Raw genomic sequence first — 144,179 nt, forward strand, 5'->3', positions numbered from 1 at the left:
TTAAATACGAGACTCCTCAAGAGCAGGTTCTATCACTCATTTTTCGGTAAAGACAAGTCTTAATGGGCTGATCTTGCAAATCCTTGCTCAGATGAGCAGCCCATAGCTTGCACAAGTAGCCCCGCTAAAATAAGCGGGATGAGTCACCTGAGAAAGGACTACTTGCTTAAATAACCACCTGACTTACCAAAGGCCTGGCTTGTCAAACATTTCAAGCTTAGAACTGCAAGGCAACAAGCTGTTAAAGCATCTTCTTTTAGTATTTTCCTTTTACTTTAGTGGAGACAAAAACGCTGCGTTTGTTTACAGAAATCCAAACTATAAACAAACTCAACTGCTTTAAGAGCCCAAGCCAAATAAAACTGAATATTAAAAGTAGCAAGCAAGATGGGTCTTTTTGTTGTTGCACAATTAAGGCTATTACAATACAGGGAAAGTAGCCAGGTTTCCCTCCTCGCATCAGCTTCTTTTAAATAAACAATATGATCCTTCGTCATATTTCACTGATGTTTATTTCAAGACATGCCACGTCAAAAAAACCGCCTTTAATATTGCATTATAAAAGCACTTTACAACTCATTTCTGCCTTTAACGTTAAGTTATCGGTATGCAGAGTTATTATAAACCCAGGGTAGGTCATGATTGGACATTCAACTTCAGAATGCAGAATTCCAAACCTTCGCTGCATATTACCAGGTGACAGCAGGGGGGAAGGGGATGATTGTCCCCAGGATGGCTATTTTCAGTGGGGGGAAGAGCAGAAGGGAAGGAGGGAGGAATCTGAGTGTTATCAATTCCATCTTTAGACTCTGTCGATTAAGTAACGCTCACAAGGTAGACAGAAATTTTTTTCCTGCACTGTAGCTCAGTAATACTCTTCCTGCAAACAATGTATTTACAATTGTGTTTATTAACTGACACAGCAATTTCACAATGACTAGTAAAGATTAAGAGGGTGCGCGTTTAGTGTATTGGTTTCTCTGTGTTTCTTGGGTAGCTACATCTTGCAACACTGGAAAAGCTCTACATGGATTCCTCAGCAAAACAAAAAATACTGAAAATAGTAAAAAAAAATTAAGCCGAGAAATAAATACATCAAAGAAAAATGGTTAATTGTAGCTTAGTTAAATATAAAACTAAATTACTGGCTATTTAACCAAACTATACAGATCTAATTAAAAAAAACTAAACCAACTTGGAAGACTCAAAGTAAAAAATGCTAAAAATTAAAGGCATACGACTGCATAATCATAAAAGTTTCTTTCCATCCTATTAAAATTCCCTTCTTTTTCGCCTAGGGTCTTTCAAATCTACTTCTGTAGGCTCACAAGTAAACATCTCCCGCCCTTCAATTTACTTAGGACCATGATAAGGAAAATATGTGCTGTTCCTCAATCAATCCACCCCATAGTAACCGTAAACGATGGTAACATTTCTACTTGTTCCATCAAATGCCGTTCTCTTTCTGCTAAATTTGGACATGCCAATCAACTTACACAAATTGCTTTTCGTGCCGATCCTGCACTTTGTTTAAAAATTCCCTCCTTTTTTAAAAATTGCTTTGCTCCCAACACAATAGCCAAAATGTCATGTTCCAATCTCTCAAATAATAATTTACTTCATTGGAGTTCTACATAAAAGAAAGAAGTTTTTAATACTAATGGTGCATTCAAGATATCTGTTTACTTGTCTCCTGCAAAAGGGTTTCATTAACACACCTGTCCCTCCCCAAAAGAACCATTTATCAATATCAGAAAGTATTTCTGGGCATGCTTTTTGGAAATTTGTTCATATTGACTCTGCAAAGACTAAAAGACTCAGCAGCCTTTTTCAGCATCAAAACCCTTCTAAAGTTTCAGGTTTCCAAAACATTTGGGGCTTGAAAAAGATTCAGAACCTCTCTGCCTAGAGGATGATCATAGCTTTTTTGTTTGTGTGTTTTGTTTTATATTGAAAGGGTAGCATCTAACCCTTCAGGATATGCCAACTCTGCCTTTCTTTTGACTGCTGTCTAGCCATTTCCAGTTTGTTAGAGAAATCAAGTGGGTAAGGTATAAGTGTTATTCTGCACATACTTCTTGACCAAGTACAATTTAAAACTTACTCGATTTCCATCATTTCAAAGTGCAATATTATAACGTATTAAAAAGGAACAAATATTAAGAAATTGTACCTATCTTTTTAAAGTTATAACTGGAATATGCTGGAATATTTTGGCTTTATTTTTTTTTTATTTTTTTATAAATAATGAAGACACTGACATTTTTTGTATGTGTGCTTGTGAAACTAATAGATCATCTCCACGAGACAGCCAGCAACGATGAATTGCAATACGTTATTACCGAGAGGGGACGGTTCAAGCCAATATTCACACCGCAGTCAATGAAGAGTAAAGGGAGGGGAAGCAGTGATGTTCTGGAGAAAGGTAAGAGAAGCAGCATGGTATTAGCAGGAACAACCTCCTTCACTGACGGGCTGCTCTTGAGGCTTTTCCAGTTTTATGTCAATCACTGAAATCAACGAGTTAAGACAAACAAAGAGAGATACAGGTTGGAGCATTATCCCCTCAGCTCTGTTGGGTCCAAAGCCAGCCTCTCTCTCTGTACTGGACCTAGCAATCTTGGTGGGCCTGGCCATCCTCTCCCTGGCATTATTTCCCCGCACTGCATCTAGGTGGGGCTTTAGATCGACATTTCCAGAAGAAAACAACTTAAGTGCCAACTCCCACTGTTACTCAATGGGACACCTCCTCTGAAAATCCCAGCCTCCGACACAAGTCAAAGCACATTTCCTAGCCACTCTCACTGTCCCAGCTTTACTGATTTGAGATTTATGCTTATGAGCTAAGGGCCCATCCATGCCAGGGTTTGGGTGCCACTGCCAAGCCTGAGACCTACAAGGTCTTCCCCTCCCTCCATCTCCTGCTCATTCTTTCCTGTTTAAGATATTTGTACAGCAGGAAATCAAAGCTACACAGGTTAAAGATCTAGGATAGTCTCAAAAGCACTGCTAGATGACAACAGCTTGTAACTCCTGTGTCTCAAACCAGTAGGGCTAGAAACAAATGCTATATTCAGTCTTTGCTCTCTGGTGGTTGTGAACAGCAGCTCCTCTTGGTGGGGAGACACCCAAAAGAGGGTTACGCCCCACTGGTTCAGGAAGCAGCAACGCCCCATGGTCAGAAGGGCCCAGAAAGATCAGAGAGAGGCTTGTGCTCTTCTCCCTCCCTCAACCCTACCTTCACCAATGCCCAGAGAGCCTCTCCTCTACCAGTGCGCTGCCCTGGGCAGGAAGGAAGGCTCACTTCACCTCAGCAGCAGCAGGCTCCCCCTCGCCGCTCAGCCACGGCCCTAGTCCCACAACCTTTCCCATCCGCAGAGGGCAGTGGAATGTGGTGGGCCAGGGACCAAGGAAGACAGAGGCCCATTGGTCCAGAGTATGTGTCTCTCAGGCCTGGCAAGTCACGAGAGACAGGACTCTAGATATAGAGTTGTCCTGATTCTCTTGCCCCACTTCAGTTCTGTGTTCAGTTTTAGTAGCTGCCATTTTGAAGCTGTTTCTCCTCTGAAAGCAGGGAACCCAGATTTCTCACGGCAGGAAGGCGGGGTGTCCAACACATGGCTCGTAGGGCGGATCCCACTCTCAGGACCCTTTCCTTCCAGCCTGCAGCTCCGGCACTTCAATTTCAACAAGGCTGGAGGCCTGAAGTGGGAGGAGCTGAAGAGACCTCGTCCGATTGGTCACAAGCAGCTGAGCTCTTCCTTACTCCCTCCCTTCTTCCTGAGCACCCACCAGGGCCGCAGCGTCCCACCTTAAAGAGACTTTCTTCTTCTCAGCCTCCCCCTGGCACGGCAGAGCCCCAGAGCAGTGGGGTGAGGAGAACAGATGCTTCTCTGCCTCTGTCACTGCTTCCTGCTGCTCCAAGCAGCCCCAGCTTCACAGAAAAAAAGGGCTTCCTTTCCTCCCCTCTCCCCCCAACTGGCCCCGCACCCCACATCACCAGTACCTGGGGCTGTGTGTGATCGAGGGATGGGGCAGGAGAGAAGAGTGAAAGTGAGGAGTCTTACATGCCCAAAGGGCTGGTGAACTTTTTACTCCAGGTTCACAGTGTGAGAGTCGGTAATTTGGCTTTTGTCACAGAATGCGTCTGAAATTGGCTATTTTGTGTCCCAACAGCAGTGGGGAAAAGAGGGTAATGAGATGAGATTTTAAGGTTCAGCACCTCAATATACCAGGTGATCTTTTAGCATTGGTCCTGGATTTGATCAGAAAAAGACAGTCCCCAAGTACACAGACACGTACGTTCAGTTGATTATACTCATAGCCTCCACTCCATCGACAAACACTAAATGCACTACACTCAATGGTGAGTCTTCAGTCATCCTGTGATTCCCTCGAGGAGCCAGTTCTAATCCCCCATCTTTTCACACTATCCAAAATCCTATGATGGGTAGCGCTTGCCCTCCCACACTATTTCTAAACTGCATTCCCAGGTGTTCAGAATGCCTTCGTTGGAAATAACCATTGATCTCTCCCCCCAGCTCGCTCACTGGTATCGCTGAGCAACTCATGCTGCTTTCTCGAGATGTTCCCCTTGCAATGACAGCCTATAACTAACAATGACACAAGGTCACTCAATGCTCCCCTTTGAAGCAGCCTCTAATAAGCTACTCCCTCTGTGGTACTCAGATCCCAAACCTGACGCTCCATCCGTATAGTGCACCCACAGATCACACCCACAGCCTCTCACAGGCAGAGCTTTGACCACTTACTAATCCCCAAACATGCTGATTCATGTCAGCTCAGCACAAGTCTCAAATAGGTCTCCGATCAGTTAGCTCGGAGTGACACACAGTTCATCCAGCTGGTAACACCAATTATATATTCTTGGAGAGGGAGATAAATGGGGAAAGGAGGAGGTCAGCAAGAAACAAAGAACTGAGGAGTCCTTTGTTACAGTTCCATCTTGTAGTTTTGATTCTCTAAATCCTCTCTCTCATAGGGAAGAGGAAGCGGTTTGATGAAGCTGCTTAAATCTACAGCTCTGCCAATTCTGCCACGTTCATTATGGAACATGAAAGCATGATGATTAGCCCAAGTTTCTTGAACCCACAAGGTTCTGTAAACAAGAGGCAGTGGAAAAAACCTCATCACTGGTCTTGACCCACTTCTACAGCAGAGGACGCACACAGTGTCAAGTTGCTTTGCTATCTACACTCCGCAGAAAGCCCTACTGGAAGTGGCTTTATTGAGCTCACATTTGGAGAGTGGATATAACTCCCTAATGGAGGCAGCGAGAGTCAAGAGGACCCACCACATGCAGGGACTGACCTTCTCATAATAAAATAGGCAGATTAGCCTGTCAGCTATGTACTGCTGAGAAAAGGTCCTTGATTAACCAAATACGTCACACACAGAAAGCCTAGGATTTAGCAGCTGCAACCCACAGTTGCTAAAATCATGGCTTTTCCTCTGCAACCAATTTGATGCTTTAAAGGATCTTTAGTTTACATCTAATACACTTCCTTCCTCCACTGCATTCCCTCGCAGCTCCTGCCTCATTCCTTGCCCAGCAGTATTACAGAGCACCACTCGCACCAACTTAGGCTCACAATGCCAGCTGCTTATTTGAAACAGTTCAAATAAGATCATCAAGATCTGCTGTGATCTCCTTCCCCACTCCTGCTTCTTTGTCATCCATGCTGATTCTCACCTCCTCTCATGCTCCAGGACCACCCCTAAAAATGCATCCACTCCCACTCCAATGCCCTCTCTTTCAATTTCATCCCCTGGAGATAAGAATTCTCACGTCCCCCGTACTAAAAAGACCTCCCACAGCCCTACCTGTCTCTAATTACTGTGCCATTTCCCTTCTTCCTTGCAGTGTCAAGAGAATCAGAGATAATGGAGGAGCAAGAGGAAGTAGAGGTCCCAAGATGTGGCCAGAAAGAGGTCAGAGACCTTTGTGATGGCAACTAAGGAGTTGTAGGTGGTGTGGACTTTGTTGATTGCACCCAACTTCTCAAAATCTTGCCCTGCCTTAGCTTTTGTGACTGTCTCCTGGATCGCCTACCTCTGAGCAAAGCATCTCTTGGGGAAATTCCCTTATGCCCATTCCAAAGGACCACCCTCAGGATACCCCCAGCCTTTTCTCTCTCGTGATCTTTATTACAGGCTACTCGAAAACCTACCTTTACACTCCTGACCTACGTTCATTCAACCAATCCCATCCCAAATGAAGCAATCTGACTTTGGCCATGCTCTGTAGGTTTTTCCTCCTAAACTCTCCCCATTCTTTTTCCACTGACAATGCTGTTGTCCACTGTTACTCCAGCCTTCAGTCAGTTTGGCACCCAAGTTTTGCAGCTTCATCCTCGATAAAACATCTCGTATCCAGCCTTCTCTGTCCAGACCACAAACTTCAGGACCCTTATCTCAACTTCTGCAAACTCCTCCTCTCTAGCCTCCTTGATGGCCAACCTGTTCAAAATGCTGGGCTAAGGATTCCCCTGGCCTGTTGATCTGACCAGGTCACCCTACTTTTAATTCCCTTTTCCACCACATTAAATTCAGGCCCCTTGTCCTCACTTCCAAGGTACTTTTCAGCTGACCATTCCTACTTATTCACTCATTTCAATGCAGAACTTTCACCCCTCTACTCCACCAGCGATCCCAAGCTCAATACCTCAGCCCTCGATTTCTTTAAAGCTTATTCTACAAGTGTCTTGTGCACTTTCTTCCATGCTGCTCCTAACACCCTCACTGAACTAGTCTGTAAGGATCATCCTCAACACACACTTCTGTGATACCTATAAGCAATTAGCCAATCACAGCTAGGCAGACTGGCAGCAGAGGCAGATTTTGTGTTTATCTCTCCCCCCCACTTCATCCTGTGTCTGTTACTCAGGGATTAAACGTCCTCAAAATTATGGCTCGATCATGGAAAGGATACTGTCTTCTCTGCTTTTGTCCTGTGTGCTCTCCATTCCAGGCAAGGCAGCTGCCACGCGTCGGAAAAGCTGCAAAACAGAAAGAGAAAGGAAAACTGATTAAAAGTGAAGTAACATTTCTGCCAATGTGTTCCAATTCTGCAGGACAAAACAGAATGACTTCACGCATGCTTGTCTACTATTTCAAGATTGGCACTGGCTGCCCTAAGAGACCACCACCACCCAGTGTAACCTTTGAATCTGGGACAGCAGGAAGTGCACATCCTCATTACCATTGGAGGTTAAATTAGTTGGACACATTAGCTGCGTAGTAACAGTTACACAGCCCATTAACATCTTTAGAAACAAGGAACTCCGTGTGTGAGCCAGGAACCCCCGAGTTCTAATCTTGGTTCTGGCACCGATTTGCAGAATGACCTTAAGCAAATCACTTCATCTCAGACAGTCTCCCCATATGTAACATGAGGATTCAGATCCTCCCAACTCCCTGGAAACTGAAGTATTAATTAACAGTTACACATTCAGAGCAACATACAACGCATTAGACAATTGCCAAGTTCTAGTACGAAAATGTACGACTCAGATGCAGGGTGAACCTGGCTCCGCCCATGTTTCCTTAGTGAGAGACTTGTTAGCCCTTTCCAGTTATGCATACTTTTGCCTCTAATTCACATCTGCCCTACCATGTTTTCACTGGTATGTTCAGGTATGTGGTGGATGTGTTAAAGCGAGGGACTCGTTGAAACCAACCTTTTCTGTGCCTTCTACAGTTAGACAGCATCTGTCCTGTAATGTGGAGCTCAGATGGTCCTCCACATGGTGTTTGCCCAGCTCTCTGGACAGACAAGAGCCTGCAACCACTTGCCACCATGGGCCTATACCACCAACCCCATTTGCTATTTCACTGTCAATAATGGATTGCCTAGTCTAACACATCAGAGTTCATGTGTGACACGGGAAATGTTTTCCCTCACACTGGGGAATTCGGATATTTTCTTGCGGGACATTTCACGTACTGAAGAACTGTGCCTTTGCTGAAATGTTCTCCCAGAGCCACTGTGACAGCCAATCACATCAAACATGTGAGAATTGCATGGCCCTCCACAGTGCCATTCTGTGTTTGCCAATGCCTCTGTGAATTACATACAAACTCACTCAAGTATGATCTTCTGGGGTGTGAGAAGAGGAAATGCAAGAGGTTACCTGTTTTTCCTCTTCCTGTAGCCCTTGCAGAACAACCCTGGCAACAGCAGAGGACTAGACCTAAGCTACAGTATACAGGCACAAGAGTGAAAATGACACATACCAAGTCAGTTCAACTTTCACAAGATTAACACTGAGCTTACCACGTACTACATGCCTGTGTGTTGAGAGGCACCATGGACACTGGGCTGGAAGATTCCAGGTGCTTGGGAGTTGTTTTGCTGTCAGTCAGCGGAGCACATGCATGCAACTGCTGCTGCTGAGCCGCCAGAGGCTATGAACTGCAGACGCAATGCTTGCTACAGAAATGGACAGCAAGTGTCTGAACCCCACGGTCATTGTGTCAGCCTTACAGTAGTGTCCCTTTGAAAGCAGCCTGTTATTCTTTCACCGATCTCCTTGGATAACACCAAGCTTTCTTTCATGTACTCCAATAACCCAGCTTCCACAAGAAACTGAAGAACTTCAAGAGCTATTTTCAGACCTCTGGGGTGAACCTGTTTGTACGATGAATTTACGGCCCATCAACATTGCTGAAGTGAAACTCAATAAGACCTTGTTGGCATAACCAGCTACGCAAGTGTTGCCAGAATAAAAAAGACCAATCCCCCCACTCTGTCACGTGTAGGTAGGATCTTCCCAGGGCAGGGCTGCAGAGTGTGTTTGGAGTCCGGCTTATGTCATTACTCTTCATTACTGATTCGGTGGCGGGCAGCTACAAGGCGTGATGCCAAAACTAACAAGAGGTATAACAGAGGCAACAGCAAAGCAAGTTTCCCCCATTGCACCTAACATCTTATCCCTGTTCTTGAGAGACCATCTCAAAAATCCCCATTCATGCCATTCTTTATGTCCATTCTCTACATCTGTTCAGCCCTTAGCCAGCAAAACCTGCACATGTGCAGTGTTCACTAGGACACGAATTGAGAACAGAACAAACTTATTTCAGGCAGGCCCAGTCAGACTGATGGCTGAAGTACCAATCTGGGCTGAATTTGAACCAATGACCTAGAAATAAAAAACTTTGTATCCTGGTGTTGGTCTCCATGCCCTCTTGCAACTCCCCTGAAACATGCAGGCAGTCAGACCTCTTTGAAAGATTTAACTGAATTCTTGTACACCGTTTACAATAAAAAGCAGCCACTGACAAGAAATACCGACAAAGCATGTCAGCTTTTCAGATGCTTAATAATACTGTCCATCAGCGTCAGATGGGAGATAGGCAAGGACATCTATAGGACAAATGCATGTTTTTCATATTTGTGAATGGGTGGAAAGATTTGCTGCTCGGGATAATTAAATCAATTTGGCATGTTAATATACAGAGAGGAACTAGACTTAAGTATCCGGCCAGCTTGAGTCCTTGTCTCAAGACATCCTATCAGATGGTCAATTTCTCATTCCTGTCTCACATCCATTCCCACACCTTTGCTTCCCAAAACAGGGGAGTCTTGCCAGCATACTTTAAGCAGAACTGCTAGGAAAAGCAGCACTGCCTCTATCGCATTTTTCAAGACAGCATATTTTAAATGAGAAAGACGTTGGCACTTTGCCTGGATCAGAGGAGGAAGTCAGTGAGAGAGAAAGTCTCCCTCTTTCCCATATGGTCGGTAGGATTTTCATAGCCCTTATGATCAAATCATTTGCAGACAGCCCTGCCAACTTCATTACTTTTATTCATATTTAAAGAGGGATTTGGTCGGCTCTGTCTTGACGGAAAATTGATCATCCTTCTTAAGAGGCAAAATCTTTACAGCTAGTGATCCAAGAAACTACTTAAGATCCCATCTCTTCTTCCTCTGGCAGGCTGAAGAGTCTAAAATTATATTAGTTTCCATTGTTCTTCCAGAACTGAAAAGCCTTATTCTCTTTCAGTAGTGACTTTGGGATAAACCAACCATGTGGTCACACATTACTGGCAGTGTCTGAATTCCCTCTTTACCAACTCATCCCTTCCTGCCTAGCATTTCATCTGTCCTCCAAGCATTCACGACCCAAGCCGGTCAAATTTTACACTTGGACACCAATGCACTTTTTCAGTTGAGTCCTATTAGTGAATGCCTGCTTGCAGCAAGGAATGCAAGTTTCATTTCAAGGCTGCCGCCTTCATGACTGACCTCTGGACGCAGACCAGCCCTATAAAATAATCTAGATTTGCCCAAGGCAGGATTGTTTTATCACCACATTGCAATACAGACTGACATCAAACTCAGATCTGGCAACTCCCTCAAAAGGCCAACAAGTCTCTTGTCAGAATCGTCCCATTGTCCGGAGAGGTAGCAGCCTTCCCATTTCGTTAAAGAATCCTTAGAAAAATTGGATCTCTCAGGTATGGGGGCCTCTGCAGGGCCAGATCTCTGCTGAAAGAAGTCCTGCAGGGATGTCTCAGACATAGTGAATGCGTTTTTTTAGGAGCTAGAAGCATAGTCACCTCTAAAAATTTCACACAAGAAAAACTGAACCCAGGTGGTAAGATTTTCAGGGCAGGGTAATTTACTTTAAAGCACCATGAACATTTATGATGGCTGGATAAATAATAATTTCTGTTCCGCTCATCATTCTCAGCCCTGGAAAGACACAGAGAAGGTGAGAGAGACAGATGGAGGTGTCAAAAGAGAAGATGCTAGCAGAAAATAATTAAAAAGCAGAAAGTCACCAGCAACAACAGTATAGAGTCAAGAGTGCAGAAGGAATTTAAGAACAAAGGGCTTGAGCGGTCATTAAACTTTCCTACCTTACTGGAGGGTGGCAAACTGATGTGAAGGTTAAGTTGGGGCTGTCGCCCATCCCATGCAGAAGCATTTAATTGGTGAAAGACAAAAACAGAACTATTCCTTTAGCACTTCAATGATGATTTACTTCACCCTTCACTTCAGCACATTTAATCCAGATTCTCAGACAAAACAGCCAGCTCCCCTGGGTTCTCTCACCTGGCCTAGTTCCATTCTCACATCTTCTTGTCAGTCCCCCAAAAAAGCTGCCTCTGGCTTCAGCCTCTGAGACAGGACCTATATTGGGGAGAAGCCTCCACCCACCCCTGAGCTCCCAAGATGAGGCTTCTATAATTGTAGGCAGAGTCCAAGTAACCCACAAGTGAACTAAGCCCTATTACTCCACACCAAATATGCTCAACCAGATCTCATGTACAGACAGACCTAGCTACTCTCTGTTCCTCTGGGTCATGAGTGGCTACTCTGCCACACAACATTGTCCTTATCTTTAGGAAAGTCAGTAGGGGTGGACTCTGGGATTTAGACCAATGAACTTTAAAAACAGAATCCCAAATCTCTAAGATAAGCACGGGCATAGGGGCAGCCCAGCATGGCTTGTGGGGCAGAAAATCTATTAACATTATTTGAGGATGTCAACAACAGCAGAGCAAGAACTGGTAAATATAATTCAGACGTTCAAAAACGCCTTAGAAAAAATCTCCTGCAAGAGATTATTAAAGAAACTTAAGTGGCCAAGAGGGATAAAGTTCTGCCAAGCATTAGAAACTGGCTGAGAGAGAAAATAAGGACTAAAAGGTTTATTTTCAACAAGGCAAAAAGCTGGATGCCTCAAGAATCCATAGTGGGGTTTAGTGCATTATTGAATGATCTGGAGAAAAGGGGTGGGGTGGGGGAACCTACCAAGCTGGTAAGATTTGTGGACATAAGTGATTTGTGATTTAGGATGGTCTAACCTGAGGATCTCCTGAGGCACTTCAAGCAAGCCAAATGGTTTGTACAGATGAAATTCACTGCGGAGGAATGTATGTTAATGCACACTAGAAAAATAATTTGAACTACTCCATCAGATTTGCTGGTTACGGACAGCTCATTATAACACCTGCTCGATGCACAGCAGACAAAAAATGTTAGGATGCAGAGAGAATGTGATAGAAGATACTGAAAACTTGCCATTCCATAAATGAACCGAATAAACCTCACTTGGTCACTACAGTCTCAGAAAAAGGGATAGCAGAAATAGAAGGGACTTCAGAAGCAAGTGACAAAAGATGACTAAAGGCATGGAAAGGCACAAGAAGATTGGGACTGTTACCTTTAGAGAAGATGACAAAGTGTAAAATGAGTAGTTTGGAGCAGGTTAGCCAGATGCTCCTATTTACCCTTGTTCTTATCGTATGAAGGGACACTCGAAGTGAAACAAACTCTCACGTAACCTCCCATGGCTATACCACCACCCAGGCCAAAGTACGTATTACTATAAAGGGAAATTCAAAGTCATCATCAATCCTGTCTCTCAGCTATCTTCTTCAGGTACTTGTATTATAGACCATGTTATTGTGATACTAACACTTTGCTATCTTTAATTATCTTCCCAACATCCCTGGGAGGTAGGGTAGTGCTATTTTCCCTATCTGCACAATGGGCATCTGAAGCACAAGATTCAAGTGACTTCCCCAGGCACAGGGGAAATCTGGCAGAACTGGGAATTGAACCTGGTTTCCCCAAGTCCCAGGCTAGTGCCCTAACGACTGGATGACAATCCTTTCGCTCTCCCTCTCTTGAGCCTCTAAATATCAACGTGCTGGGAAAGAGTCACAAAGGAGACAAAACAAGCCACTGGAAGCGCCCCACATGCCAACTAGGGGTAAAGAAAGGGAGGAGGTGCAGCAGCTTTGCACTTCAGTAGGCTGCAGTGATTTTAAGATGAAATTGTAAAAGCAAGTACAGTGAAACTCAGCGTTACGAAGACCAGAGTTATGAACTGACCGGTCAATCACACACCTCGTTTGGAACTGGAGCATGCAATCAGGCAGCAGCAAAGGACAAAAAAAGCAAATACAGTACAGTACTGTGTTATATGTAAGCTACGAAAAAAATAAAGGGAAAGCAGCATTTTTTCCTTCCTCACAGTCAAATTTCAAAGCTGTGTTAAGTTAACATTTAGTTGCAAGACTTTTGAAAAGAACTTCCAACGTTTAGTTTCAACGTTTAGTTGTAAGACTTTTGAAAGAACAACCCTCCACTCCTGAGGTGTTTGTAAGTCTGAGATTCTACTGTAATGAGAAAGATGAAGGAAGGAAGGTGGTATGCACATTCCTGGTAAACCCGGATCTGGAAGGACATGCAAATATTTATAAATGAAGATATCCTAAACCAAATTTTGTTCTTGCTATGCACAGAGATACAGAACCAGGTACAAGTTTACCTGCTATTTTCATGAGAATTAAACAGACCTGAGACGAAAAGGATGTGTGGATGAAGGATATTTGTAGTTAGATCACAGGGCAAGGAGCTGAGGGTCACAGGCTAGACACTACAGGCCTGGTTTTCAAGAGCTCAGCACCCAATGTGCTGTACTCTTGAAAATCTAGTCACTTATTCCAGTTCCTAAATAGGAGCTGAGTCTATCTGAAAGTCTGACTCCAACTGTGGGTGTGGAGCAGTTTTGAAAATTTAGCCCTACCACAATAGGCTCTATAGAAAACACCAAAACAGCTGCTGTTCTCAGCTCTGCCTGACTTCCTGTATGATACTGGGCCAATCATGTAACCTCTCTGTGTCTCAGTTTTTATGAGAAACCCTATTTCACAGCTTGCTTTGTTGATTTGTTTAAAGTGCTTTGAGATCCCTAGAAGGAAGGTGTTACTGAAGTGTGGAATATGAAACTTCCGCCTTCCTTCGTCTCCTTGCCCACCTCCCATACTCAGTCAAGTCACAAAGTCAGGCAAAAATTAACATTTTTTTAAAAATGAAACTTGTTGGGAACTGATTAGATTATGGCATTTAAAACCAGCAGTTGACAGCCAGGACAAATGTATAACAGCAATCCCCTCTTTCCATTCTGGCAAGGCACAAAAATTATGCCTTTTGCTACATTTTTCACAAAAAGTATTGGACTAAAGAAAGGAATTGGGCAGCTAAGAAAATCTACTTTCCCATTTATGAACCATGTGCTTATCAGCCAGAGCATGTGTGAATAAATCCAATTAGGGAAAGTAAGATGGCTAGAAAGCAGCCTTGTACACGGAGACCATATTCTTTCACAGCAGCTTCGCTACCCACATCAGCAGAGTCAGTGTATTTTCTCTCACTGACTGAGGAAGTTCACAGGCAGCTGCAGACACTTGGCACCTTTCAAAGGCAGGGGGTGAAACACAGGAGCACGAAAGAGCAACAGGCACAAGGAGACTCTCTTACCAAGCAGTTTTCACATCTCATTCCAGCACAGCAGACTGATGGATCACTCCTTCTCCAGATACATCAGGCAGGAGAACAGCCAGTTCAGGAGAGTCAAGATGCCCCACCCCTTTGGCATGACAGTTTCAACTCACTTGCTGTGTCAGCTGATAGAACCCAAGCTCAGTTGGATCAAACAGCTTAGAATATTGTAATGAAATACAGGACTGGAACATTAAATGGGCCTCTCTCTAAACCAGGGACTCTCAGCCCTTTCCATAGTTAACTCTCCTCTCCCTCACTGTCCACTCAGCAATATGGGAAGGGCAGGGTGGTCTCTGTCCCACATGAGAACCCATGCACTAGACCTGAGAGACAGGGGTCTGCCCAAGGGGAAGTGACTAGGAATTGGTCTCATTAAAGGGACAGCGATGAGCACCAGATAGCAATTCTTCCCCATTAGATACGGACAAAAATCAAAGGGATGGGAGAAAGTGCTGAACTTTTAGACTCGGCCCGCTCTGCAGAACAGGGTTACCTCATGGAGGGGTGGTTCTTGAACTACGGCTGTGAGAAACCCATCCTGCTAAATGCAACTTCACCTGATGCCAATTCAGCCTGTTGTTCTTTGAGAACACACGTAAAAACGTGCCAGGGCGCTGCCATAAGAGTTCTTCAAAGACGACTGCTGAAGAGACTTCAACAGACCAGTGAACGGAACCCTAATGTACTCTGGGCCCCGTTGGCTTGTTGATGAGTAAGATTCTGTGACACACACCCTGGACAGCATGAATCTCGAGGTCTTTTAGAGCCTTGATTGGGCCAGCAAACGAATAAAAACAATTTTGCAGAGGGACAGCATTTTTCTGAAATAAATCTAAGCAAGCTATCCAGCCTCCTCTTCATCCTGAAGCAGCCCCTTGAATCTATAGGAAATTTGGAGGCCTTTGCTGAAACTCACTTAGAGGAATTCTAGAAAAGCAGAAGGGACCATTTTGCTCTGATATAACTACTTTAACTGCAGGAAGCATCCTTACCAACATTCTAACATGCTGTTAGAACAGACCATCCCTCAAGCCAGAAGGGGGTCTGAAATGGTGCTCACCATCCCGAGTTTTCCTTCAAGTATCCTCCTTTCCCAAGACAGGAGGAGTGTCATATGCCTAGGGACTGGAACTCAGATTTTTAAAGTTCCAGAGGGGTAGCCGTGTTAGTCTGTACACAGCAAAAACAACGAGAGTTCTGTAGCACTTTAAAGACTAACAAATTTAATTTCAGCAGGCATAATCTTACGAAATCTTATGCCTGCTGAAATTAAATTTGTTAGTCTTTAAAGTGCTACAAAACTCTCGTTGTTTTTGCACATTTTTAAAGGTATTTAGGAGCCGAGCTCCCATTGATTTTAACAGGTGCCTAAATACTTTTAGAAATCTGCGCCTGCACATCTGGAGAGGGTGCTCCACTAACAGATCCGGGGGAGCAGAATAGAAGCCTGAGAGAAACAGTTGTGTATCATAAAATCATAGAATATTAGGGATGGAAGGGACCCCAGGAAGTCATCTAGTCCAACCCCTGCTCAAAGCAGGACCAAGCCCAACTACATCATCCTAGCCAGGGCTTTGCCAAGCCAGGCCTTAAAAACCACTAAGGATGGAGATTCCATCACCTCCCTAGGTAATCCATTCCAGTGCTTCACAATCCTCCTAGGGAAAAAGGTTTTCCTAATATCAAACCCAGACCTCCCCCACTGCAATTTGAGACCATTGCTCCTTGCTCTGTCATTTCCCACCAATGAGAACAGCCTAGCTCCTTCCTCCCTGATACTCCCTTTCAGGTAGTTAAAGGCTGCTATCAAATCCCCACTCATTCTTCTCTTCTGCAGATTAAACAAGCCTAGTTCCCTCAGCCTCTCCTCATGAAGCCATGTGCTCCAGCCTCCTAATGAGTCAGCTGGACTCGCTCCAATTTGTCCACATCCTTTCTGTAATGGGGGGCTCAAAACTGGATACAGCACTCCAAATGCGGCCCCACCAGTGCCAAATAGAGGGGAATAATCACTTCCCTCTATCTGCTGGCAATGCACCTACTAATGCAGCCCAATATGCCATTAGCCTTCTTGGCAAAAGGGCACACTGACTCATAACCAGCTTCTTGTCCACTGTAACCCCCAGGTCCTTTTCTGCAGAACTGCTGCCTAGCCAGTCGGTCCCCAGTCTGTAGCAGTTCATGGGATTCTTCCATCCTAAGTGCAGGACTCTGCACTTGTTGAACCGCATCAGATCTCTTTTGGCGCAATCCTCTAATTTTTCTAAATCACTCTGTATCATATCTCTACCCTCCAGCGTATCTAACACTCCCCCCAGTTTAGTGTCATCTGCAAATTTGCTGAGGATGGAATCCACTCCATCCTCCAGATTATTAATGAAGATGTTGAACAAAACTGGCCCCAGGACCAACCCTCGGGGCATTCCACTTGTTATCGGCTGCCAATTAGACACTGAGCTGTTGATCACTACCTGTTGAGCCCAATAACCTAACCAGTTTTCTATCTGCTGTACAGTCCATTCATCCAACCCATACTTCTTTAACTTGCTAGTAAGAACACTGTGGGAGACTGTATCAAAAGTTTTGCTACAGTCAAGATATATCATGTGCACTGCTTTCCCCACATCCACAGAGCCAGTCATCTCATCATAGAAGGCAATCAGATTGGTCAGGTATGACTTGCCCTTGGTCAATCCATGGTGTACTCCAGTCTTGGTGGAATCTGCAGCTAGGAGAATGGATGAGACTTGTCCCATCAGCTTCTTTATTAGAGCTGTTCTTAGGGAGAGGATGGAGATATGCAAACTCCAGGTGGAACCACCAAAGCAACTGAAAATGCCTCATGTGCCCAGGCTTCCAAGCTAATTTATCTGCTGGTGCAAACCTTTCCCACCTGTTTGAGTTGACTGCAAATGGTTGGTTGGTCCTCCAGCTGCCCCAGAAGCCTCTAAATCAAGTCAAATACCTCATGAAACAGTGGAGAACAGATCTTTCTGCTTAACCAACACACTTTCCATTCCTTTCCTCAGGACAGGAACAGCTCTGTTAAATGGACTATTTTCCTGTGGGCTTGTGTTTCCTTTCTTTTTCTGGAGACCAAATGGGGTTTTAGGGCCTGAAGGTGGAGAGCCACTACTTTGGGAGGGGAACTCCGGAGGTCAGTCCTGTCCTTGTTTTGAATGTTACGTAAGTGCAGCTGTGCCAGATGCTATGCTCACGTCCAGAGAACCCACTCTCTCCATCTTCTTTGAGAAGCAGGGATCTCACTGCCCGAGAACAGCTATGAGATGTGGCAGCCCCACGGCATTCTAACGGCTCAGTCTAGAGCAAGGGACCTCTGGAGCTGCACGACGGGTGGAACGAGCCCATGCTATGCACCCTTTCCATCTCTTCACTGCTTTCCAGCGACACACCATGAACAAGAGGTCAAAGCACAAAAGTAGATACACTAGGGCAAGGGCTAGCACAGGAGTGACTGAAGCTACGAGCAAAGACAGGGCTGCTGTCTCCTGCCTGATGTGAGTGGAATGAGAAATTAAGCTTTTCACATTCTATGTTCCAAGAATTGTTTCAAATACCACTTACAAAACCACTGTAGAGGTTTCTAAGGCATCTATCACAGTACCCAAGCCCTGAGAACAAACAATTTAGACAGCATTAAAATTCAGCATGACCAATGTGACACCTCTACTCTTGACAACCAGAGGATGATGCTCTTGAGTTTATTGTATTGGAGAGCTTCCAAAATATTTCCTTCTGACCCTCACTTTTTCTAAGAGTGGTTAAGTTTGGATCAACTGTTTCTTCCAGCCACTTGATCAACGATTAAGATCAAGGAGGCTGAAGACAGGATGCTTTGAGAGGGACTCATATTAATGACACGGGAACTTATGGTGTCTTAGTGTGGGACTAGATGCTAGAGAGGATGGATGAAAGTATTCAATCTGTGCACTGCTACATGTGAGGCCTTAAGGAATAGAAGCAGGTGTCCACCAGGAATTTCAAAGATCTGAAAAGAACAAGATGATCCAACTAACCACTGTTCCATTCACTCCTACTATATATCTGTGAGCCAACACCTTATAGCCAAATGTATGGAAAACCATTGAAGGATCTGCTAGTACAAGAATGGAAGTTTGTGTCTGTCCAAATAACCTTGTTTGCAAATTTGTGTTTCCAGGTCAGCAACTGTGTGACCATTAAACTAAGCATTAAGCCTGAAACCAGACTGAAGGGTTTAGATATTGGAAAGGACTTTGCCCTGAAAAGACAGGCTGGAAGCATGGTTGTAACTTGCCTGGCCTTCAGGAATGATTATGGTGGCTGACACATGGGCTTCTGAATGAAGTATTGACAATTTACACTCAAAACTGTAACACGGAGCTAAAACCTTTGTCTTACATTACAACAGTTTGAGTAGACAAAGATTAGTTCACATTCCCTAATCAATGCATTCGACCACCGTATTTTGCACCGAACCTGCATTCTAAACATACTGCTAAAATCTTCTGTGAATTTCCATCTTAAAATGGGCAAATTAGCAATTTGCCATTATTCTAGGCTTCATTTTTACTTCAACGCTTGGTATTCAGTACTGATTGACTTAGAATTCTACATAAATGCAATTCATTATACATATCCAGAATATGCATACCAGGTCTAAAGTAATTTACACTTGAATCGACTTCCTGTTTGAAGATTAAGTTAGACAGTAATTATTCTGCAGAGCTAGCTTGTATAACGTTATTATGAACAGAAGTTATCAGCCATGGGAAAGTCAATGTTGATATTGCCTCTATTCATACTGTCTTAGTAAAAATGGTGACTTATGACCAAGGTCAGAGGGGTTGCACCGATTCTGTGGTGCTATTCATAACCTTCCCCACTTTGTCTGGGGAAGAATTTCTTTGACACCTCAGTGAGATAAATCTGAGCTCGCTCAATGAAATCAGCAACAAAGAAAATGGAAAACTGAATGACTAATGGTATTTCTTGTCTCTTCCCTTTTGGGACTTGCTTAAGCAACAGCTATTTATTGGACTTTTGAGACAGTTTTTCTGGGCTTGTTTTGACAACAAACCCCAGCAACTTCGATTGTCTTGAAGATTCTAAAAAACTAAATCCTATCTGCTTTACAAAGATCAATACCCACAGAAAGAACAATTCCCCTTAGTTCTTGTCAAGTGTCCATCTGAGTGTATTTGCTTACACAGACTTTACTTGTAAGCTAGAGCTCACTTAAGCTTTCCTCTGTCCATTTCCACCTGAAGATTTGACATGTTGATGAATTTATACTATGATGGCACCCATTTAGCAGACCTTGTGTCTTACTCATGAGAGAGCTATGCCCAGACATATACTGTAAAAGACTTGCTCATCCAATGGCTTTTCTAAGTTATCATAACTGCACTGAGAACCCATATGTCCCTGTAAAACAGTGTTCCAGCCAATATTAAAATCAACATTAGCTAGCTCTTGGAGACACATGCAATCTTCCTAGTCTAGACAGGCAGTCACAGTGACCTTAAGGAGAGTATGAATTGGGTAAGTACAGAGGACTTTCTCCTCCTCTTCAAAAAAGTGTACACAAATATGCAGTCACTACCATCCTCATTAGTAGCGAAACCTGCATCCTCCAATAGGCAGCTGCTTCCTAAATAACCACTTCAGAATATTCCAGGCTTCCTGCACAATTTTCTTCAAGCCTTTGGATGGAAGTCAAACTGTTTGCAAAAGGGTGTTTGCCGGCCCCTTGGATGGTCACTTAAATAACATGGAATGTAAGTACTTTGTGCTTGGTAAGACCATGTACATTCATGTAGCAACACGTTTAGTTTGATTTCTTCATACGTTTTCAACACTGAAATCCTGTAGCAAGCTAACTAACTGTGTAAGATTATGTAAAGGTTCTGTTTGGTATACAGGGGGCATTTAGTATCTGACATGTTAATCTGGATACACAGTATATACAAGACCAGGGTATATAATTGTGCAATAAGTTGATATAATAGGGTTATACAGTTAATGTACATGGATTATTCTATGCTACGTATATTAATGGCTTTGCAGTTTCATTCCTAGATGTCTCAACAGGAGATTTCTACCTCTTTGAACACCTCACTGTCCTTCACCAAAGGGCTGCTTGTCAATATCTTAGAAGCAAGAGGCAATATATGAGAAATGCCAAGTCAATAAAGCAATTGTGTCACCATATCCCATCTCAGCACTTGCCTCTGAGTGAACACAAGAGGTTTTAGCCCTCTGTTCACATTCTACAGTTATGGATATTTGCCTACATGGGCAAGAAAAAAACCCAAATAATTTTATCGTATGTTAACACACAAGGTTAGTGCTATAGCTTTTAATGCTTGGAATGATTAGCCATTTGCCAAATGGAAAATTTATCTTCAATAAAACAGGCAGAAACAACTTATTCGGCAGTTCAGTGTTTAAAAGGCTGCAGATCATCTTCCAACATAAAACTGAATACTGCTGCAGCAATTCAGAAAGCCATTAGATTATCTTTTCCAAATTGAAAGTCTATCACTCCATAGCTAGAAGGGATGGGTTAGAGGTCAGATAATGATCATTCACACTTCTAGTGCCTTCCGAGTAACTCTATCATCCTAGTGAAGCTTAATTATTCTCCCCATTTTACCCAGGGTGAAATGTAGTCAGATTGACTTGGCCATGGTCCAACAGCAAATCAGCGTCAGATGGTCAGAGACCCCAGACTTCCCACACTTTAGGCCATGTGTCAACCATGTTAACTCGTCCAATCAGCTTTTGAATGTCCACAGTCCTATGGACCCAACTCCAGAAAGATCAATTCTATCATCCATCCTTTCAAAGCACATAATTGGGTTCCAAGCAATTTACTGCATGAGTGTCTTTCAAATGACAGCTAAAAAACCACAGAGGTCCTGTCAGCGGACTGAAGAGTAGATGTTCCTCTTGGGTCCTTAGCCAGTTTCCTTATGTCCACTGCAATGGAGCATTCTGTGTACCGGTTCATCATAGGATGTAAGAATATTACAGCAAACTGAGTGCACAGTATACACTGCCCATGTCACTTACCTGTTTTACATTGTATCCTGCTTTTGCACTAGTTTCAATGAACATTACATTCAGCTCTTTGGCTTTCCTCTCTCCTTCCTCAATGGACACTTGCCTGGGGGAAGAGAAGAATATTAGAGAAAAATAAATGAACATCCTGACAATTAAGTTTTTGCCTCCAGCCAAAGAGATGTCTTCCAGGTCCCAACCCACACCCACTAAAGGTACCGACTGTAGATATAACTACCAGATCAAGGTGGCTGGAGACAGCCACTACCATAGGAAAGTCACAACATTTCATAAAAACAGCCATACTGGGTCAGACCAATGGTCCATCTAGCCCAGTACCGTGTCTTCTGACAGTGGCCAATGCCAGGTGCTTCAGAGAGAATGAACAGAACAGAGAATTATCAAGTGATCCATCCCGTTACCCATTCCCAGCTTCTGACAAATAGGGGCTAGGGACATTTCACTGATACTATTAACTTTTTAACATTTCATTCAGTTTGGGTATCGAAGCTAGACTGGTCTATTTCACTTCCGAGTTCTCACAGGCAATGCTGGTTCTGGTTCTCACACACAATGCTGTCCTGTGGGCTCACAGTCAAGCCAGAAAATGTTTAAATAAAGTTTCAACTGATTTGTTTTTTTAAAAGCAAGAAATTTCTATTCACGTCAGGCTTCAGCATAATTTAAACTAGGATTTGGGCCAAAAATAAAAGTAGTTTTCTCAGAGAGATCAACAGCAGACTGACCATATGATTAAGAAAAGTGTACAAAGAAGAAGGATTTTTCCATACCTCTTATCTGCTAGATCTGTTTTATTTCCCACTAGCATAATGATGACATCGCTGCCCCTTTCCGTTCTGACATCATCAATCCATTTTGTGGTTTGCTGGAATGAGTTTACATCTAGTAAGGAAGAGTGGACAAAGATAAGTGTCACTGTAAAATGTTCTTTCCAGATCCCTGCCAATACAGCTATAAGTCTTGAATAAAAGCCTCACATTCCCTGGTAATTGGTATATTAGGGTTATGTAGAATCAATGGATGTTGACCCTATTGAAGTCAATGGGAGATTTATCATTTATTTCAGTGGGTCCTGGATTTTACCCTTTGGCTTTAAATGCACCTGCAACAGAACATAATCTAGCCAATTATAAATGGACTTTAATACCAGAGCACAAATTATGAAGAGTTTTTTACCACTACTTTTAAAGAACTGTTATTTCACTTTACTGAATGTAGCTGAACATATTTTATGTACAGAATGGGGGCCCAATAACTTTGCTATTTACACTATTCAGGACTTGGAAAATATGCATCAGTTTCAGGGTTTTAAAAAATATTTAACAGCAATTATATACTTTGCATTGATTAATCATTTTGTGATCACTAGTTTTAGGTTTGTTCTCCTAGGAATATTTGGCTTATGTAATTAAAAGCAACTCCAATTGGGTTGTTCACTGATCTCAAAAGAATTTCAGAATTGCTTACATAAAAAGAAACGTAAAAGGATCGATCCTTTGGCACCTTTCTAACTAACAATGCCTTCCAGATTCCAGCAGCTTTAGTAGAATGGGCAATGAACACCTAAGCTGCAAAACAAGATTCTAGGAAGTAGGCATTAATGAGTATACAATAACCTTGAAGCTGTGTTCCAAACCAAAACTGAATGGTCCAGCAGTTAATATTAAACAGTTAACATAAGTTTGCTACCATCACACAGGTGTAATCCAAGTTGCCAAAGTATTTGGCTACACTTAAATAGGGTGATCGCTGTGGTAACTGTTGGCAAAGTGTTGACTTTGTAATGGTTTCTACTGTATAATGAAATATTGTGTGTCTCAGACAGTTAAGACTTGATCATTTGCCAACAGCCTAATGGTACTTTAGTACTTAGCAATATTGTAATCATTAGGTCAGCAGAGAAGTCCAAAATTCACAGCTAACCTGTAAATTTTAGCTCAGTTTAAAGTTTTTATTTATAACACTTAAAATAAATTGACAAGAGAAGCCATTATTCCTGCTATAATCTTCTAGAGTATTTATGAATAAAAGGATAAGCCCTTTTTGGATTTGGATAGAATCAGACTATTTCATCCAATCACTACTGATTTAAAATGGAAAACCTCTGAAGGTTTAATTCTCCTTTAACAAAATTATTGTTTGTCACAAATTAAAAGCAAATAAATGAGGGATTGTCTGGCGTTTTAAACCAGGCTTCGGGGTGGGGAGGTGAGAAAACACTAACATTTTAGTCCTCAAAAGCATACAGATCTTATTAAGAAATGAAACAGTAAATTATTAAAAGGCTAAAATTTTAGTCATGGAGCTTTAAATACCAGAAAGTGAAAGTGACTGATCAAAATGAAAACGTGGTATGTCCTTTCCCCAGCCCACACCCGATCTGGGGCACAATGGAGTGAAGCAAGCTGCAGTTCTCAAATGGCCTCAATGGGAAAGCTCTAATTTGGAAATTCAAAGATATACAAGCAAGTGATTCAGGTGTTTGAGACCAAAGTCAAAGATGGAAATGGTACCCAAAAGAAGAGCAGATGAGAGGAAGCCAGCCAATGCTCAGGACTTTGGGACAAACCATGTGGTAGGAAAGGCTTACACATGTTTTATTTCAGCCAGGGAGATTCATAAGTCCATTCATACATTAAAACAAATAGTTGTGATCAGAAGTGCCTGATTTAAACACTTGACTACAATAAAGGAAACATTCTTCATGCCAGTATGAAGAACAAGCACATGACCATGATCCGACATGCACAGCTAGGCTAAAGAATGACAGAGCAGAGTATTAGAAATGCAGAATTCCCCCCACTCACTTGTGATATCATAAACAACAACTGCAACAGTGGAGTCACGAATGTAGCTAGGAATCAAGCTCCTGAACCGCTCTTGACCTGCTGTGTCCCATAATTGCAACCGTACCTAACAAAATCAGTCAAACAAGCAAGAAAAATAAGAAAGAGTCAAACCCAGTGCAATATACCTACTTGTGATATCGTAAACTACTACAGCAGCAGCAGAGTCACGGATGTAACTGGGAATGAGGCTACGGAAACGTTCCTGACCCGCAGTATCCCAGAGCTGCAACCTGATCTGTGGGATGGGAGAAAAATAAAAAAAAAAAAAAAAAAAAAAAAAGCCAAACTGCCACTAAAAATAAAGACTCAATTTTATTTTATTGCTTTTTTTAAAAAAAAAAAAAAAAAAAGCTAAATAAAAATGTAACTCGCGCAGAGATTGTTTGGGACTGGGAGCAGTAGCAAAGTGCCTCTTCTTGTGGCAACCTCTGATCCCCAATGGTATCTAAAATTGTGTATTCTCTTGCCTAAACTGGTCTAGAAAGGAGTCCAGAGAAATCTATTTCACACTCACTTCCCAGCTCTTTGTATTTCAAAGAAAACCCTCCCAATTCCAGAGGGCAGGCAATAGGGTGACTCAGTTTTCCAGCTGGAAGGGATGGGCAGGAAACCTGAGGCAAGTGCCAATCTGCAGATCCACTCACAGAAGGCATTCATGCTCTGCTGCCATTCTTCCTGGGGCCCAAGTGTGTAACCATCACAGAAGCCCATATGACAAAGGTTGGAAGAATTACATTTAAGACCACTTCTAAACAGGAGTTTTCAGCTGCTGCCAACCCACTGGAGCGGTTACTAAACATACTTTTTCAAAGAGGATAAATGCTAGTCAGTTAGCTACATGTAAGGTATAGCCATAATGCAAAGTAACAGAGAAACACTGATCACAAGGATGAAATTCTCCTACCACTTAGATTCTGAAAGAAAATACAAGATGCTCTATAAACCAACACACATTATTTTTATATATTATATAAACAAACACATAAGGGCTTGAATTGCTTTAGAAAGAGCATGCTAATTGTCAATTTACTTAAAATGCAATCACATTTATTTTGAGTTTATCCAATACCCATCAGCTTGTGCAAAGCCGTACAATTTGTGTTCTGCTAATATATACCCCCTTGCTGTATTTCTTAATTAAGGATGTGAGCTAATTTGGGACTATGACATTAATTTCTGTGGAACACTGGCTTAATTTCAGAGACGGTGCTGCACTAAACAGTAAACAAGCATAAACTGACGAGTAATACATATCCTGTTTAAAATGACTTGTTTAAACACCTACTGAGTTGGGGTACAGATTAGCAGCTCTTGTCATGATTTATATTCAGCCCTCAGCCAGACATTAGGAACTTTTGGGGGTGCCCCTTTTTTAAACCCCTGTCTGATAACAGCAGACTCTAAAACTTTCCCCCAGCCATACACATTTCCTCCTTTACTCCCCAAATTCTGCATCACACTGACCCTTCAAATCAAAAACAAGTGAATATGGCCTCTTCCAAAACTTGTGGAAAACCTCGAGAGGCACTACTCATTTCCCTACATCCCCAGCTTGCCTCCACAACACACTCAGCTTCTGATAGGCTAGAAGCAAGGGACCAAACAATGATCTTCTGCGTGGTAGCAGGACGGGTTACTTCTAGTCCTCCAGGCCAATTCAGAACTCTGAAGCATGCTCACATTATGACAGATTACAAAACATACCAAAAATAGCAGATTCTTTCAGAGTGATTACAGAAAATCATGCAAAATCTTACTCACTGTTCGATCCTCCAGGTACATGGTTTTCGATAAAAAGTCAATGCCAATTGTTGCCTGTAAAAAATTACATCAGATTTCAATTAAAAAAGCCTCACAACAGGTGTAATCTATTTCTCTCAAGGGTATTCAATAACCATCATGCCAGACTAGACTCAGGCAGAAGCTGAAGTAAGGGCCATACTTATGATATGGGGTCTTTCCTTCAGTGGGATTGTAAGCAAGATAAGAGTCTTGAGGCTTAAAGTGGAAAAAGCCTCAATTTGTAAGTATGTATCTAAATAAGAGGAAAGATATTGGCAAAATAAGTGCCTATTAACATAAGATGTCAACATAAAAAGGTCACATTTTTAACTAAGTTAACCACAATTTGTGCATGCTTTGGTCATTTATTCCACAGACACGTGTATGGCAGCAAGGTTTTCTTTGTGTCTTTAGACATTCCTGGAACTTAGAGACAGAACTCCTGACATCAGCTTAACCAAACTGGGGGGAAAGGAGGAACAGAGATAACAAGAGTTTGCAAATAGCCCTTGTAACACCGATCCCAAGTCTTCATTCTCTTGGTGATGCTGTGTTGAATATTTTGTGCAGGTGGAGGAAACTCAGTGTTGCAACTTTATGAACTGCAGGTATGTGACTGACCTGGAACTGAGGCTACTGACACTGCCATGGCTTTAACTGAATGATCCCTGATGTGGCAGTGCCACTAAACAGCATCAATGAAGCCCAGAAGATGAGCTGAGTCTGAGCAAACTGCTATCAACTCAAAACCATAAAGGGTCTAAGTCTTCCCAAGTTAGGGTGAAAAGGCTGGACCCTAAAAATCAAGGGAACGGGTATCCTGAAAATGCTTCCCTTTTTATTGCAGGCATTCTACCATCTGCTTGCCACACTTCCCAATAGGTTGGGAGATAATCTAGTGGGTGGGATTCATGCAACCAACCAGCCAGCACCCACTACAAGAAGCCAGATGCAAAAGAAAACTGACTAGCACTGCATGATCCAACTCAGTTTCCCTCTGCTGCAAGTTGCACAGCGTTTGATGCATAAGACTTTTCCTCACGAGAGAAAATCAGTATCTTGGGAGGAAGCCAGAGGGACGGATATGAAAGAAACAAAGTTGATTCCCAAAGCTGATGGCCCACAAGCTTTTCCATCAAGAACTGTGAAGGATGCCAAAGTTTAGAGGTGAGCAGATGAAATGTACATATTGGGGGGCCAGTAGACTGGTACACTGAAACATTTCCCTTCCACCTTTGCTTGCTAAGCAATCTAAAACATTTTGATAAACGGAGACAACTACATTAAAGTTTGCCTCAAGGATGTTCTCCCTGATATCTTATGGATTTCCATGTGCCAAAGGCAATTAAACAGTATTTAAAAGAGAAAAGCCGCACAAAACCCAGCATCACACCACCAAAAATATATATATAAACTTAAGTCTCTTTGATGGTTCTTGCAGCAGATATTCTATTACACTGCCATTTAAAACTGAAGTATCCTAAGGCCTTTTCAATGCTGTGAAGTTTCCCAAAAATTTAAATCAATCCGGTTGGAGCCACAGCAAAGACAATGTCCTGGTGACCAGCACAGTTTTTACAATTGGTTTAATAAGAAGGAGGTTGAACTCAAACAGAAGACTGTACCAGCTGCCAGAGTTTTATGTACACAACAGCTTGAGCAAGTCTCATTTGCAATTTTCAGGAAATTTCCCCAGTCCAAACTAGTCAATGTAACAATGTCTGAGGCTGTGAAGGCTTTAAGATAGTTTAAATTTGGAAAGATCCCTCAATACCTGGACCCAGCTGCCATATACCATCAAGATTCATATGCTACTAGTCCACCCCAAAAGGTATCTTAATAAAGGAGATTCCTTGGACCAGCCCAAATAGGTGGTGGGAAGAAACCATCATTTGGTGCACTTCACACTGAACAAAGACAGAGGATCAGCAGTCCTGGCTAGGGGATGGACCTGAGGACCCAAAGGGTTCTCTGCTAATTTCTCCACTTTGATTCTTCTAGGGAAGAAGCTGGAACAATGGTTGTGTGGTATGAAGCCTTCACTACCCTTCCAATCCAAGAAGCAGGTAAGCAGAAGACCTCTAGTTGTAACCTTGGCAGGAATGCCACTTGTGCCTAAATGAAACATATCTGCCCACAAGGTATTAAGTATGGAAACTAATTCATGCCCTAATGCCTCCTCAATAAAGGTAGGTAATGCCAGGTTCAAGGCAGGGTATACAGCTTGTGGGATTTTTAAGTGAAATGTCCTTTATGCATGAAGGTTTTCATCTTCATTAAATCGGCCAGAAGTAATACAAATATTTGTGCATCTCAGATTGAATGATGTCCCATTACTTTGGCCCTGTATTCACAGTATTTCCTACTCAAAGTATAGGAAATAACATGAAGATCTACCTCAGTATAATAGCATGAAAATCTGACATTGACACATTTGAGTCAGATGAGCCAAATTTGGCCAGCTGCAGAGTTCTGGCTATATTATAATAAAATGTGAAGTGACAGTAGAGGGCAACTGCAAGGATACAGGCTGTCTAGGGATAGGTCTATACTTGTGGTGGCGTGTAGAGTACAGACTCTCAGTTAGCATGAGTATAAATAGCAGGGTAGATGGTGAGGCACTGTTCAGATGAGTAAAGACATGTCTGAGCCCTGTGGGTACTGTATATGCCCAAGCAATGCCTCCAATGCCTACACTGTCCCCACTACCTGCCCTCTGCCAGAGCCTTTCCCCGCCTCGGTGAAAGATTTTAGCAGCAGGGGGAGCTGCTGGAGCCTTTCCTAGCTGCCTCCCCCCTTGACAAAGCCTTTCACTGCCAGGTGTAGCTATACCCCGCAGTGAGTCTGGACACAGTCTGCCTTTCCCTGTGGCATGTAGCTATGCATACCCTATACTCTGTCACAAGTGCAGACAAAGCCTGGGAGTCTAAACTTTTAGATACAGTAAAACTTAAATCATAGAAAGGAGACAGAAGCTGGGCATCCACTGAAGCTCCTGACAGAAGGAAGACAAACACTGCAAGCCAGCTCTCATTCTGTCCCCAGCTGCACAGAAATGGGGAAATGTGTAGTGTGTGGATTAGCAGACTTGAAGTAAGGAAGATGCTATAAGCCTATTAGCATTTGCTGACAGATACAAGAATACACGAGCATGAAATTAAAACGTCGGGCAAGAATTAGGGAAGTCTGGGCAACATTTCTTCACCCAGAGGAGTTCCACTGTAAGTATCTGTCTAGAAATGTATATGGCCCCCCTCACCATAACATCAAAGTATTTATCCTCAACACCCGTATGAGGTAGGGCAATGCTATTATCCCCATTTTATAAATGGGGAATGGACAGAACCTAAAGCGGACTTGCCCAAGGCAACAGAGAGAGTCTGTGGCAGAGCCGGAATTGAACCTGGGTCTCCTGAGACCCAGGCCAGTACCACAAGACCATCCTCCCTCCATTCCTACATGGGTACAGATTCATAGATTTTAAAGCCAGAAGGGGCCATTACAATCATCTAGTCTGTCCTCATGCACAAGACAAGAGGGGTGAATTAATGTCGAATTGGACCAACTTCTGTTGGTGAGAGAGACAAACTTTCAAGCTACACAGAGCTCTTCTTCATGTCTGGGAAATGTATTCTGAGTGTCACAGCTAAATACAAGATGGAACAGATTATTTAGCAAAAGTAGTTCACATATTCTAAGAGACCATTCAAGGTGTACGGCCCATTAACACCTCTGCAGACATAAGGCAAAAAAGGGGGGGTTAGTGGGTTACAGATTGTTGTAATCAGCCATAAATCCAAAGTCTTTATTAAGGCGATGATTTTTAGTGTCTAGCAAAGTTATGAATTTAAGATCCCAGCTCCTCTTTTGGAGGTGCTGTGTAGGTTTCCTTCAAGATGAGGGGTGAAAGGTCAGATACGGAGCGATCATTCTATGACAAGTGTTTGCCTTTCATCATTTTTCTGCATGAGCTCCTGCATAATAGTCATAGAACTTTCACTCAGTAATTGTCGCATCAAGCCCAGATCTTGTGGTTGAGCCAAAGCATGCTTTTTAGAAAGACCATGTACAGAGAGTGCATAAAACAGAAGAGCAATGGTCAGTAAGTTGCTACTTGGCTGTTTAAAAATCCTGCAGGGAATTTGAGGCCTCTGAATTGCTGGCTTTTCCTTGTTCTCTAGCACAGCATGTTGTTATAATCTATAATGCAGCTTCTCCCAACCCCACCCTCAGGCAAAAGTTTCCATTCTTGTTGTGAACATACTTTGTCCAATGTGCCTTATTATTTCTCTCTCCCCCCACCCTCTATGCACAGCAGGGAACCTCTGCTGATCTGCAGTGCACAACTGCAGCTTTCCTGAAACTGACTTATTAATAACTGATGGGCAACAGCAGCATGCTTCTTACGCTGCAACTCGGGAATAAATAACCCACACAAAGCAAGGCGGGTTTCATAAAACACAAGCTTCCTATTTATAACTGAACTTGACAAGCATGGTTCTAGTGATTGGTTTTGGCAGCTTTCAGAAATAAATTGTGTGCCCAAAATTTGACAGAAGGGTCCAGAGAGATAAGAGCATCTGTCAACCCACCTACAGCTAGAATTAACCAAACACACAGTTTAAGATCCAGTACTGGACTTGTGACAGTGCTCCACCAATCAGAAGATGGTACTGGGCTTCAGAGAATCTGGCTCTGCCACTGACTTGATGTGTGACCGGGGACAAGTCACTTAACCCCTTTGAACGTTATTCCCCTGTCCTGTTACATAAAATATGTAATATTTCCCTACCTCGGAGTCACAATCATATTTGTAAAACTACAGATCCTCAGATGAACAGTGCCATACAAATACAAAATATATTAAGACTTAAGCTAGGCACACATTAATGACAGCTAAATTGAAGCCGATTATTTGATAAGCCCCTAAGATTTCTCTTACTTTAAATCCCACTCATTCATTTTGCAATCTTGTAGTTTATTATATCAAACCATCTTCCCATGGAGACGGCTCCATCATCATAAAGCACTGAGGGTCAAAGCCCCAAGTAAAACTAGGGCACAAGCTCCACAGAGAAAAGAACAGAACTGAAAGAGAAAAGTACTGTGGGAAAGAGCTGATTAAATAAAAGAATTGCTCTAACACGTGCATGTAATTACAGTGGGTGGAATCTGTAAGGATGTTTGCTCCCCGGAAAGGCTAATGTGTACTCTAGTCGTCCTAGACCATAGAAGCTTTGCTAATACTGCTGATTTAATGGGACCTTGCATTTAGTTTTGTCCCACTTGCCCAGCAGCGGTGATGGGGAGCTGTGGAGAGACAGGAAAGAAACTGAAAAAGGATACTGATAGACAGTATCTCCCAAAAATGCTTTTACAAGTTTAAATGGGGAACAAACCACAGCAGTAGTTTTTAAGAAAGAATATATAAAGATGACATGGTCTTCAGGACAAGGACCGTTTGTTTGGAAATTGTTTAGCTTGTGATGGGTGAGATAGGACTGTAAATAAGTAATGTAGTGTGGATTTGTTTTGAGAAAGGGCTCTGTAAAAGTGGTATTTGGTTTCATGGTCGATGGCTGCCAGAGCAAATGTGCTCTGCTTGCAAATAAAAACAATGAATGGTTTTTGTAGCTACCATCCTTGCAACATCAACCTGGAATCTGAGAGCTGGGTTCTTTCTGGCTCATGAGTCAACCAGAACACAGTTTGCTGAGGTAGTCAGAACAGAATCCAGCTAACACGCAGCCATGTTGGCCCTACAGAGCTAAACAGAGTAAGTAGCAGCAACCACTACTTCAGCTTCCTGTTTCCAGCAGTCAGAAGTCATGCTGCCAGTTCAAAGCCAAAGCGGGATATGAGAACACTCTGCCTGGAACTGTCCTTAATAGTTTTATGCAGTGTTGTTGTAGTTGTGTTGGTCCCAGAACATTAACTCACCAACCTTCTCTCTCTAATCTCTTTTATTGGATCAACTTCTGCTGAGGAGAAAAAGAAGCTTTCGAGCTACACAGAGGTCTGCCTAGATGGCAGGAGCTAGATAGACTTTTTTTAAACAAGCTGCTAATTTCTCCCCTCTATGCTCCAGAGAGCCTCATTCAGTCCCATGGTGTGCCCAAGCAAGGAGTCCCCTGTGGAATCACTTTCTTGCCAGTCTTGTGCCTACAAACACTAGTTTCTGCTGGTAACACCACTAACATTGGAGCTCCAGAGTCATTCCTGCTCTAACTCCATCACCATCACTAGAGTTAGTTAGGGATGAATAAGGTCCATGAAGTTTTGGCAGCAAGCAAGGAAGGAAACAGGCGAGTTATCTCAATAGTTGAGAACAGCCACTTCTCAAGACTGCCTTTCCGCTCAGATCAGAGGAACCACCTAGTCACTGGCAGAGGGTTATGCAAATTTTGATGTTATATGAGGAGGTCAATGGGGGTATTTTTAGACGTTTAAAGCTTTAAAGCTTTATATTTAGCGTGCTGGTTGATTGGCAAACCCTCACTCACGGGAGTTAGGTAGACTCCTCACGTAAATACTGGTTTGGCAATACTGGGCCCCATAAAATGCGGAGATTGATTGTATTACCTGGTAGGTGTTGTCAAAGCTGTCATACATGAATCTGGTGATCAAGGAGGTCTTCCCCACTAGAAAAGAGAAAAACAGGTTCAAGGAACAGTTTTTAGTATGAGATTAGAACAAGTGACCACAAACTGTGTTCCAGTTTTAACTGGTGTTCCATCAATCAACACCGTGCAATTAAACTGGCCATGAGGAAAGAGAAGTCAGTTGATGTAACTATGGCAACAGTAACTTCCATTTTTCTGAAAGCCATTCAGATATTTGAGAAATAAAGTTAAATGCACAAAAAAAGCAAGCAAACAATAGGTCCAACTACAACATTAACTTCAAAATATGGTGTTTGATTTCAACATTTAGCCAGTTGTGCCCATTCTCAAAAGTGACTTAGGTCCAGATCCACAAAGGTATTTAGGTTCCTAACTTCCACAGACTTCAGTGGGAGTTTGGAGCCTAAACATCTTTGACCTTTGATCTCCATTAGGCCACACTACAGATGCACAGGGCATAATTAGCAGTCACAGTGTAGAAGAAAGACAAGTATAGTTGGTATTGCAAGACAGGATTAAAGGGCTCTGGTGAAGTTAGCCCTCTGCCCACAAAACACCTGGATAGGATCTAGTGTATGCTCCTTACCACCACTCAGCTTCAATCCACCCTTGCAGACAACAGATGAATTACCCCTTGCAGCATATATAGGTGTATGCAGTGGTAAACAGCTGCCACATTCCACCTGGTACAGGCTGCATTTCAGGATCGGTAGGGGAGGCAGATCACATAATACCTTAGATCCTGTATCATGCCATTGTTAATGGCTCTCCACCACTACATTTACTAGTATTGGGTTCCTCAATGGCGTTTACCAGAGATTTCAAAGCACTCTGTAAACGTCTCATGTCTCCCTGAAAGATGGGTAAGTAGTAACACACGCATTGTAAATCAAGAACACTAAGGCAGCTAGCCTCTGTGTAACACAGTCAGCGGCTGAGTTGGGATGAAAACAATTTCCCTGACTCTCAAACTCCTTTTCTACCTAGTACGCCACTTCCTCTTATTCCTGGACCAGTTTAGGCTAGAAGGCACAAGCAGGAAGATACAGGAGCTGGAGCGTGATGCTGGTGAAACCAAACCCTTTCTAATGCCTCATCACAGCCTGGCATTTTAAAATCCTTGCACGGTACTTCTAGCACTAAGTAGCTGTCATGCACAACATCTTACTGTTGTACTCTGCACCACCATATCACCTTCCACGAGCACCAAGGCAACGATTTCCGTATAGGCAAGTTCAGGGAGTGCAGAAGAGAAGAGAAGGGAGAACTGCATTGCCTCCATGCTACTCACCCACACAACGCAGCTGCAGATGTGGCAGACATTTACATAGGGCTATAGACTTCGGCAATAGCCAGAGCTTCTCTGCTTCTGTGCCACTCAGAATCATAGAACCTTAGAAGATTAGAGCTGGAAGGGACCTCAGGAGCTATCTAGTCAAACCCCTTCCTCAAAGCAGGACTAACCTCAGCTAAATCATCCCAGCCAGGGCTTTGTCAAGTCGCACCTTAAAAACCCCCTAAGAATGGAGATTTCACCACCTCCCTAGGTAACCCATTCCAGTGCTTCACCACCCTCCTAGGGAAAAAGATTTTCCTAATATCCAACCTACACCTCCCGCACTGCAACTTGAGACCATTGCTGCTTGTTCCATTATCTGCCACCACTGAGAACAACCTAGCTCCATCCTCCCTGGAACCCACCTTCAGGTAGTTAAAGGCTGCTATCAAATCCCCCCTCACTCTTCTCTTCTACAGACTAAACAAGCCTAGTTCCCTCAGCCTCTCCTCATAAGCCATGTGCTCCAGCCCCCTAATCATTTTTGTTGCCTTCTGCTGGACTCTCTCCAACTTGTCCACATCCTTCATGTAGTGAGGGCCCAAAACTGGACACACTACTCCAAATTTGGCCTCACCAGTGCCGAATAGAGGGGAATAATCACTTCCCTTGATCTACTGGCAATGCTCCTACTAGTGCAGCCCAATATGCCGTTAGCCTTCCTGGCAACAAGAGTACACTGTTGACTCAGATCCAGCTTCTTGTCCACTGTAACCCCCAGGTCCTTTTCTGCAGAACTGTTGCCTAGCCTGTCAGTCCCCAGTCTGTAGCAGGGCATGGGATTCTTCCATCCTAAGTACAGGTCTCTGCACTTGTCCTTGTTGAACCTCATCAGATTTCTTTTGGCCGAATCCTCCAGTCTAGGTCACTCTGTATTCTATCCCTACCCTCCAGCGTATCTACCCTCCCCGCAGCTTAGTGTCATCTGCAAACTTGCTGAGGGTGCAACCCACCCCATCCTCCAGATCATTAATGAAGATGTTAAACAAAACTGACCCCAGGACCAACCCTTGGGGCACTCTGCTTGTTATCGGCTGCCAAATAGACATCGAGCCATTGATCACTACTCCTTGAGCCCGATGATCTAGCTAGCTTTCTATCCACCTTATAGTCCATTTATCCAACTCATAGTACTTTAACTTGCTGGCGAGAATGCTGTGGGAGACCATATAAAAAGTTTTGCTAAAAAGTCAAGATATACCATGTCCACGGCTTTTTCCTCCACCATCCACAGAGCCAGTCATCTCATCATAGAAGGCAATCAGGTTGCTCAAGCATGATTTGCCCTTGGTGAATCCAGGCTGACTATTCCTGATCACCTTCCTCTCTTCCAAGTGCCTCAAAATGGATTCCTTGAGGACCTGCTCCATGATTTTTCTGAGGACTGAGATGAGGCTGACTCATCTGTAATTCCCCAGTTCCTCCTCTTTCCCTTTTTTGAAGATGGGCACTATATTTGCCTTTTTTCCAGTCATCCAGGACCACCTCCAATTGCTACGAATTTTCAAAGATAATGGCCAATGGCTCTGCAATCACATCAGCCAACTTCCTCAGCACCCTCGGATGCACTGCATCCAGCCCCATGGACTTGTGCGTGTCCAGCCTTTCTAAATAGTCCTGAACCTGTTCTTGCACCACTGAGGGCTGCTCGCCTCCTCCCCATTCTATGCTGCCCAGTGCAGCAGTCTGGGAGCTGACCTTGTCTGTGAAGATGGGGGCAAAAAAAAGCATGGAGTACTTCAGCTTTTTCCACATCATCGGTCACTAGGTTGCCTCCCCCATTCAGTAAGGGGTCCGCACTTTCCCTGACCTTATTCTTGTTACTAATATACCGTATTTCCCCATGTATAAGATGCTCCCATGTATAAGACGCACCTTAATTTTGGGGCCCGAAATTTGAAAAAAAATGTACTACGGTAAAAAAATCTAAAACCACTGTATAAGACGCATCCAGTTTTTAGACCCCAAATTTTTCGAAAAAAGGTGCGTCTTATACATGGGGAAATACGGTACCTGTAGAAACCCTTCTTGTTACCCTCTCCTGTATTTCTGGATCTCTTGGAAGTAATCTCTGCAGAAATGCAATCCACCCGATCTCTTTCCTATCATTTGCCACACACCCCTACACCCTCCTTTCAATTACCTTTCCAGCACCAAATGGGGAGTGGAAGGGAAAGAAAAGGTGATTTGCGTTCGTTTCAATTCAAATTAAGCCCATTTCAACCTACATATTGGTAATTTGTGTACACTTCACTTTGGAGACTCTCCTTTTCCTTTAAGAGACAAAGATTCTTTACACAATGGATCAATAGTCATGTAATCATGTTAAGCTTGATACCGACTGTTTACCGTTTTAATTCCACGATGACTATTAAAATGTCACATTTCTAAGTGCAAACTTGCTTGAAGTGTCTAGGTAGAAGAGAGAGCTAAGTGATTAGAACCAACAGTATCTACTTTCCACTGGGTCTATAATTAAGGGGAATCAGTAAGTCTCCGATTCTGCAATTCATGGATTTAGATTTATATAAACAGACACCCACCCTTAACTTAATACTGATTTTAAAGTTCCTACAATATTTGAGATAGACCCTGCATAAGACAATATTCCCACACCCTCTGTAACAAAACCAAAAGGCAAAGAAATGGCTCTATACATATATTCCCCACCTCTTAAAGGCCCCAAATGCCCCATGCTCCTTAGCTCTCCCCATGCACACAAAAGATTATAGGTGAGCCTTGAAGAATGCCCTGGAAGTCATCCTGGCTATTCCACACCAAGAAGAGTAAGCACAAGAGTCAGGCCACTCATGGAAGCTGTTTTGCCATCAGTTTCTTGCTATCAAAGGCTCTGGGTATGTCTACACTACAACAGCTAAGCTACAGCACTGCAGCGGCAGCGTAGACACGTCCCACATCAATGAAAGGGGTTTTTCCTTTGATGTAGTTTAATCCACCTCTCTGAGAAGCAGTAACTAAGTCAACAGTATAGTTCTTCCGTCAACCTAGTTGTGAGTACAGTGGGCATTAGATCAACCTACGTCACACAGGGTGTGAAATTTTTCACAGCCCTGAGTGATGTAGCTAAGTCAATCTAATTTTTAGGTGTAGACCAGGCTTCAGCCTACACAAGGAGAAGGAGATGGGTTCTAGTCAATGTTAGACACCATTTAGATCTCCTCATATGCTTTTACACATGACTGTCCACACCAGTGCTACGGAGTGATTAACAATGGTACATGTTGGTTAACTGATTTCCCCAGAATGCTATGACAGAAGAAATGAGTTAACCAACAAAACCTAAAAACTCATCCTGATCACAGCTGTAGTGCTGTCACACAGAGAGAAATGTGGTCTCAGGCAAGTCCAAATATCACTAGCCCCAGCTCTATACGGACATTCGACTAGGTATGAGACCGGGGGTTTGGTTGCACTTAAACATAGTTGCTTTAGAAGGATGTGAACATGGACCACATCCCACAGCTAATGCTCTGGTCTGGCCTATACTTAACACTTTGGGTGACATAACTACTGTGTTCAAGGGTGGGGGAAAATCCACTCCTGAGCACCATAGCTGTGCCAGTTTATCCACCCGTGCAGACACAGCAGGAGTAAGAGAAGAATGCTTCCATTGATTTTGCACCTGGCGTCCAGGAAGGTGGAGTTCCTACAGCATGGGAAAACCTCTTCCGTTGCTGTGGTCTGCATCCACACTATGGAGGTACAGTGGCATAGCAATGGCACTATAGCCATGCTGCTGCAGCACCCATAGCGCAGCCATGGCCTTTTCAAACAAGTTACTTATTGTTCATTCACCTTACACAGAGGAAGGGCCATGGAGCCAGAGTTCAGTTTGCTTTTCCCCTTATGTCACACCAGTTCAAGTTCCATTTTCACAATCTCAGTTTACAGTTCCACACCGAACACACACATCACTTACAGCACCCAAAACAAAGGGCTGATTTTACATAACGTTCTGTTTCGTGACAATATGTTTTGTGGAGAGGAGAATTAAAGCTGAACTCAGACAGCAAAGCCATCAAACATGGGTTAAGGCTGCTTAAACGATCATCTCTGTTAAAATATGGGGGGAAGAGGGGAAGGAAGAAACAAACCCAGGCTTGCGGGGCTTGTGCTGACACTTGAAAAATAGCTGCATAGACGGCGCTTTGAAGTTGTGTGTCAAGCTCTAAAGCCTCTAGTCTTCAGAACCTGAGCTCCAGCCCAACCCACAACTTCAAAGCGCTGTCTATACAGCTCGCTTTACAGCGCTAGCACGAACCGGAGTCTGTTGATCCGGGCTGGGAGGCTTGCTGCTGCAGGCTGTGTAGACATACCGCTAAAGACAAACACACAAGGGCAAAATCCAGAAACTTGGTTGGCGCTATGAAGGAAACCAGAGGAAAGCAGAGAAGGAGACCAGTGTGAGCCTTCGGCCATGTCTGAATGAGTGAAAGGAGGGAAAATACCCTATCACGTTAGATCAATCTGATTGAAAAGCCTCATTCAGAAGCAAGTTCACACGTTTAAATCAGTGTTAGCTCTCTGTACTGTAGCCCATGTTCTCCTCTAAGCTACAACACAGCCAACCAGCAAGGTTTCACACACATCACCCTGCCTCTTAACATGAATGCAGTCAGTGCCTTGGTAAAAAAAGGATTTCAGGGTCATGGTGGACAAACACCTCAACACAGGCTTCCAGTGCAATGCTGTGGCAAAAAGGGCTAATGCTATTCTAGAAACAGAGGTGTAGCGAGTTAGAGAAGGGAAGTGATTGTACCTCTATATGGCATCAGTGAGACCAATGGTAGAATAACTGCAGGTTCTGGTGCTCACTTTTTAAAAGGGATATTGAAAAACTGGAGAGGATGCAGGAAAGAACCACAAAAGTGATTAAGGGCAGGGGGGAAAAGGCCTTATACTGAGAGACTTAAAGAGCTCAAATTGGTTAAGCTTGACAAAATGAGTGAACTTTATCTTGATTAGTCTGGAAGTACCTTCACAGGGAGAAAATACCCGGTACTGAAGGGCTCTTTAATCTAGCAGAGAAAGGCAGAACAAGAACCCATGGCTGGAAGTTGTAGCCAGACAAATTCCAATTAGAAACAAGAGACACACATTTTTAACAGTGCAGCTCACTAACCACTGGAACGAACTAGCAAGGGAAGTCATAGGTTCTCCATCTCTTGATGTTGTCGGCTCAAGACTGGATGCCTTTTTGGAAGATATGCTTCAGTCAAACAAATTATTGGGCTCAATACAGGGGTTAATGGATGATATTCTATGGCCTGTCAGACTATGATCTAATGGTTCCTTTGGCCTTAAATTCTATGAACTCGAGAGCTTACACCTTTTTTTTTTGGTTAGTCACACTATATCCAATTATACAGAAGGAGGGTCTCATCAGAAAAGTGACTACATAAAATGGCACCTTGTTAACATATTCACTGTGTGTAACTGGAGTCCAATCAGATGACTGTTTTGCTTTTTTCACTCCTGCCAGCACTGCAGTGCCTATGGTACAGTGAGCTGGCAGTTAGGGAAAAAAAATTTAGTTATCAACAGCATATTTGAAAGCCAAAATAGCTGCTTTTAGATTTACTTCCTAGTGACTCTGCAAAATAAGGAAAATCAAAGGTGAGATCCAGCAGTCACAGGCTGGATTGTATATAATGAGGTAAGATGTCACAGCAGGGAGTTTTTGGAAATGATGAAAGGCTGGCAAATAAAAACAGATAAAATGGAAAAGAAAATCAAATTTTGTTCTCGTACAATGCACCAGACCCAGATTCTGGGAACTTGTTTGACCTTGCACGAGACAGAAAAACATTAAGGAAGCTAAAAATCAGACTCGGGAGTTTTTTGCCTGTGCAGATTGGTTACAAGGTTAGCCCTGACCTGGAGTATACAACAAAAGGTAAATCCTTACCAGGTTCTATTCATATCGCTGTAGCTTAATCTCCTCTGTCCATTTCAGAGCTGAAAGGCCACCGTCTCCAACTCTGGGTCTCTCCCTTTTTAGACTTGCTCAGGTGACTTTCCCCAGCTGTGAGTAGCTCCATGTGAATTTGAACCCATAGCTCTCTGCAGTTCAGCATCCAGGGCTAACTTCACCTAAGGCTGTCACTGCAATCCACGCTCCTTTCTATTAAACTAGATCAATGTAGGGGTTCAACAGGTGCCCTGGTTTGGGAGGCGGAAGGAAAGCTACTCTAAAAAACTATCAAAATTCACAAGTGGAAGCAATCTGATTCACTTACCAAAGACTTGTCACCCTCTGCACCTGAACTGGGGGTAGGAGATATTGAATGGTTCTGGATGCTACACAAAATACAATTATTTTTCATTTGTAGTTAACTGGTTCAAAAGCAGCCCAGGTCACTAACGGCCAGTCAAGTCTGGTGGTATACAAGAAATGAGCTGATGACCTCAGTTCGGTTCCTAGTGAAGCTGTCCATGTCAGATACCACCACTTTGAACCCCCGCGGACGGTTTCTACAGAAGCCAAGGATCACATGCGCAGAGAGACTAGAGGCAGGTCAGAAGTGAAAGATGAAGGGCAGCTTTCAGAACCACTGGTCATGCTAGATCTGTCATGGGGCTAGAAGACATCAGATTCAGTCGGGTACCTAAATTTGCCTCTTTTAAAACAACAACAAAAAATTACCTAAGCCAAATGCATGAAAGGCAGCAACCAACAGTGGAAAGATTCAGACATTCCTTCTGCTTCCCCCAGCAGTTATTTAAAGGGGATAGGATGAAGTTTTCCCAGCTCCAAGAGCCAATTCCACTAACAACAACTCACGGGCTCCCCCCAAGGAAACCATATTGTTGGTGGGAAAGAAGAGCAAGATTATACAGCCTTTGCCAGTGAGAAGAATGCAGCTCCCAGAGGGCTTTTAAAAGCAGATGCTGATCAGCCTAAGGCAGATCTACTCTGCTCTGCCTGCAACAGTGCTGTCATATCTCCCCTCTCAAGCAGACAGGACTTGGATGATTCCTCCTCCTTGCTCATATATACTCAACTCTCCTCAGCACCCTAAATTAAGCTCCTTGCAGGGGGAACTATCTTAAAAGCACAGTGCGAGGATGTGACCATTCCGCACGTCGTAGCAGTCAAAGGGCAAGATCTCACATGAGCTGCTGGATGCCCTCAACGCCAATACAATGCGAGTGCAGGTTGCACAGTGCCCTGCAAGACTGGGGCACTGAAAAGAGCATGTTACGGTATATAAAGGTGGGAAACATGCTTGTCCAGGGAGACGTAGTCTGGGACCACCAATTCATTTCACACGGGCCAGAGGGCTAAGATGGCAGTAACTTGGAGCCAGGTTTACAAAGGTATTTAGGCATCTAAAGATGTAATCAGACAACCTGGAGCATTTTAGAGTGTGCCTAACTCTCAATGACTTCAACGGGGATTTGGTGCTTTTATAAGCCCCACTGGGTGCCAACCCGCACTTACCGACGCATAAATGACTTTGTAAATCAGGCCTTGGATCATTACTAACCTAGGCTAGATCTGAACCAGGCTCTAATTACTGCCATCCAATTTAAGCCATCCAGCCCCCATATGTTATATTGCTTTTTTAAATACTAAGTCTTTTTCTAAGTTAATAAAACAAAAACACAAACCATTTCTATACAGTACTTTGTGAACTGGCCCTTCTCTATGGATCACTTCCTTACAAAAAATCTGTATTCAGAAATCAAAGTACATAGAAACTGATCAAGCCAATTTGACGAGTGTCCTATGTTAGGAAGGCTAGAGCCAAATGAGATGCATTGGAGTATTCAGATACAATTGAAAGCATGGTGCTAAGCTTCTAGTTCTAATAGTTTCCATCGGACAGAAATTACCATGCAGATTTAAAGTTTATCTGCTTCCTGAAAGACGTTGTGTTACCCTGCTTCCGTTGCACTGCATACTAGAGATGTAGACACCCCATACAAGCCATCCACTAATGAAACTGATTAATAACAGTAGGTTTCTTCTATTCTTTTGTGCCAGCACTAACAGTACACGCTATTGGCCACTACTAGCAGTGCAACAAAGTGCTCTGTGTTTCATGCTATAATGAGCTGGGAGTCAGGGATGGAAAAGACCCATTAGATCATGCAAATCATCTTCCTGCCAAGGCAGGATTAGAAGGTCATTTGTTGCCGGGCAGAATTTGGTAAGGAGTTCAGGCAAAGTAATTAAAAGTGATTCACAAAGGAAAAAGACATTGGGATTGTGCTGCTTTTGCTTCTTTATGATGTAAAAAGATAGACAGCCCTTCCCATCTTTTTTTAGGGGACTGCTTGTTTTACATTAGAAATTCAGGCTTCCTACCTACATGAAGTCTTCCAGGAAAAATAGGGATGACAAATGTTAAGGTGCCACAGAGATAGAAAGCAGTGAAACCTGATAGAGTGGAAGGGATTTTTATTCAGCTCTCTTAAAATATTGATAACCCCCTATTGCACTCGCTCGCTCGCGCACACACACAGAGGAGAAAAACTGGGAGACAAAAAAAGCAAGCGTTAAAAAACTCAATATCCCCTGCCTTCTTCAGTAAAAAGCTGAGAAAACTTCCAATCCACTTCTCCAGGTCCTCCAAGAATTCCTCTAGTAAAACCAAGGCTCAACATATTCTTGTTATTTCTAAAGGTAAAAACTAAGCAGAGGAATATTTTAAAAGACTTTCAGACTGCTTTGTACATAAGGAAGCAAAAAAAAAAAAAAAAAAAGGCATAAACCTAAGTTCCTATCCCACACTTCACGTGTCTCTTTTAAGGGGAGATAGTTGAGGGTGTGGATACTGGGAAGCTACAAGTTATGCATCCTATCTAAGGGAGCTCAGTGTAGAATCTGCAGTGTAGGTTTCTAAAGCTATTCCTACTGGCTTTTGTTTATACTAGGACTAGTAATTCACCATGGTGCACTTCACCAGTGACAGCTGCAGTGCAAGGCATTTTTATTGTCATCTAATCCTGTTCTGTGTCTAACCCCACTCATGGCAGGGTCAGATGATCTGACGTTGCACTACAGCTACCACTGACAAAGCTGCACTATGGTAAATTACAGGTCCTAGAGGTTTTCTAATTGTTGATCTCAAACCAATCTTCAATATATCGGACATTCATGGGACCTCAAAGATCGGAGAGATGAGAACATGGAAACAAGAGGGATAGGGTATGGCAGAGCTAGAAATGAAAGCCACAGAAAGGGAAGAAGTGAAGCTGAGCAGAAGGACAGCATACTGGAGGATGATGCATGAAAGCCTTTTTTAGATTCTTATTTCAAAAGAAACCCCAAAGGTGGGCATATTCATACTTGACTTAAATGATCCATGTGAGCCAGTCATCAAGGAAATTTATTTTTAGAATGTCAGCCCACTCTCCCACTACAGATGGGGAGCATGAGAGAGATTAAAGCAGTTTATTTAAAAAATCCTCCTCTGTATTCTCCACTGTCATGCAATGGAAATTCTGCCCCATTCCCCAAAGCAGTAAGCAGAGCATGCTGATTCTCTTCTGAATGCAAGCAGAGACAGCAGCAACCAATATTCATTTATTTACTTAATTCCAGAAAGTGTATTATTGTTTCTAAGTTTACTTAAGATGAAAGTTGTCTTTTGGAATGTCAGGAATAAAGAGGATAGAGAAAGTCCTGTTTATCAGAAGGTAGCAGTGAAATGGACCTTTCAGCTCATGAAGTTCAGCCCTTTCCTTCATACTACAGGCTTTGCTTACAGAAGTTTTCATCCTTAAATATTGTTCATTGCTGAAACTCAATAGCTGTTCCATTATCAAATTGCTCCTGCTGTTCAGAAGATGCTCTTTTTGTGTAAATGAACTGCCATAACAGATCAAACCAATGGAACATCTAATCCAATATCTTGTCTCCAACAGTGGCCAGTACCAGAAGCTTCAGAGAAAAGAAAAGCCCTGGAGTGGAGAATTATGAAATAAACCTGCCCATAGAAGTTTATTCCTAACCCCTATCAATTTGTAGTTTTCACACCCTAAAGCATGAGTCGTGTGTCTCACCTAAACATGATCTTTAATTGTCAAATTTGTTACTTGTAACAAATCTTTAGTCAAACTCAAGCTAGTGTATATTTCCTTGGACAGGAAAGAGGACTACTGAATGTCTAAGTATCAGGGAATAACAGTATATTCTGGTCACCCATGGTGTTACCAACTATAGAAATGCTTTCCAGCCCAGTTTCTAGAATTGAACTGGGGCTCCTATTGATTCCGGAAGCTGGGAACATTATGTGCTGTTACCACTGGAGAGAACTGTATAAGTCAGGCTAGTATTTGCTGTTGCATTATACTGAACAAGCAGGAGGTTTCTTTGTATATGTACACAAAAGTAGTTTAAGGAGTTTCTTTTCCAGAGCATTCATCCCCAGCCAAGTTAAAAATCTGGGTTGTAAACTTATGTCCTGTTTCTGTAAAAGACAGATTTTCTTTGTTCAGAAATTATTTAAGATTCTTTTCAATAAGTCATTTACTAAGTGTCAAATACACAGGAAGTTAAAGGGATTTGGGGTTAGAATCCATATTTAAGAAAAATCAGATACTTGCATTTTCTTGTATTAGTCAACACACAATTATTAAAACAAAGTATTATTTTGCAGTTTGCAGATTTTATATTTCATTCATCCAAGACAATGAAAACAGATTAGTCAATTTCATCATTTAGTCAGTTTCACTTCCTGGCACCCACATGAAGCAGGATCAGCCCAGGCTGAAGAACAGTTTTATAGCCTGCATCAAATATGTGGAAAACGTCCCCACCAGCCTTTACAAGCATATTAAACTCAAGTTAATTGGAAATCAACTAACTCAAGGTAAAAAAAAGTTTAGTGAAGATAAGCCCTCGCGCTAGGCATACATCAATTTGATATTGTCCTTTTGTCAGAGTTGCCATTTTCTGGTACTGCTGATGCTGTACTCTCTGACAGGTGTAATTAACAGGTACATTCCTGTACTTGACAGGAACTGTGGACAAATGGGAATTTGCAGAGCTGAAACTTGTGCATGCAATACATTTTTCATCTTATCTGAGGTTTGGTGGCATTTCATTAACCAAACTACCAATACTACTACCAACACCATCACTGTCTAAGATAGCTACAAATCCTCCTGTTTAATAAGTGGTTCATAAGGGATATGAAGGACGGGGATAGTGGCTGTGTGAATCGATTTGGGGAGAGCATTTAATAGATAAGAGGCAGTGGGGAAGAAATCATGGAGATTTCATAGGAGTAAACTATCACTGTTAGCAGAGCAATGGGAAAGAGTCACAACCTGGTATAAGAGAATGGTAAGGAGAGGGGCGCTAAATTGGGAAAAGTCTTGACAAGTAAAGGCTAGAAGTTGGCCTGTGATGCAGTGGAAAAAGAGAAGCCTCAGAAGGGACTCAAAAGGGTGGGAGGGTAACACCAAAACAACTAGGAAGACAGGTGTTGACAGCAGTATTTTGAATAGACTTTGCTACTGGAATTTTATCTGCCTTCTGGCTGGAGAAAATGAGATTGGACTACAGCAAACATGAGATAATGGCCTAGATTTTGAAAGCTACAACCTGCCCAGCAATGGAGTTAGAACTTGTCTACACAGGGAAACTATTGCAAAATAAGTTAGGAAGTGAATTTGAAGTACAACAGCTATTTCACACTAGCTCCTGGGGCGGGCACTCATTCTGCACTAAGAGTGCCTTTGTGCATTTTAGCTTAAACTAATACAAAGTAGCTATTCCGGGCTACTTCCCTATGTAGACAAGCCCTTGGAATTAGACAAACCAGTGCTGAGGTATTTCTAGAGCACTTAATCACTGTAGTATCTAAGATGAATAAAGGATCAGAACAAAGAGCCAGAGGATAAATCTGAAGTTTATCTGCCTATCCTATAGTCTGAATTTTTCATCCTGTAAACACTGATGGCACAGTCATACCAATTCACTTACTGGTGCAATGCATGCACACAGTGAAATTTGTGTTGTATGGTGAGAGTATTTCAGGGAGCTTAAGTCCACTGTACTTCTCACCAGAATCAGCAGCTGCTATTTCAGACACATTAAGTCAGTGACAGGACAGCAGAAAGGCATAAAACTGCCACCATAAATTCTACAAATTAGCAAGGATATAGTGATGGGTCCACATGAATTCAAATTCAGGCGAGTGGGAGAGTGGAGTATAATTGTCCCTTTGGAGTGTCACTTCAAAGGAAGATACCTGCTCCAACTGAATCGCCTCTTGCAATTATGCATGCAGGAAGTAGGTTGGCTCAAGTCCTTAACAGCACCAGTCTGCTACACCACCGGCTTTCTCCCCCACCTTCTCATCCCCTGAAGTTAAAACAGAGCTGACAGAACTAGACAGTACAGTCTAGGGTAACAGATCTATTAAAATTCATCAGCCTAAATTCGTGTCATATTTTTCTCCTTTTACCATTTCTGCCTGTTTCCCTATACATTCTCTTCCCTTGCCTTTGTTTCTACCAAACACACTTTCTCCTTTCAGAGGCCAGAGCTGTGCCCTTCCTGTGTTCTCTTCCTTCCCACTCCATTCACACACACTCTGTTCCCTGTTCTTATCCTGTAGCTGTCCACAGCTCCAAGTGTCTGAAAAGTTCCCTTTAACTCTGGATGTCTGAAGTGCTTGTTATGCAGACCTTAGTCGTTTGTGTGTCTGCTGCCTTAAAGGCTGACTCCTGCAATGAACAACTAGAGTCAACCCACAAAATCTCCATGGAAATCCCAGGTAGCATAGGACGCAACATGAAGTGGGCCAGAATGAACTCAATAACTGGATGCAATTCAAAGTTATGGTAATTATCTTCAAAGCCATAAATGACCGCGGACCCAGCTCCGTGAGAGACCTTTTACCTAACACTTCATTGTGGCAGAGGAGATTGACTGGGTAGCACTTGCTTACAGATGCAAAATTTAACACTATCTGGTACCAAGATTCCATAGTTGAGAACTCCCATAACTGGAATTCAATCCCCCTTGGCAGCCCTCAAGCTAAAGTTATGATCTCCAGGGCAAGATACATTTAATGAAAATTCAAGCACAAAATACTTCCCAGTGGCCATGATGAGAAGCGCTATAGAAGCTAGTGACAACGAGATATTTGACTTAAGAGAAGCAGCTACAAAATATAACCTTGGAGAAACCCAAATATCTATGAATCCATCATTTGAAGCTGTACTGGCATCCAAGCCTCAAGCACATATCTACTGGAAGGTTAAGTATTGCTCACCTCAGACCCTTCCCGGCTCAAACTGGGTTACAATCCCTGCCATTATCTTTCAGTTCTCACAACTCATCACCTTTTGCACCCATTAAATTTTTTTATCTGGGGAAAGGATGTGATAAGAGGACTGCCTCTTCCAGCATCACCAGAACTGTGAACTCTACAAGATGACAGTGAATTCAGGCAAAGTGCACCACCTGACAGAAGAATGAATGAAAGAACCAGTGCTGTACTTCAGGAGTGTGCTCCTGCTCCCCCACCACTGGCAATCTCTATCCCACAGTTGCACAATTTATCATACAAGCTTGACTGATATAATAAGGTACCTAGAGCCATTTTCTTTCTAATCTTAAAGTTATTCTCTTGATACTGTAATTAACTGCATCTCAGCCCTTAAGAAGATTCAATCCAAAATGGACTTTGCCTCGCAAGTCAGAAGAGCTACATTAAGGCTGAGAAAAACGAACAGGCATCTGATCCAGAGTCAACTTGGGGGAGGGGAGAGAAGGGGAGGAAGGAGAGGAGAAGGCAACTAGACTTCCTCATTATTGCATCTGGACAAAAATAAATACTGTACAAAAAAAGCTAGAATATTTGAAATTCTCTGAATTAACTTGGATTTTAACAGGTAAAAATCAAGTGCCCTCAAATAGGGCAGAATTGTTAAGAAATTTTGAGAAGATCCTTCAACAAAAAGCAATATCTAGACCTCAGGAGACCTTCATGCTTCCCAGCAACTCCACAAAACCAGAGGTTTAAGCATTAACCTATTAGCTCACTAGCACTAGGCAGCCTTCAGCATGCATCTGCTAAGACAAAGCCTGAGGTTTCTGTTTGTTTTTTTAAAAAAGGGACAGACGATCAGCTAAGTATACAAGCCTAAATGGATGGTAGAAAGTCTGCATAAATATTTATGACTGTCTGGTGCAGAGCAAGCAGGAAGGGAAGCAACAGAGTGGAGTGAAATGGCATGAAATAATGAGGGATGACATCTACCTAGCAGCCGAAACACACACACACACACACACACACACACACACACACACACACACACACACACACACACACACACTTTATGTCAATGGTTGGCATGATCAACTGCAGCTTATCCAAAAGTATTATACTAACGGGAACAGTACAGAACAGAAGAGCAAGAATGTAGGTAATGGCTCCATTTTGAATGTGAAGATGTAAACTGCATAGAAATTAAAGTCCTGTGTTTAACGTTTACATTTCTGACAAGTTTAGTTTCTCTCTCTCCAGGAGATACACAGGCACATGAGAACTAAAATTCTCTGTAAAGGACCGTAATCAGTTACACAATTGGTCCCTTGGAAAAATGTCTGACATTCATTTGTATTGCTGCCCCCAGAAGTTAGTGAAACATATGACTACTCAAATACATTGCATGCAGGCAAACTGTTTTTTAAAAAAAGGAAGGTGGGCACCATTTCAAAGCCATCTGTTATTCCTCACACTGAGATTACCCAAATTTCCCCTCCTCAACTGAGAATTTAACTGCTCATAAAGGTTGATTTTTAATAACTTGTACTGTAAATGGTTACACATGCTCTGTTTATATCAACATATGCAAGAAATAACATGCATTTTAGAGCTAGCTACTGACCATGCTATAGGCCCTGATAGGAAAACAGTGTTTATTTCCTGCTGGCTTATCACAATCGGTTTGTCACCTGTGCAGACTGAAGGGTTCCGTTCCAGTCAGTCTGGCAATAACCAATGTAAACAAGCATTTTCATGCTTACTTGTTGGCTGACTGTTTTCTCCTGGTAAGCATTTCCATTATGTACAGAAAGGGACCAGTTACTCCCCTATAGCCATTAACCAGTAATCAAGTGATTAAGACTCCAGTAGTTCCTTTAGGAAACAGACAACTGGGACAAAGGGAAATGAGCTAATTTGAGGAGCCCGGTATATTAGGATGAGTTGGTGTCCAGGACTTGTTTCCAAATGGGTGCCTGCATTAGTGGAGCCAGATCACAGAAAATGAACATTTGCATTGCAGTTTTTTGGCTGGGAAGGAGCAGATCCTGATTGGGCTGAGAATCATCAGTCAAGACAAGGAAGAATGGAGGTTTAAGAAGATTTGCTGACTAATGAAGAAAAGTCTCCAAGATCTGGCTGAAGGCCACATCTGATATGTCTGAATGAAGTTTAATGGTGTCTTGTGAAAGTGTGAACATACAGTGAGCTCCGTTCTTCCACATATGCTTCTTGCATGTCAGTCTAAGAGACTGCCATTGCCCCAGCTTGGGGATGCAGTCTTGAATCTATGACTTGGTCTACACTAAGAATTTATGTCTGTATAACTGTCACTCAGGGTGTGGAAAACCCTAACCCCCAGTATAGACAACACTATGTCAACCGGAGGGCTTTTCCCAGGGAGGTGGAGAACCCATGCCGATGGAAGACGCTCTCCTATTGGTATAGGTAGTGTCTTCACTAAGCGCTACAGCGGCACCATTGCAGCACTGTCAGTGTAGACAAGCCCTATGTAATTTACTCTTTGAAGAGAAGGAAAAAGGGATTCCTATTTTCTGAGCATGGCTGCCAGGAAAAAGTCGATGTTAAGTGTTCTAACACGCAGGGTGTGTCAGGCTCTTTGACTTGAGGGAACTGGAGGGAAGCGTATGGGGCAGGGTAACAACCATCATGGAAAAGATGCCCTGGTTATTGAAGTATAAGTTTCATTCAGAAGATATTTGGGAGATTTTGGTAAAAGGGGTAATGAGGCAGGAGTCACCTATAGGAAGCTCCAGGGGATAATTTTGTTTCAAGTTCAGTCTGCTGTGAGGTGTCCAAAATTAGGGCAGGTTGTGTTCTGATAGCTTCTTCATCCACATTGATAGACTACTTCATTCCGAGATTAGCCTTTTGCTTCTTGCATCCTTTTATTTATAAGCTCCAATACTACTGTATTAGAAACATAGGAACTGTCAACTGATCAGACCCACATGGTTCAATTTCATCTAGCCCAACATCGCATCTCCAACAGTTGCCAGACAAGCTGATGCAAAAGAAGATGCAAGAAATCATGCAGAAAGCAGCAACAGAATAAGCTGCCCCCGACCCCCTCCCAGAGGAAAACATTTCATCTTAACACCCAATGTTCAAGGATGGCTTATGCCCTGGAACTCGAGGGTTTATATGCCTAGTCTATTCCAATAAATCAACATTCTGCGTGTGTATTTCAATGTTTAATCCAATCTGAATCCCATTAAGGTCTTGGCCTCAATGATATCTTGGGGAAATATGTTCCCCAGACTCATCATGCATTGTGTGAAACAAACCTCTATTCTGAATTTCCCACCTTCCAATTTTTGTTGCATATCCCCATGGTCTTGGATTGTGAAATAAGGTGAAGAGAAGTCTCCAATTTACCTTCTCTACTTATTTATCATGTCAATTTAAGGATCCACCTCTGTAGCTACAGATCTCTGAAACTGGTATTGACCATCCTGACGCTGTTCTCAATTCTAGAACGGTAATTTGAGCCCAGGTTTCCCAAAAAGAAGCAATTCTGCTCACAACCGGGACAGCAAGAAGGCTGGGCAGAGAATCTCAGTTATTTGTGTGGGTTTTTATTATGCCTTGGGAAGATCTAAGCTGATCTACCACAGAAACATGGGGAAAACTCCCAGCTAGTTTGGGCGAGTGTTTCAGTAAAAGGTTCCTTCAATAAAGAGTGTTTGCCCTAGTCTGTCTAATGAACTGCCTTTGGTAGCTGCTTATTTTGGTATGTGACAAGGAAAAGGAAGCCTCTCTACATACTTTAGAAGCAGCATATTTCCATACCATCCCTGAAGGAAGGAACAATGTATTTAGAGTTTTCACAGCCTGCTTAGTGACCTGAAACAGCTTCTGCTGATCTCCAAGATTTTCTGTTGAGGAAACCACATTAAATGACAACAAAAACCTTTTGGATGGGTGGCTGTCGGGGGAAGAGGAGAGGTCTGTCACATCCCCACCTAGGAGGGCCAGGGTAGCAGACACATCAGGCTTTTCACTAAACTCCATTTCTGAACAACACTACAGGAAAATCCAGTTATGGGTGTTAGAGGGCAAGACTGCATATTGTGCACCTACTGGAAGGAACAAAGGCAGAGGCCCATCTGTAAAAAGCCGCTCATAAACATGGCTGCTCCATCAGAGACAGAAAGCGCATTGAGACAGACATCCCAGAAGATGGCTATAGATGTGAAAATGCTGCGCTTTCATTGGCTGTCGGAAGAGGGATTCAGCCCACATTGGTGGCACCTGGATCCCAGAAATACTCTTTCACGGGAACACACCCCAGAAACTAACAGGAAGAGATGACAAAACAATCTCAAAGCCCAGGACAATGACAGAACAGCTCTGATGTCATAGAAAGTCCAGATCATTTTTTTTTTTTTTTTAAGAGCATGAAAGCTAAAAAACAACATTTTCCCTAGAGACTGAAGGAGAACCTGATCAGCTCTTCCAAAGAGCAAGCGCCAGACTTACTGGCACCACTGCACCTCTGCGCAACACCTGCTAGAGCATCCTCAACATGCACCTCACTAATCACTTAGAACAAGAGCACAATGAGGAGTTTCACACCGGCAAGCCTCTGCTTTCAAAACACTGGAGCTGCAGGACCACTTTATAGGCAACACTTTGTTACTCGCTCCCCTGGTGTTTAGGAAAGCTCAGTGACCCGAAGTGTTAAACTCCAAACACAATCTTTTAAAATGGCACCAAATGGACATGAAATTGCCTTACCAAGCACAGTAATTTAATTCCTCTCAAGGATCCCCCTTCATCTAATCAATTTCACTAAGATTCAAATGCCACAATAGAAAGAAAATTGATTTCTATAGCTGACAGCTACATATTGAAGGATAACTAGATAATGGTCTACTATGCCACAGATCTAAGAGCTGAACGCCATTTAAGTACATTTTTAATTCTGTTTCTAGGCATTTCAAGACCGGCAGGGAGAGGAAAAAATTGGCACTTGTACTTAAAAGTTTACCATTAGCCAAAAGGTGGGAAAAGGTATTTTCTATTAAGATCTCTTTCAGACACAAGATCGTTTACCACCTGAGCAGCTTTTAAGACCTTGGCTTTATTTTGCATTTGATTCAGTAAGCGGCACATTTTATACAGAGATAGCCAAAGCAAGTTTATTTTGCACAATGTATGATGCTGGAAGTCAGCAACAGTACTGATTAGCTCACTCATACTACATGTTTAATGCACAAGGCCACAGCTCTGATAACGCAAGCAGCCAAAAGTCCCAGCAGGGGCTGAGATTCACAATGAAACCACATCCTTTCTGAAATGCTATTCTACAGCACAGAAGTAGTTTCTTGATCACTAGGATGACAGCTTCCTTGGAGACAAGTCAATATTCTATGTCCACCCTGGGAATAGATCCAGGCTAGTGACTGTGGTTGTAATCGAGAGCCCTCCTTGACCAGCTCTGCAGGATTTCAAAGAGTTCCCCAGCAGCCTTTGAGACATTGAATTGGGAAGCAGAGGGGGAAGCTCAGTTTTGATTGATATCAAAGCTGAAGATTTTAAAAGAGCAAGAATCCATTCTGTTGTAATTAGCCAAGCTTTGAACAGCAGAAGTACTGGAGCTGTGAAGGAACACTATATTCTTCTTTGGAAGGCTAAATGATGCAATACTATCCCTAAGGGTGTGTCTGCACCGCAATCAAAGGGTTTGACTGCAGCTGAAATAGACATACCCCAGCTAGGCTTAAGTCTGGCGAGCTTGGGTACTGGAGCTGTGACGCTGCAGAAGTGCACACTTCAGCATGGGCTAGACCTGACTACATCAGGGGGTGAACAGCAGAAGCAGACAGGACGTCCACAAATAAGATTGACCAAGTAAGAGAAGGGACCAGAAATACTAATATAAAATCAGAATTTATTTCAGAAGACTTCTGTTTTACATCAGTTATCTAAGGTGGCTGAAATGCTAATTTCAAAGTTACAAGGAAAATAAATAGGAAGTTTAAATATTCACATTTCTCAGGGCTTTGTTCCACCTCATTTTATTGTAAATGATACTACTGAAAATGAGTAGCATGCTTGCACTCTAGGAACAAGCCTTGATAGCAATAGATTAATCAATCCATCCATCATAGGCAGACTAGATATTTTCCCCCCATGCCCCACTCAGTCTAGTAACATTTGGTCTTGTCTGAGGCCTCCCTAGGTACTGGTGCTGAATTCAAAACAAAGCTTCAAATATTCAAAAGAATGCAATGGGCATGCCAGAGAGAGCAGAACAACCAGTGGGTGGCGGAGCAGTTAAGTCAAGACACAAAAGGAAGAGCTACGAGAAGTGTATCCTTTTGGCTACTGGATTTTGCCCTGGGTTTCAGGGGCCTCAGAAGGAAATATCCCCAGATCCCAAAAGCTTTCACAACTGAAAATTCAGTTCGGTCCAACTCAGAGATTCACCCACTGACTGTTTAGTGACTGAAAACGTTGGGAAGCGTTATCACAACACGGATCACTAGTAAACCAAAAGGAAAAGGTAGATGTTTACAAGTTTTGTTACTATTACTCCTGGTTTCAGCCTTAGTCTTTGGACTTCAGCCACTGTATTCCATCCTTTAGGTATTAGCAAAGCAATCACCAGCACCAGATCTATTATCTCACAAACACACAAGACACTTTAAAAAACTTGCAACTCATGTATAACGGGTATTTAAAAAAAGTCTAAGTGAAAGCTACTGATATCCATGCTGAAAATTGATGTAGGCTATAAAATCAAATGCAACACACACTGAGGCTGGATGATATCAGTGGCTTAAACACAGACCAAGTTGGAAGCCACACGGACAAGCTACATGTAAAGCTGGACATCATAAAGACAGACCTTTGTATTTCAGCATCTAAGCACCATCTTTTTGCTCAAATGCAAATGCTTTAGAATCTGCATGAATGAAGGTAGCCCGCTCAAGATTCACTATTCTTCACCATGATTTAAATCACAACAAATGCTGCCATAGTTAATGCAAACAAAACAGTGAGGCTCTAATTACTAATGCGTGGCTAAGTCTCCCTTGGGATACAAGACAGCTCTTGTGGCTCTTTCAATAAAAATATATTGGGATAAACAGAAAACAAGGTTTTATTAAACTATCAGTAAAGAGCTGCATTTTTCATCAAAATAAGGAACATTTGAAAGAGCTCAATACTGACTGACTGCTTAAACACTAAATCAGTTACAGTTGAAATACCCCTTTTTGTGTATTTGGGTACTTTTAAAAACACATGGAACGCAGTGTTTTCTGAACAAAAATTCCTATCTTTAAATATTTTAGATTAGACTAAAACCACCACCACCTTGACTTAAGTAGTCATGTCTAGACAAGAGAAAGAACCCACATGGGCCAATGACATTGTCCAGTTCATAGATTACACTGCCATTCATCGCAGTCAGTCAAATTAAGTGTAACCACAACAATCAGCTGCGCATTTCCAAATCCCAATACAATGGAGTTATTTCTCCATTGTATTTCTCCAAGTAGTGGAAAACAGGAGATTGAAAATCTGCCACACGTTGCTAGTTAAGAGGGGTCAGAATCAAAGCACTATAGTATGAAAATAGGTAACGAAGTAACATCTTCTGGAGGTGCAATTCTATCTTGTTTCTTTCTCATTCATTTTAGACATTTCATTTCCTTTATAACACATGGTTTTAGTTATAATGGGTTTCAAGTTGCAGGAAGAGCTTCCTTTAATAAGACAAGACACATTATACTCATTGCTTCCTCCATTACCTTTGGCCACTTCAAAAATCTATTGCTGAGTAGTTAATCTGACAGAAACAGTGTGAGGAAAGTAATAAGGCATTTTGAATGCAGAGAGTCTGTTGATCAGTTCTAAATATTTCTAACATACCTACTACCATCATGGTCTGTAAGCATAATCAAAACAATAGAAAACAAACCATGAAAGACTCACTATCCTCCCCTTGCTTCCGGACATTTCAATGAAGCATGCATGTTAACATCTTCATTTTCAGGAAGGTTTTTGAGTGAAAGCTAATTTAAAAAGAGATGGGGGGTCTTGTGTTCTGAAGGTGAAAAGAGCTGTACTCTAGTCATTTGTAGAAGGAAGTTCTATAGCTGTAGCCAAAGACCCTGAAAAGTGCAGTTGCCATAATAGGTCATGGTCATGAAAAAGATGTGTAAAATATCTGGTGCTCTGCTCACTGAAGATTTTTAAGATCGACATCAGGATGTTAAAATGGATTCAGTACCAGATCAGGAGCCAGGATGGTGTGTTCAGAATCAGAGGATCAAGTTTCCCTTGTAATCAGGAAAGAAGATCGGCAGTTATGCTGTACCGTCTGGAGGTTCTTCATGGCGTTCACAGTTAACCCCAGATACAGCATGTTGCAGTAGCTGAAACTGGAAACAGCAAACGGATTCTATAGCCAAGGTCGTGTTAGACAGGAAAATCTGGACGCTCATACCATGGTGAGAGGACACAGAAAAATTACAGCAACCAGTTCGCATGAAGTCTTATTAACTCTGCTGACAGATTTCACCCTGTTTTTGAGAGGAAGCTTTTTAACTATGCATAGCAAAGTATCTCATTTCCAGATTGGTTTTTATAACCTAGAATATTAAATTCCTAATTTAGATGACAAATAGAATTCATACTAGACAATGCGCCACAGATTGTCACAGGAACTTTTCTGGGGAAAAAAATTGATGAAATCTTGTCTAGAAATATTGCTCTCTGCTTCAGTCAGGTGCTCTGAAAAAAGTACTGGTGAAGAAAATCTGCCCTTCCTTTAACAGCAGCGTGTCAGTTTAAATGACCTGACTTAAAATGCAAGCCTTCCCTCACTGAATAAATCCTATATTTAATTCCATTACTACAGACACCTTGGCACTGAAAGATGCAAGTGGAAGAGACTTCTAAGCAATTCTGTTAGGGAAAGTTTAAAAATGGATTTCACATTCCCAATGGAGCTGTGAATGAGAGTTAATTCAAGCTCCGTATGGACACTTGCACGCTCGATCAAGGTTCCCAAGACTGGTGAAATTGCAAAGTCCTCAACTTTGGATTGTCATTCAAGTGTCCTAATGGATGTCAAGTAGGACTACATTTAAATTGCGCTGGGTAGCAACAACAAGTGCAAAGGGTAAAACAGATTATGTTTAGTATTTACTTTATGCTCAGTCAGAAACACTGTCTCCATTTGTCTAGAATGTTTTACCCAAGTCTTTAAAACAGTTTCCTTAGCTATGTTAAGATTTCAAATGGGGCAATTCTGACAGTTTACACGGTTTGGGTAGATTTTCAAACACATGCAGCATTAGCCTAGCTCTGCTCCTATTTTAGGAGCTGTGGTAAAACTGCCAATGGCTTCAATGAGGGTATAAATGGCCAAACAGTGAGCACTTTTTAAAAAAAATATCCCACCCTTTACACTTTGCATTTATACCAAAATGCTGAAGACAAGTTATTTATATTTATTACATTAGCACTCAGGAGGTCCTAATGTGCTTGGAACTGTACAAACAAAAATAGAACCAGCTCTTATTTTTATTTTGGTTTACAGTTTCTAGTTAGTTAATTTCAATTCTATTTTCATGCACTAACACACTGCTGCAAGATTTCAATTGCAAACACTGTAGGGGAAGATTTGCTTGAAAGCTTTTTTAAAATTAAAATGAAAAAAATGAAGTATTTGCTGACTTTGCAGATGTTGTAGAACAGTTTTCACAAAAATCTTTATTTTGGGGTCAAGTTTGTTCTGATAGAAATCTTAACTTTGGGAGAGCTAAGCAAATGCACTGAAATTACTGTTACATCATTGGAAAGTTGGATGAGTTCTTGTTATTCTGTTCTAGTTCTTCTCTAAGCAAATCATAGTTTCCCAAGACAGCTGCCTAATAAAAAGCTAAAACAAGTGTTGGTAGTGGAAAGGGAGACATAGCTTTTGACTTCAGTTGGGCTCAGACTTCTAAGTAATGACTGAAATTAACCTTTAAATGACAATATTATAAGAACTTTAAGTTAGGTCCTTTATATGAGAGATGGCAGTTCCTGTATAGGCAGATGGCAGTTAAAATTGAGGGAGGTGAATCAGATTTTTTTTGAAGTGCGCATTACATAGGGGTTATACTGGTCAGATACTGAATTTAGAACATATACTACCCAGAGCAAAAATCCACAAGGAGTCCTTGAAGAGCAGTAAATCTAATTTTTACATCTCAATGTCTTGTATTATTTTTAAACAGCTAATTGGTTGTTTGATGAGTGCTTAGAAGATGTACGGCTGTACATAAGTATATTCAATACATAAACAGATCAAGAGTAATTAAATCTTATTATAGATAGAAGGTTTATTAGAAATGCTCATCTGCTTTCTATGTAAAGTGGCTCTAGCACAACTGCTATGTTCTCCTCTCTGCAATGTATGACACATCCAGAAAAAAAGAGTGAGATAAAAGCACCTACTCTATAAAACTTAACATCCAGCCTAGAAGATCTGTGCAGAATTATAGCACATGCTGAATTTCCAAGTCATAAACACCTATGAAAATATGTCTTCTCATTGCAGCAGCTTCCTAGAAAAGTTGAAATCACCCACACTGAATGCTTTTCTTCCTCTTGTGAGGACAAAAAGTTGCCTGGGTGTGAGAAGGTGAAGTGAGAAGAACAATTCAGGTCTTGAGAATCCCATACCTAATATGAATTAAGTTCAATAGAATGTGAACAAAATCACAAGTTTACTGCTAATCTTGAATGTGGTTACATAAATCATTCCTTTAAATGCTCACTGTCATTATGCCAAAAACAGATCCAACATTTTTATAATATAAATGAGTGACTCATTGATATCAAGCATACCAAAATATTAACAGAAATGTATCATTTCTATTGCTGGTATGACTTTTTGGTTTCCTCTAGCTAGCCTTACTTAGTTATTGGTTTTCCAACTGATCACGATCAGTTTCACACCTTTGTGTGTGTACTAGGGTGACCAGATAACAAGTGTGAAAAATCAGGACAGGGGGTTGGGCTGGGTTTAAACAGGGATTTGGAATGGCTCTCTCATTACAAGAAGTAATTCTCACCTCCTAATCAATGGTTGTGAACAGGCCTCAACTACTTCCCCATTGTTGTTCTTTAAACTTGGATGTATATATATATATATATATACACACCTGCCTTTTGATTCCTATTTCTTGCATCTGAAGAAGTGGTTACAGCCCATGAAAGCTTATGCCTACAAAATTTAAATTTGTTAGTCTTTAAAGGGCTACAGGACTTTTTTTTTTTTTTAAATAGGCACCTATGTAAGACAAAGCCCCAAATATCAGGATAAAAATCTATAAAATTATAAAAATCAGGACAGCTGCTCACCCTAGCATGTGCACAAGTCTGCAGTCTTGCCCAGTACTGTGTGGCACTGCCTGACCCCATGGCTGGCTACTTATTTGGACAATCTGTATAGAGGTCAACAATAATGTATGCTCGTGATCCTTTTAGCTGAAGCTCCCATATTAAGCTGTTTCCCCCAAGTGCTGACCTCCTCTTCAAGCAAAGGGCCAGATGGAAAGCTGCGTTAAGCTGGGATGCACTAAAGAGCAATGGATTCTTTTGAACCTGTCTGCATTTCCCTTGCCTCCTCAAGTTTAAGGGTTCAGGACAGTAACATCTAATACATAAAGCAAGCACCTGCTTCCAGATCCATCAGAGCTGTCATGTGCATGGGTGACTATGACAATCAGGGCCCAGACACCCCAAGGAAAGAACAGAAGGTTTAAACCGGCAAAATAAGCAGTTAAATCAACTGATTGCATACTGCTATCGCACTATAAAAATATATCGAGTATGGTCTTTTGTGAAAGCCTGTAATGTTCTGAACTTGATGGGTCATTATGAGATACATATATAGACTGTGGTTATGAATTTACATATTTGTGAATATAGAAAACCGTGCCCATAATCTGTGATGCAACTTCAGCTCCACCTTACAGCAAGGAGTCAAGCAGGGAAAGGCATCTCCCAAACCAGTTAACATGAAACCGGCTTCAAGTGAGTATCCGTTGTCCAGCCCAGGAAAAGAAAATGGTGTTCCATTAGAGTTAATTAATAGAAATGGAGATAACTTTAAATTGAAATATAACATCAAGTCAGGAGACAGTTTCCCCACTCCGATTAACCATGAATCTCTGTAGACTGAAAGAAAAGAAGAAAAAGAAAAGGGAAAAGCCTTTTGAAAGCAATCATGGAACAAAGGATTTTTTATCCAGAACTTGGGGGATGGGACAGTCTTGAGGTGGGAGGCTGTCCAGGAGGTATCCAGCATTTCTATCACTAGGGGATATGCTGGGAAATTTTTTAAGGTAATAGGTAACTATCATGAGAAAAAGGATTTTAGTTAATATGAAAGTGTAAAGTCTGAGATTGCATCTGTTTACTTCTGTGTAACTTGTAAACATCTGCATTCTCTTACAATATCACCTTTCACTCTGTGTTTTTTTCCTATTAAATAATCTTTTTGTCTATTTTTAAACCCAAACAAGCCTCTGGTGTGCAAAACTGGGTGGAGTGCATATACAAAAGTGAGCCGGTTTCACTGCTTTGGGGGTAACAAACCAGGGGGAACAGTCCAAGTCTCTGGAATTAGGGAGGACATATCTGGGAACACTCAGGACTGGAATTGCTGGATTCACCCTACAAAGAGAAACTGGGCTGGTGAGACGTGATGTTTGTGGTCTGGCTACTGGTCTCAGGGATCTGAACCATAGTGGCACAACACAAAGGCTTCCCAAGGTTACAGGGTAGGTCATGACAGAACCCCTTACTGGTCTGGCTGGTCCCCAAAACATCATATTGATGTAGTTGTTACAGGAGTTGCACCTCAGTATCAGCAAATTGAGGTTCACGCGCCAAACACTGACTAAACAGACCCTCATGGATTCAAAAGTGAGGGAGCAAAGTATAAGCTTATGGTTTGGTGTCTTCTGTTTATTTCAAGTTTATGCAAATACAACATAGAAAAGGCAAAATGAGTGAGAGTCAGTTACAGTGAAGCCCCCTAGAAAATGCCTCTTCTGTCCTTCTCTTAATGCTTTAAAACACAGACATTCATTGTCTTTATCTTTGCCCCCTTCCATACTAAATGCTACCCCCGAGCCATGGTTTAAGAGAACAATGAAAATTCATTCTATTCCAGGGCAGAAATGCTTAAAACATTTTCAAAAGCCGTAAACATTTCTTCTTTGCATAGTTTCATTTCCCCAGGGATTATGGGCACTAACAAAGGCAATCTGAACACATGCACACTAGAAGTGACAGCACCAGCGACATGCCTTAGTGCTACTGCCTGTTGATTCATCATCTGCAGTCACCAAATTTGACTGGTAGCTGGGATCCTTTCTGGATTATCGTCCCTTTCTCTTTTGTCAGACGAAGGTTACAAGGAGTGTGATGGGGTTTTCACAGTAATATGTAAGAGCATTTAAGCTCCAAATGTCCTGTATTCTTTGTACCAAGAATATCTTTATATCAGTGATTGCTGATGTCACTGAAGTTTAATAAAATAGTCAGAGGCTTACAGTATAATTGAACCATTTGAAATGTCATACTCAATATACCATAATCTATGGTCTGAGTGTTACTTGCCCCCTAAACTGAAAAGCTACCATGGTAATACACTCCTCCCCATCTCCATTAAAATACTGCTGCACAAGAGAAAAATCAAGGACAAGTACTAAGCATCAGACAATAATATACCACCATTTGATGAGAGATGTCAGTTTAAACAGTGAAGATTTCTAAATACAGGAAGACCAATTTCGGTATGTACACTACAAATTTATCATCAAATGTGCCAGCAGTGAGGGGCAGTTCTCTAACTGCAGAACTTAGATCACAATAGGAATAGAGACGGGGTGACAGGGCTCAGAAGACTGGCAATGGGATGGTGGAAGCTTTCACCTCAAGATCATTTGGTTCAGAATCAAACCAGGTACAGCTACTAAAATATTTACCACTTCAGTTCCAGTGAAATAAATTAGGTGAGGTCAGTCCAGCTCCAGGCTGACAGGTCTCCAAATCAAAAAAGTTACCTTCCTAATTGGCAACCTCAGCAGAATAGCGAAGGAATGAACTCCCAAAAGATGCTTCAAAATTTAAGCAGACTGATGGGTTGTGTGAGGAAGTTTGCTTCTGTTGATGCCTATTCTGTGGGTAGGAGTAGTAGTCAAACCAGCATTCTTCAAGCACTTACACTCATCAGAGTAATGTTTTCTAAAGGTTGTAGGACTAATTTTATGGCTACAACACTGCTCTGTTATTTAGATTATGCTGGTGTTCACAGCACATTAGGCACTCTGCCCCAGAGAGTTCACAATCTAAGAACATAGGAAGGTTCAGAGCGATTAAGCAATTGGATATTTTTATATAAAGCAGTGTCTTCTGCACAGGCCCTTGAGAGCCATTTTGAGTTCAATTTTTGTAGGCATCACAACAAATGGTTTTTGACAAATGATCTGGGAAGACAGGGATGGCATTCCACATACAGGAGAAAGAATGGAAGAAAATGTAAAGAGAGGTGAAAGAAGCAGGCAGTGTAGATGGACAGAGCCAAACGATACACATTCATGTGACAGTGTTTATCTTGTAGAAAAGATTAAGAACATCAAATGGAAGTTAATGATTTTGAACATTCTGATCATGAAGGCTGTCAGGTTGTCTCCAAAGAAACTGTTTTAATCCATATGTATTAAATGACAGTGATGGTCAATGACTTAAGTAAGCAGAATTTCTGCAAATACTGTGCTAATGAGGATGCATGCAGCTGGTACCAAGCAATTATATTGCTTAACCAGGTGTGAAGGTTTAAGCTAATCTTTTAATAAAGTTAATACTTTGAGTTTATATCATGTTTTTCACATGAAGTTCTTCAAGCACTTAACAAATAAACCAAAAACGAAAGAAACCCAGATATAATGCAGGATCCTCACTTAATGCAATGTACTTTAGCCTTTTAGACATGCTGAAGTAAAACAGCAACTTCTCCTAATCAGGACAGGATCTTAGGTGGGATGGTAACAGGTGGATACCGTACTGGTAATTATACATTACCAACACACCCCAAAAATTGCTAATTCATTTAAGATATGACAATAAAAACAATCTCCTCTGTTGGCTTTTTCTTTACCTGTGCATGAATACAGTACAGCAATTCCGGATCAGCTGACAATTTTTATGAAGCCCCCTTGCTTCCTCAATGCTGTACAATGTCAAAAAATCCACCAACAGCTTGATTCAATGTTAATTTCTGGATTCCCACATTAGAGGAACAAAAGATTCTAATTTTGTAACCCTGGTAGCCATGTTATGACTTTCAAACAAAGCTGAAAATTAGAATAAGTGTTCTGGCTGTTCACATCATTAAGCAACAAAAAATGGAAAGAAACAGTGCTATTCCTGCTCTTCAGTTACCTTTCTACAAAGACAAATTATAGCAGAGCTCTGTATAGTCAATCAGATTGACTTACAATTTAGTGCACCTAATGAGGGTGCGGGGTATGGTCAGTGATCTAAATTTGGGGGCACTTAACCAAGGGGTTCCCAAGCAACAGGAAAAAACCACTTTTCTTTAAGTTGACACATTCTGGCAATATTCAGATAGTGAGCAAACCACAACTCCAATAACTGCAACAGTGTCTCCAATGCTCCAGGACTACTCCAATGAATTGCACTGAGCCAGGTGCCAAGCGATGCTAACTAACTATCTGGAAAATGCATTCTATCTCACAGGACCTGGTGGCTCTGTTACACTCTTCAAACCTGAGCAGCCCCCCCGGTACTGAGTTCAAATCTAACCCAGGGCAGAAGTAAAACCAGAAGGCATGTTGCACAAGCTGTCTCCATCAAAGGGATATTTTTATTTTGGGGAAACGTCATCTGAGTACAGCACAGTATTTAGAAGGCATTGAAATGATGTTTTGAAAAGAAAACTAAACAAGCAAAGGTTTAGTGGAAGAGGAGGGTGATGGGGAAAGGAAAGGGGACATGGGAGTGTGATGGGGAGAACAGGGCAGGGGCACCTGTCAACCCCATAGTCCCATCCCATGTGTGTGCCACAATCTGGGGCCACTTTGCGCATCTATATGGGGGGAACACCCCTCTTCCTCGCCCTCACATATGACCCAGGTTCTAAAGGGGGCTTCCCTATCTGGGGGGTTGACATCCCCTCATCACCACCATGTGAACCGAGATCTGAAGGTCCCTGCCCCATGAGGGTCTCTTAGCTTTGCTCCCATATATGTCCCAGAATTGTGAGCCAGGATCTGGAGAAGCACTGCCCCTCTCGGTGGGGGGCTTACAACAGGCACACCTTGTTGAGAATGGGGTGAGGAGCGGAGAATGGGTATGCCTGACACACATTAAGCTCTCCAGCAGAAAGGGAACACCCACTTCGATGAATGGAGCAGTTCGCTTATTGTTTCAGGCTCTATTAACCTGCAAGGAGTATTCACTTTTACCTGAGAACATCTCACTGAGATGAATGGGTCACTTCACACCTCTCTGAGCCTGCTGTGCTGCTGATGGGTGTGTAGAGCCCTTCTTGTCAACTAGTCTCCCTCTATTTTCATACAATATTATGAGGCAGCACCAACTCTGTTCTAGGTAAGGTTGGGAAGCTCTTCCGGTTAAGGTCAACTCTTAGGCTTGTTCTACACTTAAAAATTAGATCGACCTAGATACCTTGCACATGGCTGTGAAAAATTTCACATCCTCAGAGCTGTAGTTAAGTCAATCAACCTGCAACATAGACTCCTCTAGGTCAATGGAAGGATTCCGTCAACCTAGCTACCACCTCTCAGAGACTATTAATATACCGACAGGAAAATGTTGATATAGGAAGCATCTACACTACAGCAGCACAACTGCAGGGCCATAGCTGTGCCGCTGAAGCATAGACACGAACTTAGTGTTCCACAATCCACGATGACTTGCTTACATGGATGGTCTTGAAATTTATCATGCCTCCCGGGAGCGCACGGTAGGATTAGTGATCCAAATGAAGGGTCATTTGAGCAAGGCTTTCCTGAAATACACTGCCCAGAAAAACAAGCAAAAACAAAAACAGCATTTCATTAAATTAAGTTTCCAGCAACTTTGAAGTTTGAAACCCACCCTGGGCAGAAATCCACAGATGAACTGTAAGCATTTTGGAAAAATCTGCCTCTGTCAAGTTTTTTATGTATTCATTTAGGAGATCTGTAATCTGAGCTCATCAGAAAATTCAGAAAGTGCTGAAACTAGTTTTGAAAAGAAAATAAATGAGACAAATGAATGCTCACTACTGGGGGGGGCGGGGTGATTAGAGGGACACGAGTGGGTGGTAACAGAGGAAAAGGGGTTTGGGTCTGTAGTGAGGGATGGGAGTATTATGAGGAGGCAGTTGAATGGGAATATGTGGTAGGGGAGGGAAGAGGGGTTGGGGGCCCGGAAGAAGATGGAAGGGGTTGGAGAACGTGTGGGACAGCAAAGAAAGCCTGGGTTTAAGGAGTGAGTAGGGTGTCTGCCATGAATTTGTCTCTTCTCTGTGCACATTGGGCTACGGGGGAGCCCCAACCCTGTCAAGGGCCTGAGCCTTTCTCCCTGCTCCTCTAGGGGTGTCTGAGCCCTTCTCCCTGCTCCTCCATGTGAGCTGGGATTTGGGATAGGGGGACTGAAGATAACATTTAAAACATCTGAAATCCAGAAAATGAATAGTTAAGATAAACATCACCCCTGTGGGGGGTGGGTGAGCTGGCTGGAGCATATGGAGGAAGGGCCCAGTTTGGAGGAGGGTGGACTGGGTGGACCTGGGGCATGGCTGGGAAAACTTGGCTGAAGCAGGGGCAGGAGTCCCTGTGGGGGATCAGGGGTGGGAGTGAGTGTCCAGCTCAGTGGGAAGCTCGAGCTACATAACTAAGGCAGCATACAGCCTTCTGGTAAGCTGCTGCCCATGATATGTGTCCGCAGCAGCGGAGAACAGGACACAGCAAGAAGCAATGGCTTCTACAGTGCCACTTAATGGGACGGGGGTGAGCTGGAAATGTTGAAGGGGGGCACATGCTGCAGAGAATGGTGGGACAGGGAAGACGAAAGTTACTGTAACAACCACGTAATAAAACTGTCAAGGTTTTGGAACACAGACCATGGATGAGATTTCTCTCACCAGCTCTTAGCAACTACACATTTCACGCATTTCAAAGCATTACCGTTACCCACATTCCATTATAACAAATTGTATAGGGGAAGGGAGAGCACTGGGGGAAAAAAAAATCACATGGCAGCCATGTGGCCTAGTGGAAAAACATGGGATTGGGAAAATCCCTAGTTCTGCCTCTGGACTGCTGGGTGACCTTGGGCAAGTCATATGATCACTGCATCAGTTTCCCATCTATAAATGGGAATAATGATACAAGTTCTTTGACATCTGATGAAATGCAGTATACACCTTTCGATTACTACCTAGCCACAATAACATATCAATTTCAAACGTAGGTTAGAAGTATAGCTGCCTAAATGACCACTAACTCCTAACAAGCATTTCTCTGTGTAAAACACTAGGAGATAAAATGGCAAAATACTTAGTTAATGCAAATTTACTGTTGCCTGGTGATAGTTTGTGCCCTTCTGGAACAGTGTTCAGCAACAGTCAACTCTCTGAAAACTCAGAAATTCAGAGTTAAGGTAAACACTCATGCCACCTTAACCCTTCCCTCTTTGACGGATGCCCCAATACGCCCATAACTTGGACACCCCACTGGCCCGTCACTGTCATGGAGAGGTGCTACCTGCACTAGACCTGCGCACAAACACTGAGCCTGCTCACAATACCACACTTGTAAAATTTAACAGCCACTTCACGCCTTTCTACAACCCCTTCCCACTTGAACACAGGATACCACTTAAGCCGACACTTTCCCCTATCCACCATTAAATCCAGATATTGCTTACATCCCACCTCACTACTGACAGCATCCATAGCAAGATCACCACAAGACCAGCCTGCTACTGACACAACCTACACAATTCTGCATCAAAATGATACGGAGTAGAACTTCAAGGTACACATGCACCTCTTTGCTTTGGAAACCCACACGGGGGGCACTCAGACCCAGATTTCTTCATATCACAAGCACAGCTCTTCCAAGCTGCTCCAACTCATTCCTCCACCATTCCATATAGTTGCACCTGTGAATGCATCTGGAGTGCAAGCAGATAATTCCCAGTCAGTGCCAGCTCCACAGGATGGAGTTAAGGCTGCATGGGCGTTTCCCTTAACTCTGTTTTCTGGTTTTCAGAAGTTTGCGTTTTGCTGAACTCGACACTCTGGAAGGGCATATGCTATCACTGGGCAACCTTAATTCTGGGCGAATAAGTTTTTTGCCCTTTAATATATATTATTAGAATCTCTGCTTCAGTGATAATCTCAACACTAAATCATAGCTTCTTCTGCATTGGTTTGGAACTTCTAGCGCCTCCTCCTCTCAGTTTAAACTCTAGTTATGTCCGTCACTGCAAGTTCATCTGAAGGCTACTGAACAAAATGCAAAATTTGGGATGGCTCAAGGAATTAGTTAATGGAATACAGAGATTTCCCTCAGTCACCAGCATGTGTCAATTATTGTCTGTTCTAACCCAGCCCATGTCAGTAGTGACTGTGAGTTGTTGCCAACTGATAGAAGTATGGTGGCCTATCAGCTGTCCTGCTAGACACCAGTAATCCAGGAAAGCACTCCAGACTGGGATATATCAAAAATGGTGCACTGCAAGACAGATTCCAAGACTGTACTCATTTTGGGATGGAAAAGATATTTGACATAAGAGGTTGCGTCAAACTGTCAAAAATTTCAAATGCTCATATTTCAGACAAAGCAGTTTAGCCTGTGTTTACCATGGAAGAGTGGAGTTCTCATCTCAGGAACTATCCAGATACAGAAGCTGCTCTAGTTATATCAAGTGAACAACAAAAGTTCAGAGGTGTAGCATTCCACAATACACACTTTAGTCACCAGATGTCTAACACCGGTTAATTCCCTTGACAAGCCAGCAGTGATTTTAACCACTGTATCACCCAAACATGCTCAGTGCAGGTCCATAAAATGGTAGAAACACCAGGTGCTGGAGCTGCTCTAGTGCAAGGGTTAGGGGAAAATACCTCAGCACAGACAAAGCTCCAACACTGGTCCTCAGGAGGCGATTCACAGGACCAATTTCTAGAACACTTTAATACTACCAACACAGCGCTGAACCTAGCAATGCCACAATAGGAATTCCTTCCTTTGATATGATGAAGGCAACAGAGGAATCTAGAACAACCGGCTTCCATTCAGAACAATTCAGATAACCTTACAGCACAGGATAAAAATACTGAGAACCTCTTCCTCCCATTCTCATCCCCCAACCTTTGGGAGACCAGATCATCTGCAAAATCCAACTGATGTTTGTGACGAAGTGGGAATGTTCTTAATGTTTTCTCTGAATAGTGTGTGTGCCTCAGTTTCCCCTGGGTATTACTCAAGGATCTCAGAGGAGGCATAAGGGTGCGATCGCTGCAGGGACCACTAGAGGGCAGGTCTGGCTGCCTTGAGCCCTTAAGTTCTGCTGAAAGCGCAAACACCAATTTTGGCAAGCAGTCTTGGGACAAAAGCGAGTCCAAATGACATCACCTGATCTTTGAAATGCCAATTGCCCAAGACAAACTTCAGAAGCTTTTGCTGAGACAGACAGAAGGAAATTGCAAATATGCATCTTTTACAAACAGATGGAAGTTCCCCAACTGCATCGCTTAGGTCTTTGAATTATATTTGTGCAATAAGAGCCGTGACCTGTGCAAGATACACCATCACAGTTAAACAGATGTGTAATGCAACCTCATTTTTCCCCCATCAGAGAGGAAAGACTTAAGTCTACAATCTTCCTCGGTCACACTATTTGGTCTCCTATACAAAAATGCAAAAGAAAATTAAGCAAACATCTGATTTCAACAGTGCCCAGAGCATGGGTTTTGCTTCTAGACAGCAGAGGAAGCTGTGGGAGTGGAAGAGGAAGACAATTTTGGAGCTAGGAACTTGCAAGCAATTTTCCAGTCTTAGATACCGTAGATTTCACAGTTCATTAGCCCACCATGTACATTTTGCTTCCAACATACTTATAATGGAAAAAGCCAACTGAAGCCTGGAATATTTTTTAGCAAGCTCAGTTGACATTTTATTTTTTCATCTTCGAATTTGACATTTCAAAGGTTACTTTTGCAGCTAGATTTAAGGTTGGGTCTATCTAAAGTACTTATATTGCCATCATTACCATAGTATCTGAGCATCTCACCACCTTTATTTATCCTCACAACACTCCAGTGAGGAAGAATGCTGCTAGTATCCCCATTTTACAGGTGGGGACTGAAGAACAGTGAGGCTAAGTGAGTTGCCCAAGATCACACAGCAAGTCTGGTGGAACTGGGACTTGAAACCAGGTCTCCCCCCAATCCTAGGCTATAGACCTAACCACTGCCCATCCTGCCTCTCCTGGCAAGCTGTTGATGAGAAGTGGGGAATAACCAGTTTCTGTTGGCTAATTATAGTGGATATAGATGATCAAGTGCACATTATGCAAGCCACCTAAGCTGAATTGCTTTTGGCTTCCACTCTCAAGACTTGAAAGAGATTTAGTTTCACTTCCCACTATTTTGCTGAAAAGCTTGTGTACATTTGTATGGGACAATTAGCATCCCACCAGCCTATTTAGCCTAGGCTATGACAACTGGAGAACAAGTGAAATGATGAGGATCTTGCAAAAGCCAAATGAGCAACTGAGAGAGGAAACATTTTTAGTGTTCAAAAGCTTTGTTTATTTTGCTCCAGTGACATTAACATTTTGAAGACAGTACGTCAGTCACTCAAGAGGAATATAAACAAAGTAAGATTTTTTTGTTTTAAACAGCAACTAAAAAAAATCCCATCCTCTCTGTTGCTTATTTTTACTCATTTGATTTTTGCGATCTTATCTCATTTATTCATACACCCTTTCAAGGTAAGACCTAATGCTTCTAATGCAAAAAAACCCCAAAGTGTCACTCTTAGAAGTTGGTTTCTGGAAAAAATTTCAGACCTTCTTTCTACAGAGAGTATCCCCCACCCCCAAAAAAGGCACAAGCCCAAGGTTTACTAGGTTATTTTTAAAAAGACATTTGCACATCACACCTTTAAGGTAACATTTTATTTGGAATATTAAGTAGAACATTTGCTAATCTTCCTCAGTAAGACAGGAAATATGAGTTCTGAAGAATGAGTGGCTAAAGGAGACTCCACCCATGGGTAAACTGGGGAATAAAAATGGGGTGCAGTTGTAAATATGAGTGTTTAATCAATGCAGGAGCCAGTGTAGATCTGCTACCAGTTGGGCTAAGGCCTTACTTAGATTGTTACACCTGATGACTACATTTCAGTTAGAGAGAATATATCCAAATTGTAACAACCCCAAAACTGCATGGTGTTTGGTTCAGATTCGTCTCTAATTTAAGTGGTCCCATTTTGCCTTTGATATCAACATAAAAGGTGAGTGGAGAAGGAATAAACATACCTCCTTTTGTCATCAGAAACAGCTACAGTACTATTCTGAAAGACTAGGTTAATAAGGTAGACACAAAATTGAATTCATGTGTATCTAACATACCCATGACACTAGAACTGGACTCATGGGGGGCTGTGCAACAAGTGCTGAAGATTAAAATGAGAGCTTGGATCCTGTACAGTTAAAAACAGCAATACTGCAGAAATCCTAAAATAGTATGGTTTCTCTTCACAGTATACCACAGATATGCTTACGTTAAAGCTTTGTTTCTTCCTTCCACCTCTTGGAAGTTCTCACCTTTAAGTTCCTCAAAGAATGGATCGAGATGCCTCCAATATTTGATCCAAGTTCTCCCAAGAACAACTTGTGAGTGATGCTACATAGTCCTGGGCCTTTAAAGAAAGAAAGGGACCTGCTGGGAGCAAAGGCAGGAAAGCAGGATTGGGAAAGTGCATGACTGATTGGAATGAGTCGGTAATTGTTGGGATGCATCATTCAAAATGTACAACTGGAGCCAAAGGAAATAAAGTTGTGGCCACCAATACAAGGAGTTTAGTTTACATTTGTTCTGTGGATCAGTTTAATCTGACCAAACATTTGTAAAGGTGCAGCGTGATCATGATCACCAGCTCTGCAGATGTAAAGTGTGGAAGGAAAGCAACAAAGTCACATGGGATTCCTGGCATGTAGGACTAAAACCCTCTCTCTATCCTAGATAACTATATGGTCTCCGTTACCATAGCACCTGATCATACCATAATCTTTAGTGTATTTATCCTTACAACATCCGCCCTGTGAGGTAGGGAAGTGCTATTATCTCCATTCTACAGAGAGGAATGCAACTCAGAGACTAAGTGACTTACTCAAAGTCACGCAAAGTCTGGGGCAGATCAGGGAATTGAACCTTGGCTTCACAAGTCCCAGGCTAGCACATTAGCCATTGGAACATCCTTCCTCTGACCTTGGCCATGTTTAAGGACTAGCCTCAGTGGAAGGTCAAGCCACCCCCTTAGGTCTTTTCTGCCAACCTTCCCCATATCCAATTTCTACGATTCATCATCTCTAACAAGAGCTCTGTAGTTAAAGCTTGGTCCCTCGGGGTCTCTAATAGGCATCATGTCGGACCACTACCAACATTAATAAAAATGAAGTTATTACAGAACTGTAAACATGGATTAATGTTCATCATTTTATCTTGTGATCAGCTGAAGCACAACGATACTCAGGACAGTCTGAAGCACCAAAATCTTGGTACAAAACTAAGCTGTGAGCTTAGGGCCTGGCATGCTTTGTTTCTACAGCACAATGGGACCCTGAGGTTGGCCGCAAATCTCAAGGGGCTACTGAAATACAAATTGGTGTGATCCTTTTAATTTGTAAGATACTAAGAAAAGTGCTAAGACAGGTACTTAACTGATATAAGCCAGGAACATGAGCAACGCTGTACCTATCCCAGCTCCAGAATCGGCCAGTGCCATGTTTGAGAGAGTCAGTTTCCTTACCTGTAATTGTTATTTCTCATAATGAAGCGCATCTTCTTCCACCACAATGGGGGCATCTTAAGCTCTCTCCCCACTCACCCCTTCCTCTGAATCCAGACCCCCTCTACTGGAAAGCTAACTCTCTCAGAAAAATCCATGGCATTAAAGGCTCAGACTGAGGTTTCAGGCTGTAAAAGCAAACCTGAGGGGGCGGGGTGACTCAGCAGCAACCTGATGAACTAGAGATGGTCAAAAAAGGACACTGGGGGCCACAAATGGCCATCTTTACGAGCCATGTTCTGGATTACTGATGCTACATCAAGTCTTATTTCCAAAAGATTTCACTGGGGCAGAGGTGGTGCTAACATTTATTTCTTAACAGCCTTTGGTTTTTCAAACCTTCCATGATTCCCTCCAGCTTCACTCATGGACTTTGCCTTTCCTGCTCATTTACAACTAACTTACTCTCCATTTCTCATCATCATAGAATATTAGAGTTGGAAGGGACCTCAAGAGATCATCAAGTCCAACCCCCTGCTCAGAGCAAGACAAACTAGAGATGGTGGGGATTGAACCCACAGCCTCATACATGCAAAGCATGTGCTCAAACCACTGAGCTACCTTAAGAGTTCTGGCCTCTCTTAGCATCAAGGTCTTCTCTGTCCCTCCTGCCACCTGGAAAAGTGTCTCTGGACCTTTAAGGCTCATTTTAAAAATCTCACATGAAAATCATCTTTTCTCTCTTGCTTACATCTGTAAAATAGCAGAGAGAGCATCCACTGCAATTGAGCTAGTTTGTATTTAAGACTCCCCGCACCCACTTTGCAGGGGATTAAGACCCAGGGGGTGTCTCCCCTCTCTGGCCATATGGCCTTGGGGAAAAACCTGCAGAGAGGAATCAGCCAGAGACTCCAGCTGGTCGGAGCAGCTGCAAATGCAGCGAAAACAGGGACCTTTGAACAAATAGATAACTTTCTACATTTCTGACTGAAGTACCTCTGCCCTGTGCTGATTGGCTGTTTGTTCGAACCCTCTCCTCACCCCTCTTCTTATCCCTCCTAACTAAATCCCACCCAAAAAAAGTCATGGAATTAACATGACATTTGCTGCCAGAGCACAGCTCGCTCTGCTTGTGCTCCCCCCACTGCTTGTCTTGTCTATTTAGACTGTAAGCTCTTTGGGGCAGAGACTGTCTACTACTGTGTGTTTGTACAGCACCTCGTGCAATGGGGCCCATTCTTGGTTGATCCTCAGGCACTACTGAGATTAACAACAGGACGTTAAGACTTCCTCTGAAGCCTTACTAGAAATTGTTTTGGGAAAGAGGTTAGCGTAAAAGCTGGGCTATTTATGCCTGAAGAGAGACATTTCAGTTGAAAAGGTAGATTTGCAAACACCAGTCTCTTGAGGCACAGATCACTGTCACCATGGTGAAGCATGTGGATTGTAGAGAAGTTGATTATGAAAAGAATTTGGAAGACTTGTATTTGCTGTCCTTTCACCTCCCTTCCCACCCCCAAAGGAATGGGCTGGCACAAACATCCAAAACCCTTCTTTATGCTCCATTTCCTCTTTCAGAATGGGGACAGAAGACAATGACTTCATTTAAATAATTTAATGAGCTAGAGTCTGACACAAACACAAAACCTGGTTTTATCAGATACAGGGAGCAGCAATAAGATCTAATAAAAGAATATCAACAATTTCACCCCAGAAGTCATAAAAGAAAAACAGCCTGGCAGAACTCCTTGCTCCTCAAGGCTGGTCATTATCAAGCATTTGTCCAATGGCAACAGTTTAGATACAACAGATTAAATCTGTCTCCTGGGAGAAATTCCTCCCTCATAGTGTCATGGTATTTGACATGCAAGGACTTTTCATAGGCCCTGAAAGTAATGTTAGAAGATGGGAATGTCCAGAATCAGAGAACAATCAGGATGAGCTTGCAGATATAAAAGAGCGGGTGGCACCGGTATATATTTCTGAAGCAAAACATTTAGCAGCTATTTCCATTCTTTTTCTGTTAGAAATAATCAAACAGGTTGTCCCAGGGGCGGATTGGGGAGACAGAACCCTTTATTGCCTGCTCGTTCCACCTCGACGCCGCGAGTGAGCAACAAGGGGGTTACTTTACAATTCTTTTATCCATAACTGTATGTAAATGTATACATTTCCAGCAACTCCCATAGACCTTTATTTGGTTACACTGACACCTATACAATGAATATTAACAACTACATAATGAATATAGTTATACCCGCCCCTGTTTGTTGTTTCCAGGATTACCATACAGAGGTCAGGCACATCACCTTAAAACCTATACATTTTACACTCACATTCTTTGAAGTAAAGGCATGCCAGAGGAAGAAGGAAGATAATGCTTTCTTCCCACCAAAAGGCTTTGCACAGGAATGGTGAGAGACTCATCACCTGCGCAGATGGCCAGGAAGGGAGGAGAAGAAGAGATATAACAGACTAACTAGAATTTACACCAATTAACAGAAACAAGGTTTGCCCTTGCCTTGACCCCATTCCCTGTAATTTAGGCCTGACCACTTATCCAGCTTTAACTCTTTACTTTCCTACATTTTCCTTGTTAACATTACTCTCTGAGGCAACCTTACCTACAGCTATGCCGTTCCACGTTCATGTAAACAAGGGATCTGATCATTATTTCCCTTGCCAGTTTCCAAGTGGAATCTGTAAGTCACGGCCGTCTATCCATTCAGCCTATTTGTATTTTCTGTACAAAGCTTGAATGCATGTTCCATGGTCTTGCAGACAAAGCACAAGATGAGAGTCAAGGGACCTGGCTTTGCCACTGACTTCTTGGGCAACACTGTGCAAGTCACTTGACCTCTCTAAATATTTCCCACTCCATGTGAGAATTGGGGAAATATTAGGATACCTCAGAAAGGTGCAGCAAGGGACTCTGCAAGGTGCTGTAGACTATTCACTTGGCATCAGGGCTCATACGCGCTCTATAATCCGGGTGCAATCTTTTCTTTCCCCTCCCTGCACAAGTTAAATTCCTCCTAACATTTTCCTGTCTCCAGCAAGTAAAATTCACTCCCAGCATGGCTGGTCATTGTTAACCACCCCCAGGAGCATCCAACAGCCTCTCTCTTGCCCAGCAGCAGTTTTCCTCCTGCTTGAAAGATGGAGCTGGTGCTTATCTGAGCCCTAACTGGGCAAAATGTTTGTCATCAACTTTGATCACTCTGGATGTTCTTGATATCCATATAAATATCCAATTCCTACAACCTAGCACTTGCTAGCCAATTCTGGAAAGACTAGCATTTGGTGTTAACCCTTCCTCTGTAGAAGGGATGGAGTTTCCCAATTCAGCCACCTTCGTGGCTCTTCTCTCTCCAACCCTTGCCTCAGTCACAGACAATTGAGACATGAGCAGGGGGGAAAAGACACGAGAGGTATTCAGAATAATCCTAACATTAGCTCAGTTTTAAGACATATTTGGACTGAGGTTTCAGAAGGTGACAGGCAAGAAGAGATTGTGCAGAAGGTACATTCAGTGCTCATTCATTATCAGTGCATTTTACCATGCAACACTACAAGAAGTTGGGCAGCATTCGCTGAGCCAAACTGTCAACAGATACCTGTGAAGAGCACTCTGGGACTGTTGTAGAGATAGCCACAGCTGCACACAACCCTGTCTGTATTGCAAGAGACACAGTGATGTTTAACCTAGATGATGCAATTCCACAGCAACACAGAAAAATCAATTAGACGAGTTAATGTTACACCAGCGTAACTAAGTACAGACTCAAACACTTGTTAAATACCCCCAAAATGCAGCCTTTTTAGAAAGAGAAGCTAAAGAAAAGTAAAGCTTAATTAGGGTTTGTTTGGGTCTTTTTAAATAAAGAAAAAAAAAACCCCAGTTATCCAGATTCCGCAGACCCCTTTACTGATCTATTTAATGGCTGGCACAAACCTTCTCCCTATAAATCCAATGCCTTTGCGCTCAGATGTTGCTACCCTCAGAGTATTATTAGACTTCATAACCGTGCAAGTAGGAAAAGCTGTCCTAGTTCACACAGCACGGACCTGTCAATTTCTCTCCATTAGATCCTACAAACTGTCTAGAGATTCTTGGCCTCAGCAAGAGCCTCCTGGAATCCCACATTCCTAAGGGCTGGAAGGTATCAGACTCAATGGATACTCCTGGTAATAGCGAGCCTCTTGAGAATGGAATCCCATCGATAAGAGATCAAAGGTAAAGCCTCTGTTTGTTAGACAACCTAGACTACGCAAACCTACCTTGCCCTGCTCTACGCTCTAATCGGTTTTCCAAGCACTTTCAGCACACACAGAATCTTTTGGACCTTGCCTTCAAGTTTATTTCTGAAGAAATTATGGCCACATCAGCACAAACTGGGCGGGTTTTTTTTTATTATTATTAAACACAGCACTGGACAGAGACTCAGGAGACTTGGGTTCAATTCCCAGCCCTCCCACTGGCTGCTGGGTGACCTTTCACAAGTCACTTCCCCTCCCTGTGCCAGTTTCCCAATCTGTAAAATGTGGACAGTGCTACTGATCTCCTTCGTAAAGCACTTCGATATCTACAGGATGAAAAGCACTGTATACAAGGCAGGTATTATCATTAGTAATATTCTAATAGACATCCTGGGTACCCTAAACTCAGGGCCCCATGTTCACACCACACAGCCAGAGACAGTCCCTGTCCTGAAGAGCCTACATTCTGAAGAGATAAAGGCTGGGAGGGGAATCAGAGGCAGAGAGAGATTAAGTAATTGACCCAAGGTCACATAGTGGGTAAGTACCAGGGCTGGGAATGAAACCCAATCTCTTGACTCCCAGTCCCCTGGACCATCCTGCAGTTGTTCTTAATAAGCAGGTTGTTCAAAGGATGGCACCTCTCTATCCCAGCTTAGATGAGGTGCATATCTTGGAGCAAACGTGCTTCCCCTTAGACAATACATTCAGAGGGGGAATAATGCTAAAGCCCTCCCATTCCAATCGGGAGCCGCAGGGACACATTTGTTGGTTCTTCCAATTAACTAGAATCATTTTTCACTCCTTTCTAAAAAGGCCTCCAGAAACCAGACAATTAAGCACATCTTTTCTGTGTTCATTCCATGTGGCAGGAGGAACTGCTTTTAAGTGGCACCGTGAGCCTGTGGATTGGACACGACACTGGGAGTCAAGAGACGAAGAAGTCTATACCAGATCCGCACCCTGTTCACTGCACAAGTCACAGCTGCTGTGCCTTAATCCTCCTCCATCTGTAAAACCTGTCCCCCTCTACAAGTGTTTTAAGATCTATGGCTGGAGAGCCCTACGGAAGTACTGTTAAAGCTCTTATGCCCAAAGAAACAGAAGTTGCCTGCCCCACTGCAAAAAAACCCATATGTTCTTAACACAGGTTAGCTAACCCCAGGTTAAAAAAAAAAGTGAAGAAACAGGAACGTGGTTTTTAAACTCAGGTTAGGTGCTTGAGTTCAACCCCACGCTCCCCTATAGGCTTTAACTTGAGCATTTAACCCCCGAGGTGCCACGTCTTCACTGCTACACTAACCCAAAAAACAACTCAGGTTAGCTAACCCAAATTAAACAACTTTTTTCCCCTTTTTTTGCAGAACAGGCGATACCTAAAGAGCCACATCCCCCTGCCCTCCCTGCTCTCAAATGTAAAAAGAATTCTTCATTGAAAGCAGAGAGCCTGGAGACACCAAACAAAAGCAGCCTGGCTTATCTAAATCAGAGGTATTTCCAATGAGTACTTGCCAGGTGTTAGTCTCTGAAGTATTCTACATATACCAAAGCAAGCAAAACTAAAGCAAAACAAGCACTTCCCTGCATGTCTCAAGTAGGAAGTCAATTCATTCTTTCCTCTCCTCACGCTCTTCCTCCGGAAAAGTTGTGCAAGTAACTTACGTTCTGATGAAAGACCTAATATTCTAAATGTGGGGAAAAGTGCAGTCAGTCGATGTCCTCAAGGGCTGATGTGCTGTCTCATGAACCTCAGCTGGAAACTCAGCAAGATGTGAGCTAACACACAAACCAGGAATCAGACAGATGTGGCTAGTAGTTGATCTGGAATGTCTGACCCATTCTCACATGGCCCTGTCTGCAGAAAGACTCAATTACAATAGCCACAGTCAGAGGTTGTAGGTTTTTACTGTTTGTTTAAAAAAAGCTACCCCACCCACTTTATTAACACAGCCTTTCAGGAACCAATGTCCCTCTAAGGCATAGTTTCTCAACCTGTGGTGTGCGTACCCTTGGGGGTACGCAAGACACAGGCAGGGGGTACCCGGGGAAAAACAGAGTGAAGGGGAGGCGGGTGGCATCTGCCAGCTTTTGGGGAAGGTGCATGGCAGCCCCCGCTTCCCGCCCAGTCGCAGTTCCCAGCTGGGAGGCGGGTGGCGGCGGGTGGCAGCCGCTGGCTTTTGGAGAAGGTGTGTGGCAGCCCCTCGCTTCCCGCACGGTCACAGCTCCCAGGTGGGAGCCCGGCAGCAGCCTCCTGCGTCTCATGAGCTGGGCTCGAAGATGGGTGGCAGCCACCCACACCCTGGCTCTGAGCTAATGGGCAGCCTCCAGCACCCTGGCTTGAAGACAGGCAGCAGCCGCCTGCCCACATCCTTGAGTCCCAGCCGGCGCAGAAGCCTCCACTGCCCCAGCTCGGATTGGGTGGCAGTCACCCACCCCCTGGGCTGGCAGCCAGGCGGCAGCCACCTGCAACTTGCCCAGGTGGCAGCCTCCTTCCCTGGCTCAAAGCCCAATGCCCAGAAAACTTGTCAATTCTGCTGCTCTAGCTGAGCAGTGAAATTGACAGCTATGACAGCCCCAGATTTCACCAGTTACCCTCTTTTCCTGTCTGTCTCTCTCACCCCTTTCTCCTCTCAAATCTATGGCAAAAAATTTGGAATGGCGCTTTATATTCCCCAGCATTGGTATGCGGCTCAAAGCCTCCTAGCTTTGGCCAACATCACCTCTAGCCCAGGTACACACTTGAGTTGCGCACCCCTGGTGTAAAGGCGGTAACTCTACCCACACTAGATCTGACATGTCATATCATGGCCTTATATACTCAGCACTTCTTCCAACATATGGCTCACAGTAGTCTGTAAACATAAAATCCCATGGAAAATTGAATGTAGGGATACTTATTAAAATTTTCAAAAGTTAGGGGGTATTTGCTACTTAAAAGGTTGAGAAACACTGCTCTAAGGTAAAGGACTAATTTTGACCTAGTACCACGGAAGAGAATCCCCAAATAACCCCTTTTCAGAGCAAGATTACAGATAAGATTCTCCCAAAGGGATTAAATTAGGGAATACATAGCAAAGTAGACCAGGAATATCTTTCTCTAGATATTTATTTAAATTGCAAGTTCCTGGGGTAGGGGTTGCCTTTTTATTATGTGTTTGTGCTGTGACTAGTACAAAAGAGTCCCAGTGCGTGGCTGGGGCATCTAGACAACCACAACACAAATACCCATCATTTCCTTACAATATATTCTTAACATGCTGAGTTCTTTTCTGGATAAAGTCTTAGAACTTTTCATTTAGTTGAGTGGACTGGTCTGCTACTTTACATTTGCCTCAGTGCTCCTGGGGCTCAGAAGTCCTCTCTCAAGTCTGGAGATAGATTAGATCATCCACCAATCGAGAAAGGAGGCAGAACCTGGTAGGAAACAAGCCTTATGTTCTACCTCATGCTCACTAAAACACAAAAACAAAAACAAACAACTGCCATTCTCCTCTAGGTCGTATGGGATTTACATGGTAGCTAAAATAAGGGGAAGCCAGGATGGAGCAATAATTGCCATCTGAAGTGAAAGGCACTAGAGGTGGCTGTCTGGCAGAAGAGGCAAAATTTGGATGGGACTTACATTAAAGGAAGCTGAGACAGTTTTAAGAGTAATGGTGAAGCTAGGGGAGAAGGCAGGTACAGGAAGTATTGATTGCCAGACCCAGCTCTGAAAGCTGAGGTTCTTGGATGGAGGGCTGTGGGAACAGGAGTTGACAGGTGGCTCTGGAAATGAGAGCAGCTGAAAAGAGCCCACTGTAAGAAAGCTCTATGCAAGGCATTCAATAGATCAGAGGTGAAAGCTCTGGGTATGCCTGAGGCTCTGCATCTATGCCAAACTTATCACTTAGGGCTGAGAGTCTGTTCAGCCTTTTTAACTGGAGCCTTCTTTTGCCACACAGCCTGCCTGAAGTGGCCGCAGATGCACTAGGATGTTCTGCTGTAGCAGCAGGCACTGCTTAGCTAAAGCTATCCTAGAAGTCTCCAGAGTAGTTCTGCAGCAGGAAGCGTTTTCTTTAGTTTGAGTTTCAGCCATTTTGAGTGAACTGTGGACACATTTTATTTAGAAGCTGCTGCTGCAAACTCACTAATGTGAAGCCAGAAGAACAAGTCAGTGACAGGAGCTCTCAGGAGGGACCAAAAGAAGTCATCAAACCTCCAGCATGGGGGACTTGTCTGCTGCTGTTTATTACAACGAGGAATTAGAATCTGCTGTGGACTAGATGCTGCAGGCACACAACCAGATCATGCTGCTAAACACAAACAAAAATTGACCAGCCCTGTTCATCAACTCAGTACTAACTGTGCACAATGGACTAAGTTACTGGGCAATTCAGTTGCCTCTGTAATAGAAAAGTTCCAGAGGGGTAGCCATGGTAGTCTGTAAACAGAAAAACAACGAGAGTCCTGTAGCACCTTAAAGATTAACAAATTTCAATGCATCTGACAAAGTGGGTTGCAGCCCAAGAAAGCTTATGCCCGCAGAAATTTGTTAGTCTTCAAGGTGCTACAGGACTCTGGTTTTTTCTGTAATAGAAAGCATTCTCCAGTTACCTGCATTTCTAATGCCCTCTACCCGGTTCAGAGCTCCTGCTGCTCTCACTAAGATTCGCTCTTTGTGCGCGGTATGCTTTTGCTTTTCACATTTACAATGAATTCTGTTCTCTCCATTCCCCCCTCCAACCCAGACATCCCCAGGATGATTCAGTCATGCATCTATTTCAGACTTCTTTGCTAAATATCCATTCCACTAGGGCTCCAAAATCCCTACTGGCAAGTAAAGATTTTCTCCCAGCTACTTTTTTTTTTGAGGGTGGGGTGGTTAAGGAACCAATACCACCAATTTCTGCAGAATGTAACACCTTCAAAAAAAGAAGTTAAGTACCTGGCCCTTTGAGCCACAAAGTCTTCCAAGAGTGGACTAAGGCAGCACTGTCTTCCTATGACTGCATACTGTTCCACTGCCTCTGCTGCCCAGAGCTTTCTCAACCTACAGATATGAAAACTGTCAGAGTTGTCAGTTTCCACAGCAGCTATCCAGAACCTTGATGGCAGCAGTGAAACTGGTACGGATCACATCAATTTTATTCTGCTACTGACTGCTTTCCCTGTGCTCATAGCTTTGCCAGTGAAGTTATTCCCTGGGGAGGATTCATCTCCTTTTCATCTAACCCAGACTCTACAGCTTCCACTAGTGTTTGAGAGAGATCAAGAACTGTAAGAAAGTAAATTGGCTACAACTCAAACCTAATCGGATGCAAGTTGTGCTTGCTGACAAGGGGAAACATTTAGAGGAATGGGCTAAGGTGACATCTATAACTACTGAGTGAGTTCCCCTATCTTTTGATACAGTGGTTCGGTCAGTTAACTGTGGAATTCATTCCCACAAAATACATTGCTAAAGAGGAACAGTAGGGCTCAAAAGTGACTGGACATTGGCAATAATGTCCAAAGTTAAAACAGCAAGACTTTAAAGGTTGGAAAGGACCTGATGCCACATGTTTCAGGGTAGAAACCAACCTCTAAATGAAGAAAGATTAGGAAGAAGCTTTATTTGTGAGGTAGGTTATTCCATCACTTCCTACTGCACAGTTTCTTGCACATACCTCTGAAGCAGATGATTCTGCCTCACTGATTAAGATAGGATATTGGCCTGCTTGGCTAATCTGGCATGTGTTGGGATTCCCTCTGAGCTCTTTTCCACTTCGTTTATCTAGAACACCTCAACCAGTTCTGGGAAAAACACTTAATCCAGTTCTCTGGAATTCAAGAAATCAATTCAACCCCAGACTCATCACTAAGGTTTCTTTATCGGCATACAGTCAAACTACACTTGAGTTGATCAGACTGAAGTTTGTGGGCTGGGGGGGGGCATACCATGCATCCAATGTACATAATCATCAATTCACAGTAGTAAGTGTATCATGCACTTTATGACTGGTCTACTGATTTTTGTAACCAATCCCTATACAGACGAACAGTCCACAAGCTGCGAAGTATGGTACTGAGCACAGGCACAGCTGCAAGCTTATCACATATTGCTCCTTTTTTTCCTTTTCCCAATCTACTAACTACATGTTATTTACAAGGTCACTTGCGAGTTTATGCTTTGTCCACTGTTTTGGCCTTTAGTGCCCTTTGATTCAAACCTGGCCAGGAAGCTGCAACTGTCCCTCTATGAAACCTTGTAATCGTCATCCATTTCTATGTTACTTCCAGGAGAGGCTGTCAAGCACTCTAACAACAGCTATCTCTTGAAGGACATCTAAGGCCTGGTCTATACTTACAGGGAAATTCGGTGGCAGTTGATGGGAGTTACGCAAGATGTCGACTTCCTAAATCCTCTTCTGCGCACTGTCTCTACTACGCTGCACTGAAAGGAAATGCGTACCCATCGACGCAGTGTTACACTTTTTGGGGAGGTGGTTTTACTACATCAACTTCCGGATCAATTGAGCGAGTCTTCACTTCCGCTCAGTCGATCAGGATAAATTGATCTCATGGCTGCGAATTTGCTGCTGTCATTGTATGCATATCCTGAGACTTTGTGCTGTGACAAGTGACTGCCACGAGCATGGAACATCAGTGCTCAGAGCTCTGCAATTGCCTGCTAGTCAGTTACAGGTGCACTGCATGTTGCTGGTCATCTCTGTTGCCCTCAGTGGTCAGGGACACACACCTTAGCCTATCCCCCATTTGGCAGTTGAGATTGACTGAAATGTTCTTGCTGTGGGTTGCTGAGTTAGCTCTCTGGGGCAGAAGCAGAATCCCCACCTGAGATTCCCTCCCCTTGGGTGTACAAGAGATGCTGAACTTGGAAAGTTTTGCTTGGTCCCAACTTTGTTTTATGGTTTGACTATTTTTAAAATCTGACCTATTCCAGCAGGATGGTGTTGAGCAGCAGTTCTGGCAGTAGCAATTTAGGGACATGATTTGGGGAGGGCTGTATATGTAACTAGCAGGTGTTAAGTTGTAACAGTTGCTATGGCAGTAGAGTGAAGTAGGGGAAGGAGAGGGTCTTTGGGGCAAGAATTAGTTTTAGTTGGGGCTGGTTTCTACTGGCAGTTGGTATGTTAAGAATTGCATCTCTGTCTTTGTGAAAAGGCTATAAAAAAATAAAAATCCAAAATAAGTATTGAATTACAGTTTGATCTTCAACTTCCTTTGTGCAACTACTTGTTTCGAGGGGGTGGGGGGGAACTTTCCCAAGGCTAATTGATAGGAGCGTAACCTAAGGCTGGGCATTCTGGAGGGCTAAGAAATAAGCTTTGAAAAGATTTAACTGATGTGGCAGCCCATGCTGGACTTCTGGCAACAGCAGTGATTTGTCAGCATTTAGAGTGGGCTAGCAGGGAAGCAGAATTCAGATTGGTATGCAAAACAAAACAGAGATCATACACTTTACACTTCCCTCAAGGAGCCACAAAGCCAGAAATAGTGTGTTCTAAGAATTAGTGTAAGTTAAACATGGGCCACTACCATGAAGAGCTGGGTCAGAGCCGCAGTCAAATAGTTTTCCCTGGTAGTTTATAAGTTAAGAAGCATTTCACTGAGCCAGCAAGAATTACTTAGGAAGAGTGATCTCCGATTCAGCTTGTGCACATAAATAGGTCTGCAGCGGGCTCAAGAAAGTCAGTCGTGCTCAAATGATAAAATGAATCCAGCTATTTACTTGGAATTTCACTAGACTTATTCATACCAGAAAAGATGTTTTCAGCGACTTTAATCTTCTCTTTGGGAGAGGATATTCCCAGCACAGAAGCAGCTGTTACTAGCTAACTTCTCCTGAAAGTTAGGGATCTACAGACCACAAGAGAATTTCAGATGTTGCAAGGTTATACAAGGACACAGTCACATGTTGAAGGTGAGCAGAAAGGCCATTTACCCCGTTTGGACCGTATTTCAGGTCCTCAAAACACTGCAATTCTCCTGCAGTAGCAGACATCACAGCACCTGCATCACGTATGGGGATAAAATTCCTTATGCCAACTGAGGTGTTTGTAAGTTGAGTTTTTATAACTGACGAAGAACTGCAAACCCAGGTTTTAGCAGGCAACTGAGAAGGGAATTAATTATTTATTCTAGTTTTAAAATGTAACCTTACCTATCTTCTTTAAGGCATTAATAGTCACCGTGGTCTGGAAGACAGCGTGGAATTAGTAGCCCAGGGGTCCTAAATTCTAATCCTGGCTCTGTCATTAGCCGAGTTGGCTCAGACTAGGTACTTCACCTTTGCTTTCGTTTCTGTAACTGTAAAATGGGGATATTATCTACCCACATCCTCAGAACACTGCTGCAAAGATTAGCTACTTAATAGCTACATCGTGCTCTGAACAAAAGCTAACTGGTGAACTCTTGAACAGTTATTTTTTAGAACAATTCAGTTCATCTTTAGGGGCAGGGAAATCCATTTAAGCTCTATGTATTTTGTAGATAACATTTGCATAAATGCAGCCAGTACTTCAACTTCTTTGGATCCAAACACAAGATCAGCCACTCTAATGAAGCCTTCCCCCACCAGATGATATATATTCTCATATGGCCTCTGTTACTGTAGTATCAGAGTGCCTCACAATACTTAGGATACATCTACTCTACAAGCACTAAAGTGGCACAGCTACACCATGGTAGCATAGACACTTGCTACAGCAACAGAAAGCTTTTTTCCATGACCGTGTTTACACACCCCTCCCTCCGAGAGGCAGTAAAAGTAGCTAACTCAATGGAAGAATTCTTCCATCAGCCTAGCAGTGTCTACATTGGAGTTTAGTGCAGCTTAACTATATCTTTTTCACTCCCCTGAGCAATGTAGCTAGGTTGACCTAAGTGTTTATGAGAGAGAAGGAGACAAGATTTTAATCCTTGGTGGACAAGCTCAATGCTTCTCCGGACTTGTCTTTTTTGGAAGTTTAATCATATTTAAAGAATCAAGTCACATGGGATGCTGTCCTCAGTTGCTAGTGTGCAAGCTGTGATCAGCATTGTGTCAGGTAGTCACAAGCAAGCTTCTGGTCCCTCGGCTAGCTGACACGAACACCATGACTTGGCCTGCTCTACACTGACCGGCGTCGTATCAGCTAACCCAACTGTTAAATAATTTTCAAAACACAGCTAAATAAATTCCCTAGTGAAGACAAGGCCTTAACTGTTGCACAACACAGATACCATGGTGATAAAGTGCTTTAGAAGACAGATTAGATTAACATGGTTGATTTTTCTGGTCATCCAGCGGAGCAGCATCCACAGCCTGGGGAAAAGGTAAAAGACATACATTCTCTTCCCACCCCTATGACATACCAAAGCAAGTGATTTGTTGCTTTGCATTTGATGTCCCTATACTGATGCCCTCCAGATTTCCTTCCTAATAAAGCTCACAGTACAAACACATGCAATGCAATCAGCAAGAGTAATACTTCGACTACCAGCCACTGGCATACAATTCTCCCTGCCTGCTCAAATAGGGAACTGGTGATGTATAACAAGAATGAAAGGAGGAGCATACATGCAAGACAAAAATGAAGAGGACAAGACGGTTGAACATTTTCTACAGTTTTCAAGCACACAGCAACTTTATTTGAAAACTACTTTGATATGGGTGGTTTGTGCCACTTTAGCTGACAATCTGACCCAGAAATAGTAATTAAGAATTAACTTGAGACATTAAGGCTGCTGGAAATTACCTGAAAGAAAACAAGATCAAAAGGTACTAAGATTCTGATTTTTTTTAAATATATATTTTACTGTAGCTGCATCTAAGCCCTCAGCACAAAGCTGTCTTTTCAGTGAAGATTAACATATTTAACACTACTAAACTCTATGTAATCTGCAAACTGGAAATAGTAATTCAATTAAGGCTAGGAGGACCAGTTAAATTTTACTCATTGCTAGTCATCCTAGTAAGTGTCTTTATACCACAGTCAGAAAAGCCAAGGTACAAAGAGAACTCCTGTTAGCCAGACAAGGAATAAATTGCAGGCTGGTGAGGAATCCACGGCATTTGCAGCAAGTATTGCTAATCTAGTTTGGAAACAAAAACGGATTTCAGTGGAGAAGCAGCGACTTGCAGTAAATCCTGAAAGAAGCTGCAAGTGACCTCATGTCATCATCCAGCCAACACACACCACCACCAACTGATCAGCACAGGCAGAAGACTGCAGCAGTGTGTCAGCTTTCCTTCTACAGCGTGGAGGGCTCTCCAGGTGTTGATTCAACTGAAGCATGAATGGCAGGCAATATAAGTAACTGAGGACACACCAGAAGTGAGGAGAAGATGGAGGCTTATAATCTTAAAAAAAAACCAAATCAGAAGCACCATCATCTTAGTATAGCAGGAGAACTTGCAGAAGATAAGAAGGAATGGCACAATCAAGAAGAAATCACTGCAGTCCAAGCAAACATGACTAGGGAGAAGGCTGCCATAATATGGCTTAATACAACAGATGTGATTTGCATCTTTTGCTGTTACCTTTTCTGTGCCTTGTTTAAAACTATCTCCACAAACATTTCCAGTTTCACAGGGCAAGATATTATCCTTGATGACATTACAACATCTACTGTGCAAGCTTTTAAAGCCTTTAATCAACTCCATTAAAAATCACTGAACAGTAGCACATACATTTATTGAAAAGATTGAATGCAGCCAACACAAGAGGCTTGATCTTAGCCCTGGCATGCTGCTCCACCTAATCAGCAGCAGAACCCTCCATAACATTTCACATGCCATTCTGAAGTGACTGAAAGAAAACAAGGCAAAAGCAGCATTCTGTTCTCCTCTGAGCAGCAGTAGGATACCTTTAATTATGGCCTTCCAACAAAGCAGACAATGATTTAGCTAAACAGGAAGTGAAAAAGATATTCCAGCTGCAACAGTGCTTTTTAAACAGATGCTTTGATTCTTAAATGCTGCTATTATACGAGGATGTGTTTGTTTCCAGATCTCTCTGCACCTTCGCACAACTGAAAGGACAAGGACAATGAGCTAAAAGGTGGCAAAATCCAGTATTAAAATTCAGAGTGCCAAGGCACTGCATAATGAAAGATGCATGTGCATTATCTTCATTGCACAGAACATCACTATGGGCACCTTTATCTAGTTACCATTACATATGGTGCTTAAAGAGTCAAACATAGGCTACTAAAAAAACCAGTTAATCCACAATTACCTCAAAGATGGCATACAGCTGTCTGAATCTCACTTTCACAGCATGGAAAAAGTAGCGATTTTTCCATTGTACATTAGAACCTTATTTAACCATGTACGTCAGAAGTGTGCTTTTGTTGGTGGCATTCTGCTACACTGTATCCATGATTTCCTCCTCTGTCCCCAACCTCCCCAAAATACATCTGATATTATCAATGGGAATCATGTAAACCTTTCCAGTACAAATATGATTAGCTCAAGTAAAAAAATTAACAGGATTGGAGGATTTAGACACTAGGTGGTCTGCAGTATGAGGGACAGAACTGAAATATGTGAGAAATTCATTTGTCAACTAAGGAAGCTACCTACTGAGATCTATTAAGCTGTACTAGAAGCTAAAAATCTTCCTGTGAGACCCATACTAAAAGGCTTCTTCCAAACTAAATATCAGCAACACAATAAAACAGGCAGCAGCATCCCACGGGTGTGCAGGCAGCACTTTAGATTCATTTTATCAATATTTACTTGGTATGAACAACGTCTTTACACACGACCCTCTCCTGAAATTCTCATAAAATGGCTGGCCATGCAACACTTTCTGTATCAGGCTACTTACCCAAAAAGATATATAAATTGGGCTAATGGTGTTCACTCCATGAACATAATATGGATAGGAGATCTCTCCCAACAAAGAGGAGAAAAAGGGGCAGAAAATTGCCCGAGTACATGGCTTGATTTGCTTTAACAGCAGTCTCCAACCACCAAAACAGTTTAAAGTAGATCCTTTACAGATCAGCATCCCTTTCCAGGCAGATGGCAAACTACATTAGTGCTAGCTGTGGCAGCAGATACCAATTGCACCCCACCCAGGGACAGATGAGACTAAATCTTTTTGCTCCCCCTAATCAAGTCATAAAGTGTTTTCACTGTGAAGTCAGATTACAATACATCTTACAAATGCAGACAAATATATTTTAATAAAGCAATCCACGCACAAGGAAGTGAAGTCAGGATTTTGTACTGCACTGGTGAGACAGCAAGGGCCTTTTGCTGAGGAAGAAGTGGGGGAGGGAATTCTTCCACCAAAGAAGGGGAGGGCATTCTCTTTTACTGCATTCAATATTTAACATGTTAGAAATACTTTGCTGGAATGTAATTCAGTTTCCTAAAAAAATCCACTCTTTAGTAGAATTACCAGTCTCTGCTTCCACCCTCCAATCCCAGATCATGTTAATCAACCAATCCCAGATCATATCAATCAGCAGCCGCTCAACTGCACTATTTGCAATCTCCCTCTACCATTGCTATAGAGAGTAATCAAAATACATTCAGAAGAGCACTGGCCATTCTCATTTCCCCCCCTTACCCCCACTGGAGCAAATACCAGTTCATTTTGGGGGGGGGGGAGGGGCAAAGATCACAGTCAAGCACCATCCAGCTGCAACCTGAGAAAGCAACACCATTTCGAGGAGGAGAGTGGGGATCAATGCACAGAAAGGTGGCAGCAGGGGACAGAGGGCGTTTTCCTCAAAGCAGTTTCCCAAGCTGGTGTCGTTCCTCTCCCCCACACGATGAAAATCGCCCCAGGAGGAGGAGGAGGAGGAGGAACCCTTCCCCAGCGAGCTGGGCCTGGCTCTCGGACCCAGCACCGAACACCCCACACACACCGGGAAGAGCGAGAGGCCCTTTCCCCTTCCCCGGGCTGACACCGGGCCCTGCCCCATAGGGTGATCCCCGGGCAGGCTGGGTTGGGGGGGGGAAGCTCAGCTCCCCCAGTGGCAAGGGCAGGCCCCGATGAACTGGGGACCACGGAGGAGAGGCGGGGGGGGGGGGGGAGAAGGGACCGATCGCCCCGCCCCCGAGGGAAAGGCCGGGGGCCCGTGGGACATTCAGTGGGGCCCGAGGGGGGGGGGGGGGGGTGGCCGCGGGGCGCAGGGCTCAGTCCCGGGCGGGGGTGGGAGGAGGGGCCCGATGGGATGGCGGGGGCCGCAAGGGTCCCTGCTCGGGCGGGGAGGCCGGGCCCGATGGGATGAGGGGGTTGCAGGGAAGGGGTCCCTGCTCGGGGCGGGGGTACCGGGCGGGGGGGGGCCCCGATGGGATGGGGGCGCAGAGGGGAGGGGGCCCGTGCTCGGGCGGGGAGGCCGGGCCCGATGGGATGGGGAGGGGCGCAGGGGAGGGGTCCCTGCTCGGGGCGGGGGGGGGGGGGCGATGGGATGGGGGCGCAGAGGGGAGGGGCCCGTGCTCGGGCGGGGAGGCCGGGCCCGTGCTCGGGCGGGGAGGCCGGGCCCGATGGGATGGGGCGGGACGCAGGGGTCCCCGGCCCGAGTGAGGCGGGGACAGCTCCCCGCCCCAAGCGGGGGGGTGGGGGCCGGAGCCCCGGGCCGGGGCCGGGGCCGGGTCACTCACCGCTCTGCTCGCCCAGGAAAACCAGCTTGAATTTCCGCAGCGGGTTGCCGAAGTCCCCGCCCGTCGACATGATGGAGCCGCCGCCGCCCCGCGCTCGCTCGTTCACCCGCTCGGCGGCCGGGAGGGGAGGATGGGGCCGGGCAGGAGCCTGGGGGGGGGGCCGGAGAGACCCCTCCTCCCGCGCGCCGGTTACCAAGGCGAGAGAGCGCGGCGCAGCCCCTCGCAACGCGCGGCGCAACCTAACCCGCAGCGGCTCCCGGTCTGCGCTTCGCTCTCGGCGCGCGCCCGCATGCCCCGCCCAGTCAGGGGGGGCGGAGACTGGGCGGGAGCGGCGCGCGCCGCGGCACCTCATGCCCCGCCCACTCAGGGGGGCGGAGACTGGGCGGGAGCGGCGCGCGCGCCGGGGGCCATGCGGAGTGTGGCAGGGCCGACGGAGAGGGCGGGGCCAGAGAGGGGGCGGGGCGCTGAGCCCTCTGGGGGCACGAGCCTCCCTCACCTCGCCAGACGTTAACCCTGAAACCTAGCGAGGGCGCAGCCCACCCAAAGCTGTTAACTAGGGCAGTGCAGATCCCCGCTGTTGGGGCTGTCCAGGGCCATGGTGATTCCTGGGAGGGGAGGTGGAAAGTGGCCCCCTGGCTGGTGTCAAGGTGTCCTGGGTTGGGGAGCTCCCCTAGGCACAATCTTTGAGGCACCTGTTGGCCTGGCCTTGAGAAGGGGAGATGGAAGCATGGTGTGTCCTCCTCCTGCCTCCTTATAATAGCCCCTCAACAGCCGAGGGGGGCAACGTTTTCAAACAAATGGATTATTTGCTTTAAAAGGGTTGACCAGAATCTACTTATGAATTTAGAGCCATAGCATTTACAGCGAGAACAGCGCCTTGAGTCTGACTTCCAGCATATCACAGGCCACCAGCCCACCCCCTCACCCTAAACCCAACAACCACAATGAGACCAGAGTCTTACAGGCCACTACAGCATCATGTGTTACAGGGAGAGACCAAGGAGGACTGAGATGCACCAGAGCCTGGAGCTCTCACAGCAAATTTGACATGAAGTGGCCACATCATATCAGCTTGTAATTTTTTTTGCACCATTTACAAAACAGCTGGACAAGGTAGGGACACTGTTGCCAAGACTGCAGCCCAGTGCTTAGGGCCCTTACTTGAGACATGGGAGTTGCTGGTTCAATTCCCCCCGCCCCCCGCTGCCTGCTATGAAGAAGAGATGTGAATTTGGGTCTCCCATATTGCAGGAAACGGTCCTATTCACTGGGCTGTGGAATATTCTGGAGTGGGTCTTTAGGATTTATGTACACTTAAATTGTTGCAGCGCTGGAGCACATCAGCGTAAACCCTCCCCATCGACATAGACATGTAACTACATCTACACTAAAAGCATGAGAGGGGTGCAGCTCTAAACCAATGGGAGAAGTTACTCCACTTCCCCCACGAGGTGGTAGCTATGTTGGCGGGAGAAGCTCTCCCACCAACATAACCCTGTCTACTCTAGCAATTAGGTCGGTATAACTTACATCACCCATGGGGTGTGGATTATTCACACCCCTGAGCAACATCAATTATGCCAAAGGAATAGTTGGTCCAACAAGGTCCCACTACAGCAACAGAAGGGGCTCTCCCCTTGCTGTAGTTAATCCACCTCCCTGAGAGGGGATAGCTAGGTTAATGGAAGAATTCTGCCATCACCTACCACAATCTACACTGGGGGTTAGGCTAGCATGGCTACCTCTCTCAGGGATGTGGATTTTTCACACCCCTGAGAGACATAGCTATGCTGACGTAAGTTTTCAATGTAGACCAGTCCTTAGTCTCTGCTGCTGAAGCTGTTTCACTCTGTATACATAATTCAATAGTCATTGGAGCAGGATATTAATTTGAGTCTCCCACTTCCAGATGAATTCCCTTACCACCAAGCTCTCGCTCTGGCCCAGTGACTAGTTAAGTAGTTTATACAAAGTGGAACAGTTTCAACAGAACAGAAAGAGAGCCTAGACTAGCCTAGGCATTAGGGCACACTCCCGCAACGTGGAAATCCCAATTTCAAATCCCTCCTCCCAGCTGTGACAGTACCCAGGTTTGTGAGGCAGCTCACCGCTACCTCTCCTTAGTGTGACACAACCTTGTTGGTGCCTGAAACCAGCAGCCTCTGGTGACACAAGTGTTGCCTTCCAGGCCTCTGCAGATCTTGTTCTCTCTGTGCAGACTAGTGATAAATACACACCAGCCTGCTTGAAGTGTTCTGCAGTGTCCAGCCACTGGATACTCACAGAACTCACCAGTTTTGTTGTCCAAGGGAATAGTTTACCCCCAGCTTGGCTGGCACAACCCAGGAGCAGGGCCTTTATAACATCACAGCACTGAGATATATCTAACGAAAATCAAGTTTATTACAAAAGGCGAAGAGCTAAGAGATAATGAGCAAAGCTAATAAGTGGGAACAGAAATGGTTACAAATAAAACAAAAGTATAACACCTGTCATAGTCTAAACAAGCAGTTTCTCACTTAAAGCAATCTCCCAGCATCACCAGCCAACACTGGCTGGGATTCCCTTTACATGAATGCAAAAAGCACTGCCCTTTTGGCTTCCTCAGTCCACTGTTTTTGTCCCTAGAGTGAGGATGACCCCCGTGGTTCCTTTCCTGAGATGCTGGCTCCATGTTGTCTGTCACATGTTGACTCCATGTGAAAAATGGGCTTCTACCCTGTTGGCTAACAATGCTTAATTTACATATGAATCTAGTCAGATAGTGGAATCTGCATCCCTTTGGCCCGCAAAAGCTGTTTGGCAAATCTGACGGGACAGAGACTGTAAGACATATTTTTGGTACATATACATAACTTCTTAACTATCATCAATCCATCTTGCCCTGATTAGGAGGATGAGGATGACATAAGCTTGTATTAGACCCCACACAACCCTTTTTGGATAAATAATATAAAAGCCGCATGTGGACTTCAGAAAAGCAGACGTTGACTCCCTGAGGGAGCTGACGGGCAGAATCCCCTGAGTGGCTAATATGAGGGGGAAATGAGTCCAAGAGAGCTGGCTGTATTTTAAAGAAACCTTATTGAGGGTGCAGGAACAAACCATCCCAATGTGCAGAAAGACTAGCAAATATGGCAAGCGCCCAGCTTGGCTTAAAGAAATCTTTGGTGAGCTTAAACACAAAAAGGAAGCTTACAAGAAGTGTAACCTTGGTCAGATGACTAGGGAGGAGTATAAAAATACTGCTCGAGCAGGCAGGGGTGAAATCAGGATGGCCAAAGCACAACTGGAGTTACAGCTAGCAAGGGACATGAAGGGTAACAAGACGGGTTTCTACAATATGTTAGCAACAAGAAGATCAGGGAAAATGTGGGCCCCTTACAGAATGGGGGAGGCAACCCAGTGACAGAGGATGTGACAAAAGCTGAAGTACTCCATGCTTTTTTTGCCCCCATCTTTACAGACAAGGGCAGCTCCCAGACTGCTGCACTGGGCAGCACAGAATGGAAAGAAGGCAAGAAGCTCTCAGTGGTGAAAGAACAGGTTCAGGACTGTTTAGAAAGGCTGGACATGCACAAGTCCATGGGGCCAGATGTAATGCATCCGGGGGTGCTGAGGGAGTTGACTGATGTGATTGCAGAGCCATTGGCCATTATCTCTGAAAACTCGTGGTGACTGGGGGAGGTCCCAGATGACTGGAAAAAGGCAAATCTAGTGCCCATCTTCAAAACAAGGGAAGAAGGAGGAACTGGGGAATTACAGAGCAGTCAGCCTCACCTCAGTCCTCAGAAAAATCATGGAGCAGGTCCTCAAGGAATCCATTTTGAGGCACTTGGAAGAGAGGAAGGTGATCAGGAACAGTCAGCATGGATTCACCAAGGGCAAGTCATGCCTGACCAACCTGATTGCCTTCTATGATGAGATGACCGACTCTGTGGATGTGGGGGAAGCAGTGGATGTGATATCAAAAGCTTTACGAAAGTCAAGGGATATGATCTCTCACAGTACTCTTATCAGCAAGTTAAAGAAGTACAGATTGGATGAATGGACTATAAAATGGATAGAAAACTGGCTAGATTTGGGCTCAACAGATAGTGATCAACAGCTTGAGGTCTACTTGGCAGCCAGTAACAAGCAGAGTGCCCCAGGGGTCGGTGCTGGGGTTGGTTTTGTTCAACACCTTCACTGATGATCTGGGGAATGTGGCGGATTGCACACTCAGCAAGTTTGCAGGTGACACTAAGCTGTGGGGAATGGTAGATATGCTGGAGGGCAGGGATAGGATACAGAGTGACCTAGACAAATTGTAGGATTGCCAATTGTTCTGTTCATTCCCTCCAAAGCATATGGCACAGGCTGCTGTTGGAAGACAGGATACTGGGCTAGATGGACCATTGGTCTGACCCAGTGTGGCCATTCTTATGTTTTTAATGTATGCTGGGGGAAGCATTCCTGGGAGAAAGAGGGTGTGGCTGGAGAATTGCAGTTCTTAGGCTATGCTTGGCTGCTTGTTTGGGGCTAGGCCAGTGCAGCACTACTTAAGACTGCTCTGACTTTGCTGCTGTCACCCCAAGAGGCCCTCAATACCAACTGGCAAAGGGTTCACTGTTCTGCAGGGTTCCTGTCAGGCCTGACAGACTCATTACACCTCACATAGAATATTAGGGTTGCAAGGGACTTCAAGGGATCATCTAGTCCATCCTGCTCAAAGTAGGACCAACCCCAACTAAACCATCCCAGCCAGGGCTTTGTCAAGCCGCACCTTAAAAACCTCTAATGATGGAGATTCCATCACCTCCCTAGGTAATCCATTCCAGTGCTTCACAATCCTCCTAGCGACAAACTTTTTCCTAATATCCAACCTAGACCTCCCTCACTGCAACTTCAGACCATTGCTCCTTGTTCTGTCATCTATTACCACTGAGAACAGCCTAGCTCCATCCTTCCCGAAATCTGCCTCCAGGTAGTTGAAGGCTGCTATCAAATCCCCCCTCACTTCTCTTCTGCAGACTAAACAAGCCCAGTTCCCTCAGCCTCTCCTCAAGTCATGTGCTCCAGCCCCCTAATCATTTTTGTTGCCCTCTGCTGGACTCGCTCCAATTTGTCCACATCCTTCCTGTAGTGGGGTGCCCAAAACTGGACACAATACTCCAAATGAGGCCTCACCAATGCCAAGAAGAGGAATAATCACTTCCCTCATTCTGCTGGCAATGCTCCTCTTAATGCAGCCCCATATGCCGTTAGCCTTCTTGGCAACAAAGGCACACTGTTGACTCATATACAGCTTCTTGTCCACTGTAACCCCCAGGTCCTTTTCTGCAGAAATGCTGACTAGCCAGTCGATCCCCAGTCTGTAGCTGTGTATGGGATTCTTCTGTCCTAAGTGCAGGACTCTGCACTTGTCCTTGGTGAACCTCAGATTTCTCTTGGCCCAATCCTCTAATTTGTCTAGGTCACTCTGTATCTTACTGCTACCCTCCAGCATATCTACAGCTCCTCCCAGCTTCATGTCATCTGCAAACTTGCTAAGGGTGAAATCCACCCCATCCTCCAGTCTCAGCAGCTTTTGGCATGGCGTCCTGGAGAAGTAGCCCTTCCGTGCCTGCAGAATGCCTGGTCCTGAGGAGGAGGAGAGGAGAGGACTAGGACAGTTCAGTGAGATCCTGCAAGCCAGTGCTGCATTGGACTGTGAATATAGGACTTAGAAGGCCAATATGACAGACAGCATGGAGAAGGAAACAGGAGACAGGAGAAAGTCCTATGAGTCCAGCAGGACAAGGAGCGGGAGATGCACCAAAACAATGGGTCTTCTCAGGCAGCAAACAAACGCTGCTGACCCTGGTTGATCTACAGGTCCAAAAATACTTGGCTCTCCACCCTTTACAGTCCTTGAAGGACTCCCTGGTTACTGCTCTGTACATCTGCCAACATGCCTCGTGGCATCACAGGGCATATCACTACCCCTACCACTCCAGGAAGGAAAACCACGGTTTCACATACACCAACGGTGGTTCTCACAGGTCAGTCAGTGTATGTGTAGCCATGACGCACTATGTTTGGGTGCTGAAATGGACAGAAATGTTTACTGCCTTTCCAGTTTTAAAGTTCCAGTCTGCTCATTTATGTTAATATTGTGAGGCTAGAAGCCCAGATGCCAGGTCTTACTGAAGCTTTAGATCCCAGCTGAGCACTGACAAATTAATTGCTGGAAACCAGCCTTTCACCTGTGTGTTACTAGGGTTAAGATGGGTATTGGATTTATAAGAATGTGTTTAGACTTTATGAAATGTTTGTGAATTGCTGCATGCATTATTCTCACTTATTTTATTATAAAACAAAAAACTTAAATATTGCCTTATAGTGTGTGATAACTGTAAAAAAGTTTGCTCTGAAACTGAACTCAGTCAGGAGGGATTGTCTTCTTACCATCAAGTAGCCCTATCAAAATTAATGGGCCATCGTGGGACATCTCAATACAATGACTTTGTTAATAGCCCCTTCATGAAGAGGTTCCACAGGGGTAGCCGTGTTAGTCTGTATATAGCAAAAACAACGAGAGTCCTTATGCCTGCAGAAATGTGTTAGTCTTTAAAGTGCTACAGGACTCATTTTTTCATGAAGAGGCTACATGCAAAACGATTCATCCCATCACCTTGAATTCTGGAAGAATGAAATAAAAACAGCTGACAAGAAAATGTTTGCTCTCTCTTTTGCTGTTTGGACTCTCGCAGGGCTGGAGCTATGAAGCAGAGGCAGAGATCCCCAGGGTCACCGGGGTTAGCTGTAAAAGACACTGAGCTGAGAGATTACTACAACTGTCACCTTCTAAAACTATAGACTAATTTATTTGTCTATATGCTTGCCCTCTTTAAATCTTGTAATTACGCTCATTTCTTTTCTTGAGAAACACATCCTTAGATATTTTGCAATAGGACTGGCTACAAGCATTGTCTTTGGTGTGAGAGCAATTGATCTGGGGTAAGTGCCTGGTCTCTTGGGCCTGGAAGCAACCAGAACATTTTATGATCTTTGGTGTATGGCAAGCAATCATCACTAAGTTCAACTTGCCTGGGTGGCAAGATACTGGAATGCCCTAGGGGACTGTTTGTGACTCCTGCTAAGACTGTTATAGTGCTTCAGGAGTTCACATTTGTTCCTGGGCTGGTGAAATCTAATTATAGAACATACTACCAGTTTGAGGTCTCTGCCCTGCTTCACGACAGTTTTTCCTGAGGCTGGCACTCACGGTCATGAGCCACTCCAGACAGAGAGACAAATATGTCTGACATGACCACGGGGTTTTTTGCACCTTGTTTTTCCTCACCCAATAAAGTTCTATTGGTGGAGAAGTCACAGTACATGCTGCAGAATGCATAGCGGTACTCAAAACTCACAATACTTGTAAATGAACAGCATGCACCACATAGTGCTTGCTGTACATTTATACATAGGACTCTTTTCCTGATCCTGCACAATTTCAAACTGAACCCAGGCCCAGAGAACAGTTCAGCACAGAACAGTCCAGCAGACTAAACGGCTCTTTCAAAAGAGCTCCCTCAACCGCATAATTCCACGTTGGGCTCTTATAACGGCCCTTGTGTCTGGCTGTTCAAACTCAGCAGGCTGCCCCTGGTGGCAGCTTTTCCCCCTTGGCCTCACAGATATTATGCAGCACACATCAGGCAGCATTAACCATTGGGATATTTTGCTCACTGAGATCCCATCTAATGAGTAAACACTGCTAGCGTCCTTTCAACCTACCAAAAGCACATTCCACCATCATTCCGCACCTGCAGAAGCTTTTATTGGTGCTGTCGAGATGGCCCGTGTACCAGTCATGAGCCAGGGAAGCAAAGGATACTCTGGGTCCTGCAGAATCACTTGGCATTTTACCATTCCCAATCAGTGGATCAACATGGCAAAGAGTGTCCTGCTTGCAGCTTTCTGAACAGTCCTGTGTTCTTAGATGGGCGTGCCATGTGCCTTCCTGGACCAGCCCACACTGATAGTGAAATATCCCCGGTGATCCACCATCACGTGCATGACTACAGAAAAATAGCCCTTTCTGTTGATGTACTCTGTGGCAAGGTGCCCTAGTACCAAAATAGGTATATGTGTGCTGCCAAAAAAGGGCAATGGGACCCCCTTGCTGCAAATCCATATACTATGTCCTGTCACAGTCATGTGTAGCAGAAGACAATTAATGGCCCTACACACTTGTATAACAGCCAACACTGTAGATTTTCCAACTCCAACATGATTTCCCACTAACCAGTAGCAATCTGGTGTTGCAAGCTTCCAGAGTGTGATTTCCATTTGCTTCTGTCCATGCAGGTCTCACTCTGGTGTCCCTGCCACAAAGTGCTGGAGCAAGTAGGCTTGGCACACTGCTCTAGGAACGTGACCTTTTGCATCAGAAGATTCTGTAGCCGCTACTTGTTATCCCAAACCTGCAGTACAATGAGATCCCACAAGTCAGCGCTTGTTCCTCAGGCCCAGATGTGGCAGTCCTCCACCATCTGCAGCTGCTCTGGGAAGGTCTCCAATAACCTTGTTTTTCGCTGTGTCCCTCAGCAAACGGTCCTCCAAGAAATCATCATGATCCCTTCCCCCTCCCCCATTGTTGCAATACTTCCTGTGGCTCTGCAAATACAGGTGAATTGTGCATTCTGTATTTGCAACATTCCTGACAATCACAATAGCACAGAGCTCTGTGGGCCCCATGCTTCTGTCAGAGATGGCAGACATTGAAAAGCACCACACAGGTTTGTGGGCTATTTAAAAAGAGGTGTGAAAATTATGGGATACAGATGGCATTATGGGATGGAGAAAGTTGCATGCAGAGAACTTGACCCTTGATTCTCACAGATCCCTGGACAAGTCATTTCTGTCCCACCACACATTGCAAACATTTCCCAAAAGCAGACATACCAACTCTTGCAAATTTATCGTGTGAGATGCAATTTCTAAGTAAAATTAAACTTCACTCACAATCTTGGGATAAAACTCTCAAATGCCAGGATTTTTTTTTTCCAGCTGTATTTGAGAGTTGACATTTGAGAGTTCCAGCCCGAGATTATAAGGCTTAATTTAACTTAGAAATCACCGTCAGCCCCGGGCAGCTGGGCCTCTCGCTGTCAGTCCCAGGGGGCTGCTCCCCTGCCAACTGAGAAGTGGGAGAGGGGACCCCACTGCAGCTTCCCCAGGTGTAGGGAGGGTGAAGAACCCCAAGAGGAACAGAGGTGAGGCGGGGGGGGGGAGGGGCTGAACTATGGTCTGGGGGCTGTATTGATGATGGGTTTTGAGCAGATGGGGTGAGTCCTGGGAGGGGGAACCAAGGGCAGTGGGGATCAATGAAGTAGGGGGGCTGAACTGATGGGGTGGTAAAGAAGAGAGCTGGGGGGACTGAACTGAGTGGGGGCTGAATTGAGGGGCATTGGGTGGGGACAGAACTGATGGGGGACTGGATTAATTGCTGAGCAGGAGATGGGCAGATGTGCGGGTGAGAGCTTCTGCCACAGAGGCTAAAAGTCTCCTTCTTCTGTACACGTGGGAAAGTGGGCAACACTTTGTCACATGCGCACACCCTGGGAATGAGCAGAGGGAGTTCAAAAAAATCAAGAGATGGACCTAAAAAAACTCTTAAAAAAACAAACATGGTTTTGGGGCCAATCTCATGCTTTCTGGGGGTCCGACTCATGATTTTTGATCTCTTGAAGTTGGCAATACTGCAAAAGGCATCGCATCAAAGGGCAGCAAATAGCACCTTGGGATATCTGCCTGTGGTGCTCCACACTTTGCATCAGCCCTTCTGGTGAGTATGCACAGTGTCAATGCAAGCAGTCAAGTATGCGTGTGCCAAGTTGATATACAAACTTCGACAGCTGTATGGCAAAGTAACTTGCATCAACTAAAGTTTGTAGGACAGTCATGGCTTCAGTGAGGGACCTGGTGGAGTAGGAGCCAGGAGTTCCTGGCTCCCGCTTCAAACACACCTTTTTCCTCGGACAATGACTGTGCTAAATGATCCCCCTCCCGCTTTATGCTAAAAGGGAACCCCACCTCTTCAAACGTCCTCTTCCCATTGCACCCCAAAAAGCTGCAGCAGCAAGTTCACACTCCCACCTGCATACTGGAGGCTCACTCACATTTGTTTTCTCTCATTCCCCTGCTGATGAAAGCGCCGGCTACGCGCGTCTCAACGAGCCATTTAGCAAACTGAGTCATGAATGATTTAAATTGGTCACGCTGTCACAGCTTGGCAGCCTCCCCCCTGCCCCCTGCATTGCAAACCTGGAACACTTCCAAAAGGAAAAAGGTGCAGCCTGTCAAAACCCCTGCTGTTTAAAAAAAATTCTTGATGACACCCAAAGCAAGTAGCAGGTATCCCTTTTTCTACTGAAAGGTGTTCATTTCTATTGTACTCTCAGAAATAGCCATCGAGGTGGATCTGGGGTTTGGAACTGTAATTACTTTGGACTAGCTCCAGATTCTTATAAAACAATCTGTCACTGCTGCTTTGGTTTCTAGACAGCTGCTGCTGCTGCTTCCTCTAAAGATAAGGCATTTGTGGCGCCATCTTCTCATACAGCTTTTTCCTCTGCCATCCTCCCTGTCCAAGCTCCAACCCTGAAAAAATCTCACCCATTTTGGCTTCAGTGCAATCTGTTTCAACAAGACATTTAAAATCTTGTCCTTCCCGTCTCGCTTTTAACCCTGGAGGGAATTTTCCAGACTGCCAGCTAAATCAATCCTTTGGAGGATGCATGATGTATAGACCAGATCCTGAGCGAAGGACAAGCTGTACATAGTGCAGATCGGCAAGGTGTGCACTGACATGGTTTTTAGGGACTTGTGTTCCTCTGATCTGGAGGGAAATTCAGCCACAGGATTGGTCCCTGGCCTAAATTAGAGCGAGGAGTGATTCCAGCAGCCCAAGATTGCTGGGGTATAGAGATCACTTGGCCATGCTCTCTTTTCCCCGGCCATATCCCTATGCTAGATGCTGGGAAGGTCACCAAGCCATCCAAGGATGTCCCTATGCATGGAGAATTCTCCAGGGGCACGTAAAACAGCTCTGACTGTTTTATACTGCTGTGGTGATGCAAAACAGGCCAAAAATCAGGATCCCTTTTGTTTGTTTTTTGCAGCCCCTACAAAGGTTTAATATCTCCCTCATTCATTAATGCTTGCCACCCTTGGTCAGCCAGAGTCTGTCAAACATGTTGCTTTTTTTGAAGCGTCAATCTACCATGGTGGATTTATGTAGCCTGAGAAAAATATAACACTTTCATTACAATCCTTTATTTATTGAACTCCAACGGTGTGCAAACGTGGCAGAAAAAGATCGACGGAGGCTGGAAAGAACAACCCTGCCCTCAGAAACACAAGGCAAAAGTCCCAGTAAAGTCAATGGTATTCACAGTATGGCCTAGTGGAAAGAACACAGGAGTGGGACTTAAGATATTTTTGTTCTGTTCCTGGCTCTGTTGGTGGCCTTGGGCAAATCACATCCCCTCTGTGCCTCAGTTTCCCCATCTGTAAAATGGGGGTCATGAGCACTACTGATGAAAAGTACTCAACATCATCATTATTATGATTATTACACCCACACATTTTAGGGAAGAATTAGATACAGAAACAAATTCAGTCACATTCTACCTCAAATCCCCCACGAGTCTCCTAAAGAAACTGAGCAGTGACGTAAATTGGTGTAAGTTACACATCAGGAGCAAATTGATCAGCCAACAAGTGTATGGTGGGTGGAAGTGGCTAAGGAGTGTAACTTCCTGGGAAGTCAGTGTGTGTGCAAAATGAGTGCGATTTACATACGGAGAGGGAGGGAAACAGGATGTTGGTGGGAAAGCAATTGGCAGGAGAGTGTAATATAAAGCAAACCCCCCCCCATTTTAGTTTATTCTTGTGCTGCCCTCAAGTCCCCAGGCAAGCACACAGAGCCCTGGCATAAGCAGACACAATTTCCATTGATTTCAGTGGCAGCTGCATCCCCGTACGTCAGGGCTGGATTTGGTTTTCACAGACTACCATGTGGGCATGATTTAGGCTTGTGTTGCACACCTAGTAAATGCCAGACTGGTGGATGCAAGGGGTAACTTGTCCCTTGAGGGTTGGGGCTAGCCAGCTCTGGTTAGAGAATGAGACACGCCTGAGACTGAGCGGGGGGGTACCCTACAAAGAGCAGCAGGGAGCAGTAATGACACTCAGGAAAGGGGCAAAGGCTCCTGCTGCAGGAAAGACCCGGAGACGAAGGAGGAAGCGATGCTGGAGAGGTGCTGCCGTGAGCAAGGGGCTCACATGTGAGGGAAGGTTTTGGGCCCGGCAGCCAGAACCGGAAGGCTGCACTTCGGCCAAGTAAAGCCGGAGAGACATTGAATGGGGACCGAGTTCTGAGCAGATGGACTAGGGACTCCCGAAAGGGAGACAGTGACTGAAGTGGGGTTGGGGCCTGGAGGGCCAGGGTGTAGGGGACCCCGGAAAGGACTGTTGTAATGACCTGTGGTCTGTGAGTTAAGGGGCCCTGAGGTGGGGAGACATTAGAAGCAGGGCACCACAGAGTGGCGCAGAGGAGGCGCCAGCCCCACAACCACACGAGTTACATGACTCTGCACTGGCATTTCCTGACCAATTGACATGCCTGTTTACATAATGGCTGGCATTGCTTTTCATAGAATCAGAGTTGGAAGGGACCTCAGGAGGTGTCTAGTCCAACCCCGTACTCAGAGCAGGACCAACCTCAGCTAAATAATCCCAGCCAGGGTTTTGTCAAGCCGCAACTTAAAAACCTCTAAAGATGGAGATTCCACCACCTCCCTAGGTAACTCAACCTTTTCCTAGTGTAGGAGGATATGGAGTGTGTCAAAGGGTAGATTTTCACCCCCAATAGTGGTTGGGGGGGAGGGGGGCAACTTTACGTTCTGCTGGTGGCTCCAGGGGATTCTCGCTGTAGAACTGCTTCAAATCAGTACTTTCCCTGCCTTTCTCTGGTCATGCCTCCTTGCAAGCCAGCATCAGCTGCAGGCCTCCCCGTGGAGGAGAGGCTAGAGCCTCTTTGCCCCACTGCAGCTTCCAATCTCTAGGAGGGTCCATGCCACTGGAGGGACTCTGGCACCTTTGAACGGTCCAGCAGCGGAGAGGGGACGGGCCCGCCCTTCCTGGCGAGGTGAACGTGTGCCTGCCAGCGGTGTCACTAAGGATGGATGATGCTGAGTCCCTGCTTCTCTACCGAGCCCCACGGCATCTGACAAATAGCTCAGTGCTCCTCTCTGCCCCCAATTATCCCCCATCTTCAAAGAGACAGAAGAGGCTGTTTGAGCCCTTCTCATACCTGTTGGTGCAGCGAGACGGGCCCAGGAGATCATATACCTCCTGATCAGACTTTGTCATTCTTGTAGTGCTGCCCTTCCCCCGAGTATCCGAGTCCCTTTCATGGAAAATCAATAGCAATAACCAAGTCCCTGGTAGACTTCATGGAATCCCTGGCAGGGCACTTCTCCCTTGTGGGGGGCCAAAACTCTGCTTGGGGTGGGGTGTTTATTTTATTGTTTGGAAGTTACACGTTTCCTATGGTGGTGGGGGTTGAGGGATAGTCGGAGGTGGAGTCAGTGCTCTGTAATTCTGATGGTGGAAAGGCTTTTTCAAGGAGGAAGGCTTTGCAGCATTTCCTAAAGACTGTAGATTTGCGGGGCTGCCTCTGGAAGTTTGTTCCATAGCTGGATCTCCTTAACCCAGGATGCTTTGTCTCCAGCTCTCATGTGCTTTGTCCTGGGCTTTGCGATCTACATTGTCCCACAGAAGCACCTGGCGGCCTCATGGATCAAAATACAGCTTTCATTTCTTTGGAAATTAGGACCAATTTCTCTTCTCCTCCTGGGAGACTTGTTGCTCTCACTACACAAACTTCTGTGTCTTCCTTTTGCTTGTACCCTTCTGCCTGATTGTTATCATGCCCAGTCACCACGCCCAGGTGCCTAGTTCCAACGCCCTACTTCCAGGTGTTATTCCAGTCATCCCCTTTCCAGCCCTGGCTCCCATCCTGGCTCTTTGCACCCTTGTGTAAATTGAAGTCAGCTGATATTCTATTGCAAACATTACCTAGATTTAATTGAAACCTCTAGAGGCTCCTGGAAGGAAGTTTTCAGCAAGGGCCCTCTAACTCTGGAGTTTCCCTTAGTTTGCTGAGCCCAACTGTTGTGTTGACTTCTATGGCTTGATGGAAAGACTGTGTCCTCTGAGGCAAAGGTTGTTGAAATTGTCCATCAGTTTGAAATCCCTCCAGTTTTGGGGGCCCAACTTGAGACAGATTGAGCATGATTTTTCAAGGGAGCCAAGCAATTGTACCCCCTGCTGGTGTCAGCTGGAAAAGTGAGCATGCAGCATCTTTGATAATCAGGTGTCTCAAGCGGGCCAGCCAAAACTTGAGGCACCCAAAATCTGAGAGCACTTTTAGTCACTATAGCAGGGGTGGCAAACTGCAGCTCTTTAACAGTTAAAGGGAAAGCTCACTGAGCCCCCCAATGCTCTCCACCCCTGCCATCCTCCACCTACCAGACTGGGGTGGGGAGCTCAGAGTTTCTGCTCCACCAGATCCCAGCTCAGGGCTGTAAGAGCAGCAGGGTCACTCACTCACTGAGTCAGCAGGGATCCCACCAAAACACACCAACTGCACCCCAGACTAATACTGGTTCCCCCCGGGCCACTTCCTACCGTGTCTCTCAGTGCTGTAGTCAGGGGGTCATTGGGATCTCTGAGTTCATTGGCACGTGTAGTTCCCAGCGGCTCCAATCCCTCTCATGTGTCCACAGGTACCAGGGCATCTGGCTGGTTCTCAGTGCCTCACGCTTCCACAGTCTGGTATGCTGGCTGCTCCTGGGCCAGAGTTTGCAAAGTGCATCCCTCCTCCTCAGCAGTCAGCCTGGAATGAGCTGGGCTGCTCTCTTTTATACTGAGGCAGCAGTTGGAGCATGCCCAGCAGGGGCGAGGGGGGCGTGGCTTCTGCTGCCAAAAGTATTGGCTTAACCCCTTCGTTTCCAGTGTGGGGTGAGTACACCCGGTCACACAGCCTCTCCCTCAAGAGGACACCCGGTGTGTGTCCTTTCTCTTCTACCTCCCTACCCACCCGTGAAAAGAAGTCTGTGTTGGCATGTGCGTTAGCCAGTCGGTGTGTTACCATTTTGTTTAGAAGAACTTTATCAATTGGTTCGCCCTGACAGTCCATATCTATCACCGAAGCGAAGTGACTAAACCCAAACATTCAAACACTTGTGGAATGTAAAACACATAAGTTTATTTTTTGGGGGGAGGGGGGTTGGTGACAGCAAAGGGGGTAAAAACAGATAACAACTAGTACAACATGTATCCCAAGAATCTCCAATAAGCATACACTGGTGTTGAGAATCGTGGGAGTTAAACGCCAGGCCCACTGCCTTTGAACTTAACCCTTGGTTCCCAGGTTTTACACAGTACTTTACTGTTTGTCTTCTTCCCCTCCAGAGGATGTTGGTCATGATCTGGATCTTTGACCTCCTGGACCCAGTGACTAGAACACATTGCTGATCAAGGTAAATGTCCTCCTTCTCCTTGGTTACGACGGTAAGGTATTCATCTGCACATCTGTCTACTTCTTGTCCTCGTCTTTGACGCCCGTGCGACTAAACGGACAGTTACTGCCACTATAACGGACACCAATCTCAAGGTCCACATCATGGGGTGTAATCTCCATTTTAACTCTAGAGGTTGGGTAAAGCTGTATGTCCCCATGGATGCGTCGCAACAGTATCTTGGTCCCAGGCAGCTTGGGGTTGGGGACCACGCTGTCTCGGATGAGGGAATGGCTGCATCAAGGGTCGTTTTAAGACCTTCGTAGGCCCTAGGCACACTTGCCTTCATAGGCCCCCCAACCGAAATAACTCATTTGATTTTAAGCTATTAATAAATAGTTTTTAAAATTAAAAAAAAAAATTATATATAACATTTTTTCGTAGGCCCTGAAAGTTTCATAGGCCCTAGGCACTGTGCCTATTGTTCCTAAAGGATAATACGGCCCTGGCTGTATCCAGTGTCTACCAGGGCCTAAGTCAGGGTCCCGTTCACCTTCACGGGGATCATGAGTTTCTCTGGAGCTTTTCTTTGGGCCCAGGGATAATGGCTACCCATACCTGGCCATAACCTCAATCCATGTATGGGCCTAGCATAAGTGCCTCTCTTGTCCGCACTCATAACACTGGTCTCGGTTTCTCCTGGTGTGTGCATCCGTTCTCGGTGGGGGAGGAGGGACCCCCAGCAAGACTCCCTCTCTCCAGGTTGGTCCTTGGCTAGCTAGGCTTCTCTCTTCAGGGTTCAAGTTGGTGACTGGGGTTCGCGGTAGGCGCCACGCTCTCCCTGGCTCATTGTGGAAGGGACCATCTTTCCCCCTCGGTGTGTCAGATTTGCGGGGTTGAGGCTCTGGGGCCTTTGCTGTCAAGTAGTCCTCTATCAATTCGACAGCTTTGGAGAGGGTTGCCGGCCAATGTCGCTGTATCCATTCCCTTCCCCCACCAGGGAGGATCTAGGTGAATTGTTTGAGGACCACTCTTTTGGCAGCTTGGCCCCCCAACTGTTTCTCCAGTTCTAGCCACCGCCAAGCACAGTTCCAGAGACTTGGGCTACCACCCATAACCCCAGGGGGGTACCGTTCCCAGTGGAAACACTGGTGGTAGGTCCCAGGACTGATGCCTGTCTGGTCTAGGATAGTGGTCTTTACCTTTCCATATTTGAGGGCCTCCCGGATGTCTAGGTTCTGGCACATGGTCTGGGCCAGGCCCGTCAAGTAGGGGGCCGGAAGAGTGGCCCAGTATTCCAGTATTCACTCCGATTGTCTGTGTGGCCAGGTCTCTGACTCGTGGGGAGACACTTTCCCCCTCCCGCTTCAAGTGGGTCAGCACCAATTGTCAGCCTCCTTTATTGAGCTTCTTCATCCCGCTTCCTCTCTTTCCCGTCACAGGCTTGATTAATGAGAAGGGTACAATGACCCTGTCTGCTCCAAGCACTTTCCGTCAGAGATCCCACCACGACCAAAACCCACCATTTAGGAGCAAAATTAGAAGGGGTTTTGAAGACTGTAGTTCCTATTTTCGATTATTTGAATCCCACCCCGCTGACATGATTTCACTATGTTTCTGCGGGGCTTTTCCAGGCCGTGAAGTGAGGGGGTAATGTAACTTTATTCGTGTGATTAATCTCAAATAAGTTTTAATAGGAGAGGAGCAAGCTTTCTCATTTCCCTTTTGGACCTGGCGGTAGTGGGATGTCTCCCTCTCTCCTTGCTTGTGCAGTATCTTAATGCCATTCATCACGTGTATTTTACTGCTCTGATGGGGACTGGGGCAGGGAATCCATGCAGCTAAAAGTCTGTTTTCAGTGGATTTAACGTCCTCTTAAATGAATAGCTTTCCTTTATTTTTAATTTACTTACTTGCTGATATTGATCCTGATCCTTCTTTCACTGGATCCCTGTAACTTTCATTGACTTCAGAGCCAGTTTTGTGTCTTGCATTGGGAGAACTGGGGCTGGTACGTTTTTATTATTAATAATAAGTCATTGTACCCGAGGGTCTTGATTATCCCATTGTGCTGGGTGCTGTACAAATAAATAGGAAGATTCATTGCCTGCCCCAAAGAGCTTTCAACCTACATGGGCCTGATCCAAACCCCTTGGAAGTCAATGGGAGTCTTTCCATTGACTTCAATAGACTTTTGTCTTCTTAGGACCGAATCCAAGGATATTCAAAGGGTGGGAGAGAATGATATAGGCAAAGCTAGACTGTTTTATGTACATGCAATTTTGTGTTCACTGGCTTTATTTTGGCTTGTAATGAGACAAATCAACCAGAAAACTATAGATTTCCCCAACTGCATCTCAACCCAGCCATCACAAGATGGCTGGTTCCTTACGGCATCTTTGTACAGGCGGGTCTTGAAGGAACTGGCAGGGTAGCAGCAGCCTTCTAGATCAGTTCAGGCAGAGCTGGCTTTACGGGTGGGCGAAGTGAGTGATCGCCCAAGGTGCCATGGTTAGGGGGCGTGCTGTCATCAAGAGGCAAGGAGTGGGGCAGGCCTGGGATGCAAAGCCAGGGTAATGGAGAGGCAGAGGGGCCCAAGGCAGTGGGGTGGGACGGAGAGCCCAGTGGGAATCAGGAGAGATGGATGGGGAGCCTGGGGAGACAGCAGGGCCCAGGGACGATGCCGGAGGAGATGCTTGGAGAGGCACCGGGGGCTGGGGGCCATGGGGAAGGATGGAAGGGGGCCAGGGAAGGCAGCAGGGGCCAGGAGCCATGTGGGGGCGGGAATGGAAGGGAGCCATGTGAGGCAGTGGGGCGCCAAAATACAAGTTCGCCCAGGCCACCATTTTCCTTAAGGCCGGCCCTGAGTTCGGGGAAGGTGTTTCATGCATAAGGGATGGCACAGAAGGTGCAATGACATTTGTGGGATGAGCAGACAAGTGAGTGGCTGAGGCTGGCATTGTGGTGGAGTAATATGACTTTCTGTGGAAAGTACCAACTTCCGCCTGGCCTAGCCAGGGGCTGGCTACACAGCTGTGCGACTGGAAGCCCGGGAAAGGCAGGAAACTGTTCTGTATTTCAGTGCCTGGGTGAGGGAGGGTTATAACTGTGAAGGAAAATGACTACACGGGAACTTTGCTGCTTTTCTCTGCATATTCTTATTTGTATTGCCTAGGGAACCCAGTCACAGACCAGAACCCCCTGGGTTAGGCACTGTTTGTACACACAACACAAACACAGTTGCTGCTCCAAGAAACTTATGTTTGAGTAGATACTATGGTGACCTAGGCACTAAATGGGGCTCTTTAATCAAGTGGAGGAAGGGATAACAAGACGGATGACTAGGAACAGAAACCAGACAAATTCAAATGAGAAACATGGCACAATTTTGTTACAGTGCAAGAGATTAACTGCTGGAACAAACTGTCAAAGGGAGTGGTGGATTCTCCATCTCTTGAAGCCCCAAATCAAGACTGGCTGCCTTTCTGGAAGATACGCTTTAGCTCCCAGTTATTGATCTCAGTACAAGAGTAACCAGATAGCCCCCTCTATCACAGGCCATAGGATTTCGGACTAGATGATATAATGGCCCGTTCTGGCCTTAATATGTACAATTTGTGCCATAGAAAAACCTAAGATCTGTAGATGGAACAAACTTTAACAGCGATATTAAGAGACTGAAGGTCATTGAGAGATTGGGGGTGGGGATGGGTAAAGAATCCTTCTAATGCATCTGCGAGTGAATGCACTAGCCCTGTCCAAATCTGGATTGATTTTGATCCCTCGTTTCTACTTTCTACATTCAGGGTGTCAGAATCAGCCAGAATGCCAGTCACTGCCTTTTCTGACAATGGCATGATATATAAATGTCCATCAATCACAGCCATCCATTCTCAAGCATGACTTTTATTTCTGTGCTTCAAAGTTCTGGGGTTTTTTTAAGCCCTCCTGTCTGGGAATGTGAATGGTGGCTCAGACATGCCTTGAACGAACAATATTCATTGCTTTAACTGCTTCAGAGACCTCAGACAAGCTGTCATTTGTCTGGGTGGTCCTATGGGGGTCCATGTAGGTAGATTAAAGGACAGTGCAATGTCAAATTCACATCAGTAGCAATCTCTCTTAGTCAGGGAGAGACACCATAAATGCAGCACAAGTGTAGGGCTGGGGTTCTGTACTGCACCTCCAGGAGGTCTAGCACGGAAAATGTAGGCCAGGAGAAGGGGGGATAAAAGTGGCTTAAAGCTACTTTTTGCACCCTTCCCCTTAGGGGTTGTTGTAGAAGCCCATGGGCCCTTGGTATAAAGTAGAGCTGCCAGTAGCTGCTCTACATTATGGCTTCCCCCCCAGGTCAGCATGGCAGGACCAATACAGCTAAGAGAAAGGGAACTGGCTTCTAGTCCTTCCTATGCATTATAAGCAACATGGTTTATTAAGGCCAATAATGTCAAAAGGGGGCATTGAATTGGGGCACCTGACGTGAGACACCTCGAGGCTGATTTTCAGAGGTGCTGAGCACTATCATCTCCAGCTGAAGATAATGGGAACGGAAGATGCTCAGCACCTTTGAAAATCAGGCCCAGAGTATTTCAAGTTGAGCATTCAAAAGGCAAGGCCTCAAAAATAAATGGCCATTCTCAAATATTTTAGCCTGTGCTCCAATCAACTACAACCTCTTACATGGGCTACTAGAGGGAGACAAAGATTTCTCCCATGAACTAATGTGGCTTACAGTTGCAAACCCACCAGCACCCAGGAGGTAGCAGATTCATTCAGAGTTAAATTTAAAGTGCAGAACTTTTATTAGTAACTAAAGTCAGCAGATGCACTGAATACCCACCGGGAATCCAGTCTCTTGAGTAAAAAAGTGACATTGTCACTGTCCTTTGTCAGGCTAGAACTTCACTTTAGGGGTTGACTAGGAACCTGAAATGCAGCGTCTCCCATTAAAACATGAAATCTTCATGTTGTGGGTCATATAAATGCCCTCTTTCAGTTCGTTTCACTTAAGACAGTCCGAAATTGACATTCATGGGAGCTGTATTATAACCAAAGAGCTCACAAGTACAAATAAGCTGGTTGTTGGAGGTACATTGTAATACTGACAGAAGGATTATAATTGAAAGAAGAATTTGGCTCAGCTAATTTAGTGAGTAAAATCTCTGGAAATAATGGCAACATATCCTTTTGTAGGGGTTGGAAGCAGCAAGTGTGTCATGCTAAGAAGCTTATTCCCCCACCCCCCACTCCATTTAATAAAGAGGTCACATGTCGGGCTGGGAATGACTGATCCGGTAATGGCCAGGAGTGCCATGGTTATTTATTCAGGGGCAAATCCTTCCCCTGTCTCTGTACGGCTGGAGACTCCCTTGGCAGACAAACTGCTGTGGTTCTGTCGCACCGTCAGGCAGACGGGGCTGCAGGGTTCCCATTGAGTGAGGAGCTCAGTGCTGGAGGCACCATGTGCAGCAGCAAGCAGAAGAGGGCAGAGAACGTGAGGACTGGATGCAGCCTGGGGAGAGGAGTTTCTCACCATCTAAGGAGCAAGAGTTTCTCACCATCTAAGGAGGCCCATTAAAAGGCACGATGAAGGTAATGGTCCTGACTTTTCAAAAGTCTGCAGTCTAGGAGGGGGGAAACCTGTCAGAATTCGGGTAAGTCTTGCATTACTTGGCACAACTGCTAAATGGCTGGTGCAGTTCTGAATGGGGAGACGTGATTCACTTGGATCAGTCAAGGGGAACAAATGGTACTGAGCATCACTGTATATTTCTCTAGTGTAGACAAGGCCGTAGAGGCTGAGTATGAGAGTATAAGAGAAATCATTGGGAATTGGACCACGCGCTGGGCAGAAGATTTGCCCCATGGGCTTGGTTCTGCAGATCACACCAAAATCCCCTTGATTTCCCTCATGAGCAACAGGTGATAAGTCCGCAATATTATGACCCTGTGATTTTTGTCAGGGGCAGCCATATGTTAAAAGGTGGCAACAGCAGCTCCAGTGTAACCAGCTGGCATCACAATATGTAGTTGCTGATGCCTGCCACCTGACTGACTGTATCTCACGGCAGGCGCTGGGGGTCAGTCACCACCTCTCCGCACATCATAGGACTGGAGGGGACCTCTTGGGTCACCAAGTCCAGTCCCTGCTATCACAGCAACCCCCTCCATAAAACCCTGCTCGTAAACCTGTCACGCTCTGGTTTAAACTAGTTTGGTTATTTGCTCCCATGGGGAGGCTGCTCCAGCCCCTCGTGTCTTTTCTAGTTTCCAGCCGGGGTTTATTCCTGGCCCGGTTACACCGCTCCGGCGTCACTTAGCCCATCGCGATGCAACTTGCGGACACGTATCCCCTCGCCGCGGAAACCCCCGGCCTGCCACGCCGTGGCACCGTGCCCCTGCGTCACCCCCACGGGGCGAGGGGCTGGGTGGAAGCATCACTGATCGGGTGGGGTTGGGTCGGCTCCTTGGGGCCGGGCCTGTCTCTTTGCTTCGGCTGCGTACCGCACCGAGCGCGGCGGGACGCTGCCCTATAGGGATACTGGGAGGGGGCGGCCTAGATCTCACAGTGATGCAAAGCATGGGGTGCCAACCTGGGGGGAGGGGCAGAGTGGCTGGGGGGGGTCGCTAGGCAACAGTCCCAGCAGCCCCACCCAGGGGGTCCCGCCCCCCCGTTCTGGGGCTGGGCAGTGACCCCGCGTGGAGCAGTGTTGGCCTCACCTCAGCTTCCCTCCTCCCCCGCCCTCTCAGGGGCCTTCTTGGCCACACTCAACATGGCCGCCGGGCTGGGGCGGCCCCGCCCATGGCGCTTGGCTTGACTGACGTCGCAACCGTCCAGTGACAAAGCCCGGTGCGCGGGCCAATCACGGTGAGGGCCGGAGTAGCAGGGGGGAGGAGCTTCCCGCCGTCCACCCCACCACCAACTTAGGCTGCTGCCTGCCGGCTGCGGGGAGAGTGTGGTTGCGCCGTGCAGCGGCTGCCACGTTGCTCCTGCTCTTCTGAGCTTTGCTCCCGGCGGTGCCGCCCTCCCCACGCGTGGGTTGCGCTCCACTGGGGGCGAGGCCTCGCCCCTGCCCATCGCTCAGCCGGCTGATGCTACTGCAGCCAGCCAGCCAGCCAGCCCTGCTGCAGCTGAGTCACGGGGCTGGAGCCTGATGCAGGATGCAACCCCAGGGTGCCCCTGGGGTTAGGGTGACCCAGGATGGGGGGCAATTGGCACCCATATAAGAAAAAAGCCCCAAACGTGGGGACCGTCCCTATAAAGTCGGGACATCTGGTCGCCCGACCCAGGGGCTGCTGGACCCAGGGCTAGCATGGGGTAAAAGGGAGCAGGCGTCAGGCCCTTGGTCTGTCTGATTCGCAGACGCCGACCGTGATCATCTAGTCTGACCTGCACAGCACAGGTCTGGATCCCAGCAGCCCGTGGAGCAAGCCGCTCCTGGTGTGTTGTTGTTTTATCGCAGGGCGTGATGTACCCGCTCCCCGTGAACAGGCCCCCGAGACAACAGCTTGCAAACAGGCGATGGTCCATCATGGTCCTTACGGTGCCAGAGAGACAACAGGTCTTCATCTGCACTGAAGCCAGATGTGGCTTTGAATGAAGGGATTTGTCATCTCCGCAGGCTGCATCTCACTGTAAAAGATCAGGCCAGCATCTGTGTCTGGGGGCTGCGCTTGACCCGCAGGCTGCTTTTGGACCAGCACTGGGTTGGAAGGAACGTAGTGGTCCGTTTTGACGAGTTCCAGAGGGGTAGCCGTGTTAGTCTGTTTTCAGCAAATCAACAAGAGTTCTGTTCATAAATACATTTGTTAGTCTTTAAGGTGCCCCAGAACTCTCGTTGTTTTGCTGGTCCATGTAACTTAATGTGAAAGCCGCTTATCCTCGTGGTGACATCACTTTCCACATTTGTATTTTACAGGAAGTGATCTAAAGCACTAGCCTTCATATTGCAAACCCAGGCTGCAAAAAGAAAAGCAACAGCATCCAACTCTTAATCAAATAATTTCTGGGCACTCTATAAAATAGGGATTTTTTTTAAAAAGTGCTTAAATATAACCGGCTCATGTTTCTGCCTAGAAATGGGACCCTGCATAATAGAAGATTTCTGCCAGTTAAACAGATAGCTTGGAAAATGTCATTGTGGTTTAGGTTATAGAAAGAGCTGGAGATCAGCATCCTTGCGCTATGACTTGCTTAATGGCAAATCATTAAAATCATTTCGTGTTCATGTCCAAATCCTGTGTGGCATTAAAGATGGCATCAGTTCAGGGCCCGACGTTCAAAGGTGACTTTAGTGGGAGCTATAGATGCTTGTGATATCAAGCCCTTAGTGACTGTTGCAGATAGAGAATAGCCTTTTGAAAATATTTTTAGTTCAGCCTGTCTGTCTCCATGGCCGAATGGGTGTTGTGCAGAGACCCATTATCTGTCTGTCTGCCTGCCACCAGAGATACAAACCATGTGTCATTACCCTCCCCTGGATGGAATCAGAATTGTTTGTCATAGTCCTTATACTGCAAGCAGCTACTAGAGATTCTCCTTTAGCTAATGTAGGAGTCTGTGCTTTCTGGAGGCTGAGAATTTGGGTTCTCTTGCTGTGGCTGTGAAGTTCCAAATATTCACAAGCTGCAGCACTGATAGCCATGAAGTCCTTATGTGTTACAATATTTCCCGCTAGCCACATGATGTAATCAGTGTGGGTGAAAGGTGCTCTGATGACGGAAATTCTCCATTTAGCCACTTCCCAGGCAGTCAGTATGCAGGCTGTCCCACCCAACCCTGAGCCATTAGGGGATTGGATTTCTGTTGTAGACCTCTGTCCATTACAACCTGCTCTCTGGCCGCCCACTCATTTCACACAGGCCCTCAAATCAGATGGTAGTAACTTTTGGCCAGCACTGAGCTGCGCTGGACTTGAACCAGCAACATGCAGCTAAAGTCTCCATAACACATACCACCTGGTCATTTTCTCGGGTAGTTATGTTCTCACTCCCTTCCCATGGGGCACAGAATACATGGGACTATTCAGATGGGACAACCTTCCCTGGTCTTCATTTTTCTACAACCCCATGCTGCTTTTTACATCTTCCTTCTCTCCCCCAGACCCTCCTGTCCAAACATCTGTTTAAAAAAACACAGCGTCTGCCACTGTGCTGTTTAAACCTGAGTCACAATAGACTTAACCTGGCCATATCACCTGCTCCTTTCCCTCTTTCTTGTTACTACTTGTGTTGACCCTGAATCTTTACCATGGTTGTGCGGCTAGAGACACTTAGGTAATATAGGGTGCTTTCCTAACCATCCAGGAGGGAGTGCAATTTATAATCTCTCTCACACCCGATCCAGTCTGTCTTGTAAACAGGTGTGTCATACGTCTTGTGATTAGCAATACGAATACTCTAAAATGCAGGCATTCTAGGTCAACTCACCGTGTGGGTGATGCTGCAGTTGGCAGCACAAAGCTCCTGGATCGTCCCCTGGCTGCAGTGACTCTTCCAAACAACAGTTGCTGCCAAAGTCATCCCAGATCAGCCACAAAGAAGAGAGTTTATTGGGCTCCTTTGATGCCAGCCAACCAATAAGCCACAGGGTTTTTATTGAATAAAAGGGTCTGTCGCTGTAGCACCAGGACAAATCGCGCATCAAACATCACACAGAAGAGGGGTGTTAATGTCAGGAGTAAGGAAAGGACCCACAGTTAGCCTGTTTGCCTGCTAGCTTAACCTCCTGATGAGCTGGGCCCAAACCATCTAACTGGCTGGGCAGTAGCAGCCTGCTCTTAAGAGCAGCAGCAGAAGCAGGATGCTGGTGGCTCAAAGCATTGGCCCATGGCTGTGTCAGCTGGTGCTCGTCCCAGCCCTGCTCCGGCCTTGCCTCACTCTGAGTAACCTGGTTCAGACCCTGGACTCTGAGCCTTGGCTCTGGCAGATGACCTCTGACTCAGATTCCGGACTACTGTCTCCTGCTCCAGCCACTAGGCATGACTGCCCACATCCTGGTCCCTAACAGTTAGTCCAAGTGTCCTGCCCAAATTCTAGTAGAGTAAATTACATTCTATTTCCCTACGCTCCTAGGGCAGTTTCAATTGGAAAACGTGTTCTTTGTTTCCTGTGGTGTAGCATTGCTGTGTGTTGTCAGAGAACGTCCTACAATCCACCCCAGAGGCAGCTGCATTTCGCTCGCTTACAAAGTGATTCCTGCGTGTATGTAAAGCCCAGTCCTGCAAAAAGCACTGAGCACCTTGTGTCTGTGTCTCTCTGGTATTTCCAGGGTGCCTGTCACTTTAGTATCTAAGAGGTCCTGAGAGCCCTCAACTCCCACTGACTTCAAGACAAGGGAGTTGAGGACCCTTCGAACCTTGCAAGAGCATGCTGAATCAAGCCCTATAGTTGTTTAAAACAATAGGGGGTCATGTGAGATGAAAGGTGCTGTGTCAATGTAATGCCATGCCCCTGGATGGGTCACCAGCAGTGAAGATCAAACCGGGGACCTTTGGATTGCAAAGCATAAAGACGCATCTCTGATAGCCAAAGCTGCGATAGGCCCAGCCCCCACTAGGAGGCCAGAGCGCCCCATTGAGCAGACATGGGTTATACAAATGTACGTCATTGCTGTAATACATCAGTTCCATCATAGCTTCCTTCACATGGACGTGACAGTGCCGTACAAACTCCACTGACTGCTCAAACTATTCAGAGGGTAGAGGAATCACTTTGCCCAACACTGAAATGCAGCCACCTCTGAAGTGGAACGTAGCAACACTGCCCAAAAGTTGAAAATAGGACGTGGGGGAAAAAAAAAGGGTCCTAATGAAACTGCAGTCAGGAAGTGGAATGTAATGAGCCTAACTGGAATCTGGCCAGGACACATTGGGCTAATATCTCCCATTCTGGCAAAAATCTCCTCTGATCACAAAAGATCAGGACCTTGGGTTTGTCTTATTTGAAGAAGGATACTTCCAGCGGCTTGGTGCTCTTAGCACTAGGCTAGGGAGTTGGAAGTTAGTTTGACAACAGTACAGAAACTGATATATACTAGTCTGATGTGAGTAGGAGGCTGGGATTTCTGGTTTTGACCCTGACTTGCTCTGTAGCTTTCATTAAGTCACTTAACGACTCTGTCTCAGTTTCCCCACCTGCCAAATGGGAGAAAAGCCTGGGGTGCTGTGGATTAGTTAATGTTATAAATTGCTTGTTGCCACATTTCAGAAATATTAAATATCACTGGCTGATGGCTGGTTTCCAGTCGGTACAGGTGAAGAAAGTCATTCAGAGTTTTTTTTGTTTAAAGAGTTTTAGCTTCCTAGTTACTTTTGCTTGGTGGGGAATTGCAGAAGTGGAATGACTAAGATGGTAAATTTGGCTCCATGAGATTAAGTATGGAAATTCCTGGTCTTGACAAGAAATAAAGACATACGTTGGGCTTTTCATCCCTAGAGCTCAAAACACATTGCAGAGGTGGATCAGTAGCATTATCCCTATTTTACAGAAGGGGAAACTGAGGCCCAGAGTGCCTTAAGTTAGTGGTTGAGCAGGGTATAGAACCTAGCTCTCAATTGTCCTAGTTCTGTGCTAGACTCACAGGCCAGACAGACAGAAAACACTGCGCGTCCCTCCTGCTCAACAATTCCCTGTTAAACACTGGTTCTGTTTCACAAGTTTGTTCCTGGGTGAAGCTTCAAAATGAAATGTGGAGACACTTCAGATCGTAGTTACAAGCCGGATCCAATTATCTGCTTTTGTAAAGAACCCTTTCTTCAGGAAATCTGAGGAATGTCCTCAGGGTTATTGGCCTTCCTAGCCTTTTTTCTTTTATTTCCATAGAACAAAACAGAATAGAAACTTTTAGGATAATCCTTGGCACCTCTATAGCAACTCCCCACTGAACATCCCCTCCTTACTGTCATTAGTGGACAAGCCTTGCAATAGCCCTCTCAGTAGGACCGTATTATATGGATCTTGTGGGTGGCTCAGCTGAAGCACAGAGATTCTCACCGGATCCTCACAGGAATTCAGGTGCTGCCCTGGTGCCACTGAAATCAATGGAAATTAGGAACTTAAACTCCTGAGGATCTGGTCTTAAGGTGACATTGTACATCATTGCAGAGCCAGGAATGAAACCAGCTCCCCTGCTTCCCAGTTGTAGGCTGTAACCATTAGACGACACTCCCTTCTTTAAAGTATACCTAGTCATTAGAGCACGGAACTGTGAGTCATAAACTTTCTCTCCCCCTTTGGTCCCAGTGAAAGGGACTGGCCCACGGGTTTCTTACCTCTCCAACCCTGCTGCTGCATAGGGGAAATGAAGCCAGGTGGTGCTCCTGAAGGACGGTGCTCCTGGTGGCTGTTTAAATCCATGGCCAAGCCAGCAGAGTTTAGAACAAAGTTTATTCAAAGTAGCCATACAGATCAGGTCATCTGATAATGAAGAAGAGAAATCCAGATGGTGGTAGCACTTCTGAGGACAGGCCATTCATTCCAGCGACAGAAGGAGGTGCCCAGACATTCATGCCACGGGGGAGTAACTGTTTTGCAATCTTGCCACCAAATCTTGGTGCTCAGTGAGGACAAAGCTGTCTGCAGGTCAATTCCTTCCTCAACTCCTGAGCCAGAGGAGTAGGCACATCCATCTCAGCCACTTTCTATGAACCCAGTCCAGATGCTCATAGGCCAACCAATGTCCCTGAGCCCTGCTTTGCACGGGTGAGCTTCAAGAAATGATATTCATAAACGATCCGGAAAAAGAGGTAAAGAGTGAGATGGCAACATTTGCAGATGATACAAAACTACTCAAGATAGTTAAGTCCAAAGCAGATTGTGAAGAGTTACAAAGGCATCTCACAAAACTAGATGACTGGGCGACAAAATGGCAGATCCAGAGGGGTAGCCGTGTTAGTCTGTATACAGCAAAAACAACGAGAGTTCTGTAGCACTTTAAAGACTAACAAATTTAATTTTTGTAGGCATAAGCTTTCGTGAGACTCAGATGAAATTCAATGTTGATAAATGCAAAGTAATGCAAACATAATTCCAACTGTACATATAAAATGATGGGGTCTCAATTAACTGTAACCACTCAAGAACGAGACCTTGGAGTCATTGTGGATAGTTCTCTGAAAACATCCACTCAATGTGTGGCGGCACTCAAAAAAGCTCACACAGTGTTGGGAATCATTAGGAAAGGGATAGATAATAAGACAGAAAATATCATATTGCCTCTATATAAATCCATGATATGCCCACATCTTGAATACTGCATGCAGATCTGGTCAGTCCATCTCAAAAAGGATATATTGGAAATGGAAAAGGTATAGAAAAGGGTAACAAAAATGGTTAGGGGTATGGAACTGCTTCCATATGAGGAGAGATTAATAATACTGGGACTTTTCATCTTGGAAAAGAGATGATTAAGGGGGGGGAATATGATAGAGGTCTATAAAATCAAGCCTGGTGTGGAGAAAGTAAATAAGGAAGTGTTATTTATTCCTTCACATAACACAAGAATTAGGGATCACCAAATTAAATTAATAGGTAGTAGGTTTAAAATGAACAAAAGGAAGTATTTCTTCACACAACGCACAATCAACTTGTAGAACTCCTTGCCAGAGGATGTTATGAAGGCCAAGACTATAACAGAATTTAAAAAAGAACTAGATAAGTTCCTGGAGGATAGGTCCATCAGTGGCTATTAGCCAGGATGGGCAGGGATGCAAAACCATGCTCTGAAGTGTCCCTAGCCTCTGTTTGCCAGAAGCTGGGAATGGGCGACAAGGGATGGATCACTTGATGATTACCTGTTCTGTTCATTCCCTCTGAAGCACCTGGCATTGGCCACTGTCGGAAGGATACTGGGCTAGATGGACCATTGGTCTGACCAGTATGGCTGTTCTTATGTTCTTAAGACAGCTGAGTTCAGCGTGTCATGTTGCTATTACTTAGCTGTATTACAGTAGTGTCTATTGGCTCTGACAAAGAGCAAGGCCCCATTGGGCTGGTGCTGTACAAAGAGTGCGGGAGGCAGTCCCTGACCTGAAGAGATTAGTCTGAATCAGGGGTGGGCAAACTTTTTAGCCTGAGAGCCACATCTGAGTATAGAAATTGTATGGCGGGCCATTAATGCCCCGGGAGCGACTCCAGTCAGGGCACCGCTGGGCCCTCGTGGTGAGAGAGGGGCGGGGGGAAGGTGCGGGGCTGGGAGGAGGAGGAGCAGCCGCCGCGCTGCACAGCTTGTTCCGCAATCTTTCCGCAGACCACCTGAATGGAGTTCGCGGACCACTGGTTGAGCTGGAGGGCCTGATGAAAAGCTCAGATGGGCCGTATGTGGCCCGTGGGCCGTAGTTTGCCCACCCCTGGTCTAAACAGACAAGATAGATCAAGGGTGAGGGGCAGCAGGAGGCAAAGGGACTTGCCTACTGTCACACAGCAGGTCGGTGGCAGAACTGGTTGGGTTCCTGGCCTCCAGTCCAGTGCCGTATGCGTGCACCATACTGCAGTTCTCCATGACCATGTACACGTGACGGTGAGAGAAACAAGCTTTTGAGCTTACACAGAGCTCTTCTTCAGGTCCGGGAAACTAACTCAGGCCAGGTCTACTCTGCAGACCTATCCCGGTATAACTACATTGCTCAGGGGTGTGAAAAATCCACATCCCAGAGCGACCTAATCTCCCCTGTAGACAGCATTTTTCCCATCGATAGAGCGATCACCTCTTGGGGAGGTGAATTAAACTACACTGACAGGTTCTCCTGTTGCCATAGGAGCATCTTCACTTTAACGCTACAGCAGCACAGCTGCACCAATGCAGCATTTTAAGTGTAGACCTGCTCTGTGAGTGTCACTGCTAAACACAAGGTGGAACAGATCCTTAGCATAACACATACTTCACGGGACCATTGAAGGCAAAGTGGCCTATTAACACCACTCCAGTGACAGAGAAGAAAGGAAGGAGTGGAGAAGCAGCTAGAGGGGTTCTTAGTGGGTTATGGAGGAGAGTTACAGATCTAGATAATAGGTTATAAATACAGGGAGACAGACAGACAAAAGGGCCTGATTCTCCTTACACTTATATCACACTGGTATAAATCCATTGCTCTTAGTGGAGTAACAGCTGATTTACACCAGAATCAGGCCCAAGATCAGGGTTCTATGCCCAGGCCCACTTTCTGTGCCAGTAGCCTGACCCTCCACTGCTTTAACTCCCTGCATAGTCATTTACCCGTGGGCAACGTGGGCGTAGAATGCTACTAGCTCAAAAATGGTAATGTTTTGCAGCCATATTGCACACCCCTTGCACCATGTAAATGACTCAGACCCTCAGTGCTTCGCTTTCCTTACCCATCAAGTGGGGGTTTCGTTACTTGTATACTTCACGGGGGAGAAGGGGTTGTGAGGGCTAATTCATGAATGCCTGTAAAGGGCTTTGATATCCTTGGATAGCCGGGCTACAGAAGTATTGTATTGTTATGGCAGGAGTCGCCCAAGAGTGCTGTTACCAGTACAAGTTCTTCTTCTTAGCATGCAAGCGATGTATCGCCTTTGAAGAAATCATTGAAATGTCGGGCTGGAAGGAAGCTTGAGAGATCATCTAGTCCAGCCCCCTGTGCCTAGGCAGGACCAAGTAAACCCGGACCATCCTTCACAGGTGTTTGTCCAACTAGTTCTTAAAAACCTCCAGCGACAGGGTTTCTACAACCTCCCTTGGAAACCCATTTCGGTGCTGAACTACCCTTCTGGGGTTAGGAAGTTTTTCCTAATATCTGACCTAAATCTCCGTTGCTGCAGATTAAGCCGATTACATCTTCTCCTACCTTCAGTGGACGTGGAGAACACTTGATCAGCATCCTCTTTATAAACAGCCCTTAACATATTTGAAGACTGTTATCAGGTCCCTCCTCGGGGTATGTCTACACTGACGGTGGCAACCTATCTGGATCGACTGGGCGGTCAGTGAAGACCCGCTCAGTCAAACCAGAAGTCGACACAGTAAAACCACCCCCTCAAGTGGCGTAGTGCAATGCAGACATCATGCAGACGGGAAGCACAGCAGTCAGAGTAGCTTGAGTAACTCCCATCGACTGCCCCGAATCGCCCGGTAAGTGTAGGGCTCAGTCTTCTTTTCTCAAGACAAAAGATGTCCAGTTTTGTAACCTTTCCTCAGAGGTCAGGTTTTCTAAATCTTTTATCATTTTTGTCTTTCTCCTCTGGACTCTATCCAGTTGAGCCACATCTTTCCTAAAGTGTGGCACCTAGAACTGGACACAGGACTCCAGATAAGGCCTCATCAGTGCCAATTACAGTGGGACGATATATCTGACATATCTTTCCAGGAATCGAAGTAAGGCTGACTGGTCTATAATTCCCTGGGTCCTCTTCGTTCCTCCTTTTTAAAGATTGGCACCATGTTTGCCCTTCTTCAGTCCTCTGGGACCTCACCTGTCCTCCCAGAGTTCTCCAAGATCATTACTAATGGCTCCAAGATTGCTTCAGCTAGTTCCTGAAGTAACCTAGAATGAATGTCATCAAACCCCGCCAACTTGAATACATCCAACTTTTATCTAAATAGTCTTTAACCTGTTTTCCCCCTGTTCTGGCTTGTGCACCTCTCCTCTTGTTGTTAATATGAATTGTGTTAAGCATCTGGTCACAATGAACTCTTTTAGTGAAGACTGAAGCAAAGTAGGCATTAAAACACCGCGGCCTTTTGATGTCAGCAGTTGTTAGCTCTCCTTCCCCAAGGAGTGGGTCTTAACTTTCCTTCATCTTTCTCTTTTTCCCAGTGTGGTTGTAGAATCTCTTCCTATCGCCTTTTGATGTCCATTGCTAAGTGTAACTCATTTTCTATCTTCGGATTTTGTCCCTACATGCTTACACTTTTCTTTAAAGGCTGCTTTTTTTTTTTTTTTTGAAGTGCATTGTCCTAACTCTGCTGCTCTCACCCCTTCGAATCATGAAGCCTGTCATTTCACGATCGCTTTGACCCCATTGCCTGCCACTGTCCGTGCCTTCAGTTTTGTGATGCAATATCTTTCGGAGGAGCTATGGCAAGCAGTAAGGGAGTTGGCTCTCTGCCTTAGTCTCTCTAGCTAGAGTCCATTCTTGAGGCAGAGTTACCCCTTGTGAGCCAGGAAGTGGTATCTGGGCTGGGATTACAGAAAGAGGGGATGGCATGTGTGCTATTTGTGACCACCTAGACTCCAGGCGGGCCTCACAGACTCACAGACTATAAGGTCAGAAGGGACCATTATGATCATCTAGTCTGACCTCCTGCACAACGCAGGCCATGGAACCTCATCCACCCCCTCCTGTAATAGACCCCTGACCTATGAGTGAGTTATTGAAGTCCTCAGATAATGATTTAAAGACTTCAAGGTACAGAGAATTCACCAGCCAGTGACACGTGTCCCATGCTGCAGAGGAAGGCGAAAAACCACCAAAACCCATGCCAATCTGCCCTGGGGGAAAATTCCTTCCTGACCCCAAACATGGTGATCAGTTAAACCCTGAGCATGTGGGCAAGACTCACCAGCCAGACACCCAGAAAGAATTCTCTGCAGTAACTCAGAACCCACCCCACCTAACATCCCTTCACAGGCCATTGGCATATCTACCACCAGTAGTCAAAGATCAGTCAATTGCCAAACTAGGCTGCCCCATCATACCATCCCTTCCATAAACTTACCAAACTCAGCCTTGAAGCCAGCTAGGTTTCTTGCTCCCACTGCTCCCCTTGGAGAGCTATTCCAGAACTTCATTCCTCTGATGGTTAGAAACCTTCATCTAATTTCACGTCTAAACTTCCTGATGCCCAGTTTATATCCATTTGTTCTTGTGTCCACATTGGCGCTGAACTTAAATAATTCCTCTCCCTCCCTGGTATTTATCCCTCTGATGTCTCATATCTCCCTTCAGCCTTCTTATGGTTAGGCTAAATAAGCCAAGCTCTTTGAGTCTCCTCTCATAAGGCAGGTTTTCCATTCCTCAGCTCATCCTAGTGGCCCTTCTCTGCACCTGTTCCAGTTTGAATTCATCTTTCTTAAACATGGGGGACTAGAACTGCACACAGTATTCCAGATGAGGTCTGACCAACGCCTTGTATAATGGTACCAGCACCTCCCTATCTCTACTGGAAATACCTCGCCCGATGCATCCTAGGACTGCATTAGCTTTTTTCACAGCCACATCACACTGGCGGCTCATAGTCATCCTGTGATCATCCAATACACCCAGGTCCTTCTCCTCTGTCACTTCCAAATGATGCATCCCCAGCTTATAGCAAAAGGTCTTGTTATTAGTCCCTACGTGCATGGCCTGCCTGACATGTATAATGTAAATAAAACAAGTTACACTAAAAATATACCCAGATGCCGCATCCCTGATGGCTCCTCCAACAGGAAGCTGACCTGCAGAGGGTGACAGTATTAGAAAAGTTGTGTAGTTTTGTGTTCCGTGTTTGGTGTGAGCTGCACAGTGAAACTCGGGTTATTGTCCTGATTATCATCACTTGGGACTATATGAAATAGGGAAGGTGCTGCCTGCCCTGAAAAAAAGAAAAAGGAGGAATGGTAACTTCCTCCTCCAGCACAGATTATTAGTGGTATTTATTGTTTGTCCGATGGTAACACCCCAGTGTCCCATTCCTGATTGGGACCCCATTGTGCTAGGTGCTGTACAAACATGTATGGGCTCTTCCTTTCGCTCTTCAGCTCCTGGTGTATGCAAAGTTCTTTGGGAAGCAGGGGACGGGCTGCCTCTCAGCTGTGGAATAGGAGTAGTGCAAGAGAAGCCTGCCTGTGCCTGCCAGATGGTCTAACTACTGAGTTATCTGACCATTTGAGAGACAGTACAGTAATACTGCATACCAGGATTCCTGAGTTAGAGTTTTTCAGGCAGTACAATATGGTATGAGGCCCTCATTAATACTAAGGGCTATGAGTGCACAGATGTGTTAATAGCAGTCAGTGGAAGAGATGGGGCTAGAACTTGTAGTCTCCTGGCTTGTAGCACAAGATCATGTTCCTAGATGGTACAGCATTAGCATTACCATTACCCTTACATGCCCCCTCCCCTCCAGATAGGTGTGACAGCACTGCCAAATGTGTGCTACTTGACCAGGGTAGCATTAATTTCCCTCTATATGTGTTACTAATAACACATTGTTCATAGAACCATTGAAGCTGGTTAGACTGGTTAGATCACCCAGTCTATACCCTACTCATCTTTCAATTAACAATAGCAAAATAATATAAATCACTCTGCATGTTCAGATAAAGGAATTAAAATGTCATGCTGCCCGTCATTAGAAGATTGCCAAACTTCAAGAGGTCAGTTACACTTTCTGGTTCTCATGTACTCGGACAAGGCAGTTGCATTAGGAGTTCATAGAATCGTAGAAGATAAGGTTGGAAGGGACCTCAGAAGGACATCTAGTCCAACGCTCTGCTCAAAGCAGGACCAACCCCAAGTAAATCATCCCAGCCAGGGCTTTGTCAAGCCAGACCTTAAAAACCTCTAAGGATGGAGATTCCACCACCTCCCTAGGTAACCCATTCCAGTGCTTCACCACCTCCCTAGTGAAAAACATTTTCCTAATATCCAACCTAGTCCTCCCCCACCGCAACTTGAAACCATTGCTCCAAGTTCTGTCATCTACTGCCACTGAGAACAGTTCCAATGCTGCAGTGAAATAAAAAAAGAGGAAATTGAAAAGGTAACACAATTGCTGAAATGCAAGGCTGACTGCAGAGGAATTGCATGATTTTCGTCAGTTTTCCTGTGCAACTGACCTTGCTTATGTCGCACTTTTCTGCTTGAGCTCAGCGCTGTTCCTTAGCGGCGAGTGTCCATGCTAAAAGAAGAAGGGGAGGGAGACACACAAAAAGTAATAATTATGATAAATGATTGTGGGAGCTGCATCAGCAGTTCCAGTTATGACAATAATAAATGAACAAAACCGATTTTAAGAACACCTTAAAAGATCAGACCATGAGTGGGTATAGAAAACCCACAAGTTGTTTAAAGGACTTTTTGTGGACGATGCAGAAGGAGAGCAAATTCCCCAAATGTAGTTACCCACCGATATTAATGCATGATGAACGATCTTTAAGCATCACAGACTTAGGTGCTAGAAGTAACCTACAGATCTGCCAGCACACCACATGCACGTGGGTGTGGGCACAGACACATGGAGAGGGGCAAACACGGACCCATATACCGGTGGAGGAACACACACGCATGCCTTAGGGAGTCATGTGGACCCTGAACAGTGGGGCACTTCGCCATGGTTAGTGCATTTACCCTCCCCACAGGAAGTCCTGGGGGGAGCAGGCATGTGAACCCAGCTCTCTCCAGACTCAGGCTAAGCCCGACTTTCCCTTTCTGTACATTTCAGTTCCCAAGGATGGATTCACCCCTCCACTCCCCCCTCCCCATTTGATCTTGGGCAGAGGAAATAATGTGACAGGCCCCAACGTTGAGGTATTAAACTAGACCCGGCCCCTGCCCCCCAGCTCAGCTCTAGGGCCAGACCTGCCCTGCACTAGGACTCCCCCCTGGCCCTGCAGCAACACCCCAGCTCCCTCTGTCCCTCCTGCCAGGGACCCAGCCTCAGGCCCAGCTCCCCGGCCCCACAGCACGCGGGGTCCCGGCTGGGGCTGAGCGAGCCCTGACTGGCAAACGATGGCACCGGGCGGGGGCGGGAGGGAGAAGGAGGAGAACCGGCTGCGCGGGGAGGGGACGGCGGAACAGAGTTACCGCGGAACGGTAGGTGCGAGGCTCCGGCCGCGAGCCGGGAGACACATTCCGCCGGACCGTGGAGCGCGGGGGACGCGTTTGCCCGATGGGCACATCCCAGCCCTGCCTGCCGTCGGGGGGCGGCGCTTCCGGCCGGGCGGGCGGCGGGTGAGGACGAGGATGTGCTCGGCGCTGGGGAAGGTATTACACGGGTTGGGCCTGGGCGGCGGCTGGGGGGGCGGGGAAGGGGTTTCCCGTGGGGGTTGGGCCTGGGGGGGCAGCCGGGGAAGGGGTTTCCCGTGGGGCTTGGGGGACGGGGACGGGGTTCGGGCCCGGGGAGAAGGTCGGGGCGGGGGCTGACCCTACCAGAAGCAGAGCCGTAGCCGTGGGAAGGCCCAGCTAATGTCAGCTAAGCCAGGAGCTGGCCCCACCTTCCCCAGCTGACAGGGTTTGTTGGGAAGTGACTGGGAGCCGAAGTGAGGCACTGTCGGGTCAGCAGGGACATTGGTGATCATCCAGTGCCTGACCTCCTGCCCGTTGCGGGTCACAGAGCCTCGCCCACCCCCTCCTGTAGTAACCCCGCAACCCCTGGCCGAGTTACTGGAGTCCTCAAATCTTGATCTAAAGACTTCAATTTACAGAGAATCCACCATTTACTGTAGTTCAAACTAGCCAGTGACCGTGCCCCAAGCTGCAGAAGAAGGTGAACCCTCCCCACCCCCAGGGTCTCTGCCACTCTGAGTTAGGAGAAAATTCCTCCCAGACCCCAAGTATGGCGATCAGTTAGACTCTGAGCATGTGGACAAGACCCACTAGCCAGACCCCGGGGAAAGAATTCTCTGTAGTAACTCTCCCGCTCTAGCGTCTCTTCTCTAGCTGTTGGAGATATTTGCTAATAGCAGTTGCAGGTTGTCTGCAGTGGCATATGGCCCATCTCATCATACCATCCCCTCCATAAATGTATCAAGCTCAGTCTTAAAACTGAGCAAGTTAGGTTTTTTTGACCCCCCACTACTCCCCTTGGAAGACTGTTCCAGAACTTCATTCCTTTGACGGTTAGAAACCTGTGCCTAATTTCAAGCCTAAATCTGTTGATGGCCAGTTTATATCCATTTGTTCTTGTGCCAACATTGGCCCTTAACTTAAATAACTCTTTTCCCTCCCTGGTGTTTATCATTGTGTTGTATTTATAGAGAGCAATCGTATCTCCCCTCATCCTTCGTTTGGTTAGGCTAAACAAACCACACTCCTTAAGTCTCCTCTCATAAGGTAGGTTCTCCATTTCTCTGATCATCCTAGTAGCCCTTCTCTGCACCTGTTCCATTTTCAGTGCATCTTTCTTAAACTCTTAGGCTATATCTACACTACAAGTGCTGGTGTGGCACAGTTGCTGCGTTGCAGCTATGCTGCAGCTATGCAGACACTTGCTATGATGATGCAAGAGGTTTTTCCAATGCTCTAATAAATCCATCTTCTTCAGAGATGGTAGCTAGGTTGATGTCAGTGGAAGTATTCTACCATAGCAGTGTTTATATCTGGGCTTAGATTGTCTTAATGACATCTCTTGGGTGTGAAATTTTCACACGCCTGAGCAACATAAGGTCAACCTAAGTTTAGGTGTAGACCAGGCCTTATTTGATATGAAAAGGAGCTGAATATAGATACCCTCCTCTTTCATATGGAGATTCCCATGTTCCTGTGGAGATTACAGATCCTCTGCTTGTATCATGAGAGACCACTGCATGCAAGAATCTGTGGGCTGCATTATACAACTCTGTGGGTCATGCTTTGGCCACCCCTTTATTCCCCCAAGGCCAGTAAGGGGTTGTTTCCAATAGCGTATTTTGTATCAGAAAGCAGTATTGTTTAGTGTTTAGAGCAGGATAGTGGGAGTCAGGAGAACTGAGTTATCTTCTTGACTTTGCTACTGACATGTTGTGTGACCTTGGCAAGTCACTTATTCTCTCTGTGCCTCACTTCCTCCATCTGTAAAATGGAGAGATCTGCAGATGTGTCTACATATGGAAATACCTTAAGTGGTGCACTGAAACCAGTGCAAATCCCCCATTGTTAGCAATGGCGAACAGTGGGAGCAGAGGGGTGAGCTGGTCACTGGCCTTATCATCATGCAGTGTCCCTCTGCACTAGACACGGTAATGGTAAAAACGTTAGTGCCGTGTCTATGCTGCTACTCTAAATGTGGCTACCACCAGAATAGCTGCTTGGGGATATTCCAAAAACATCTAGTGTAGACAAGGATTAAATACTAAGCTGTTGTTGGATACTTAGAGCACTTTAGTCTGTCTTATCTTTCTTTTGGTATTTTTCCTCCTATCATAAACTGTGTCAGATATTTTGGGTGGATGCTAGATTAAAACACAACAACATATTGCAAAGAAGAGGAATTGTATCTTTACCAAACCAGATGCAGCTGGAGTAAATGGGAAGATAATTGATATGGTTAATTTAAACTGAAGTCAGTGGAGTGACACCAGGGATGAATTTGGTCAATAGTGGATCCCTTAATATCAAGTTGCTGGAATTCATATGTACAAGTGATGGAGTGTATGGAAGAGAAATTGCAATCATCCGTCTTCCTGTTATTCTGTCCCCTTTTGTGTTGTAGCAATGTATTGAGAAGTGATTATTTCCTTTAGGCCAGTAACAATTGGTTGAGAAGTGTATTGGTACATTATGAAGTTATCGAATTTTGATATAGAAGATGCATTCCAAGATGAATAAGCTAACAGCTGACTGCTTTGAAAACTTTCTTGATGCTTTTCTTACGTGTTTATGTTCTAACAGTGTTGGTTTGTTGTAGGTGATATGCCTGGGGAAGGAAATGTTTCTTAAACAGGCATTTGCTCTTAGCAGGTAAGGATTCTGAAATCTGACCGAGCAAATGTAAGATTCAAGATAACATTTTTATATCCTGTCTCTTTTACAAACTGGCCGAGAAAACTTATAACATTAAAAAATATAATTGCACAGTTGGAAAATAATATCAGAGAATAATAAGACTGGGACTTATAAAACAGGTCTTTGCATGCAAGACTGGGACTTTTCAACTTGGAAAAGAGACTACTAAAGGAGGGGATGTGATAGAGGTCTATAAAATTATGGCTGGTGTGGAGAAAGTGAATAAGGAAGTTTTATTTACTCCTTCTCATAACACTAGCACTAGGGGTCACCAAATGAAATGAATAGGCAGCAGGTTTAAAACGAACAAAAGGAAGGATGACCATGTTGTGTGAAGAAAATCTGTGGAACTCTTTGTAGAGGATGTTATGAAGGCCAAGACTATACCAGGGTTCAAAAAATAACTAGATAAGTTCAGGGAAGATAGGTCCATCAGTGGCTATTAGCAGGGATGGACAGGGATGCAAAACCATGCTCTGAAGTGTCCTTAATCTCTTTTTTCCAGAAGCTGGGCATTGGCAACAGGGGATGGATCACTTGATGATTACCTGTTCTGTTCATTTCCTCTGAAGCACCTGGCATTGGCCACTGTCAGAAGACAGGGCTAGGTAGACCATTGGTCTGACCCAGTATGGCCGTTCTTATGAGAAAGGAAAAACATTAAATTATAAGGAAAGGAATGTTTCAGATGACATCTGGAAGCTGATGCAATAGCAGGATCTGATGCAATAGCAGGATCTGTCTTGCACCATCAGTGTAGGAAGAATGGTCTAGTGCAGGGGTATCAAACCTAAAACGCAGGGGCCGGGTCTGGTGTGCATGATATATTTGTGGCTCACATTCCATACTCAAACTGCAGAATCCTAACTTTTTTTAAAAGGAAAGTTTTAGACATCATGGCTGCAGCCATCATCTTCCAAACCTATATGAGGGGGTAAACCAACGTCATGATGGATGTCCGAGTGTGCAGAGAACTGAAAAAATGAGTCAGAGGGGTGACCCTATTCCTTATTAATTTGATCAGCTCTAAAGCCCACTGATGGGGTTGTAATGTCAACATTAATGGATCACTGTAGCAGCTGGAATGATTGGGAGGTGGGAGAGAAGCCCTCGAGGGGTGGGAATTGGGAGTTCCTCCAGAGAAAGAAATACAAGAATAAATAACAATTTTAGTTACTAGTAAAAGCTATATTTTCTCCTTGATCTTTGAGTGATTCTCCCACTGATATCAGTTGAGTCTCCACTGCAGATTAAGCAGAGTATCCCATCCTGAACTCCCACCCCAGCCTCTAACCCGAATGAAACATGGAATCTGGTGCACTCTCTCCCCCAAATGAGTTTGACACCCTATGTCAAGTGGGTGGTGCACCAGACTGTGACTTGGGATATCTGGGTCAATTTCCAGCTCAACCCCGGTCTCCATGTGTGACCTTGGGCAAGTCATTTAATCTGCCCCGTGCCATTTGTAAAATGAGGTTAATGCTCTCCTACCCAACGGTGCTGGTGTGAGGTGTGCAGATAATGCAGTAACGAGGGCCATAGTTATGTACAGATCTAATCCATTTTGCAAACTCTCTACCTGTAAGATCTGTCACTCAATTATAATGGCTCTCCATTTAGAAACTGAAAATCTGTATAGTATTTTTATAAATGAAACAACAACAGCTTTAACTTTCATCTTGGCTTTTCCTTTAGAGTAACAGCAGCCAGAGAGAGCCCCATCTGTGCTGTAGGTAAGAACTCGCTGTTGATTTTGACTAGAATATGCTAAAAACCGCCATGTATCTGAAATAAATATTCACACTTGGGCCCTCACATCACCTTGCTGTTTAATTCTTTCAACCAAATTTGAGCTGATGGTGTTATAATGACTAATTCGGGCAGGCACCAGGCCAGCTTTCAGTCATATTTTTGATCTGATCTCAAGCTCTCCCCTTGTTACATTCCTGTGACTCTGCTAAGCAGAGAATCCTAGTCAGAATGACTCTATGGTGTGTAAAAACATCTGCTAGAGACTATGGGCTGTATTCAGAAAGAAATTTAGGTGTGGTGATGCTTAGCTTTTAGAGGTTTGGAAAATCCCTGGGGTTCACAAAGTTTATTGTGGCATCTTGGCTCCTTGTACAATTAAAGGGGGGAAACTTTGGGATAGGCATCTCAGAATGGGATTCACAAAAGCCAGTGCTCTAGGCAGCTCTCCACCTAAAATAGCCAATGGGAGATGCCAAAGAGAGGGCTGTGTCCTAAGCCCCACCCCTCTCTCTGCATCTAAATCCAGGCTGCAGGGAGGCACCTCCTCTGTTTAGGATTCTCAGCTGCAAACCCTCTCTTGGGGTTAGGTGCCTGCTCTGTTTTTTTTTGCAAAAAGCCAAGGGAGGGAGTGGGGAGGAGAAGGCCCTCCCTCATAACTTTTAGGCCAGTGTTTAGGGTACTTACCTGGGATGTGGGAGGCCCCCTCTCTGCCTGATGAGGAGAAGGGATTTGAACAGGGATCTGCTACTTAGTTGAGTGTCCTAGTCCCGGGCTATGGGATGTTCTGATATAGGGCCCCCTTAGTCTCTCCTGTTGAAGCGGTCCCACTGTGGATAAATAATTTAAACATTCATTGGAGCGGGGGACTGGACCCTGGGTCTCCCACCTCCCAAGTAAGTGCTCCAGCCAGCAGGCGAGAGAGACAGTCTCATGCTTGCGCGTTGTCTCTCTCTGTCCCATTGATTGTTTCATTATTTATTCCCAGAGGAACAGCTTCAGCAGAGGAGACTGAGGGAGCCCTACACCAGAATGTCTAGTAGACCAGAGCCTAGGCACTCACCTGAGAGGTGGCAGATCCCTGTTCAGATCCCTTCTCCTCATCAGGTGGACGGGGGGAGTTGAAGCAAGGGTCTCCCGCATCTCAGGTGAGTACCCGAACCACTGGGCTGAAAGTTCTGAGAGAATCTTCCTCCTCCTGTTCTCATTTTCCTTCTCCCCCCAGAGCCATTTGGTGTAAGCTTTCTGGTAGGTGAGCTCTGGGCATGCTGCTTTGATTGGGTCCCACATGTGAGTAGTTAGGTGGAAGAACACCTGACTTGCCCTGGATTGTGCATCGCTTTGGGGTTTAGGTACCTGGCGTGGGGCTGCCGTGCCCATGCTCAGAATAGAACCGTAGGTGCCTGCAAAAATGTTAGTGCCGAGCGAGTTTCCCCTGCAGCTGAGGGTTTTTTTGTGAATCCCAGTGGGGCGTGTTTCTGAGATTTAGGTGCCTAAAGTGGCAGTTAGGCACCTAAGTCCTTTTTGATTCTAGCCCAATATTCCATGTCTACACTGGGCCAGGAACTCTTAGTGGAACCAGTCTTAAACCCAATTTAAGGTTCCATCTGCACTTCGATATCTGCTGTGCTGGTGGATTCTGTTACAGCACAGTAGTCCTCTGACACAATTAAAACACAGTTTGGTCTTGAAGTGTAGATAGGATCTAGTATGTTCTTGAATCCTGCTGGTTCAAAGTACTGTGTATTCAGTCTATAAAATCGCCTGACTCTGGGGTGCACTTATTAAAGTTAAGGCTGCAGGACAGCCCTCTTCCCCAGAGTAAAGAGAAGAAACAAGGGCTTGTCTTTTCTTCTGATACGTGAATATTTGAGCAGGGCTGGATTTAAGAATAACGGGTCCTGGATCCATTGCAGTTTCACTACTACCATCATGCTCCAGCCCTCTCCATGCTGGACTCCTTGACTGTCCTCCTGCTAGGACTCCCTTCCTTTTCCCCCTGCCTCATGTGCTCTGCCAAATCACTACCCTTTCCTCATTTATATCTCACCTGAGAACGAGATGAAACAAGGGAACATATGCATGCACACACCCGTTATTCATTGCATATATTTACTTCCCAGCCCCCCAATACTTAACTGACCCTCTATGGTGTGTTGGGTACATACCTACTGCTAAATAACCCCTGGTATAGACTGGGGCAGGGACATGTCTTCTATGTGAAGCACCTTGCCCACTTCTGGGCACTCTAAAACACCTAATTACAGACAGAAAGACTTCCAGGTTTCTCCCCCTGCCAACACCCCCTCCCCTTAGTAGATTCCTGGTTACTCCTATCTTCCATACTGTTATTGCTTTGGCAGGAGAGAAGTTGTCTGACCTTTAACTTGAAAAATATTTGCTCTGCCTTTCTCTTTAAAGGCAGCACACTTCTGAGCTGCAGCAGACACTACAGGTCCCAGCCTGCCCATGGCATTGGGAGGTTCAGACATCTTGTTCCAGCTGAGGTAGGCGTTTCAGCGCTGACAGTGCTGACTTTCAATCTATTAGGATACATTTATAGACTAATTAAAATGTTGGAACTGCTAATTCTATGGGCTTCTCGATATGCAAGAGAAGGCTAGGCCGCTTTCCTTCCGCTTCTCCCAGCAGAGATGTTGTGCAGCGAGAAATATCCTATTCGGAGCACTACACAAAGATTTGCTCATGTTCATTACATTCTTATTTTATTAATTATGTTGAATTTAACCAAACCAGCCACAAGCCGTTGCTGAGTACTAACAAGTCAAGTCTTGGTCCATTTTAAATTTTTTACTTTACCTGGAATTTGAAAAAGAGACATTTCTGGAAAAATGAAACGATCATTCATCTAGACAGTTGCCTCAAAGGCAGAGGTTGAAATAGAAGCAGCTTGTTCCAACTCCTCAGTTCCTTCTGGAAGAAGTAGTTTATCATGTTAAGCATACATTGCCCAGGTAACTATGGTGCTTCTATAGGGCCTGTCATCCAAGGACCTCAACCAGTTAAGCCCCAAAACACTCCTGTAAATTAGGTGTTATCCTGATTTTACAACTGGGGCAAATGAGCACAGAGAAGCCTTGACTTGTCAGAGGTGGGAATAGAGTCCAGGCTACCAGTCCTCTGCTCTAACCACTGTTGGGCATGAATCTTGTATAGTTAGACATTTCCAAGAATGCTGAAGGGCATTTCACTTTCTTGTAGCTTCCAAAGAAGAGAAGGGAAAGGATACAAATGAAGGACATTAATGCCGGATCAGATCATGAATATGGAGACCTGAACATACAGATGACTGCCTATGACGTGTGCCTGGTGGAGCATTATGCTCAATATGTTCATAAACTCTGCAACCAACTCTCCATTAGAGTGAATGAAAGGTATAAAGGCCACCACTTTGTGTATGTGATCTCTGTGTTTATATGACATGCCGTCTGTACTTTGTTGGTCTTGCAGGGATACAGTACAAGAATGAGAGCCTTGCAAGCGAAGGTGTTATATAGATGAGAACGCAGTAGGCGTTGTGATATTTGTGTGTGTCTGAACTTTCCTTTCTGAGCTGCAGGGTGATTCTCTGGAATCTGTTCTGTTCTTTCAGTCTCCATGGAATCTCCACTGCCCTCACCGAGAGCTTTGTTCAAGTAGGAAAAGCCTCGGGATTGATATCAAGAGGCTGGCTGTGCAGATCACAGGGAAGAATTTAGCTCTGTTTTCAGTCAGTGGAGAAAGGGGCATTAGCCAGTGGTCTGAGCACAGGAATGGAAAAGGAGAATTTCCGAGTTCTAATCCTGGCAATGTCACAGACTTGCCACCTGTCTGCCCAACGTTTTCCATCTGCAAAATGTGTTGACTAATGCTTGCTTATTTCACAGGTTTCGGGGATGGCTGGATGTGGGTAGAGTTCTTTGAAGATGAAGAGCGCCACAAATATAATTAGTCAGAGTCCCAGCCATCCATTATGGGGTGTTAAAATGCCCTATCTCATTGCTTTCAATTGTGCTAGATTCTTTTCCTTTTGATACATTTCACTTCTATCTGCCTCTGAAAAGAAATGGGGCATGTAATGCAGACAGAACTTGTGCTGATTTCAGTCAGCTTTTGTTCCCGTACATCTGTTGTGTGGATAGAGCTGTCCTTACTGCCCCACATTTAGAGACAAGGTCACTTTTCACCCACTTTGTCTTGATCTTTTTCTCATCTAAAAGCTCTGAAAATTACAGTAGCAGTGTGGAGCTTGGATCAGGCAGAAGAGTGACCGGTGGGCTTTGTCCTACAAATTGCTTGTTCTGGCACAGCTGTAATTTTCCTAAAAATAGGACAAGAGAGCCTTTAAAAGTCTGTATTTTAATTTGCTTTCCGAAGACATGGAAATGCTTGTCACAAAGCAGCATTCATGAAGGGGCTGGACTGCACTTTTTCAGTTTATCAATAGCAGAGGCCAGATTGAACTAGATGTGGTGGGGGACAGTTGGACTAGTTCTTCTCCAGGGACCCCAACTTTGTTGCCAGGATTTACGCTTTCACTTTGTTTCTGTCCATTAGGATTGTGAAGGATATGACCGGAGGCAGCATTGTCTGCCTGATCCTGCAGATCGCTTGTAACAGCAGGTCAACGATGTATGAACTAGTCCTGTTCATCTAAATATGATATTAGCTTTGGATGCTGATGATGACATTTTACATGTCAACATTAGCCATTTCCCTACAGTTGGGATCTGCAGAGACAGTTTCATTACGGAAATGTTCTCTGAATGTATTTCCTTTTCAGATCCATACTAAGCCCATCCCTCTCCACTAGTTCAGAGTTGTGATGCTCTCTGGAGGTAGAGTGGTGGCGTCTCTTATAACCATGGTTCCAATATCAGATCTGAGAAGCAGACATGCAACTCTTAACAACCGTAATATTCTGAATGGTTCTGTGGATCATGTAGCAGGGTGTTTGACTCCTACAGTGTCTTTGCAGAGGCAATACATTTGGAGAGCAAAAGTTATGGAAAGAAACCATGCCATCTGTTTCAATTCAGTGAGGGGGATGCACAAAGATTATCTGTAAAAGTGTGAAGTTTTGACCAACCCCTATGATTATAAGTGCTGAGTCCTTTGGGGCCTTCATGGTGTTGACCAAGGGGCCTGTCATAACCACTGTAAAAGGATGTTAGCACACAGGGGAATCTGTCTTCAAATGCTGTTTCACACATGCATGGGGCGTAATGCTCACTGTTTAAATCCTATTTAAAAATGTAAAGAAAGTAAATTGTATTTTTTTTTAGATTCTGTGTGAGTTGCTGAATCGACAGCCATGGATTTGAAAGTCCTGCATGCATAGACCAGTTGTGATGGTCCCTTTTTGTAATGTGGACACTCTAGACAAATTGGGACTACTCACTAATTTTTCATCATAATTCAGTAAACAGCTGGCAGATGGCAGGGATTTGGCCAGTACCAAACTAGAGTGGATTAGAGACAGCACCCTCAAATTAAAAGGCTCTTGGATCCTATTAGGATATCCCATGGAGGTCAGACTAGATGATCTGATGGTCCATCTGCCCTCAAACTCTACAAATCAGTAATCCCTCAAGTCATCCAGCCCTCTGTTAAATGTTTAAGAATGAGACCCACAGATGCTAATGTGTCTTCTGCTCGGACGTGCCTATGAATATATACAGGAAGAGCCCAGACCCTAGATGACTGCTTCATACCCTAAACGGCGGTTCATATATAGATTATTACTTGTATTGCAGTAATGCCTGCATGCATCAACTGGGGTCAAGACCTCATTGTGGTAGGTGCTGTACACATAGTAAGAGAGAATCCCTGCTCCAAGAGTTTACAAGCTAACTTGATGTGACAGGCCAATTATGGGAGAAAAGAAACAGCAGCCCTGTTTGACAGATGGGAAACGGAGGCCCAGAGATATTAAATGATTTGGCCAGTGTCACACAGGGAGTCTGTGGCTGACCTGGCCATTGAATCCAGACCTCCTGAGTCAGAGTCATGTGCCTTAACTACAAGATCATCCCTCCTCTCTAATTTAATTGCAGTACAAGTGGTTCAGACAGTGGGCCAAATTTTGTTCTCATTTACACCAGTGTAAATCCAGAGTAACAACACTGAAATCTGGATTTTCACTCGTGTAAATGAGAACAATTTGGACAAGTATCTCTGTACATACTAAGCCCACAGTGGTGAAAATAAAGTCTTCCCTCATTACATGTAACACCAGTCATTTCTTATCCTTCTGAATAACCATTGTGAAAGAGACAACTCAGTTACTGCTAATGACAATAAAACCAGAAACATTAACTGGGTACGAGATGTTTGCTTTAAATCTCTCTTTGAACAACAAAGGCATTTAATAAAGTTCTCTCTTCTTGCATTAGCATTTGTGCCCAAAAGAGCTTCTGGCCAGCAGTAATGCTGTAGACTTCCCTCTTCTCTCTGTCCTGTAACACACATGATGATTATCCAGCACCGCATGAAATCTACCTGGTTTGCACAGTTCATTTCTCATGACTGCTTCATCTCATGCCATGTTCTCTTCTGCTGAAAGTTCACTCGTTCCTCTCAAGGTCTGTCAACATTCCCCCCACCCTCTGCCCCGATTGCTGATAGCTGAATTGTTATTTCTGCAGCTATGCGATGCCCACTAAAACCACAGAGATGATGCTTATGTACCAGCAAAGCACCAAGCTGTATCTAGATGCTGTTCTTACAACCCACCAACGAGTTGTTCAGGTAGGAAATTTTGTTTGCGTATAATGACACTCTGCTTTTGTGTAGCACTTTACATCAGAGGATCTCAAAGTACCGTACACATGTGAACTAACTCTAACCACTCATGTGTGGAAACCGGGGCACAAACTTCATTGACTAGAAGTCACGTGGTGAGCCACGTGCGGAAGACTTGTCTCCTAATCCCCAGTTCTGACCATTTTACACTGAATGGTAGACAACATGGATGGAAATGTCATAACAAGATATTTGCCCAAACTCCTCTTCACTAGGGCCTATCACTGAAGGGATTTTTTATCATATTTTAAAGTTCACTGGTTATACTGACCACTAGCAGTTTTGAAACTGGAATCTGTTTCCTCAGTGATGCCTTCCACCTCATCTCATAGCTACATACACTCAGTCTTGTGGTTCAATCTCTTCTGGGTTAAACTTCCAAAGCTTTAAAAGGTAGAAATTTTCCACTGCAGAGAGCTGATACTGAGAACTTTGAGGGTTGACTCTGGTGTCCCAAGTTTTCCGTGGCAGCTTCTGTGGTAGGGATCCAGACATTAGTGACAGTTTAACCTAAATTAAAAAAAACGATGCTATGCATGAACGTGTCTCTTTACCTCCAGTGCGTATACAAACCAACACATGCATGTGTGTGTAAACCTTTCTGCTGCTCAGTAGCAGAGCGTGACATTCCCCTCTGCAATCTGGACTGGTGTATTGCTGTGTCTCCCCAATCCCTCACTCTTGGAGCCCATCTCACTCTGTTTTGCTGTGTGAACGCCCACTCCTGGGCAGTTCACGCACAGCCTTCTGCAAGCAAGCTGTTCTCAACTCAGTGAGTGTGAGAGCTTCTGGCCAGCCACTCATGGGATTATGCAATAGAATGACCCCCCAGGTAACACACAGTCCCAGATGCAACCCTAGGAACTTCCATCTTACAATATTCAGTGCCACCCACTGAACACTGCAAGCTCATAATTAGTTCATCAATTTAACAAAGAAATTGATATGCACCAACTTTGTCACATTAAATAGAGTCTCTACACACCTTGCACCACATGCACTGCTTTAGATAAAACAAATTAATTTATTAAGTACAGAAAGATTTTAAGTGATTATAAATCAGAGGAAAGGAGGTCAGATTTGGTCAAAAGTAAATAAAAGGCAAATCGCATTCTAAACCAGTGGTTCTCAACCTTTCCAAACTACTGTACCCATTTCATGTGTCTGATTTGTCTTGCATACCCCAAGTTTCACCTCATTTAAAGACTACTTGCTTACAAAATCAGACATAAAAATACAGAAGTGTCACAGCTCCCTGTTACTGAAAAATTGCTTACTTTCTCATTTTTACCATATAATTATAAAATAAATCAATTGGAATATTAATATTGTACTTACATTTCAGTGTGTCGTGTATAGAGCAGTATATACAAGTCATTGTCTGTATGAAATTTTAGTTTGTACTGATTTCGCTAGTGCTTTTTATGTAGCCTGTTGTAAAAGTAGGCAAATATCTAGATGAGTTGAAGTACCCGGTGGAAGACCTCTGTGTACCCCCAGGGATACATGTACCCCTGGTTGAGAACAATTGTTCTAAATTAAGCTTAACAGTTTCAGCAACCTTAGTCTTAGATGTTTCTCACCACAGGCCAGGTGGGCTGCCTCCAACCAGGCCCTTCCCCTGTGATCAACGCTTCAGTTGCTTGATGTTGTGTGTAGACGGGATGGAGGAGGGCTCACAGCCAAAACATCCCCCCCCCCCGTTTCAATATGTCCCTTCGCCCTCGTCTGGGGCCTCCAAACCCGCAGGGTCAGGTGATAAATAGTATCCATGCATGGTTTTCTCCACGTCCTGAGACACTGTGGTTCTTTGTGGATTCGCTTGTTGACGTCTGGGCTGGTCCTTTGTTCTTGGAATGCTGAGCTGGGCTGTTCTACACAAGTCTTAGTGAGGTGTGAATGGGTCCTCCAGCTCTGTAGAGTTTTGCCTAGATCTGCTGCAAGCCACGAGACACATCTTTGGGAAGATTACATAGTGAAGCCTCATAACCATACACATGACATTGCAACAAACATACTACGATAACAGTGATGTTCAGCATGTCTTGAGCATTCCAAAAGCTTCTTACATGACATACTTTGCATTAAACAACACACAGTTACATTATAAGGGTGAACATGGATGATGCACAATCATACCATAAGGGTGTACATGGGGGTGCAGTGTGTCACACAGAGTGAAAGAAGTTAGGTGGTACAGAAAAGGGACAGGAGATATATTTGCCCAGACAATGGTCAGACTGTGGGCATAGATGGGGGATAGTTGTTCAAATCAAAAGGTCAACTCTGGGCCCATTGGGATACAATGTGCATGGAAAATGCTCTGCAAACGACAGTTATGTATGTTGGCCTGGAGTGATTGGACTGCAATGGTCCTGTTTGGGCTCTGCCTTGGATTCGTGTAGAAATCGACTCCTTTGCTGCGTCGTTAATATAACAGGTCCGCTCTGTGTTTGGCTTTTCTCCTGCAGCGTTTGATTTCTTCTTTCAGATCAGTGGTTTGAGTTCAACGCTTGCTTCTATACTCTTGGAGATTATTCAGAGTAACCAGCCTGAAGGGGTCCATCTGTCAGTGAAAGAGGTACATTTAAGTTTATTGACATGTGCCCATTTAGACAGTGTTTGTTTACTATATATGTGGTGAAATCTGCCTCACAACAGCACAGAACAAAGGCTTGATCCTGAGAAGACCCGTCACTCCCATTGACTTGTGGGTGCCCAACGCCTCTCAGACTCAGGTCTTTTACCTGAGACTGTCACCTCCGCTCATTGACCAGTGCCCTGGATAGCATTTGGACTTCCGTATCCCGTGACATGCCTCCCCTGTCACCAGCACCTTTCCAACCAACTCCTATTTCTACCTATGAAGAGAGTGGATGGTAAATGGCTTTGCACCTAGAGAAAATCCCTCTGATTCAGAATATGATTCTTTCCTTTCAGTGCTACATAGCACTTATACTGCACCTTTCATCTAAGGATCACAAAGTCCTTTATGGAGCAGGGAAGCACCATCCCTATTTTACAGATGAAGAAACAGATCAATAATTGACTTATGCAAGATTGAAGAGTTTAGGCAAGGACAGACTAGGAATTGAACCTAGAAGCCCTGGCTCAAAGTGTCCTGTAACTACTAGATCACCCTTCCTCCTGGGAAGGACTTTTGTTTGCTTTCTGCAGAAGCTCCCTCTTATATTCTTTTTCATCAGAGCACTGAGGTGGGCCAGAGCTCACACTCCTTAGCTGGGCTCTGAACCTTTACTGTGTTGGGGGTGAGTAAAATTTAATCCCTCAAGCCACCATACATTGTATGTCCTTGTATTACAAAAGCAAATCAGCTCTGGGAAGCTCTGTTTAGTCAAGGTAGATTTTGTGGATCAAAAAATATGCAATGTCGGTGTTTAAAGTATGAAATACAATTAGCTTCTTAATGGGCTGTGAAGAGTTTCTATTTGCATTAGCTTCACAAAGGCAGATGAATCGCAGAAAAGGCCTCTCGGCCCCCATACTCTTGTCCCGTTTAAGTCCTGGTCCCACCTCTCTGCCTTAGGGTTGCAATTTTTAGAGAGAGAGAGAGAGCTGTTTTAGGAGAAATAACTGACGTTGTACCATGCTGCAGACTCACTGCAGTATGATGTAGGCAGCCTGGAATGGGCTCTCTGCATCCATGGACTACATTAGCTTTTAGTAATCCACAAGAAAGGTGTGGAGTTCCAGATGGTCTTGTGAAGCTCTGGAGAGGTGACAGTTCTACAATAGTGCCTAGATACCATGGGGAAGGGAACTAAGTAAAGGACTGAATCAAAGGCCTTTGGTGAGCTTTGGATCAGACCCTAAGAGTGCTAGATCTTCCATTTCCCCCTCCTTCCAGGAAATTAAACTGTATCTGTCTTTGCAAATGAACTTCTACAATTTGCACTGATAGCTGCACTTAACCATATGTTCAGTGGTTTGCCTAGTTTTCTGTTTATTCCTAATTTATGCATCTACATACAGTAGCTCATCTTCTATAAACCTCAGAAGGTAACTCACCAACCAGGACAGCTCTTAGGTAGTTGATTTGGAAGCCTAAGGAAGGGATTTATTTCATAGAGTAGTGTGTAAGATATCCCAGTCTGGGCATGCTGTGGAGGGTGTATGTATGTGTCTGGAATGCTTGTTCGCTGAGTCACGTTTTCTGCGCTCATGTACTGATTCTCTTCACTTACACTAGGGATTTCAGTGGAGTTATTCCTGATTTAGACCAGCTTAAGTGAGAGGAGACTCAGGCCCTCAGTCACCAGCTTCAGTTAAATCCCCATTAAGACTCCCTTTACAACACGTTTTGTTGAAGAAATATAAATTCTAGCTCTCAGAAAGTCTTCTCACAGCTCTGTATAATTCAGTCTTTGCACAAACAAATCCTGATACCCAAATACGCAGTAGATTCTGAAGAGAGCGATTCAGGGCAAGGGACTGAGAATTAGAGCCCTTGAATTCTATTCCTAGCTCTGCCACTGATTCACTGTGTCCTTGGGTGAGTCTCTTAACCTCTCTCTGCCTTCATAGCCCCATCAGTGATACACTGATTCTGAACCTGTCTCAGAGGGGCGATGTAATGCTTGATTTGCTAATGGATGTAAAGTGCTTTGAAATCCTGAGATGAAAGATGCTACAGATTAGTTCAGTGTTTTAGAGATTAAAACATACGGAGTTCCTGATCTACAATAGCGCCGCACGTCAAGCTTGTTTGAAAAGGTTCCAGCACTGTGTGGCTCAATGGGAGAACTGTGAACATGAGCCCTTGGTATAGTACAGAAGGCTGGTGCTGCCTCTCTCAGTATCTGGAGATAATTGTCTTGCTGTTGTTTTGGAAAATGATCGAGACTAATTCCTATTTCTCCATTTCTCCTCCCCACAGCATACGGAGGCAGACTTCAAGGTTCGATTAAAGGCTCGACCAGAACTTGAAGAGCTGATGGCGCAAATAAACTGAGCCAATGTCCAGCTGAAACCATCCAATCCATTTCAAAACCATCTTTGTGAAGCTATAGTATCCCTTAATTGGCTCCTGGTAGCCTTCACAGGCAACTCTTAATACGGTCTTATTGATATGTTTGTTGCTTGGAAGCCATTTCTGCTGTGCCGTTAAGGAGTTTATTTTAATGAAGTCAAACATACACGTTGTGTATCTGATCAATTTGTACTTTGTCTTAGAGAGATCTGCAGCAGTATGATAATGAAAAGGCTGGGTCGCACGTCTGATTTCTTCACCCTAGTTCTTGTTAGTTTTGCCGTGGATGCCTTTTCAACACATTGGTTTAGAAATAGAGGGCCCAATCCTGCAGTCTTTGCTCAGGCAAAATTCCCACTGCGGCCTAGAAATTAAGGCTTGCCCCCTTATGTCCTGCTCTAGCTCTTGCTGAAGGAAATAGGATTCTTTCCACTGACTGCAGTGGGAGTTGAGTCAGGCCCAGAGAGAGGGAAGATAGATGCAGCTAAGATGGAAGGCAGTGATGGACCTCAGTTGTTACCAACTGCACTGGGTGTGGAGGAGGTGTCTGTCTTTTCTCAGTGATTCAGGGAAAGGTGAATGTCACTATCAGGCTGTAGGGGAAAATCCCATCCAAACTTTAAATGTGATGCTCAATCTAACCCCATTCCAGAAACACTGTAGGTGAACATCTGATCCAAAATACACCCCCAAATGTCAAAGCAGCGGTCTAGTCTAGTTCATTTCCTACAGCGAAGGCTATAATAATTCCTTGCACTTGTACAGCGCCTTTCATGGGAGGTTCTCAAAGCATTTTGCCAACATGGATGGAGTCTCCATATCCCTGGGAGGGGTGGAAAGTACTAATCACAAACAAGAGATCCTGATTCATGATTGGCTGAACGATCACGAGATAAATCAGCAACAGAAAACGACCTTGTCACAGGCCAATAACAGTGAAGGTTGAACCAATGTCAACCAATCCGATTACACAGGCAAAGTACTCCTTGACTGGCTCTCTCTGCCTCTCCCTCAGCTGAAGAATAATTTCCCCCTGGATTTGCTCTTAACAATAAGCATATCTGAATTTTTTGGCTGTTTTCAAAAACATTCAGAGCCTACATAACAATACATTGCTTGGACTTGATTCTCCACTGCCTTGGAACTTCTGTGGTCACTTTCACATGTGCAAAGTTGGTGCAAAGCTGGGGGCGAGAGTGGTGAATTCTGATTGGTAACATTTTACAGCCGGGCTGCACTTGCTTTGCAAATGTGTTACAGACTACGTACGATACAAAGGAATCGGCCCATTGACTTCCTGTTTCAGTGGTTAGCAAAGAATAGATCTGATTCTGCTAAAACTTACACCAGTTTTACACAATGTAATTCCATTACTACAGTGAAGCTACTCCGTATATACACTGGTATAAAAGAGAAGAGAATCAGGTCCCTATCAACCTTGCAGGTAACTATGGATACTCATCTTAACCATCATAGGGAATAGAACTGGGCTTTCCCCCATGGTAATTGTTGCCAAGACCATCTTTAGGATCCCTGCTGGTTGTCTTTTGACTTTAATTGTAAATGGGATGCAATACCCACAAAAAGGCTAATTGTGAAAAGGTAGCTTTCCCAGCCCCCTCAGTGTATGATCTGCCAATGGGCCTTGATTCTGTGATGACATAATGCTTCTTGCTGTTTCATTGGCTGTGTGTGTTGTCACCTGAGGAGTTTGGGGGATGGTGTCTGGTGGAATAGTTCAGAGCTTTGTCTCTTGTGCAGTTCTGTTAAGCTCTTATGAAATCTAAGTTGTTTTTCTGGTTTACCTGCAGATTCTTAGGCTGAGATTTTCAAACTCAGATGCCCACAGTCCAGCTCCTGTGTTCTTCTTTAGGCACCTTAATAAGTGGCCAGATTTTCAAAAGAGCCGATCAGCCAGTAACACCATTCATTGCAAAGGAAGTTACTTGGACGCTCAGCATTTCGGTATGTTTACACTGCAGCTGGGAGCCTGCCTCCCAGCCTGGGTAGACAGAGTCACACTCGCTTTGCCCAAGCCAGCGTGCTAAAAATAGCAGTGCAGATGTTGCACCACAGGCGGAGGCTCGGGATAGCCCCCGAGCTCAGATGCAAGGGGGCTGGTGGGCTTGGTCTTGGGCAGCTAGCCCCAGCCCTCACCTGTGCTGCAACACCCACCCTGCTGTTCTTAGCGCACCAGCTCCGGGAGAGCTAGCACCGGTCTGGCCATGCAGG

General features: G+C 44.7%; 2 protein-coding genes across 5 annotated transcripts; one reads left to right on the plus strand and one right to left on the minus strand.

The window, feature by feature from the left end:
- Positions 1-493: 493 nt before the first annotated feature.
- RAB6A (RAB6A, member RAS oncogene family) lies at positions 494-89,501 on the minus strand. 3 transcript variants are annotated; one of them, XR_010917155.1, is made up of 9 exons: positions 89,199-89,498; positions 32,626-32,684; positions 26,023-26,076; positions 24,220-24,325; positions 22,183-22,294; positions 21,404-21,497; positions 6,953-7,019; positions 2,343-2,510; positions 494-1,054 (listed from the first exon to the last, which is right to left on the minus strand). XR_010917155.1 is itself a non-coding variant. In XM_067533191.1 (8 exons), the coding sequence occupies exons 1-8, from the start codon at positions 89,266-89,268 to the stop codon at positions 2,446-2,448; spliced, it is 627 nt and encodes a 208-aa protein (XP_067389292.1). In that variant the 5' UTR covers positions 89,269-89,501; the 3' UTR covers positions 494-2,445. The 3 variants fall into 3 exon arrangements, 2 of the variants coding, with proteins under 2 accessions (XP_067389292.1, XP_067389291.1); XM_067533191.1 differs by lacking the exon at positions 24,220-24,325 and adding an exon at positions 24,391-24,496 and having other exon boundaries at positions 494-2,510; positions 89,199-89,501; XM_067533190.1 differs by having other exon boundaries at positions 494-2,510; positions 89,199-89,497.
- A 36,085-nt stretch (positions 89,502-125,586) lies between these two features.
- On the plus strand, positions 125,587-142,129 carry MRPL48 (mitochondrial ribosomal protein L48). Of its 2 annotated transcripts, XM_067533257.1 has the most exons (9): positions 125,634-125,686; positions 126,679-126,754; positions 128,307-128,359; positions 130,100-130,137; positions 132,575-132,660; positions 133,376-133,548; positions 136,801-136,903; positions 139,449-139,538; positions 141,855-142,129. In XM_067533257.1, the coding sequence occupies exons 3-9, from the start codon at positions 128,328-128,330 to the stop codon at positions 141,927-141,929; spliced, it is 597 nt and encodes a 198-aa protein (XP_067389358.1). In that variant the 5' UTR covers positions 125,634-125,686; positions 126,679-126,754; positions 128,307-128,327; the 3' UTR covers positions 141,930-142,129. The 2 variants fall into 2 exon arrangements, with proteins under 2 accessions (XP_067389357.1, XP_067389358.1); XM_067533256.1 differs by lacking the exon at positions 126,679-126,754 and having other exon boundaries at positions 125,587-125,686.
- Positions 142,130-144,179: the final 2,050 nt, after the last annotated feature.

This window comes from Emydura macquarii, unplaced genomic scaffold (genome assembly GCF_026122565.2).
Source record: "Emydura macquarii macquarii isolate MOO-44397 ecotype Brisbane River unplaced genomic scaffold, CSIRO-AGI_Emac_v2 contig_3328, whole genome shotgun sequence".
Taxonomy (NCBI): domain Eukaryota; kingdom Metazoa; phylum Chordata; order Testudines; family Chelidae; genus Emydura; species Emydura macquarii.

What these genes read in the sequence shown, in the direction of transcription:
- RAB6A (XM_067533191.1), bottom strand. Translation starts at nt 89,268, where the DNA reads ATGTCGACGGGCGGGGACTTCGGCAACCCGCTGCGGAAATTCAAGCTG. An exon ending in AGTAGTTTACGATATCACAA is followed by an intron (nt 22,295 to 24,390) that starts GTAGGTATATTG and finishes CTTCCTTACTAG; the next exon opens with ATGTAAACTCATTCCAGCAA. An exon ending in ACAGATCTAGCAGATAAGAG is followed by an intron (nt 21,498 to 22,182) that starts GTATGGAAAAAT and finishes CTCTTCCCCCAG; the next exon opens with GCAAGTGTCCATTGAGGAAG.
- MRPL48 (XM_067533256.1), top strand. Translation starts at nt 125,666, where the DNA reads ATGTGCTCGGCGCTGGGGAAG. An exon ending in CAGGCATTTGCTCTTAGCAG is followed by an intron (nt 128,360 to 130,099) that starts GTAAGGATTCTG and finishes CTTTTCCTTTAG; the next exon opens with AGTAACAGCAGCCAGAGAGA. An exon ending in TCCATTAGAGTGAATGAAAG is followed by an intron (nt 133,549 to 136,800) that starts GTATAAAGGCCA and finishes TTATTTCTGCAG; the next exon opens with CTATGCGATGCCCACTAAAA.